Source organism: Hermetia illucens, chromosome 2 (genome assembly GCF_905115235.1).
Source record: "Hermetia illucens chromosome 2, iHerIll2.2.curated.20191125, whole genome shotgun sequence".
Taxonomy (NCBI): Eukaryota; Metazoa; Arthropoda; class Insecta; order Diptera; family Stratiomyidae; genus Hermetia; species Hermetia illucens.
In genome coordinates, this window is record NC_051850.1 from 128,233,128 (window position 1) to 128,364,136 (window position 131,009).

A 131,009-nucleotide genomic window follows, 5' to 3' on the forward strand; every position below is an offset into this window, starting at 1 on the left:
TCGTCATTTATATTGTTTCGTTTCTTCCTTCTGCAGATTTTGTCAGTTACATACCCTGATTACCTCACCCCTCCTGGGTTTTGGGTCAAATCAAAAGGATATCAAAAGAAAGTGACTTTTCTTTCCTTTTGATAACATTTTGACAATGAATTCGATGCGAATAATAAACCTGCAGCAGTTTAGATGTAAGAGGTGAGTTGCTGAGGGGAAGTCACGATATGAAGATATATATTTTGGTAATGCTTTGAAAGCAATTCAGATTCATCAGTGATTAAATTTTTGAAGTGCTGTTGAGTAATCGCATAATGCAAACTGTAAAACTATCGGTCGATTTCATTCTATGGAAAACAAGTTCTAAAATTTTCATTTTCCGTAAAAAATGGGATAGGATAAGGTAGGAGCCATATTTGCTCTTAATATTTAATAAAGGCATTTGTAGATTTGTTTCGGAGGCTGGAATGAACTTTTCGGCCGGAATTCTGATGAGTTTCTATGAGGACAACTGAATATATGCATTACTCCTATCCCACGAAAGGACAATCGAAAAAGATAACTTTTAAGGGTAATGTATTCATTTCGAGTGAGAAGGTAATTCTGACAATCAACATTTTGAGGACCTATTTTCTGGCAGCTTCAAAGGGCTGCATTAACATTAAAGATGATTAAAATTATTTGAAAAATAAACAAAAACATTTACTGGAATTATTTGTTTTTTAAAATTTCTAGGGGATATTGAACAACCTACATGCATACGTGTTTAATGAAAATAACCCGCATCTTGTTGGAAAAGTGCTCAAGGTACATTACTGTTTACTGATTCATTTATCGAAGAGAATCTCTGATACAAAGTAACAATTTTGTTCTATTGACTTATTGCATATTTTCGCGAATCGCACACGCATATGACATTTGAATTAACGCAAAATAGATCCCATAAGTCTTACATACGTCCAACTTGAGAGAGGTTGGCTCTTGTATAATCTGATTCTGATTTTTATAAAGGTCAGCATACAAAATGTAATTCTCAAACGAACCTTCCTTCAGTTCTTGGATTCCAAGATAGATGTTGTAATTACATTGTATGTATCTTTCTAGTCACTCTAATGACGACTCGTTACTTACAGATAAGATGAATCATTTGTTTGAACTTTCTTTTAGGCTTGAGGGAAATAACTTCGACATATTTGGATTCTAACGACCAGCGGACAAGTAGCTGAAATCTTAATCTTTTCAATTTTGAGCGCACGGTCAGCCTTACTCAAAAGGGAAAGTAGCAAAAAACGGTCTAGAAGCTAATTATAACGTCACATTATTATTTCGTTATTTAGTTTATCGGTTTAAAAGCACACAGCCAACAACGAGTCAATAATGCAAGTCACGTGGCAAGTGGTCATGACTTGAGTCACGTGGAATGAAGTGCGACTTTGCATTTCGCGCTAATGTGTAAAAGTATATGCTCCGCCAGTGAATATATTTAGCATCCTTGGAGTTGTGTCTAGTTGGCAGGAGTATAGATAGTCCTGATGGTCCCATTCAAACTGTCCCCTAAAATTTCCATGACAACTCTCGCTGGTATGATAACCGCCTCTCACATATCCTCCAATATGCTTCCAATCAGGAAAGGGCTAATTCCACACAGGACACACATCTTCGCATAACACGTGTTTTTACCTGAGTATCACATACAAAATCATATGTGCGGATACCTAGGTAAATCTCGAATTTCGTTATGGAGCTCACTTTGATTTTGAATCCATTATTCTTCACTGGTCAGGCTAATGTTTATGAAGTTCAAACCCCCCCCAAACTGCAAGGGGAACGTATCGGTCATGCTTAGAAGCTTCGAATGATATTATGCAGAAAAAAAGCACAACTGTCTGGCGAATGTGTGCACGTATACAGTTACAAGCTTGGAAATAAGCACAAACACACTTTTGTTGACGAGCCAAGCACGTGGCCTGAAAACGTGAGCCGACAACGTTTCATACACGAAAAGATGAAAACAAATACCGAATGGTGGTTGTTTGTAGGGTAGGTGATATGAAATCGGGAAAAACATTACAATAGTCCACGGATCGGAATACACTTTTGGATAAATGGTGAGCAGATATTTCAGCGAGAAATGGTTGGAGCACGTTCAGTTGCTTGTCGTCGAACTCAATTCGCAGCTTTTCCATCGAAGGATATATTTCTTTGGGAACTCATGAAAATGGAAACTCATATATATTTTATAGTAAGATAAGTTATTCTAAAGGATGTCATGGCGTAATATCAATTGCGATGTAGTGTTTAATTACAATTTGCAAATCAAATTAATTTTAGTTTTTAGCGCCCAACGTGGGGTGTAGTCTGAGACTAAATGAACAGCCCCGAGTTAACAGATCCCCCATTGCAGTATTTCGCGTTGAAATCGTTCGCTGAAATGAATCACTTCAGAATCCTTTGCGTAAAATCAGTTGGGTGTATTCTGAACAATTGTTGACATTTATTAATTTTTCTATTGCTGGTGAGTACCGAAGGGTGAGATTATGAACGAAGTCGTCTCCCAGCGTTGCAAAAACAACCGAAATTTACTTGTTGATAATCCCAAGTATTTTCCTCAAGGCTGACTGTAATAGGTGTTAGGATAGTACTATTTCCGTATACACGGGAAAATATCCGGCAATGACTCTTAATAGCTCACATCTCAGTGAATCGTTTGGGAATGGAAAAAGATTGAAATTTTATAATCAGTTTTACTGCAATATTGCACTGTTACATTGCAGATAATACTAGTTGACGCTTTTTGAAGTAAGCTCAGTTCTATTTGCTTAGCCTGTAGTTCACAAAACAATTTCGTGAAGCGAAACGTTGTAAGATACTTGTTACTTGTCATCGCAGTCACTTAGCGCTAAGAAATTTTTCAAAGAGAGAGATTGCTGGTTCGTGGTTTGACACGTGCTTGTACAAGTTGGCATTCGGATCAGAGTCATACCCTTATCCGCGTGACTTAGAAACTCTGCGCTTCGGCTATGTAAATCGTTTATAACTTGACTGTTCTTCTCCTATATGTATTAAACTCCTCCCTAAAGAAGGAGCTGTACAGTATGTTTCACTGAATTGATAGATTGGTGAGGGTACAGTCTTGGGAATTTAATATTATATATGGATTTCGTGTCGTTTGTTGTCAATACTTGTTTATTTTTTACGTATTCTTCGCTGTTTTAACATTGCACACAGTCTGTCTCTCCCGCGTCTACACAGGCAATATTAGTATGAATTGTCTGGGAGCTGATTAAACCGCAGTTGTAGATTCTATGTGATCCGGGCCAGTAGAACTTGAAGTTCCAGGCAATTGTGATTTTTCCATAGTGCGTGGTATGTCGAGTTGGACGCGCTTTATGACTTTTTGCGGAGCCTTTCAGGGATGTACGTTGAGTAATTTTTAAAAATATTTGAATCGTTGTTTAATGGAAGTGTAAAATATATAACGAAAGTGTTCCACATCGGAGTGTGAAATTTTCGAAAGTTATATAAGTGTGCTAACAGTTTTATTGAACTTTTAACTTTTGAGTGACGTTTTGTGGTTAACAGGAGTCAACAATTAAGAAGTGTTAGTATACTGTGATGTGTGATTTTGTGAGCAATCTCGTTGAGGGTTAAAAAATATTCTTCATTTTAATATTGTCAGATACGAATTATTTCTGGTACTTTTCCTGCATATTGTCAATAATATTCAATTGTTGATCTAGTCCTCCTTTCAGGACTTTGTGATCACATAAGTGGAGATTGGAAGGGATCATGTATGGTGTGATGTTTTGAAACATGCCGAAAGAGCGATGGTTTTATGATTTTCAGTATGAGATGCCTCATCGGTGGGGCACTTCCGAATCAGTCCTATTGCTACTATGCGAATCAGTTCTGTTATTTCCTGGAAATTTTCTTTAACTAAACCGGTGGCTTTTTAATATTATATTCTTTTGATTTTCCGCCAGTTTCCGTCAAAAGGAAGAACAGGATGTCAAATATATTAGATTTTATACATCGCTTCAGTTTCCCTCCATTTTCTTGGTTTCTACAATTTCGCCATTTTCTAAGCCAACTGGCGCGTTATTTTTTGGGAGACGGAAGTATTGTCGCTTCCTTCTAGCATCTGAGGGTTACATAAGAACCAAACTTTAATACATTTTGGGTATAGAACTGAACGTTCCCGCTGATTACTTGTAAGTTCTATTATCTGGACTTTGATCAATTTCGTGCCAATTCACTCAATCAAAACTGCTAGTATCAGTCGGAACGGGTTTGAAATGGCAATATGCAGTGTAGCTCTAAGCATGGTTAGCAACATTAGTCTGCTTTTCTCTTTTTGTTTGCTTCGTGTTTCTTGCTGTTTTTCCTTACACTCAGGCAATCGTGGGTCGATTCAAAGAAAGAAAAACTTTTTCCAATGAATAAAGACTGCAAATTGTAAGGAAAAATTAAAAGACCAAAAACAGTCTATCAAAAATTAAATATTGATCAATGAAAACTTCTCTTTATATAGACTATAACGTTTTGTGTAGAAAGAAATACTGTTATATTGTTACACCTATAACAGTTGAGTGCTAGTTTGACTTAAAAGATGTTCATAAAGCATCTAACAATTTTGGAAGGTCATAATCTACTTTGTGTAAAAATGCGGCAGTTATATGATAACAGTTAAGTGCATAAGTCCCTAATTTGAAAAAAAAAACTACAAAACTATTAATCTGCTGAAAATAAAAATAAAAATTAGTGAAATGGGTTCTGAGTCGATTGCACATAGTGGATACTTTCCAGATAGTGCAACTTCTGCACTAGGAAATTATTTTACGCAAATGTCAACCAACTCAACAAACAGTAACACATCGGCAAGTTCGCCAAATTCAAATAACTCTCCACCAAATCAATGGAGTGTGAGTGGTTCACAACAACAACAACAACAGCAGCAACAGCACCAATCGCACCAACCGCAACAAATCCATCACCAATTACAGCATCACCAACAGCATCATCCACTTCAGCAGCAGCGACAAACGACGTCAGCATCTTCGGCATCATCATCATCATCATCCTCAGTTTCATCAACACAACAGGATCTCTCGCCACAGAACCTTCAGTTAGCCGCGAATAATCATAACTTGCATTTGTTCAGTGTAAACTATCATCAACAAAGGACAAATCCGTGGAATATTCCAAATATGTCGGCTGCATATCAAAGAATTTACAGTGAAAATCATTATCCAAATTTCGCACATCATCATCATCACAACCATCACAATAGTCATGTAAGCAGTAGTAGTCAACCAATGAGTGTGAATGCTAACAATGAAAATAACGTTGGACACCAGCAACAACAAAACAGTCATCATAAGAGATGCGGCAATCATTCAGGTCTGTATTGAGCATCTAATTTTCTTTTATAACAAATATTCAAATAAAAATATTTTATTTTTATTGGCTCTAATTTAATTTTCATAAAAGTCCATTTTAAGAATCTCAAAAATTGTTTGCTTGTCTTTTGTCTGTTGTGCCCTGGCGATTGGGGGGAAGTGTTTTCTTAAAACCAAACACATTTCTCGGAATCAGAGCCGCATATATGAATCTCCTGATAATCCTCTTATGCTAAGTCGCCAATAAGTGAAGCTCTGATATCCTTGTTATCGGTTCTTACCTTTATGGAGTGTGGTTTCTATTTCGTTGATTTTTAATAACCTATTTTCAAGTTGTTACAATTTCGGCTAACAGTAGCTGGGACAAGCCCACCTAAGTAGGTAGGCAGCACACGATCTTTGGTGGTGTTGGAAGGTTGCAGCTTTTTGGGAGGAAAAACCGCCGAGCACTCCCACTGTGTAACAGACAGAGTCTGTGTAATATTCGCAGGACATCTAGGGAAGCCGTGAGGGATTTAGGTACAATACCAGTATGTGACAACATTGTGGAAACTACAATCACTCTCTCAAGATGCCAATTTTCGTTGATCTCTCGAGACAGTGGCTCATAGTTCATTTTCTTCTTCACGTATTTCCGCTCAATATTGCGATTATTGAGATAGCAACATCAACAAAACAAGCGAAGCATTCCTTTTTGTTAACTGGCATTAATCGGTAGAAACCGAGTTCCACAAAATAAGCAATGGTTGTTTGGCTCCAAGGAATATGTCCGGCACTACCACAAAAATCATCAATGCAAGCTTGTGCTAAATTTTACAAATACAACAGAACCCTTTTAATAATCAACAAAACCGGATCCTCTGAAACAAGACAAGCATCTTCCCAGAGTCCGATCAATCGGAGAAGGAATCCTGCAGGGATCTCCAATGTCAGAACTACTACATTCACCCTTGTAGCTGACATTGAAACTCTTTTAAGTCACAACGTAAACACTTCCCTAATGCCGGCAATGCTTGCCTATTAGACAGTACTCTGCAAACAAAACTAGTCATTGACAATGTATACGGAGCATTCAGAAAAACAACATAGTGACGTGGTTTTTGATATTGATAAGACAGTTGCAAAAGATAAGATATCTAGTTTTTTACAAATACCGATGTTTTGGGAACAACATATTTTCTTGATCCATGCTGAGCAGGCAGTAGTTGCGAAAATAGGTATCTTAATAGTAAAAGAAACAGCGTCACTCTTCTACTTTTCTAATTATCTTGATCGTTAGACATACCGGAATATTCATTTTGTATGGGGAACAACAAATACAATACTTGAGTATACACTTTAAGTCACCAAAGATATTAATTAACTGCGGTAAAACCCAAGCTGTCTTCATAATGCGTCATAACATGACAGACACTAACGAAATGTTTCTGCAAACACAAAATAGTGCAACAAATAAACTGTAAGGCAACAACTGAATACGAAGGCGGCACTAAAACAATTAATTTACTACTTTTCATATTTTTATCCAAGAAAATGAGCACTTAAAAATGATAATTAAAAGCGGCCGATAATCAAAATAGCAGACGGCTTGATATGCTAGACAGTGATTTGGGAACTTCTCAAGCTTACCGGGACCAATTTTACCACCCAGAGGAATGGCAAAATAGCTGGAGACTAGCCAACTCCTCTTGTTCCTTGAGTTGCAAAGCTAGCCAACCCGCAAATTGGTGGCTCCGAACTCCTTGAAATAAAGTTAGTAAGAGTATATTACTATCATATTCAGTAATTGGATGCAAACCCTCTTAATTCCATCATACAATCTTACTAACTTTGATGGAAATCACACTATGCCATACAAAGTTATAATAGGTCAAAGTCCTCGCTTCTCTGCAAATTCACTGCAATTCAGGACTTTTAATGTCAGTATCACGCAATATTGAATAGTCTGACATAATGGTATACGGTACGAACTAAATACAAATGGAACTCCATCCACTCAAATATTTTTATATAAGAAGTACACTAAATCTTTCTGAAGGATCCAGCTTCTGGTTTCCAAATAAAGTGAAAGAATTCGATGTATTCGGCCGAATATGTGTACACGAGTCAGCCTTTGGCACAAGTCGTCAGGATCGGCCTTTACTTTAAGGTAGCATCTCCCGCTCCGATATTGATGTCGCTTGAGTCATCATAACATAAATCAGGTAGATAAAGCTCCACTGATGCTCATTTGTAAACTCCTTTTGTTGTTTTTACATTCAGTATTCGTGTCTTCTTGAATTGTTGCGAAGTGTATGCTTGTTGCTCAACATCTTCCAGCTATGTAGTTGCCTCTAAATTCATTTTCGTTTGAAGCAATGCTGGTAATATTTGCTCCACCTGTTCCAAAGGTACGTTTCAGCACTGCAGAAGAAAATCAGGTGAATCACACATTCAAGAATTTCCGGTCAAAAAGGGGTTTGGTATCATCTGGGTGACAAGATACCTCAAAAAAGAAAGATTGTTTCAACCTCATCAAAAAGAGCCTCCGGATCATAGTGGAAATACTCACTAGCCACTGCAGGCTAAACTATCACTTGTGGAAGCTAGGCATATCTACGGACACTATCTGTAGATTCTGTGAGGAGAGTAGTGAAACCTCCACACATGTTCTCGGACAGTATCCAGCACTTGTAGAAAGGTAGATTCAGGCACCTGGGATTCTCCCCTCTTAATACCAGATGCCAGGTTGAGAACGATATACTATAGTTGAGCGGGATACTGTACCCAGTAAAGGGGCACAATAGTTCTTTTAGGATGCAGCACTATATTATTATTATTAATTCAAAAAATGGTCGAATGGTCAGCACGCAATTTGTACTATTGTCTGAGGAGGCCGCTTTGGAAATTCGTTTCCATGTTGGGCGCACTTTCAAAATCTCGTAACATTTTCGTATGTAGCTGGTTCAAAACTACATATTTGGAATCTAATATAACTATCCTTATCGAAACATATTTCCATAGCTGGTGTAGAGTCTTTTATGGCGGGCGTTCTTGTTTTATCTTGAGTTGTCTAAATTCCTTTATCCAAATAAACCGTGTTTTCATTTGTAATCGAACAATAGTCATAGAATTCGCCTTAAATCCAGATGGATCAAAAATGGATATTACTAGCATCAGTACGTCGCCTTTTGTAGGATAGTATCAAGTTTAGATGCTCCCTTGTCGAAGTTCACAATACTGTAGATGTGCTGTAGAACCGTTGGAATGTCTGAGAAATTCTGATGACGACGAGCACCATCTCCTTAGTCCAAACCCGCCGATTATTATTGCTTCGTATTGCCTTAGTTAAATCGGAATATTTGTTTTCAAATCGTTTTGCTAAAGAGCGGATATCGCACTAATTGAAAAGTACTAAGCACCAAACGTCAGAACTTTTCCAATCGTTGTCTCATCATCATACAAGTTGCCTATTCGTGTCTTCTTCGCCAATGCTTATTCAATGAAACATCTTTCTGACGTAGGCAAGACGATATCTTCTCCGTCATAAAAATGTCATTGACTCTGGCTCCTGAGATCTTTTCTCTATCCTCCTGTTCATGTTGAGTGCAGCCAAAGGGGTAAGTATTATAATCTACCGCCCTTTAAGGAATCGGGGTTGCCTTTTATCGAATATGCTTTCTGGAAGTAATCGTCCATGATCTTTTTGTAGTCTTTATGTCTTGGTTTTTTGAGCTTCCTCTTGAGACTCTGGCGACCGATTTACAACAACAAAGTAGTATTTTGGTCTTTCAAGTTAAGCTTGTTTCCCATTGTCCACTGCCTAGTTGGTGAGTTGCTCGCAGAATTATTTCGAACAATTTCTTGTCCTCTCGAGATCTTTTTAGTTTGAAGATATTCGATTATTTACTTCAGAAGGAGAATTGGCCACGTAATGTTATTATATCCTCCAGAGCCGATATTTTCAATGTACGGCCACTTCGATGTCTTTGGCCATGCTCTGCTTGGGCCGTTGCATTTTGCTAATTAAATGTTTTTGCACCTTTAGGACACCCACAACGTCTTTAGTTTGCATTAACATCGTTCCCAAGCGAGGTTAAAGACGAAAAATAAATAATTTGGCAAGTGCTGGTGACTCTTTTAACTTTTAACTTAATTTGGTAGTCAGCTCGAGGATATGTTGGAATGGGAACCTTTTGAAGATTATTTCGCGCCAATGATAAAAGACAATTTATGCAGATGTTGTTCTCACCACTATTTCGTGTATTTCCTTCTCATATATGAAAGAAAACAGAGGGTACGATTTTTACCAGTCGTATGCCTCTTGTGAAACTGAGTACAACATTTTGTGGAGAATGAAGTCATAATTATTAGCAACACTGGAAACTTTGGTGCGAATACTAATAAAATTCCTTATTTTTTCTGTGGCCCAAAGTTGTAGTTTACATGTAAATTAACTGCTCCTGAATCATTATAGACTGTTATATTATAACATAATTATAAAAGTTATATTATAACATAATATAACAGTCTATAATGCTTTAGGAGCAGTTAATTCACATGTAAATTATAACTTTGGCCCACAGGAAAAATAAGGAATTTTAGTAGTATTCGCACCAAAGTTTCCAGTGTTGCTAGCAATTATGACTTCATTCTCCACAAAATGTTGTACTCAATTTCACAAGAGGCATACGACTTCTTCGTTTCTTCGTTGATTATCCAAAATTCATTAGTGAAACATAGAGTCTGGAGCAGTCTGACACAGGAAAGTCTAATTGGGAATGTGTTTGTATTTGCTCTAATAGAGCAAAACAAACCTGCACCCAAAATTTATTAGAAAAAAGTCACAAAATCTTCTATACCTCAGCATCCTAGCTACTTATAGCCATAAATGGGAAGATGATTGGAAGTGAGTTTGCTCTTAATAAAGCGGTTGGTTGCAATTGTATTTTAAATCAATTACTATACAAAATTTTCAGAATTTATTTCACTGGATTTAGAGAAAATATCAATGTATTGTGTACACTACATTCAAAACTGTATAAATAAAGATTTAGACAGGCAGGTCAACCATAAAGTTCAAGCATCCATCTAACATATGATATGAATTGGGATTAGAACGAGGAATTGATTATCTTTACATACAGCGCCATATAGTCGCATGCTGCTTATGGATGCAAGTTGAAGAATTAGTAACTAATGTCAATATTTTTATCGAAATTGTTGTTAGGTTATGGTAGTATCTGTTTGAACCAAATAAATTCAGGCAATGGTGTTTGATATTTAGATCATTTCACTAATCATTCCACAATGTAGTCCATACATTCCCAAACAAACGCATATTTAGACATAAAAAGTAAATATTATTGAAAAATAATCAACTTTTAAATATTTTAAATGTAAGAATTCAATATGTTTCCGAAGAAATTTTACACGTGTTTAATTCAAAGAACTTGAACATTATTAAACATATTGCACATTTGTTCCGAGCAAGCTAAACATACCGATAAAATCACATTTGGCACATAGGTAAACAGTCCTGGCTCTTTTTGAGGGAAAAACAAGCATTTCTCTGGCATGTTTTCCCACTTTCACAAAGAACTCGTCAATACTGCGTGGTTTGGCTTTACAGTTATGAAATGAATTTTTGATTTCAGAAGTATAATACTTTTCTTTGGATTGAAATGATACTTCAACAATGAGACAACCGCATCATCAAAGAATATTAAATTGATACAAATAGCGAAGATATTCTCACAGTTCTATATTTCGCGTTTTCTGCACGAAGGCTTATTTTCATCCAAGAGCCAAACTCATTATTAACAGTAAAATATTTGTTGTAAAAATGAATATTGAACTCAATCCGTGTTTTTTAGAACAGCAGGAAATGCGGCAAAAGATGTTAAGGACGCTTCTCTTCCTGATTCGTAGTTCGAATTACTTTTGCTAAAAATTTGATGTTTAAATCATAATGTATTCAGTTTGGAAGTGAGCAATAAATGCATCAACTTTCTTTGGGAGATACTATATATGTATATCTACAGTCTGACCGACATCTTGTCAGTATAAATGAAGTGTAACAGGCGTCATAGTATTTTCCCCTCCTGGGGCGAACTTTGGATGCTTTCGAAATGTTGAATTTTTAGTGGATATTGTCAAATAACCCTTTAGATGATCATATAGATAGGGTATTAACCCCTCGATTGTTAATAAAACTTTGTCGCGTAAATATACATTCATCTCTATATTTCTGTCCCGCATAATGCAAAATCCTGGCAGAAAAACTCAGTGGACCAAGCTCCACGTCGGATGAGCAAATAAGGTTCTCGCTCCGAATATGGGAGCATATATTCGGAGCTGGAACCGGTCGGTGTAATATCCACTAATATTCCAAAACCTCTTCTTTTGTGCAAAAGTAAATTAGAAATGGTGGTACTGGTGCTTTGAAGATGTTTTTAAAAGTAGATGTTCACATGCGTGTCAAGTTAGTAGAAACCACTTCTGTAAGCTGCGAAATAATGGGATGTGTTTTGTTCAATTTCTAGCGTAAAAGTAGCTAAGAATTGAAAAAAAATAATGCATAATATATAATTATGATTCAATAAAATAATATAAAATTTTAAATAAGTCACCTTTTTGTTGAACATTTAGGACCATCCATTCTAAAACTGTTAAGCTATTGTTATAACAATATTGTTATATCATCGACAATGATAAATAGAATTACCATAAAATATAATTATTGTAGGTGCCTGAATCGGTCATTGGGCGTAATTTTTGTAATATCAGAGGGCATTTTGCAGGCTGTCCTACCGCCCTAGTAGCTATTTATTATTTTTTTTTCTTAATTAGTCCAGGAAAATTATATAGAAGTCGAAAATCAGAAGCTCGACGTTTCAATTATGAAACATTTTGTTGAATTTTTATGTAACAATATTTGAGTACAAAAAGGTTCCATTTATGCACTCGTAGTGTATATACTTGTATGATGAATATATTCGAATTCAATTCGATATGCTGGTGACATTTTATCTTGTAAGGAGTTGTCGTGAAAGAATTAACTTTTACTTACGACGTACTTTGTTAATAATAGTAGGACTTCCAGACAATTTTTCAGTATGATGTTTCATACTAGAACCTATATGCAGATCTAAGGTGAACTTAAGGAGGGCTTTTCAGTTGACTAGTTTCTGAGAATGGTTCCTTGAAATGACCGACCCCTTTCAGACAATCAGTGAACTGATTTTAATAAGGTTTTGTTATCAAGAAAACTTTAAAAATGGATAAAATGTCAAAAACTTTTCCATTATTTGTGAATTTACCCTGACTTCAATATTCCCATGAACCACTCATTTTTCCAGGGTAGTTTTTGGGCCATCAGTAAACACAGAGTTACTACGGAAAAATATGGCACCCACTTAATAAAAGTGAAAAATTGTGCAAATAGCTCATTTCCCTATATTTGCAGCAAATATTAGATTTGTGAAGGCAATTGCAATTTGACTGTAGTACGATGCAAGACGTTAAGCTGAACACGCTACCATTCTGAAGGCTAGGCTACTAAACTTCAGAATGACTTCAGAACCTTGTGAAGATAAGTTGTGAAAAAATATGTACCAATTACATACACAAATGTTATATTAGATTGTGTTACATTAAAAATTAATTGAAACTTCCAAATCAGATGAACTAGAAAAGTCACTGAAAGAAAAACTTGTCTTAACCTGATCAGCGAAGTTAAGCGTTATTGGGAGTATTTGCTGTGTAGTTGGGGAGCCAGATGCAAACATTTATTTTCAAAAATTTTAGTCTTCTATTTGAGTGTAAAACAATTACTTGAGAATTGATGAAGACGCAGAGATTAGTATAATAAAAAGAGTTAATGCTTTTTCACATGCATTTTTTTGAATCTAATTAGGCTATTATTGTTTGTTTACAAATGTAAATGGACTATCCTTGATAGAATATCCTCTCAAGCGGAGCTTGAAAAAACATACTCTACGTTTTAAAAATGTTTTTCTTAAAAAAAAAACGAATGTATTTTTCAATTTTTTTATGTAAGTCTAACATAAAATAACCGTTTTATTTGTTATATTTTCGTTAGTTGTTTTTCGTGGGGAAAAAAGAGGTGGAACTAATTTTCTCAGTTTGTCGATGATTAATCGGAAAAAATAGTATTCAAAATAATTTTCTTAATTCGTGGCTCATTTGCCCCGTTGTAGATGGTTAAAAGACAATTGTCTTAGAAGCCCTTATCGTTGAAGCTATGCAAAAATGCCCAGAAATCCGACATCCCATACATACCAAATAAAGGTGTTATTTTTTTTCCACCGAATATAGTCATGTGGATCATTTAATGAGAGGTATCGATTAGTACTTTTCGAAGCATACATTAGTTTTGACATTGGTTGCAAAGTGCGGGGGTTCGAAATGGATCAGATAATTCAAAGATCCGTTCTCAGAAACTACCCAATTCAACAATCTGAAAAAGATCATCCGTGCGCATGGTATTTAGGCCTCAAAATACTCCCTTTTATGACATCTGCGCAAATAAAGTTTTTCCTCAAGAAATTTATTTTAAACTTGACGAGAACAAATAAAATGAAACTGTTCACTTTACGACAAAAACTGAAAAAGCAGATATTATTCTTCGAGTCGTTTGGAAGGTACTGCGATGAGGTTAATCTGGTTTGGAATTCTGAGGCTGATTTTCATTATAAACTTGTATTGTTTAGAAGAGACTCTATCTTTCATATTAAACACTTTGTTGTTTAAAGCATTCGAAATCGTCTCGAGCTAAAATTCAATGCTTTTCCGATCGAATGAAAATTGTGCGAAGATTGAAGATGATTCAATTTCAATAGAAAGAACAAAAGATACATACATGTTAGTAGCGAAGTATATCAATCAAGGACACTCTTGTCACCTCACGTTAGAACACAATGCTATCGAATTTCTCTTTTTACGAAGTGTTCCGCATCTAGCAGCCAAACTTAAGTTTATATTATCTAATATTCTCTATTTCTCTGTAATTCCTGATTGCGAAATGAAATTAATCGCCTGCAATCATGACTAGCGTCTGCATTTATTAAAAATTCCCAAAAACACGAATCCTCTCTGCAGGAACCCTCAATCCGCCAAATTGATTGCAAAATATCTACCTCGGTTAACAAAGGTTAATGTACTTCAATTTTTGACTTGTCATTGTCCGGAAGTTAATGCAATTTTCACGTTGGAATTTTCATCGTTACACCCCACATTTTACATTTGCCAATGTAAAGCTGGGTTACTCGTCGCAGTATTATCATCTTAAAAGCGTAATTTTTACTCATGCATTGAGGAACATTAAATTTGTTACTATTAAAAATTTCATCTCAATTTTTGTTCCGCTTAGTTTGAATCGATTACTATTAGTAAATTTTTGTTGCCGGTGAAAGTTTTGGGTCGAACGAGGCTCTTGACTTTTGTATTTATGTTTTTCATTTTCCGTATTCTTTTTTTGGCTGCTTTTGATGAATTCAAATCGAAACAATTTACCGAAAAATGGAAAAAGTCTCAATCGATCTATGATCATTGGAAAACACTAGCTTGCATCCGTGATACATATGTACGTTATTTAGCTTTTTTTGGGTATTATATTGTTTGCTTTTAAATTGCTTATGTTTTTCCTCTCTTCACTTTTCATATTCAAATGGCTGCTAAAGTGAGAATGGGTGTTGAGTTGAAACTGAAGTAAAAGATTTAGAAAGCGAAAGTGTTTCTTGTATGTTATTTTTTCCGTTAAAATAATCGGTTCGAATAAAAGTTTCTGGGTTTCGAACGAAGATTTCAACGTTTACGCAATGCAATGCGCCCAAGTCTAGTGTTAGACAGAACAGTGGACTAAGGTACTTGAAGCAAGTAATTATTCCCAAGTTTAATTACAAAATAGAAGAAAACAATCTTGGGTTTTTACTTGGGGAAAATTGATGAATTTCTGTAGAGGTTTTTGGGACATTTTGCTTGGGATGGGCGTACCTTCGTCAGTATAAAACTGGTTAAGCTAGAAATATTTGTTCCGGGTTGAAACCGGTGAAAAATAAGCGTGGTAACAGTCTTATGGAATTAAGTGACGGTGCTTGAGTAGGTAGACTTTGAAGGGCGTAATCAATATTACGATATTAGTGAATTGTTTTGGACAGTCGACGGTCTCTTGCTTTGTCGAACTTGAGACAGTTTAATTCTTGAAAACAATTAGCTTAAAAAAGAGAAACTTGTGTATCTGTTGCAAAAGTTGCTGAACATTGACACGCTAATATGGAAATAATTACGTCGAAAAATATATATTTATTTACATTGAATTGATTATTAATATACATTTTCCTTTCCTCGTTTCGAAGTAACCTTTTGGGGACCGAAAACCAATCCTGTTGAACATGCAGCCCTTAATCAAACGACGTTGCTTTTATAACATTTAACCTGGTCTAGGTTTTTGCCGTCTAGTCACTCAGTATCTACTCAACCAAACCACTAGCAGTAAATCATTTTCCAATAAATTAACAATCCCAACATATATTTGATTTTTCCCTCGGGAAACTGTCCTAAATGTCCACAAAAAAACCTCATATGGCATATGGTTTTCCTTTATGATTTAAGAAAATGATATCATGCAATTCACTTGGGCAGTGAATAATGAGAAATAAAATTTTGCGGCTGCAGTAAATTAGAAATTCCCCCTGAGAGTTGTTCTGCTAATAGTAAAGAAACTAATATCAATTAGTGTACATCACTCACTTTAGAATATAATCTTTTGTCATGGTTTTCTCGTGTTTAGGCAAAGAAACGCCATGCTCACCATCAAATTAGAAAGTAAAATTAATTTCTATATAACGACATATCTACAGTGCTTGTGGCTAAATAAAGCCTACACGTTTCTGGCTGGAAAAGAACGGAAAAAACAGCCTCGACGAAAATGAATTACACTTTTATTTATTGAAATACATGTGTTCGGGCAGCTGACTACAATATCGTCTCTCAATCACAATCCTGAACACGTGACAACTGACTCACAGATTGAAATGCTGCGAAACTTCTAATGAAATAGAAGTATTAGATTGGGGATCAGATAGAGAAACAAGGGGAGTCGATTTTCAGTCTTAGTAGAATAATGGTAAAATTAGGAGTGAACAATTACTTACAGAAAAATTCTACAAAATTGACGGAATGTGTATATCACGTTACCCACAACTATACATTTTATCGGGCAGCAGATGCCCTGTGCTTTGCACGTTACCAATTTCATGTTATTTGAATGTTATGGAAATGAGTTAAATCAAGTGCAACTTTCATGGAAGGATATTGTAGAAGAAACATGCACTTTCATTCACGTGTTGCAAGTAATTCGAGATAATTTGCCACAGGTTTTAATTTTGAATTGTTTGTTTATTCGATTTTAAGTATGAGCAGTCGATACCATTTTGTTTTGCAGGAAATTGTAATGTGAGCAAATGTGTGGGAATTTCCTGAAATATAATCAAAGTTATGCTAAATGGAGGGGCTTCGTAGCTATTTTGGGAAGAGTAATTATGTTTTCATTGTTGTTGCTCATGACGTGGGGAAAGGGTATGTTTCCCCTTTACCCTTTTGTGTTGTATAGGGCATCCACACAGATTCTTTCTTATTTTTTTAATGATTTCGATTTGGAATGAGATCATACTTCACTATCATTATCGTCACACTTGATGGTATGCAAGTGAGACGCCTACATCAGAAGGACGGGCAACCACATCGAAAGGTTGACGCTCAACCAACTCAAACATCGCTCCGTCAAGAATGGGACAAACTATCTCACGTAACCAAGCTCCCGGGTTTCATACATAAATGGAACTAGCATCAAATTTAGTCAATTTTGAATGTCTAAAGTTGTTTTTTAATGCTGGGACATCTGTCAACAGAAAACTATCATAATACCAACAAGCCGGAACGCAAACATTTTTTTTAAATATCGAAAGATGTTCAGTTTTGTGTTAAATAAACGGCATTTGCGAGAAGCTCTGTTTTTCCCTTTTAACTTGAAAAGATGCAGCTGACGCATCTCGTTCGCTTGAGGAAGCATACGACGAACGAACACCGAAGACTACCTACGAAAAGATTTGTGGGCTAGCAACCTGCAAATTTCGAAACTTTATTGCCACTGAAACATAAACAACGCCTCGAATAGGGACTGACCTCACGGCAAAGACCTTTGGCTATCGAAAACGAACTTCGATTGGCTTCTGGAATGTGCACACGCTCGTCGATAACGGTGGCGAGGGTCCTCAGAATGCTCGTTTTCTCAAACTTGAATGGGAATTCCAACGAAGTAAGCTGGATATTCTCGGTCTACGAAAAGTAAGATGGTGGGACTCTGGAGGAGTTCTCCTCTTCCTCTTGCCAGAGAGAATTGGCTATTGCGTTGGTCAGGGAAGTGGGAGATGTCGCAGATCGCAATGATTTCAGGATTGTATACCGCATCACGCAAAAGCTTGTATGTGGTCGCAAATTTTTCGTTGGCTCCTAAAGCATACCAACGGTCGACTTTTCATCCACGACGATGAACAATTAAAGATGTGGAAAAAAAACACCTTACCAGTGTTTTTAATCGTGTGACATCCGACGAAGTTTTTTATTTGGCTGAAGATGCGGATAAGAATTGTTCTTCCAAGCAGAAGAGGAATCATTTCGGACATCAATGCACTCAAAGGGAGTAAAGCCGCTAGCTTGACGATCTCTCCATGGAGTTATATATCGCCGCACTCGCGACTACTGCAGATTTGCTGCTTCCACTCGTACAGATTATCCCAAAAAACCCGCGACTCGTTTTGAGTGTAATAATTGAAGGGGTAACTGCGTTCTCCCTGCCGTCACAAAGATAATATCTAAAATTATGGAACGCATTAAAAACCATCTCGAAAGCTTGATGGACGGAGAGCAGGATGACAACCCAGTGCTCTAACCACTGAGCTATCCGTACACATGACAGCGACATATGATAGCGTAAAATGTCACGTGCTGTACCGAGGTAAAATTTCGCAGGATTTTGAGAGTCTTGCGGGTTGCATCCTGTCACTGAAATGATTTTTTCTTGTTATCGGGGATGTTTTTCATATTGCCTTGTTCGGAGGACGTGGAGGAATTCAATGGACTATGACATCATTCGTCAAACATCTTGACTACGCTGATGATACCTGTTTGCTCTCTCACTGGGTCATGGACCTTGGCCAAATGGCTCTGGATTTGCAAAGAGAGCCAAACAGAGTTGGACTGAAGATAAGCACCAACAAAAACAAGGTCATTGCACTCTCTCTATCTACATTAATAGACAGAGCGTCAAGGGCGTCGATCAATTGAAGCTTGGTTTCTACCGCTACGCTTGCGCTGTCTTGTCTAATATCTGGAAATGCAGTTATCTTAACACCAAGATCAAGATGAGACTGGTCTGTGCTAGGGTTGTTTCTGTGTTGCTATATGGTTGTAACACACGGAAAGTGAACTTAACTTTCACCCTTGACTCATTTTGAAGAAGTGCGAAATTAGTTGGATGAATGGTTTCGGCTCAAAGCTGTGCCATTTTATATTTGCGTTGTTCATGTATTGCCAGAGAGATGACAAAAAGTTGTAGCTAGCGGGCCACAATATTTCGGACGAACAGTTTTTTGCATTTATTTTGAATTTTTTCATTTTCCATTGATCCAAAAACCAAATTATTTTGTAAAGTTGACAATCAGGGAAATTTTCTTAAGTTGGTTTTTTCTCTTTATGGCATATAATATTGACTGATTCCCCTGACGGTGTCAAGGTGGATCTTTCCACCCGATCGCGGAATTCATGTCCGGACCTTTACGGCTCTACGTGCACGGTCGAGGTGGAAGAAACCCTTTCACATTCCCGAGTCTGGCAAGCAAAGGTACGAGCGGGCGCACGTCGATGGAATACTTCAGTGGACCTTCAATATTTGTGGGCGTACCTGCACGTTCAATTTTGCCAAACTTTTTGGCTCTTGGTGTAGCTCTCCTTTATTGGCTACTCAGAATGGTATTTTCATTCAAGTCAGTGTAACCTAAGAAAATAACGCAGTATTTCTAAGACCTTCCCTTTTAAGGTCATGATATTTTTGAAAAACGACAATTTTTTCAGAGACAAAATGGATATATATAGCTACAAATTTTACGTGGATATAAAGTACATTTATCAGCACATTCAAAGATTGCTTAAACAAATAAAAGCTTGAAAAAAATTCTTTGATAAAATGCTTAATATGCGCAGCTTTTGTTTTTTTTGTAATTCTCTAGAAAAAAATTGTTATAATTGTTTTTAGGGTACTACAATCAATCGAAGAAAAAAGAAATTAAAAGCAGTAGCCATGTAATTGTCGGAAATCATAAATTTTCACCAGTTTTAAATAAAGCTATTAAAATAAAATGCTGCAAAAGTCATAACCTTAGGTAGGATTTTTATGGTTGAACACTTTGCCCACATATTTCCCGCGCGTGTATTCAGGATGATTTGATTTGAATATGGAAGCGTGATTCTGAACCGATCAAAGCAAAAACCAACTGGCTTAAATAATAATCGCCATTAGTGGGGACGGTGTGATGTCATTCTACGACAATCCTCGTGGAATGCAGCAAACTGTAGGTCACGCGCGTGTGCCCTGTGCAAATTTTTCCTGTAATTTTGATTTTCGTCACATCCCTGTTATTAAATATTTATAGTGAATATGAAATAAATGCGAAATAAAATGCAACGATGAATTGTAACCTTTCCTAACACTTCTTTGAACTTTAGATAGCATAAGGCATGGCTTATGAGCTCCTAATATACTTGGACTCACAATTACATGACACATGGAGACAGTGGCGACTTCTGAGTTTTTAAGTGGTTTTGCAAGTGGACTATCGTTTATTCTGCTCCTCTATATAATTCACACCGTTGTCCTATTTTATATAATTATATAAATGTGTGTTTTCCACCTATTACCATTTTTGGCCACGCTGTCAGAGCAGACACGAAACAGCGTCTGATGAGTTGCCTCTGCCCTGGACGAAACCGCTGGTCTTTCTTTTTGAATATTTGAGTGCTATGCCCCAAACGAGGGGTTCGTGGACCAAAAAACGTGAGAGTAAGCTGCTCTCCATTTGCTCCAGTGCAACATCTATTGTATCCTTCACATTCCAAACAAAAATGAATAAAGTGTTTGAAAGAATTTTAGTTTGAAATTCAATACGAAAGTGTTGCGTTTGGATGGTAAATTGAATTCTACTGTTGTGTATGTCGTTTTATTCAGCTTGTTTTTAATAATAATAATAATCGTTGGCGCAACAATCCATATTGGATCAGGGCCTTGAAGGGTGTTAGAGCACTTCATTCAAGACTGTAACGGTACACTACAGTGTAGGAGGAGACAATGTGGTCAGCATTGCGCTCGCCCGAGATTATTACCCTGATTTGACTCAGGTACTCATTCACAGCTGAGTCGACTGGTATTTGACGTCAAGTCACGATACAAATTCCACTGCCACCAGCGAGATTTGAACCGCGGCCTTCCGTATGACAACCCAGTGCTCTAACCACTGAGCTATTCGGACAGTGAAAAAAAAAACCAAAAAGAAAAGACTAATTTTTCCTGAAGTTCCGAATAATAATTTTTATTTCTCATATACCAATATTTCGAGGACCGTTTGTTCTTTTTTTCAGTGAGTTTGAGTAAATTGAAGCCAATGCTTTTTTCTTTATCTTAAGTGGAACTTTGATTGGACCCAAATTAGATGGAATAGAATATAATACAAGGTATATTTTTTTTTTCTTAGTTTCGAAAGCTGTACTTTTTGTCAAATTTTCATTATTTGGATTTACTCTATTTGCTTGAAAAATAATCGGTCGTCGCGTAGGTTATGTTCAACAAAATTTTACTGCGGTAGATTACATAAATCGATAATTTGAAATCTAGCATATTTATTGCTTTTGTTTCTATTTATCGACCTCTATTATAGTCAAATTATTATTTGAGTGACATATGTGCGTAATATTGTGGAATGGTGGGAACTGTGAACGCTCACGTATCCATACATAATTCTACATCGAATTTAAGGAGGCGTCCCCATACAAGCAAAAGGGGGTGTTCATTTTTTCTCATCAAATAGAGTCATATGGGGTATCAAATGAAAGATTAGTACTTTCCGAAGCCGGGCTTAGTTTCGACATTTATTGGAAAGGGGGAGTGCGGGAGGTCGAAAGTAATCATTCCTTTAAGAGATCCTTAGAAATTACCCAACTGACAAACTTGAAAAAAAAAATCATTATATGGTGCCTAGGCTCCGAAATGCGGAATTTGGTGGAAATCGTACTATTACTAACAAGGTTACAATAGGTCAAAGTTGTCGCTTCTTTGCAAATTCAAGATTGAATGTGGATATGTGGACAATTGCGCACTCAAATCCCTTTATAAAAGAAATACACAGAACCTTTTATATCGGCGGTTTCCCGTTTTGTTTCCCTCATGCGATCAAATATACTCCGAATACAATTTCTAATTATTGTTTTTAAATTAACGTCACTATAGCATATATCCTTAATGTTTTCTTTGAAATGAGTAGTGTTTCACCGCTTATAAACCTTAGATTTCAGAAAAGTCCAACCAAGTCCAACCAACAACCAGATAAAAAATCTGGAGAATTGCCGGATAAAGCCAGTAGATTCACAGTGAATTTAGATAATTCATACTAGTTATGGATATATGGCAAGGCGCGATATCCTGCACGAAAGCATATTCTGTACGCAGCAGCTGCAAATTCTTAATACATGATACAATGACCCTTTGAATAACGTTAATATACTGCCCAAATAGCATTGTGTATTCAATAAATTGTGTTGCATCAGGTCCTTCTTGAGGAATGCAGCTACAAATCATTACTGCTGGTAAATTTTTTTTACCGTACAGGCCTTAGACAAACGTTTTCCGTTGCAGTTTTTCGAGGACTCTGTCTGTTCTTTCAGCTTTATCACAAGCAATATCGAATTTCCTGTATATTTCGGACACTGATGATTTAGATATACCGACATTTAAGGTAATCGCTACACTACTGGACCTTCCCTCTTTCAAAAGAGACACAATTTCCATCTTCTGCTTCACCTTAAAATCTCCCTTTTTACTCGTTTCTTGTTGTTTGCCGTTAATAAAAAACTGAGGTGTATTTGGAAAGTAGAATGTTTTTATGTTTTTACTGACCTGTAATGTTGTTTTTACTGAGCTGTAATATTAAACACACTGAAAATCACACAAATAACTATTCTAAGCTCAACTTCCTAATTTTTCCGGGAAAAACCACAAAAAGCATAAGAATATTGAAAAATCGATCAGCTTAAAATATACCTTTCGACAGAATGAAGTGACTGGTAATTCTGTTTTAACGTTCTACTTTAGGTAGTGGAAAAACAAGTGAAGGTGACAACATATTTGGATTTTTCCTCATAATCAAAAATGCAGTAATATAGTAAATTTTTTGAAAAAAGTTTGGTATTTTTTCTTGAAAAAAAAAAAAATTGAATTTAATGGAGTGAGTAGAACGTTAATAGTGGAACCTCGATGTTTAATATGCATGATAAAAGCTTCGTAATATTGGCACTATGTGTCCGAATAGCTCAGTGGTTAGAGCACTGGGTTGTTATACGGAAGGCCGCAGTTCAAACCTCGCTGGCGGCAGTGGGATTTGTATCGTGACTTGACGTCGGATACCAGTCGACTTAGCTGTGAATGGAGCATTTGATTCTAATCAGGGTAATAATCTCGGGCGGGCGCAATGCTGACCACATTGCCTCCTACTGTACTGTAGTGTACCGTTACGGTCTTGAATGAAGTGCTCTAACACTCTAAGACCCGGATCCAAATTGGATTGTTGCACTAACGATTATTATTATTATTATTATAATATTGGCACTTCGTGAGTGCAGACAGAGTGCGAAGCAAACCGAAAAAACACCGTTGTCTGTGAACGATTAATTCATTTTTCGTATTGTCAAACATTACCTGAGGCTGAAGATGTAGCTAACCGACTGTGTGAGAGGCAACCATGCTCGGTATGTAAGCCCAAAGTTGCGTATGATATCCGTGAGCCCATTGTCGTAAATATGTCAAAATGTACTGTAAGTCGTATTTTATGCGAAAATTTGTAATAAATTTAAGGGATTATCGTAGATGCGTCGCTCATATATTAGAAGAAAGATTATAAATAACGACTAGAATGGTACAAAACCCTATGGTAATAATGCGAGTAATTCTTCGCTTATTGTTTATATTATCTTGTATATCATATTTATCCACAACTTTTATCTTTAAACGGGTTTTTCGCAAAACTAAATTTTACAAATTTCCTGCATTTCTAATTCAATAACACATTGTCGTAGTAGCTTCGATTTTTTCAGCGTATTTGGTATATATGTGTCCATACAATGGCCCTCTAGTTTTGTTACCGGATGAAAAGTGTTTTTTTTTTTGTTCTGCCAAAAACCAATTAATAAAATAAAATTAAATAAATAATTAAATTAAAATAATTTTTGAGCAAAATTAATTTCTTGAAACCGCCATTTTGTTAAATTTTATTTTTGTTTCTTTTTTTCACAATTAGCAAATTGTAGTTTAACGAAATTTTTGCTGGGTGTCGAATATTTTCTTTCCAAAATTTCACCATGTGTACATTATTTATCCAAATAAAAACAAATTCCAAATGCTACATTTTTTTGGGCAAACACACTTGTTGATCCCCTAAAGTGTAGATCAATTATTTGCAAGGGTATAAAAACATCAAAAAGGCAACGTTTTCTACTTTATATATTTAAATTTAAAATAATATGTATGCAAGATGACGAAATAATATGTAAACTCTTTCTGATTAATTTCAATCAATTTCTAAAGTTAGTTACCTGAAAATAAGTCGCTAATTGAAAATCGTTTAGATATTTACTTTTTTTTTAATTCATAATATTATTTCAGAAATTATATTAGCAATAAATTCAAAATATTTTTAGCAATGTCATGTTTTCTCAATACGAAATTAAAAATAACTAAGTCCGGTAAACTAATAGTTATTCCATGATCTAATGAGTTTATTATCAACAATATCTCAGATAAGACTTACATTCCACTCTTGATAGTAGTAATTATCAACTGCAGTTTTTTAATTATCCATAAATTACTTTGAAAAAATTATTGGCTCAAGTCAATAACATCTTATTTCGCTGTTATAAGCTATTTCTCTCTAAATCGCATATGACCACAATGAAGGGTATAAATCATAGAAGATATTTTCACGGTCCAAATAGGAAAATCCATCTTCTTCATTCCTCAATAACTGACGATGCCCCAAATTGAAATACGTTAGCCAAAAGAAATGTTGGTCTCAACTTCTGAAGTTGCCACACTTGGACATTTCACTTTTTCATACAAAATTAATAGATATTATCTGCCTTGGTTCATGCCAAAAAAACCATCGCACACTGTATCAGGTTCCGGAAATGAAAATGAAATCTTTTCTCGAGTCTCTGAAATGAAATTGAAAGTTTGCTCTATTAGAGCAAGTGTGAATTGATAAGGTATATTAAATAAACAAGGAAAATGTGTATTATATGCTAATGGTTATGGATTATTATGATATTCAGAAAATTTTATGAGTTTCGTGTGTGAGTAATAATAAATAACGAACATAATGTTCTGATTTTCATTCACTCAAGGGCCTAAAACGAAACCGAAATAGTATTTCTATACGGAATACAGCATCGTAGCTATGAATGAATACTGATCCTTAGCTTTCCTTCAAGGAATTTTCTTTCACTTGTATACTTTTTGTTTGAATTTGATTTGCATCCCGAATTTATTTGTGCCACATTTTTATTATACTTTCATACGCGGAATGACGAAAACTCACTTATATACTTAGATCTTCAGGTTCAGTTCTTTCCACAAAGTGAAAAAAAAGCCGACACACTTCATTTGCCGAAAAGAGAAAGTGGAGAAAAGATGCTCCAAATAGTTTCAGATTGAAAAAGGGAAGAGTTCTTTAGCAGTTGTCATCATCCATATAGGAAAAATTAGGTGATAATTGAATGGGAAATTGTATTTTATTATACTATATACCCGATAGGCAGACGCGAAGTAATATTTGCGATGTCTATATACATATGAATTTCTGCAACAAGCAGAAGCTTCGTATTAACGATTTTGAATTTTTTAAACCTGGCAATTCAATGCCATCGATACCTATATTATTACCAGGATTAGGGATGCTCAGTATATTAGGTGGAAGCATAGTCAAATAAATCGGCGTAAGCAGTAGAGTAAATCCAACACTTTTGAGAAACTACTTTTTATGTAGTCATTTGAAGTATTGCAGCACCATTGGTGCTCTAATTCTAGGAGCTCTAATTATCCATTTTCAAGTCGATAAAAGTAATCGAAAATATAAGCTACCGTTTGGCTATTGTATTCCACAATATCTTTTTGCATGCGTTTCATAGATATTTGATTTTTTCGATAACCAATTTTATGGTGTCTTTTTTACATATTTTCTATGGAATTTACATATATGTTGTAGAATAGAATGAAATAAAAGTGATAAAATGGGAAATACATGCCGTAAATCACGCTTCAAGCGCCGTCTATTTTCAGTTCCTCATTTACTCATTACCTACTTTCATGATGAAAGTGAAACATACAACAAGCGAAGTGTAAAGAATAAAGTAACCACCGTGATTGGAACAGACTTATCGTGGAAACTATAAGATTGCAAAAGACAGCACGAAAAGACGGAAATACATAAGACAAGACGACTGGATAGTAAAATGCTTTCGATTTCATTTCAGGTCTTCAGGTAACTCTAGATCATATAAAAAACAGACAGACCCACCGATTTTGTATATATGTATATAGATCCATATCTATCGCCTACCTACTACTTCTCTCTTCCATCTTTTCTCCAAGTGCCTATATACCAAGTGACTATGCGAATTTAGTGGTATGTAAAACCAACTTTACCGTCTTCTTGTATCACGCTGAAGAGATGGTAAAAGCATGGTTATAGCCGAAGACTTGGATCGTGATCGAGCTTGTTCAAGTGAAAGAAAAAGTGAAATGGTCGCAAGATGTAGGAAGAAGAAGCAATAATTCCACGGTCTCTTGTGCTTACCTGACGACTTGTACGAGTACACCAAATCTGAACGCTTCAAGATAGAGTAATGGGAAATGGTTAAAGTTGGAGCTGGTAACTGGGTTGGAAGTGAGCTTTCAAGACGAGGGGTCTATGAAAAAGAGGTGCGCGGAGGGAAGTTTTTAGGATCGACCGATTGTGTTGATTTGATCTAATCTTCTGATTCGAACCCTATTCATTAACATTTGGCTATGTTACTTTTTCCTTGAAATTTCTGAAAGTAATGAGAATCAGGCACAAAGTCTTAGATTTTCATCATCATATTGATTTTCTTAATAATGTCTCTGACGACATATTATGCAAATGATTCGAAAAAGAAGAAAGTTCCACTAATGAAACTAAATCACCTTCTTAACTATTTCGGAATACATATTTTATTTTGAATGATCAACACAACATTTTCTGAACTGTATATCATAGTACCAGTTACTACCGGGCTCTGCTTCACTAGATCCAATCGTATTGGGTTTCAAATAGGCTAAACTTCCGCATTTCAACCAGATTCAGTTTTGGAGTGCCTACTTTTCCAGCTTCCATATAACAGTTTAAATAAAGGGAATACCCAGACACACTCATACAGAAATTTGCAAACACAAATTATTCCTGCGATCTGTAAACCTTTTTACGTTCAAAAGAAAGTTGGTAAATAAGTTTTACACTTTAGCTCACCATTCGGACCTTTTATGAATCATTAAATGAGTCGAGAGTGTTACACATTCTTGATACGGAAATTTCCAACGAAGTCTGAAATTTAGACGTATCCATTTTTGTAAATGTAGCTAATGAGCAGGAAAGCATCAATATGAGCTTCAAGTGCATTAAATAATAGCTATTAATAAATTACTGTTAAGTTATATAAAAATTGGAATTTGGTAGAATAATATAAATCCCGTAAATGTTAAACAACCCTATCTGTGAACGGGGTGGATTGATGGGGAATGGGAGAGATCACCCACTTTTCTATCCCGATGAAAACTCGTGGCAGTGGCTCCTACGTAAAATTACGGCCCTTCAGAGTGGAGTTTTCCTCCCATCAGCATCGCAAAGTTTCAATTTTCCTATGCCATGAGAAGCCGAGGATGGGGGAGATTTGAAGAAGGAAGAGAAGATTCCCTCCTTTCTAATCGAGTGAAAGAATTACTGAAGTCACTCCCCTTAAAAAATCGCGGTACCTCTTAGTGGTGTTATGTTCATGTAATAATATCTAACTACGTTCTCGCAGAGGGAAAGTAGGATATGAAGGGAGATGCAGAGAGATATCACTCTCAAACGCCATTGAAAAACCGGGGAGGATTTTGGTATCATCGTAGTAAAATTTAAGTTGCCAATTCCACAAAAAACCCTTTTCTACCTCCACCAAAAACCCGTAGCCATCACTATTCTTTAAAAAGTTACGCGGGGACGAAAAGTTCCTATATTCGTATCATTATTAAACTTATTGGTAGACCAATCGTCATTGCGATGCGCAAGCGGAGTTACAGGGTGGGAGAGCTCCTTGGCCCTGCATTCCCTTCCCAAACGAACCGGAAAATACTGTATAATATTCTAACGATATCACTATATCACCCATTTCATGTGGGCTATTGATCATATTCGAACCCCTTATAATACCCATAAAAAGTAGCATCAAAGTATGTTTATCTAGAGCCAAGGGCTCTCTAAAGAAATAAATGCCAAAAGTCACTGTCTTGTCTCTACAAACTTAGAGTTTTCTACTTGACCACCAATTTAGAACAATGGTTGAGAGAGTAGAGCATTAACCTCTCACTCTCGTTGTCCTGTGCTCAAATCCCAGTCGTCATGAATGACTGTGTTCCCCATGTGGTCTGTCTCGCTACTGTCATGTTATCACTTGCAGAGCATTCAGTGTGGGGATAATGAAACTGAAGCATAGTCTCAATGAAAATGGAAGGAAAAAAAAATATAATCCGTGTCTCTGTCGCTTTAGACGAGGATGTTAATATGTTGAAGGAAATGAACAAATGGTGGGCATGCCACTCCCAGGCTTCCCACCAGTGGCTCTCGAATTACTGTGTCCCAGAGACTCTGCAGTGGGTGCTCTCCATGAGTGTTTCCTTTTTCCTCCGTACTGGTGCAAAAACCGCTTTATTAGTTGTTCGCGCAAGTGGTTGTATGAGTATTTTAAACCAAATTTCGGACTCAACAGGATTAAAATCTAGCAATCCCTGAGCATAGTTCACGACTGTTATTGTCATACTCGAACTTATTCCCGAGTTAGATTTTTCCGGCATCCTCGTTGCTACTACTTTCAGGCTTATCATGAATCCGGAAATTGTTATCATATCAAATGATGAAATGTATTTGGAATTCGTTCTTGTAGATCTTAAGGCACTGAAGGAGGAGAGGATGAAAGATTCTCGCAGGCGGAGACTTTCTATTTAGGACGGGGAAATATCAGATCAGAAGATGAAGCCAAAAATTAGGAAAGAACTGATAACCTTTTTGTAACAGAGCACCTTACATCTGGGACGTTGGATTCCTGTATTTCAGGACGAGATACAGGGATTTGCAGAATTTTCGAAATATGGGATACGTGGAAAAGACGGTAGCTTATCGTCACCCCTAGGTTCAGTGAAATGGGCGTATCATGGATTTGGTGGGAAAAGGCGGTCATATCGCCCCTTACTTTCAGCGTAATCCTCATATGGTCGCGAAAAACAATTGTTTCACACTTCTGAGATTAAGGGATTATTTCAGAAAAAACCTGAGATTTCCAGACTGCTGAAGGTGATACTGCGTTGGCTTTGAGATTCTTTGTTTTGGGACGAAGTTGATGGCCTTTAGAGTTTTTCATTAAAGGGATGCAGCATTTGTGAATTAATACATAAATGATCCATTTTTATGTATCTTCTTGTTAGGTTCTAACGGAGCTTATTTTATTATTTTGTCTTTGCTAAGCACCGATTACGTGCCTGGAGCATTTAAAAAGAAAACAACAAATATGTACCCTTTACATTACTTAAATTGTGAATAAAGGAAGTATTGTTACAAGTGTTAAGGCCATTATAATCCAGAAGACCTGGTTTACACTAAGCCTTTTGTTATTTTATTCCATTCTGATTATTAATTTAATCAAACTTACTAGTCAATGAATTTTAGAATAAAAATCAGGAAACATTCTGAAATTGTATCATTTTTCCGAATGAGGGATATATAACTGGAATTGTAATTCATGAATTAAGTGTTCAACCATAGACTATATATAGTTTTAGAAGAACTAAGCTTTGCTTTTAAAAGCCAATTCCTAGTTTGTAATTATTCAATGGCTACCGAACTTAGATATTTGATTTATGCATTTGATCCATCAGCATTTCCGATGCTGGGCGAAAAACCATTCCAACAGGTATCCATTTCGATCACTCTAAACTTTCTTTAACAATAATGTTGTCCATTAAAATCAATTTTTCATTATATGCATATGTTTGTTGCATAATGATTGAAATCCACTATTAAGTATTCTAATAATCATCATGACGAGTACGTCCGTTAACATTTCCAATGTCTGGTAATCTATAATGTAATTTTTTTCCATGAATCTACAACATTTACATAGTTTATGTTATGAAAGTGAGAAGAGATTTATTTGCGATTTATCATTTTATTCATTCACCGTTCAATTAAAACTGTTAAAGAAATTATTTGTTAAACATTTTCTATAATTTACTTTGGTTAATTCTTTGTTTTGTTTCTTTTTTATTTTCCAGGTAAGTCTTTAATTCGACAAAAACCTCAAAAGCAGACAAATTTGCAATCATTCACATGGGCTAAGTATATTACTTGGATATTTTTTTTAACGTATGGTTATAGATTAATATAAGATAGGTGGTGGAATTATTATTATTATATCTGTTACTTTTATTTTTGTTATTCCTTATATTTTTTTTTTATCATAGAAAATTATTCTTCAGTTTCATTAATCCACTGCTATATATTTGGAGTTCTCCGCGCCTTCCGTTTGCTTTTGCTGGTTGATTAAACCGGACCAAAACCTTTCCTTTTGCGAATAGATGGCGCGTGCCATAATAAACAGTTTGACTCGGTATGTCCGATTTGTAAGATGAAATACTTAATTTTTTTTACGTCGATTGGGAGTGTGACGGCGATTTTCTACTTCTCTCATGTAAGCTAGATTGTTATCTTCCTAGTTCTGTACATGAGGATCGACTAAAATTAGGGTGACTGAAAAGTTCAGATTGACAAGCTTCCCATAACCCTGAACTGAAATCTAGTTGTTAATCTCACATACTATATGAGGTGCACCCGAGCGTAGCATGTTAGACTTATTCCTCGCGACAGAAGGTTATTATTTTTAAACTGTCCTTCCGGAAAATTCCAGCATACACAATAGTGAAAAATGGTTGGTTATTTAAAACTGCTTAGTTAAATTCCTGGCAGGAAATTTGGTCTGGTATGTTCGACGAATTAAAGCTTTAGTGTCTATCTTGTTTAATATTTACAAGGGATTTGTCTAATTATAATACAAATTTATATTAATATTGAATACTACAAAATCGAAAATGAACCCAAAGTATGAAAAAAGCGAATGCTTATGCATTTGATACTTCATTAATGACATGGAATGCCTCACGCTTGAACTTCTCTTTATATAATTTCCAAAATTTCTTTGCACAGATTTTTACTCAAGAATTCTGTGCCTTTTTTCAATAAACACCAATGTCAAAACATCCGATTAAATTTTTAATAATTATTTTCTTTTATTATTTTTATTGATAAAATGTTGACATAATTGCTGAGCAACAAAATTAGTTTCTTAACCCATCCACAATGAGATTGATAATTTTTTGTGAAAATGTGAACCTTTTAAAATTATCTGTCATAACCATCTTAAATTTGAGAAAAAAATGACATTGATCAGCCAATAGAAATGAAATGAAAAACTTGGCTATGGAAGTAACCTAGGAAATCATAGCCACTTCGATTCAATCGTGCAAACTTTGCTATTGCCTGTTTGAAGTAATGGTATCAAATACTAACATAAACATAAAGCCTGTGTTTCTCAACTAAAGTATGAAATGCAGAAAAGTCTAGGACTTCGAAGTCCTATACTTTAAGATTACTATCATATAATAAGCTAATTTCAAATGCATGTTATGACAAGACTTTAATGGTTATTCATATTACAACAATAAGGTAAACAAGGGTTTTTTCCTCTGTATGAATATATAATAGATTGTGCACGTTGTGTAGATAATAATATATCAGGTTGATATATTAGAGATAATCTCCTTTTGGGGGGTGCCGTCCCTTGATACTCGAGTCTGCAAGGGACTCATCTCAAGTGGCTTTTGCCACGAAGTCTCACCGGAGGTCATCTGGTATTATGAGAACGGGATCGCCCCGGAGAATTCCTCTAAGATGTACTGGCCTGGTTATTCGCGGTCGGCCCCCTTGTGGGAGTTTCATGGTAGTTGTGGTTGTGCCCACAACGTAGAGCTGCGCTGTACAACTCAGGCGTCATACCCCTTAGTTAGGTAGGCCTCGCATCCACTGATACGAATTCTGAACTTGCACTCAGTAGAAACTAGTACTACTGCGCCAGTTACGGTGGGGCTCTGATTATGGTCTCTGAATCAATCAGTGCCCGAAGGACCGTGGGCTATTGGCTACATGGAAGGTACCCCCGATTCTGTAAGCACTGAGGAAGGAACTGGCTCCCGAAATATCGATGTATGCAATTAAATTTACTAGGGTTGTCCCTAATTAAAAAACAATCTGCTCTTTTTATTCGTATATACAGGACAACCTAAAAGTTCACACCGAATTTGAAGTTTAGTTTTTTTTTTCTATCTTCTGTACCACGATACGCAGACAAAAAAAATAAAACTAAGTTTTAAATAAAAAATTAACGCCGGTGAAACAATTTGCTCTTTTTATTTACAAACTCCATTTTTTTTTGTTGCTGTCGGATTCGTTCCCAAATAGGGGCAAACTCACCAGTCGCCGCCTCATCTTTGCCTTGCAGAGAAGCGTGACCGAAGGCGGTTAATGATTTTATTGGCACTGAGTATATTATTATATGTATATTGACCAAAAACTATCGATTTGCAGCTTTGATTGGTTTGAGCAACTACAGCAATAATTTTTATTTGGGAATAGTTGCGTTTTCTGAGGAGATTGCTTGCAGTAAATTTTAAGAAAATTGCTATGACTTCCCTCAGGATCTCAAATATTGAGCTACTGCAATGAGTAAAATCGAAAATACGAAGCACGATAGCATGCACCAAAGGACAGTGGAAGCAAAGACATCCATCAAGCCTGCGTTTTAGCAGGGGACGAGTCTCCTGAATTTAGATCCAGTTAGGACCCTGTTCTAATATTTTTGTATAATTTCGATTATCCCCATAAATGCCACTCTGAACATTCACCTAAAATGTTATCTAGAATAGTATTGTCAGATTTTGTAATGTATTATTGTAGTAGTTGTAGATTTTAGTTGTCGCACGACGTCCCGGCAATCTAACAGAGAGGGCTAAGTTCTCTGGTCCGGCCCACGAAGATCGTACGCGGTTTTTGGCCGCTAGTCCCTGTGTTGCTAGACTTTTTGTAGGCTAGATAACCCAAGTAGGGTCAATATATTTTGTGACGATACTTGCAAGCACAATTGTGTCGGAGTCTGCCCGAATAGGCCGGACACGGTTATAAGCTTAGCCACGGACACCGTTTTCAAATGTTTGTGGTTAGGTTATCTTGTCTATATTGCGTTGCTCGTGCATTACCCAGGTCTGAGAAGACGCCAAGTAAGAAGAACTTTAACGGTATTTAAGGCCAGTGGTCGGTATTTTTTCAAAATTTTTTAGGTTTGATTGTGTATTTAAAGCACGTGCTTATCAACGATATTTTTTACTGAGATTTCTTTAAACTGTTTGCTAAAACTATTGTAATACAAATATACTGAAATTTGAAATATATTGCTCTAACAAAAGAATCGGTAGTATATACACTGATGGCTGTGATGGGGTTATAGGGATTCCCTGTCTAAGTGCAGTGAGGAGTGCATCGCAATTTGAACTTATTGTTTGAGGGGCTTAATAATATGTTAATCCCCTCAAGAAGATTCATCAATAATACGTGAAGACAAAAATGACGTTCTTAACAGCTCATTTTCATTTTTTTCCGGTTCCCAGTAAGGAAGAAGTGATTTCCGCGTTATCCATTTTTGATTGATGATTATGTTGTTCTATAGGGAGAGTAAATCGTTTTGAGAGTTTTTGTAGGCTTTGCTTGATTCTGAGTTTTCGTTTTCAAAGGAAATGTTCAGTTACTGTTTTTTCACTTTTTTCAAGGTTTCAAAGTCTTATCAAAGTCGGTCGGACAGTCAGATGTCCGTCTACCTTTTTCACCAACACCAAAAACCACCTTATCCAAAACGACTACATGGTTAAATTTTTAGAGGAGGAGGACCCCAATACAAATACATTCCTTCCAAATATATCCCTGCGTTGAATCAAATAAAAAAATTCAATTACATATAACCTTTCCAAATAGAGCTTAAGTATGGCATCGGTAGCGAAATAAGGAAGGAAACGGTCAGCAAGTACAAACTTTACGGGAAACAGAACTCATTTTCCGAGATTACTGATTCCAAAAATATGAAAAAATCACCGCCATTAATTGTTAATTTCTACAGTTCCTACATTCTTTCCTTTGCTTCTCTTTCTTTTTAAGTTTTTGGGGGAAACTAACCCTTTTCAAAATCAGTTCATTATCTGTCTGTCACAGGTACTTTTTTCAAAAGCAGCTCCATTGTTTGCTATGAAATTTGGTAAAAGGATACGAAGTAAGCAGCAAGTAGTAAGAGAAAGGTCTCTCCTAGAAACTTGTAGCGGTTGTCCCCTCTTAAAAAGTTACGGTGGCCCAAAAAGGGGTTATTTTCGTATCCTTAATAGGCCTGTTGGTCATGCAATTATCGTCGCGGAACCCTTTCCCTTACTAATTGCACTTAAAATGGCGTTTTGTCCGGGTTATTTTTTAGTAACAGAGCCACAAAAAGAGAAGTCTAAAATGATCTTTATTACCGGTATATGTATTTTGAGGACCAGTTGTCCTCTTCCTCGGTGAGTTTTAGTCTTTTTCCCCTTTCCAATCCTCCCCATCCGTCCGCGGGTGAGGGGTGCTGTAAAATTGATTCACTAAATCTGAAGTGGCTCATTTATTTCCCCGATAAATTCATTTCGTTCTTATTTTCCAAATTTTAGTGCGAACTGCTACATCTAAATTCATTAGGCTTATTAAATTGGATTAATTACAGTCTTTTCCAATGATAGCATTATATATCCATACTACAAACAATGCCTCTTTCGAACTTTGAATTAGTAATGAAAATTGTGCCCTGAACTACTTATCAGTATGATTTTAGAATTGATTTGAATGGTAAATTAAGTGAATTCGATATTCTCAGCTCTCTGATATACTTTTACATACTTCATTGTTGATTTGGTTTTTGCTATGGAAACGCTAGGTATTTCTCCCTATAAAACTGCAACCCTTTGATAGTCATAGCAATATGAAAGTATCCCCGTTGGCAACACTTTTCTAACACTTATTAGAGGCGTTTCTCACACTGCTATAGCGTTTCCGTAAAGATATCTATTGTTTTTATCAACATCATCTCTTTCAGCTGGTTTGCTATGACAATTCGACCATATATAGATGCGAAAGCTCAGTATCAAGTGTATATACTGACCAATAATGACATATTAGTGAAAATATGCACAGCACATTATATGAGTACATCCTCGACTGGAGCTCTCAAGTGGCTACAATAGAATTAAGCTTCTCTATCGCTGTACTTAACTACTTTACGTATACATACGTATGAACAGTGCTAGGTACATGTGTTCCCACAATCTATGCAGCACTGTAAAAGCTTCTTGAAAACTCTGGCCCGTGCAACAACACTAAATAAATAACGCGAGGCTACATTGGCGAAAACCTCCCAACTCCCAGTTACCTAGAGAACGAAAGATAAAAGCTTAATACAATAGTCTGAGCATATGATAACATGATTGAATCGATGGATAGGGGAGGAAGGGGGCAAACTAATGGAAGTTAGCAATAATAAATGATGAGTTTGGCTTGAGGCTTTCAAAATGCGAATTTCTATCACGCGCTCCGCTGAATGCGAGAGAATCTTACCACCAAAAAAGCACAATACGGAATTTGCACATGTGAGCCCCGTATGCTAGCCTATCTCGTCTCGCGTTTTGATTACACTAAGTTTTGTATCTATTTACCGTGCGGATGGGCTCAAGTGAAATAGCTGAGCCCACACCTGGCCTACACTGGAACGACTCGGAACAGCTGAGATACATAGCCGAAAACACAACAGGTCGCTTTTGGCTTCCATGTATTGTTTATTGTAGTGGCATTAAGTTAACTAAACTAGCGTAGAAATTGTGAGTGGAGATGGTAGAATTGAAGCGGTGCAAAAAGAAGTCCGACAGCGGTTACTTGGACATGTAGATACTTTTTCGCGATACACGTAGCTTTGAGAGGTGGCTCTTAGGCCCCTTCCGTCTATAACTCGAGGCGATTGTAGAGAAGACGAAGAAGAAATTTTCTGATTCCACTTCACAACTAACAACAACTCTAACTCTTACTTCATTCGGGTTTCAGTTGTTTGGGTTATTGCATCGTTTTCAGTGACTTTGTCGCATTGCACTCTCGTATTATCGTGGTGATATTTGCATGCAGATCGTTCCGTCCGCACATATTGAGATAACAGCAAGGATTTCTGCCCCAAAGCCTTAGGGGACTATACTGCTTAAAGTAACCTTAACGATTTGACAATTACTTTTTGGGCGAACCTGAATCTTTAGGACTATCGGCCCTCCAGTTTCAAGTACTCCATGCCTGGATTTATTGGAGCTTGTTACAGAAAGATACTGCAACTTAACAAATTTATCTGATCGGTGTTCCTTAATCAAAAATTGGACTAGCTTTCCCGCCAATTTCTCGGAGGGATATTCGAGTTGTGTGCACTCTGATTCAGTGAAAGTGAAGGATTTGTGATAGCGTGGACTCGGGAGGTTACCACTTTTCGACACGACAAAAAAACTGAACATTTGACTCTAGTGATCATTAGTGGAGAAGCGTTTGAGAACCTGCTTATACTTTAGTGCGATTCCTTTGCTGTGTATCGCAGCAGAAGCAATAAATATTCTAATTCTCCGGCAAAAGCTTCTAACAGTTGGAATAGTCCACTACAGATAGACTTTGTGCTGGAATAACATATTAAGTTCGCGTATATAGTGAGTTCTGAGCTGGCTGTGTATCTGTTTCTGCTGCCTTGTCGTTCGGTTTCGTAGATGTCTTTTACTCTGTGAGTTTAGATTTTTTAACTTGCCGCTAAACTTAATAGCAACAGCAGCAACAATCTACGTACGAGTACATGTATATACGACACATTGTTGTATTTAATCGAAGTGATCATTTGAAACGCATGGGATAACACGTACAAGGTCAAACTTTTTTCAATTTTTTTTACTCTGGATATTTTACATATGTGTTACATATGAATGGTACTATTGCTGTATGTAATGATCGTGAAATACTAGAATTTTGTGATGAAGTGTATTTTAGCCGTTTCGAAGAATGAACTGAATTCGCGCAGATAATAGTAAATATATGGGAAAGATAAATCTCGAGTAGTGTATGATGTTATTATGTTTATTATCGAGTTGAATTGAGGTGGATGGTGTTTAATATCAGCTGATACATAGTACAATTAAATATTCTTGAACGGAGTGAACGCATTTGCAATGAACTTGTAGTAAAAGTGTTGTTGTTAGTGAGAGTAAACACTGAAGGTGATATTCATCTGGACAATAAGGGAAATCATTTTTGTGTATAGGAAGGTTTATTAATGAAATCCGCGTCAATGAGGATGGAATATCAGTTGCCACCACAACAGACTATATCAATTGGTCCACCAGCGCCAACCTCATCACCGCATCTTCAGATTCTACAGAATGTTCAGCAGCATCAGCAGCAGCAACTTCTGAATTCTATGCAACCACCTGCACCATTGCCACCTCTTAATACGTTACCTCTCCAAGTCGTCCACAACTTACCGCATTTAGTTACCAGTAATAATGGGGTTACCACTCAATCAATAAATTTAAGTAATAATGCAAACAATAACAGTAATAGCAGTAATAGCAATAATGGAAGCAATAATCCATCACAAGGACCGAACAGTCACCTAAATCAGAATTTACCACCGCCAAGTCAGATTTTACATCATTTACAGCATCATAATAATAACAACAATAACAATCACACCCCTAATCATAATACGAGTAATAATCAACAAAATGGTGGCAACGGTGGTAGCGCTAGTGATGAGAATGCGCGGTGGACACAGTTTCAAGTGCAGCAACTTTGGCGACATCATGCTTACTTAAATGGTATGGTTTTCGTTTTTTTCTTTTCGTTCTTGTTATTAATATCGTGAAAACACGGCTAACATATCCAAGTGTAATAGTATAATTTCCATATAGAGATAAGAAAATCAAAGTGAACACTGTCACTGCTTTATCGGTTTGAAGCAGTTATCATGAGGAAGTCCGCGCCGATTGAAGGCATGATATAAATGTTTTTGGGAGAGCGATTCCTTCATTGAGGCCACGCGGATGCTTTTTTTTAACAACAGGTTGCATCGACACTTTGTCGTCCCCCCTTCTATACTGCAATCGTAATTTGCAGTGCATTAGTACAACAGCACCTGATAAGGTGTTGCTAGACGAATCTGTCATGCATGTGAAATTGTTATACAATGTTTCAATCAGTTTGGAGTTCTCAGAAACTTTCCTAATATTATCACTGAGTAATTAATTGCAACAACGCTTGAAAATTTCTTTTTCAATTATTCAAATTACTTGAAGAAATTAATTGAAACTGAAATGAAGAATATTTAAAAAATATTTGAGTGAAATGCAAAAAAAGAACAATCTCCTTTATAGCGCAACTTATTTTGTGGAATTAGCTTAACTTAACAAGTTTGAACAGTACTGGGTTATTCAATCTTTAAAACTAGTTTTTGCTGAAACGAGGGATATTGGCAGATAATTGCATTTTCTCGTTTCACGCATCCATATCCATGCTTTCATCTTACATGATTAGTCTGTCCTGACGTTTAGTTTGAAGAATTGTTTTCGTTGTGTTAAGAGTGATGATTACTTTATTTGACTTCTTCAGGATATATTTTTTATTAATACAAAAGTCAAGTCCATTTATAATGTATGGTTTCTCCTCCAGTTTCCTTCTGATAACAACATTAATTTATGTTCCCAATATGCCAACTAAGACAAGATATGAGCATTAGCAATGGTTTCGATTTTAACTTTATCACCAAGTAGCAAGGTTGATTAGAAATTTTTGGAGCACTCTTATCGTTAACAGATAATTAGTAATCAGTCGCTATTATATGGTGTAAATTTCCGAAATTGCCTATAAGATTAAATTAACGTCGTTTTGGTACATTGAAATACTATAATCAGCTTTTGAAAAATTTACTTCACTTGTTTATATCTTCAGATTTTTTACAAATGTTTCTAGAATGGTTTTCTTTATGAAAAAGTCTAAAAATTGTGGCAAACTTTCCGAAATTTAACGAATTTAAGAATAATCTATTTTAATACAATAACCTGTTCTGAAACATATGTATACGAAAATCAGGTTTAGAACAGCATATATTATTTTGTTGAAAGAAATGTAAATTTATTTTACCACGAAAGCTAATTGAAGTTACATTCCATCCCCCAAAAATGATCAAATGACCAGATTTCTACATTTCTCAGTTATTTCAAGTTTATTTATATATCCATGAAGCTCTGCACTTTAATTCTTCCACTTCTAGAATATATTACGTTAATCAATTCAAGAATTCTTGATTTCACTCTTACGAGTGGTTTAATTGGAAAAGTACTTATGTAAATGAAGAACGGGGAAAATAAATTTCTCTAGAAGATACTCATATAGAAATATTATTGAATATTACTTGGACATTGTAGCTCACGTGAAATGGTATTGTTTACAATGTTTATTTTAATTAGAAATCTCGTTTGGACTCGGAGCACTTGCTGCCATCAAGGGCACATGGTAGTCAACGTGATTTTTAAATACATATCTTCAAGAAAATATTCACCGGAAACCTTTTTAACTGAAAGTAAACTGTATTGAATTGAATACTATGTAGACTGTTTGTACACATTAGTATTTATTTTATATTGATACAAAGAATTTTTGAAATGTTTGTAAAATTTGAAATTTCAATTGAATTGAAAATTGAAATAAGGGAGACGAAAAACTATCCAATATTCAGTGGAATCTTATTCTTTTATGTTTTTTTACAATTGAAAAGATTAAACACGTTTAACGATTAAACTGTTCAAAGAATTATCTTCTGCATTTTTATTTTTGTTTAGACCGATTTGAATTAATACCAATTGTGGGTTAGAGTGATCAGTTTCTTTGCTAAGTGGACTCAAATTGAAGTTTTCTGTTTAATATTCGAATAGAACGAGCACTTACTACCCGTATTCAAAATCTTTTTAAAAGCAGTTTCTGTAGAGTGCCAAAAGATAAATTCAATCGATACCCTTAACATTTAAAGTCAGCTATGCAGTTACCAGGTAACCTTGGTCTTAGGACTCAATCGCCAATTTGAGGATTTGAAAAAAAGGCTTGATTTCGCCATTTGTGCAGGAATACTTTATTCATTGATTACCTTAATAATTTTTGTGTACTTTAATTTGCTAATTTTCTGCAAATGATTTTGCCACTAAACGATTAAGATTAAGAAAAAAAGAGATAGTAAAGGTGTTATTAAAATGCTAATGAAAAGTAAAAGAAACTGGTGTGCTTATTTTTCGCATATTTTTGTTAACAAATGCATTCATATTAAAAAATTTCAGTCTAATAAAAGAAAAATTGAACATAAAAAATAAACTTTAATTAGAAAAAATTAAAAAGAATTGAATTCATGTTGAATATTTATTTAATGGAACGTAAAAATAATTAAAAAAATAACACAAAAGTAATTAGAAAAAAATTAAAACTAAAAAGAAAAAGATAATTCCAAAATTTAGTTGGAAAATAAAATTTAATGCACAATGATTACCAAAATACCCATTGCATATTATGCTTTCAGGCACTCTTTAAGTGATTGCATAAAATTGGCGCCTTAAACTACATGGAGTAGTTCTTTTTTCAATCCTTCCTACTCAATAGAAGATGCTTCATATTTATTCTAAAGAAACATGTAACCTCTATTTTAAAATAGAAGTAGAATATACAGTACTGAGTAACGTATTTAATTTAAGATTCATAATGAGAGCTCTCGAGGCTGAGAAATTTTGTAAGACAAAAGTTTATGGTACTTTAAATAAAAAACATCGGAATTAATTTTAAAAAATGGCGCCCAACATAGGGCACGCCCTAAAATGAACGAGGCTAAGACACGTGATTTTAGAGAGTATTGTGAGACCTACCTTCTTGAACTGACTAGCAAAATGATGAGCGAGCTTATATATGGCTTTTCTTGCATGGCATTTAAAATCATGTTTTTGTTTTTTGTTGTCTTTGGTCTAAATATATATCCGTTCATCGCATACAAGAAGTAATTATAGCTGCTGGGTTTGAACTGCTCACCGATCGCTACAGAAAAAAAAACAATCCCATATTTTCGCATTTGATTTTTTTCTCGGTCTAGGGGTTTTAAGCTGCTTGAAAAAAATCCTACTGGAAAAAGAGTTTTACCAATTTTCTATTTTAAAGAACAAAGAGTTTGAACAGCTTGAACAGATCCATTCTAAAAAAGTTATCAATTCCACTTGTCGGCACCCTTATTACAAATTTTTCAAACAAAGAGTTTTGAAAGAATCTGTTCTCTGCCATTTGACTATTTTGAAAGAAAACACCGCTTTATGTTGGGTATGCTAATCTTTCTGTAGCCATAGCTTGCGCTAAGGGCAGTATTCGGTTAGTAAGATTCAAATTGTCTGCATTCACTTGTCTCCAATATGAATTTTGGATGAATAGTTAGGCCAATTTTACCTTGTGAATTATCATCGGCGCGGATAATCTGGCATTCCATCGCTTGCTCGTATTTCGTCGAGGATGGGTACGGAATATATTCGCCTCTATAACCGTAAGGATAAGTTTATTGTCGGTTAACTGGCCAGTACGGAGAAGCAGAGAGGGGGCAGGGCAAACAGGATATATTCTAGCTTTAATTGACTTTAGGGGTAGCTATTTCTTGGTCAGATTTGGTAATTGATCTTCACCGCTGGCAACTTTTCCTAACCTGATTAGCTCCGGCTCAAAGAGTAGTCGATATTGGTATTTCCATGGTCCGATATATTTTGCTAGTGATTGGTCAAGTTCCGTTTTCGAATATTTTTACTGCATCATGAACGTTTGTGCTGGATCTTGTATTTTTCCCAGAACTGTCAGTTTCCTTGTTACACATTATCGTATATGGTAATATTGAAAACGATTTCCACAGCCTGATTGAAAGCGGAATGGGGAAAAGATAAGAGACGAACATTTTTGTTTAGGGATTCATGGCGGATCGGAACAATAGGGAAGAAATTTTCTCCCACTGTTTTGGTCCATGAACTCTCTAAGGCAGAGGCATCTAAACGTCACTTTATTCTGTCTTGAAATCAGCGTGACTGAAATTGTTACAAGGTGTTGTTTGCCCCCCTATATATTCAGAAACAGTATGAATTGCATATAGGACACGAATCGGATAATGAATTCAGGTCAACTCTAGAAAGGAGAGACTGTATGAACGTCCTGGCCTCTTCAAAGTAGTGAACTGAACCCATACCCATAGCTTAATCGACTGATTTTTGGTAGTGTTTCGTTCGTTAAACTTCCCTGGAATTACTACATAAAATTGACAAACTACCAAGTTTTGAAACCAAATGGGTGTGACCTACTTAATATGTTGAGTAAATAATACCTTTGATAGTCTTTCCATAAAATAGACATTTCCATTGGAGGTGATTTCGATATCAAATAAAATCCTTGATTAAGGAGTGGTTCAAAGCATCCCCCTGGCTGTTTTTTTTGTCGTTGCCTGGAATTTTTAATAGGATATAATGCAATGGAAATGGTCAATAACAGTTGAATATATACATATATATACTTCTTGCAATTGCATTAGAAGCCGCGTATATATTATGAATTAAAGACGAAATAGCAAAAATACTACTACTAAATTCTTTGAGTATTCGATGAGTTAAAATAATTTTATAAGAGCTTTCACAGTATATGGCACTTTTTATTAAAAGTGAAAGTTCCGGAAATTCTACAATATTTTACTTCGTCGATGATGTTGTGTGGGGTAGTATGTTTCGTTTGGGAAAGGCTTTAGAGTGGCTTAAATTTCCAAAAATTTTACTCCAAACAAAAGTAATGAGTTTATTCTCCCAAAATTGTCTCAATATAATATTAATACTCGTGCTATGACACCATCCCCTCAAACTCAACCTATTAACGAGCCTGTTGGAAAGATGTACTACATCATACATTTAAAAACATTGAAGATCGTAAACTTGTTAATACCGCAGTGTAACTATAAAAAAGCCACGTATCGCGCCAAAATCGTTACTGAAAAACTCTAAACAAAATACATACTTCATGTAGATAAAGAAAAACAGTAATATTCACTGTCTGGAAGCAATAAAAATCAATACACTATATATTTATTCTACGTTCTATCATAAAATCTATAATTTACTAGCAAATGCAAATACCGCAAATACTTAACCGCAACCGTTGCATACATCACATGGAATGGTTAAGTTCAAGGAAATAATTTTCCACGTAATTCAAACCGAACTGAGCACACGTACTTGCATTCAAGTCGACTGCGCAACAAGATTTCTGTGAGAGAAAAATATGCAAAAATTGAAATTACTCACTTAGTAAGTAATACGTCTTTATGTGCATGCCCCTTGATTTGCATAGAGGTGTGTTGGGATTTTGACGATATGTTTGTATGCGAAAGAAAATGTGAACTTCGGAAGGGAAGAAGAATGGAAAACCAATCGCGACAGTGAAATTCTTCACTTGAGGGAGGTTTATATTAAAAGAAATGTTAAATTTGATAATGAACATTTACTAAATGCGTAAAAACCAAATCAGATTTCAATACCAGATATTTGTCTCTTTTAATATGAAGCTGGAGTAACTTATTTCTTACAAACATTAAGATCCTTTTGATTTAAAAATACCTTAAATAGTCTACGAGTGACTACAATCCGGGCTCTATTCAATATATATCATGAAAGAAATATCTCAATTGCTCAGTTAATTTGTTACCCATCCATGACTAAAACATCTTTTTTAAGGTTTTGTGTAAACACAAAACCTTATTAAAATCGGTTTACCGTCTGTCTGTCTGTCTGTCTGTCTGTCTGTCCGTCTGTCTGTCTGTCTGTCTGTCTGTCTGTCTGTCTGTCTGTCTGTCCGTCACACGCATTTTTCTCGGAGACGGTTATAGCAATTGACACCAAATTTGGTAGAAAGGTGGGAACTGTGAACGCTCACGCATACAGTGAATTACATCCTTTTACGTTGAATTTAAGGGGGGGTCCCCATACATGCAAAAGGGGGGTGTAAATTTTTTTTGCATCAAATATACTCATGTGGGGTATCAAATTAAAGGTCTCAGTTAGTACTTTTCGAAGCCGGTCTTAGTTTTGACATTTGTTGGAAAGGTGGGGAGTGCGGGGGGTTGAAAGTGACCATTCTTTAAGGGGGCCATTCTCAGAAACTACCAAATCGAAAAATCTGAAAAAAATCAGGAGGCTGCCACTATATGGTGCCTGGGCTCCGAAATACCTTCCATACTGATATCTATACAAATAAAGTTAATAATAGTATATTACCATAATTTTTAGTAATTGGCTGCAAGGCCCCCCTTAAGTTCATTTTAGCACCATGAAATTTCGCAATAATATAGGGTATAACATAGAGCATGATCTCACCAAGTTTGGTCGAAATTGCACTATTACTAACAAAGTTATAATACGTCAAACTTGTCGCTTCCTTGCAAATTCAAGACAATGAATGTCAATATTATCCGAAAGTGGATATTCTCACATAATACATGTATACATGTATTTGCATTTATTACGTGCTACGTACTAAGAAATACACAAAACCTTTCGTACCTGAAGCGCCCAGCTTCCGGTTTCCCGACTTGTTCTATTCTGCGAATAACGCATATTGGCAATCAGTTGTTCTTCTATGCATGTACTTCTATGCTTAACTCGAAGAAGAACTAGTTCCCGAAATATGGTATTTGCGAAGAAATGAAATGTTAAATAAAATCGGAAACATCTTGAAAACTTCTCTAATCAATCTTGCTGTTAATATTGTTTGGAATATGAAATGAATGTTTGCACTTTTAATTTTTATGGAACTTGTCACGATTAGAGATTATAGAAGTGGACGTGCTGATTAGAATGCCCAGGTGTCTACAGTTGCTTTTGGTTGATCTGAACGGAAATTCCAGGCTACTTCGTTTGGCGTGCATCTGATTTAAGGTGCTACATAGTTACTAGAGGTTTATGCAGAAGTATGGTTGTAGGGATTGCTACAGGAATTGAGAATCAATTTTCCTTTTATTAATTTCATGCTTCTCACGTTCATTCTGGTGATACATCATATTTCCCAAAATAAGGTTTTGTGGATGAATGAAAAAAATTCTATTTACTTCTACCTTTTCAGTACAAATATATGTACATATCTGTTTAGATGTCTGCATGCCATCTCTCTATTTCACAATCGAACATTCTTCTTTCTTGCTATCATACGTCTATATTCCGGCAAAAACTGCATGCGCTTCATGTTCAAGCTTATGCGCCAAATGCGTCACGATGATATGCACATAAAATACCACATTATTATGTGATGCATGTTGCATTTATGAATGTGTATCGTCTTTTTGTCTGGATTGATTCCCATGTTAGAAAAAAGTATGCAAGCAGCAATGCTAGTCTTGTTTATTTTGCTTAGTTACGTAATCAAAAAATATGCACATGAAGAAGAAATGCGTTAGCGGGTAAAAGATCTGAATATCTACAGACAAGCTTACTTGCAATGTTGTCTCTGCCGATGGCATACGTTTAAAAGTCATTACACATACCGCATGCGTGTTTGCCTTCTTCGATTACAGTTAGTGCATATATAACGAGTTTTGCACTACCTGCTGAAGATTGTTGATTGTATACAAAGTATGTGTGTTATGACTTTCAGCGAAAGTGCACACGTTCGTGTTACAAAATTCAGTCAAAGCAATTTAGTTCACAAATCTAGTTTATGTTTGGATTTATTTGTCATTTGTTTACTATAATTATTAATCGGGAATGTCCTATACATACACATGCATTTTTTCAGTATGCAGTTAAGGTCTTAATAATTGGCCTTTACAAGGTCATCAGTGGACTGTTCTCTTGTTGTGAAATGGGCAAGCATGCGGATTACGGATCCGGATTTAAGTATTTTTCATTGATTGCGAAAAATTGGTGAAACTATACATTTCGTTGGGTTGGAAATTTATAAAAATTTGCATTTATTGCTTGCTTACTATACAAGCTAATAACAAAGAAAGAAATGGGGCGAATTTTATGTTCATGATTGTTATGTGTGAAGTGAATGCACTTTCAAACTTACCTATGAGGATGTAGAGATATACTAGTTCTAGTATCTTTTATGATTTATCATTAGCAATACTGTAAATACGACTCTTCAAATTTTTCGTTGCTTGAAGGAGGAAAATTACATTCAGATCTATCCGGAGAATAGTCAGCAAAAATTGTTCAATTTTTCTTATCCGTAGGAGAGGGAGCTTTCTTTTTTTCTTCCAATGATTAAGCAACTATTCAAACTAGCTAAGAACAAATATATTGAAACGTTTAGCAACCTTAAATACATGTGCTCCACCTATTTCACTACAAGAGGAAATTAAATCTAAGGAGTAATTATTAAACCAAATAACCAAGCAAACTGGAAAGCATACAGTCTAATTTCGCATGAAACAAGAGCCTATTGGGCACATATAAGACTCGATGCTTGCTCACGAAAAACTTGTCCGGAAAGTTACCTACACGATTTTTTCTCTACTCTCACCCTTCGATGCGATGTCTGAAGTATCTTTCTTGGTATGTTCTGCCACCATCTAGCTACACTTTAACTAGTAACTAGCTTGTTACTTACATTCAAAAACCACAAGGTCCGACACAAAAAAAGCATGGAGCAGAGAAAAAAAATTTGGCGTTCACTTTCGAATGGTTATAATTTTTAAGCAGCAACACAACAGACAGCCAAAAAAGTGAAAGTTTCTGACCAACCGACGAAAGTAAATCGGAAAGGCTTGAAATCGAGAGTCAGTTGAGTGTCAAATTGTGGTGGTAAATAAAATTTAAACCTCCGCATATCAACTTGACTAATACTATCACTAGTTGTTAATGTTATTACAAATAAAAAGAATTGTGATTTACATATAGTGTTGTTGCATTTGTTATTGATTGTTGGGAAATGTTGCAATGAAAATGCGTCTGAAAATGAAAATCAAGTGATAATGGATTCGTTTTTGCTTTGAATTTGATTTGATTAGACGTTAACCGTTATATCCCGTGTAAAAGCATTGCTTTTGTTTGGATTTTTGTAGGGAAATTCCATCTTAGGTTGCAATATCTTTATTCAAATAGATGATAACATTTCAAGGAATTTGTTTGAGGAGAAAGAAGGAAATCTGACTATTCGTAGAGCACTTTAAAATTTAATGAAATAGTTATGTTAAACTATAACTATATTTTCAATGATTTTAAAACTGGTAAAACAACTTCATCAGTAAAGCCAACTTCATCAACAAAACTGATATGCATCAAGAAATTGTAAAGAGAATGAGAATTCGATTTTACCTAATACTAGCACTAAGTGCCCAGCATTTGAACAATACACTAAGTGACCTGAATTTTCAATAAACTAAGTGACCTGAATTTTCTTGTAATTTTTTTTATCGCTTCCTTGTGCTGAAATTAATTTTGCCCAGCATTTTAAGAATTTCCAAAATCCGTCATTCACGAAGAGAGATGATCTTCTTCATTGCTACTGATCCATCACGATGAGGTCTCTCATAATCCAAGTTTATCTCAAATCATTATTAAACGGACGCTGCCGGAATGGGATCTTTCGCTCTCGCATTTTTCTATTATCGACTCAATAAGAGTAAAAGTTTTAATCGATCCAGTAGTGTAGTAGTGATGCGATTTTGTTTCATCCTCCATGTGAAAAATTGTAGATTGCGGTTGCCAATTTCAATCCATCAGAAATATTTGGTTGTTGATTTGTTGAGTCTGTCCCCTGCCTGTATTAAGCTTCCACAGCTGGAAAAAGGTGGTTTTGATTTTGTAAATATACCTGTATTTACACACAGCTTTTAACATTTAAAGCAGCTGAATTTCATGTTGCCCTAGACTGGCAGCTACTTTGGGGGTGTACTTCGGAAATATATGTGGGGAAGCTACAAGGCTTTAATGATTTGCATCTTCATAGTAGTGAAAAAATGAAGGTGCACTCTGAAAACACTTCGCTGGATTTATACATACATCAGTACAGCAATACGAACCCCAATTATTTCCTTTTTGGGTAATCTGGGCAGGCGGAGCAAAGCTCGGAGACGACACTCAGGGAATTACCCACATTTTAAACGCTGGCCTGTTTGTTTATTACTGGGTCAATGAGCACATACCCAACCACATGCCTTCTAGGACCGCCTCCTCGTTTTTTCCAGATACAGATGTAGGGAAGTAATCTTCATAATGTGCGAGGGTGTTAGCGAGCTGTAGAGCTACCTACGTTGAAAGAGGACTGACATTCTTTCGGGGTGGTATCCCGATTTACTGATGCCGAGCTAAATTTCGCCAAAAATATTGAATGAGAAAGCAATGAGGCGATGAACTAGTTTGTCAAGACAGGAACAGATACGCCGCTTTATAGACTAGAACCTTTCTGCGAAATTAGGAGAGGGTTCATGGCTATGAAAATCAAAGGATTGAAAAGAGACGATTGACGGAAATATACGGGGCGAATTTACCAGGAATGGAACAGTCCAGGGTGGTCTTGAATGATATGACCCAAAACGCCCACAAGATTGTTTTACCCTCACCAGAAGCAGGGTTAGGATCTCAGAGAGAATATTCACGAGTTACTGTAGGTTAAGTTGGGGATATCTGCGGACGCTGTCTGCAGTTTCTGTGTTGTGTGATGAAGCCTGCATTTATATTCTGGGATAATGCACCGCACCTGCGCAAGGTATGTTAATGCATCTACTTAATATTTAATATCCTAAAATTTCTGTCTGCTATAGTGGTGTGTGTAGTGGTTTGTTAACTCGGTTGAACAGGGAGATGATTTTGATATTTGTTGAAAGTTTGCTCCAATATTCACGGATAATGATCCTTTCATTTTTTATGAATTGTTTTACTCAAAGTACTTCTTGTTCACTGTCTGACCTTTTGGTAAAACAACGTTATGTACAACACTGGGGTAATCGATGAAAACCGTAAGCACCGCGCTTTTTCCGACTGAAAATTACATAGTTTCTCCGGTGTATTCTCATTAATACCTGAATCTGGATTACATGTACATGTCACGAATTGAATGAAAAACGAATCTTTATCTCAACAAATTTAATATAAACTCGTTGCCAATTTTTTTAAATTGTAACACGATATCGCTCTCGCATCTGTCGCGCTATGATGCTTAAATTTGTAAGCGAAATCAAAAAATTCCGGAATGAAGGTGCATTTTTAATAAGAAGCAACAGCCACAGAGGAGGTCCATCCCTCGATTCAAAGCTTCAATTTGTATGATGGAGGTAGTACGCCGTTTTGCCTTAATGACTTGGGCGAGATGCGTATCTGCGGTTCTGCGCATCTTAGTTTATAAGTATTGATAACGTGTGAGTGATAGTCTCGGGCTACGGTCCATCTAATATCTCGAATTGATTGTATGTAGTGTTTTTGATTGTAAAGTACAGATGTGGAGGGGGTTCAATAATGACGAACGTTGGGTCGAATTCTGCCATGCGCAAAATTTAATATAACATCGTTGTTTCAAATTCAATTCCGTTTTTGAAATTGGAATTGAGAGATTCCTCTTTCACTTGAGTTCCAAACACGGAACATTTATTTTCGCATATGTCAACATTTCAGGATCGTCAGTCTTCCTTCGTCACTGAAGAAGTGAGCATATTGGTGTCCAAATAGCGGTACATGCGAATATAAATACATCGTGATTGCTTCTCAACTAAAAAAGCAATCTTTTAGGCTCAAAACATATAAAGATAAAAAGAAGCTAAAAATAATGAATTGTAAAAAATTGCAAAACACAGAAGTAGATAGGCGTACCCAACAATGCGACACTTTTACAACTGTTGAGCAATGAGACTGATATTTGGAGAGAATATTAGTAACCGATTTGGCAACCTAATTGAAATCGATTCAGTGACATCCACCATTCCATCACCTTAGTCAATGCAATGCCGCCGATATAATGGAGGTTTCAAGTCATTTGTTTTCGTTGTGCTTGCCTACAGTGACGTTAGATCGGCTTATCTGAGTTGCCAGTCAAAATCGTCATTTTGAGATATTGTTGCTTCGTTGAAACCAGTGATTTTCGCGAGTGCTTGCCACCTCCATGGTCTTGAATGCGGCTCGATGGTCATTTCCGTGTAAACACCGCACGACACTGTTACCTTTTGGTACAAAAAGGCCAGGCGTAATAATTTTTCGCCAAAGGTGACCTTCGTTTTCAAGCAGTGCATTAACACTTCCAAAGCGGTATGGTGTTAGTCGATCGGACAGTTGTTAAAAGTATAGGGCTGCCCGTTGCTTCTACTTCAAATGGCCAACACTTCATTCAAAATTATGATAGCTACAATACGAACATCAGTAGAATATATAATAGCAATATAACGGATTGTCGAGTGGCTGGACCTTATTTTTGTTTGAGGTACACCTGATGTAGTCTAACGTGATGAACAATCCTATGAGGGCTAAAAGGCTACTTTTCGTCCTCTAGCTGACAGTATCACTCGACCTCTTGTTGAAGTAACTTCTAATGAATATTCAAGATGACTGGTCGTGGAAAAGGTGGCAAAAGATCAGGAAAAGGGAGGTGCAAAACGGTTAGTCATGCTTGGCTTTACTGGAATTTGAACAAAGGCTTGATCCTGAGCAAAAACCAATTATCACTTCCACCTTCGAATTTAGAACGGGCAATAAATGCCCAAACTTCTTTTACCCGGTCGGTAAAAATGGCGCTAATTATTTAACAACAACGATTTTAGTATTTTAACTATAACCATATAGTTGTCTAATATTTATGAAACTACAATATGAACATTAAGAAAAATTACACTTTATAAGCCAAAGATCAAAGCAATACCTAAGAGTACTTCAAATTGAAGTGAGAAATTCATCGATCCCCATTTAATGCCTCCAACTTCAATGAGTTATTAGAAACAAAATACGTACATAATGAGTTGCTATCTAAGTCGTTATATTACCTTTGTTGGGTCTAAAAGTTGTAAACATTAATAATTTAGATTAGATTGATTAGTTTGAAATTTTTTTGGTAACATCTAGAAGTGGCTTGACGGCTGTTATTAAGTCTTTGAGGGTTTAAGTAAATCCATTGGCAATGGTAAGTTGTTTTATGCCTTCCTGACGTTGAAACGGTATCCCTTTCACTTTTTCATATTTTGTCCTTGAAAATGGATTTTCATTACCATTCGGGAAACTTGCTGGCAAAATTAAGAGAACTACTACAGCCGACAAGCCTTGGGTCGGGTAGGGAGTATATTTGAATATTATTGATTTCATTACACTCAGCCAATGTTTAAAAACATATATCTAGGAATAGAATTTTCCATAGGAGAAATATATTAATGAAAAGGAAGCAGAAAATTCAACTTTGTTCTCCATATTTAGTTGCTGTGGAAGCTTATTCGGAGCATCCGGCGTCAAATTTTCAATACACAGACTTTAATGTATTATGATATCGTGACATTAGATACAGAACAGAAGTAGTAATAGTAGTAGGCGGGCAATATTGAATCTACATGATTTTTTCCTGCCTAATTTTGCTTCATGTATCGATCCCTTAAAAATCATGCTGCATTTTGAGATTCACCTAGAATCATCAAATGGTAGTTGATTAGCTATTTACTATATAAATATGACTTTTTTATGTACTTAGATTCGATTTGAAGTACATAAGAGCTTTCTGACTTCAAAGAGAATACAACGAGTTAAACAGATTGATATGAAAATCGTAGGTACATGCAAGTCACGAATCGCTTGGGGTATTTTTTTTTAAATATTAGCAAAATCTCATCTATAAATAGAATTCATTCCAAATTTGAACTCATAACAGTTTAAACAAACTCAGGTGGTTACAGTTTGCTGGTAATATAAGAATCCACTCAGAAAAATATTAAACTTTGGTGATTTTTTTCCCCAAAATTTTTCCTTTGGCATAGCGTACTAAAAAATTTACTTTTTCCAACACAATAGTAGATTCCGTTCTAACTATAACTTATTCTCAGCTTTACATCACTACTACACGCTGATTACTACATTTTCCAAAATCATGAGTCAAAATTGTTGTATAATTTGTAATAAATTCTATAGATTATTGAACATTTTATTACATTGCTCTATTGTGGAGTCATACGTTATAAATTTTTCTTTATATGTATTAGTATATTTGTAGTAGTTAACGCAGATAAAATTAAACTTGCGGAAAGATTGTATTTCTAATAGTCGCGTTTTGTTTTTCATGTTCTATGAAATAAAAATTTGAAACATTGTTGTGGCAGGTTAAGTATTTGCCAATAAATAAATATGGTATAGTGATGTAAGGCTTTAACTTATATTTATATAATGACAACTTAACAACCATATAGAAAGAGGAGGGGAGAATTATTGCGCAGGTAACGAGTTTTGAAAAATTTATAACGTAAACTATTTTGTATTGTGGTAGGTCTGTTTGCATGTCATGTAAATGTCTGTTTTGTAGTCTGGAAAGTTGATTAGGGGCTCTGTTAATAGAATTTTCTGGGTTTCATAGAATGGGATATGAAAATAAATATTGTCATGGCGATAGGAATATTTGCCCAGCGTTGATTAAATGCTTAAATCCAAAAGACCATACCACTTCTAGGTGTACAGAATATTTTATTATTACAGAAGCCTGTCTATTACGAAACCAATTAAAATTAGCTAAAGTTTTTATTTTTTAATTATGTATTTTGTAAAGTACTCGTACCCTTTCATTTATTTTCAAACTTATAAAACTTGCAAGAGAACATTAGCTGCACTATTTGCTATTTGGTAGCAATCACTTTATTCGGCAAAAATTTGCAAGCGAATATACAGTTTATATGATACAATACTGTTTTGAATTTAGTTTGACTTTTGATATGATTACAATTTTGAAAGTATGAAATTTATTATAATTAATTAATAAATGTACACTCAATGATGATAGTTCCTCTTATCGAAATGAAAATATTTTCTGATGGTGTATGGTTCATATAGATAAGATATATTCCATCCAATTCGTTGTCGCGCTATGAGTTCGTTGCGATCATTTCTATACATATCCCGACGCGCAGAAACTTCTAGATATGCACTTGAAGCGAATGTTAAAATATTTTTGCTAGAATGAAACATTGTATCTAACCACTTCTAATGCATAGTGCAATATTAAGTTTTGTTTCGAAACTAAAAATATGAAATATTATCCAGTTTTGTAGAATACGAAAACCATATAACAAATTATTCGTACTATTGAGTGTACCCATAAACTGTAGAAGTAATGACATTTTATGAGTTAGAGCTACAATGTATGGGGTGTTTATTTAAATGAGTGTTATATTAAAATTGAAATGGCAATTTTACTGAGGCAGCTGAAACTATATCTTCAAAACTAATAAAAACATCTAATCACTATCGCCGGGCTTAACAGCTTCTTTCAGGGGATTTCCTAATCATAGGAAAAACAAATGTATTTTGCAAGTCATAATATTATTTCGCTTTGAAGGGAAAATCGATTATTTAGATGGAAGTGGGGTGTCCCTTCAGAATCATAGTTGTGACTTTGTATGAACAAAAAACTTCTATTCGATTAGTCAAAAGCGTATTCCCTGTGCCTGTCGGAATATAAATAGCGAATGATTAGATCTGTTTAAGACAGAAATTTAACAATACCTCCAAGTTTTCGGCGTTTGCTAAATAGGCCCTAATTATAAGCTTCGATTGAAAGCTAAAGATTGGCTCGTAGAATATGAATATTTCTTCATCTAGCGAGGCTCCAATCATGGAAAGGGCTTTACTTACGTCTATGATGTCATATGTAGGAGTATCTAAATAATGTGTGCTCATTTAGTATTTTGTTAACTATATTTTTTTGCTCCACTCAAAATTTCATACATTCAAACATAAAAAATTATAAGCCCAATCACATTTGAAATTCAACTTTATCTCCAGAGGGGCAAATAGATAGGCTAATAAAATATATATTAATGTTTGATGAGAGGAGTGAATCTAGTTTTATTCTATGATAGTACCACATATGATATACGAAAAGCCGGTTACTGGAAACCGGTTAGAACTCAGCTGACAGAAGAACATGAATGTAACATACGTGTATGGTCTATTCTATCTTCTTCACCATCTCTTATTTGCCACGGCACATATCGATAAGTGAATAACTACCAGAAAAAACTCTTCTGACAATTTCTGGTTGTACTCGCTTTTACAAGATTAAAAATCTGTGCTATTGTATTTTATAAATGATTTTACATGCAAATAATAATCTTTTTTGTTTGAACTTCATTGTAGAGTGTAGATATGTTAGTTGCTGAATTGCAGAAAATGTATCTATATATATATATTGTGACATTATGCAACAGGATGTGATATTTTATGGCTATATGAAAAATATCTAATGTTCCCGGAGTTCAGTATACATATGTATATTCAGATTCAACCTTTTCAAATATGGAAATATTTTACGAAGATTTCTGGATTATTCGGTTTTTTCGTTTCCTTTCTTCTGATTTCGGGATTTAATGAGATTGATAAAAAAATCCGCGCACAGTACACAAATTACAATTTCAGTTAACATTCTAACTAAACGAACAAGGAACACCAAAACGTGTTAAGAACGAGGAGAAGTGGAAATTTATAACAAAAATTCCAAATTTATTTTGGTTTCTATAAAAAAATGGTTCTGGAGCATAGGTTTAGTTCTAAGTAACAAATATATTTACTTCATGAAAGAGAAATATAACGCCAATTTCGAGGGCTCTAATATGTTTTTATCCGAACGCCAGTCGTATCCTTTCCCACAAAGGGTGTGCGGGAATTCATCGGATATTTTAGCAGTGAAATTCAATTGCTGTGCTTCAAAACTACGTCGCCACAGAAAACACTCAAAGTAAAAATTATAATAATAATAGTTGAAAATAAAGATAATTGTAATAATTCCCTCTTCTTCTCAAAACTAAAAAACTATCAATTCGTTCCTTTTTAGTTGATTCATTCGTTGTTTTGTAATTAAATATTAATGTTTTAAAGAGAAACAGTTCTGATTCTCTCCTCAACAGCTCGACCTTTATTCACTAAGAAATAGAGTGAAGCGTTGCAGATTTAATTGGTGTACTCTTAATAGATTCTGATCAAAGTTGCCATTTTATTGAACAATCAATTTCATTTTCTCCTCGTTAAGACCATTAAAGTGGGAATTATGTTGTTGCTTTATAGTACTTTACGAAACCTTCATGACTCTCTTTTAAAAAACTTTCCATTCGCAGCTCTTTATCTAATCTTTAATAAAAGGGAACCTGCAATGCTAAATATGCGATTCAGAAAACTGACGCCTCAGTCATTTGTGGGGTGTTTGCCTTGTAAAAATAATAATAATATCGTTGGCGCGTTCTTCTACTTTTGCGTTCATACCGTTAAATTTTTTGTTGTGATATTGGCAAATTATAGCATTTTTATGCCCATACTGGTGGACGTGTGGATGGGCATGTTTAAAGATCCTTGATTTTCGTAAATGAATTTTGAGGTGAGGATGCATTAATGACCCAACCAACTTTCCTGAAATGGATAGCGAAGAGTCGGACAAGCGCGTGTCGGCAGGTGGGTACCGTAACTGCCAATAAAATTGGATGATAACATTTTTGTTCGCCTTTTTCAAAGAACCATAATATATCCTAGTATTTGAAAAAACGTATTAGTTGGCTGCCGATTTCATTCATCAGACGTTCCCCCAACTCTGCCCTGTGGATCAAAGTGACTGAAAGCGGCTACCGATGTTATTGGCTTCGTACTTATCAATTCACATGGCATCGGTACGAATTATATTGATTGAAAACTATTACATTTTGACCATTGGGAATATTTGGTCGTTTTTGGTTTGAATTATTTGACTTTTTTCTTTTTTCTTATTATTTGCAAATCGCAGGATGCATTTGTTAGGATCGACAGAAATCCGATTAAGTTTTGAATTGCCTTTATAGAGATTGTTAATAACTGTCCGTATTAGAGAGAAACGTGTCCAGATGGCTCAAGTAGTTAGAGCGCTGGGCTGTCGTAGCGAAAGGTCGCTGTTCAAATCTCACTGACGACAGAGGAATTTGCATCGTGACTTAACGTCGGATACCAGTCGACTCAGCTGAGAATGATCATCTGAATCAAATCAGGGTAATTATCTCGGACAAGCGCAATGCTGACCACATTGCCTCCTACAGTGTACTGTAGTGTACCGTTACGGTCTTGAAGTGCTTTAACACACTTCAAGGCCCTGATCCAACATGGATTGTTGCGCCAACGATTCTACTGACAATATGAACTGTTGAATTCATCGAGGATATGTGCCCAATGTTTATGACATTCGTATTTTAGACTTTCCATGCATAACATATTTTATATTTTTTATTATCCTTGCAAGGCTGGTGGTTCCTGCTGGAGAAAGAATTAAAAAAAAAAATAAACGTAGTTAATTGGAAGGGAGAGACCATATCGAGATTTCAATACGAAATTATAGACGATTTCAAAGAAGGCACATTTTTCGATTTTTGCAGTTGTTCGGAGAATATACCACTGCAGGTGCGACTGCATCCGTTAAATTTGAAAATTTTAACCTACCTTCTCTGTGGATCTACCTTTATATATTACTCAGAATTCCTAGAATCATCAGAATGGACATGCTTGAAAATTTCTAGTGTTTACTGTGCTGACTTTCATTTTCAGTTAGCTCAAAGTTTCGAGGAGATTTGACTCGTGTTAATTCCCGTATAAAATGGCACAGCTTTTTTTTCAGAATATGATAAATATTTTTTTGTTCTTGGAATTTATTATCTTAGTTTTGCATTTTTAGCCAAGACTTTTTTTGTCAAAGCATCAGGAGGGTGTTAGTTACAATTTTAATGAGACTTCCAAAATTTACAGTTCAAGTTATAATTATAGGTTAGAGGGAAATTTCTAGAAAGAGGAGTAGTTAAAGTTTAGTTAATATATTGCTTTAAGTATTCGAAAAATAAAACAATCTTTCAACGTCTATGGGTTTCTTACAGAGCAGTTCGTCAAGATTTTCTTCGAGGATGTGGTACTAGGAGATAGTGTAGCATAATGTTCTTTTTATCTTTTTATTTTTCTTTTTGATTTGAGCTGTATAGAAATTTCGTTTTCTAGTAACACTCATCACTACCTATTACGGAATTGTTGTCATATTTATTAATATGCATATAGCTCTCTATTGCTAAGATTATCAAATAACCCCGAGAAGTTTAATAGTAAACAGAATTTTATCAACTACCATACCAAGTGCAGAAAGTAAAAGAAAAATTGAGGTTTCTAATGTCAATCTGTCACTTTTCCTTGACAAATTTATAAAATTTATAAAAATTCTCACGATGCCATATCGTGTTTCGTTCTCCTACGTTTTGCTTTTGTCGATACCAACACCAAACCGGCTACATCAGCTTTCAATTCCTAATCCGTAACATAATCCATCCATAGTATATCTAAAATCTTTCCGCTACATTATGATAGGCCTAACCCGTACCAAGCGAATCAAAATCAGATGAATGAAAATGAAATTAAATATATCATCTGAGATTCAAGTCAAGCCACAAAGCGGAAGATGCCAGCACATTAAAAAAGCAAGCGACTTACTATTTACCTGACGAATGTTATATTCTTCTCCTGTCTACAAATACACGTAGCGAATCGACGTAAAATTATAAAATGTATATAATGTTTGAGGCAATTATGCACGGTCATCTTGGATCCAACTAAGTCAGTATGCTAAGCTCGGTATAGTCTACATAAGTCTACGCACAAAGCTAACTACAAGACTACCGCAAGGCGTCATTAAGTGTGGTTGATTCCTACGGATCCACCACTGTGCTGAAGCGAAATTTTTAATGATTTTATCATTTCACATGATTCTGTACGCATGCACATATACTTCTTCTACCTATATATTTGGCTACGCATATATAACTTGATATATATTCAAAAAATAACCACTACAAACTTCATAAATGTTATGTGATCGAGTGATCGTATGGAGAAAGTTTTCAAAAAAGCTCTTCCTCTACCACTAACACTAGCAGATACTAGATTGCCAGCCGGTGGTGCTAGGCAAGTCCGATAGATACAAGACAATAAAAAAAGATGCCTTCTTAAAACATTCACAAGCTAGTACACACCTTTTTCGGAGACTGGTTTTGCTATGCGCCAGTAGCATACATTTGCCTAGAGAGTAAGGTGACTTAGCATTTGCAAAATAAAAAATAATCAATTTTGATCCCATTGTGCGTATTTAGGAATATAAGTATGTTGCTGGGTATTTGGGGTTGAATCTTTAATCAGCAAATCAGCTGGAGTTCTAATCAGTTCCCACCAGTTTCTTATCTGAAACATGTCTGACCTAGACATTGTAGTTGGCACTGAGATAAGATTTTTTTGATAAAAAATGTCGAATACTCACCGAGCAGAGATTCCGAAAAATTAGTACGGTATACCCTTAAGATACCTTAACAAGCTGGAGGTTGAAAAGTTCGGCGTCACGGCTTGAGGCGGCTCAGGTATAAATGTTGCTAGTATGAGAAAAGGCAGAAAAGAGAATAATAAATAAAATAGTCAAATACTATTTCAGAAGAATACGCGGAAAAGAAAATTTTATGGCTACGTTTTTCTTTTGCTTCGCCTTTCTTATTGGCATTACAATTTATCTCAAATGAATTGTTTGGAAAGAAGGAAAAGAGTTAAGCGCCTAAGAAGTCTGTAAGCTGTCTGCAAGAAAGTGAATCTTTTATTTTTTTACGAAACTTTCAGCTTCGTTGCAGATACCGCTAGTAGAGTCATGAGGTTTTTATGTGTTTTTTTGGAGTCTTTGTATGCTAATTAGAGAAGAATTCTTGATTTTATGGACTATACATGGTTGCGGATCTTCAATGGAGATTGTCTGTTAGTTAAAATGAAATCTGTAGATGAACCAGGAAGTAGAAAATGTACAGATAGCATTACTGAAAATCATATTTAACAACAATTGATGAATTTGTAAAGTGAAAGATAGAAAATGCAATTGAATGCAAATTTGTATGGTTGCTAATCTTGTCAAAATTTTTATTAACATTATCAAGTTCGTTGCATTATCTTTGGAAAGTGAATTGCGCTTTTTATTTCAATTTTATCACTGGTTGGCTTCTTTTAAATTCTTCTTTTAATCGTAGTATTATCGAAGTCAGCTCGTTGCTGTGTGCGCGCGAATTGTGAACTAATAATTTTCAGTTGATATTGCACTGATTTTGTTCATCGCTACAATGAATCTTTTCTTGGAATATCACGTGGCTAGCAAAGTGCCTAGTAAAATTCCCCAAATTTATTACAATCAAGTTTATCTGTGCGAGTGTGATGCTTGAGCCTCAACTTCCTATCTATCTACTTTCACATGGATTATAGGACATTCACGTGCTTTTAACTTTGAAATGCTAATTACTAAAAACGCATGATTTACGCTAAATATTCACATCCAGGGTCCAGAGAAAGCCAAAAGTACTTCGTCTCTACTTCTTACATTGTATTCTTAAAGTCTAGGACGGTAATGCGAAAATTGATACCTTCTTTTCTTAAAAGCTTTCAGTTCCAACTACTTTCTAGTTATTTGTTCACTGAAGCAATCATGACACACGCATGTCACATATATTTTTCTTTCTCAGTTAACTTAATTCTTGTTTCCAAATTTAACAGGAATTAGTATAATTATCTTCCTAAAAGAGCGTGTGAAACAATGTCAGTAACAATGAAGCAGTCATTAGATTTGCCTGTTTCGCACAACAATACACGCCACCATGAAAGCAAATACACCTCTATTCCAAACTTCATCAAATTCCAGCGTTAACAATAAACCCGAAATTAAGTTTCAGAGAAAGTGGTAAGCATTCAACAAAGCAGATATAGATATTTTTTGGGAGGTTTCTACCTCTTCTTTCTTCCATGCGTCTCTTTCACTTGAGCAATTTTTCGTCGGGCCATCGTCTTACATCATGCTTTAAGTAGTTTTGATTTTCACTTTCTTTTGAAATTATCTTGCAAAAATTTTTTGGAGATTTTTACTTTCATTTTAAAATGAGCTTGAGCGTAGCGTGTGGTGTGAGGAAGCGTAACGCATTAAGATGATGATCATCTTTTTGATGTGAACATGAAATCTGCGGTATAAGCAAAATATGTAATTTTTTCCGTGGTGGATAAAAGTACATTCACATATTTGATACATGTGTGTGGCGGTGAAGATTTCATTGAAATATTCTGATGAAAATAGCAACTTTGGTTACGGTAGCCAAGGGTACCCCCAGTGTGATTTCATTTCACTCTCATCAATATAAGTATGAAGCTTTGGGGAAACGGGATTAGTTCCCTCCATCCTCTTGTTCCAGTTCATGGCGAAACGGAAGTAATGAAACTTGATTTATTTGCGTTCGATATTTATTCGATAATTGAATTGCGAATACTAGGCAAATATTTATTATAAACCATAGGAATTCACTCCTGGTTTTCATTTTTATTATTCTGAGCAAAGAGTTTTTCAATTCCCACAGGCGAAGAGGGATTGCGGTTAATTAAGAAATTGGAGAATTGTATGATTCCAGATACTATCTGCTACTAATTTATATGCGCGGTGAGGCCAGTTCGGATTTCAGTTTATGGAGTCGTTCTTGAAATCAATCAAACTGGTGAAGGAACTCACTGAGCATCCTACAGACTGCACAACTTGATAGCCCATTTTTCGTCTCCCAAACCCCAAAACAATCTTATCTGCATAGAGTAATTGTACGAACTGCGTATATAAATAGTAAGTTAATAGTATTGGAATTTGCGTCAAGCTTTTATTTGCCATCTCATCCATGAGTCTATTAATTTCTCTCACTAAGATTTGATCCTACCAATATGTTAGTTCTTTTCTACATAAATGCAGCATTTCTTTCGATTTTAAACTACACCATGATCTTAGTAGTTTGAATCCTACTCAGTTTCTCCAGATACATTGTTCATGTGTTGTCCTATAATTTGTGCAGCGTGACAATTATATATTAACCAAGAAGCTTAGGAATAATCCGCAAGGAGAGGGGGATGACGGAGTATGCAGGAAAAGAAGGGAAAGATCCTTCCTTTCTAATTCGAATGAAAAATTGTGGAGGCCACCCCTCTTAAAAAGTTTTGGCGCCCCACTCTGGTATTATAACTTTTTAAAGTTAAAATTCATCATCATGATATAAAAAAATCCACTTTGGGGTGTCATAACAGAAACAAGTTACTCCTCAACTCAATCACCAGAATCCACAAGAATTATGGATGAACAATCTCGGAACATTTGAAATTTGAAAGAGGAAGAGCCAGTCATCTAATGTCAAAAAATTAATAAGGCACCGGACATAGATACCATTCCCACATATCTTCATTGGTCCACGGACCATAAGAGCTATTCATAATTTAGTTTTCTTCAACTGAGACCAAGAACAGATTCTGCAAGAATGGTCAAAAATTGTGCTATGCGCCCACAAAACGGGTGACAAGTTGAGTGAGAAGTCTTCTCAGAATGTCAATCTCTCCCATAACAACGCGAGTCAGAATTAATAATAGACTGACAAATGCGTTTGAGACAAACGTTGGGTTAAAGTTAAGATAGGCTGGCACCATTGGTTTTCAGTCTGACACTGGAACACGTTACAGGAAAGCTGCCTGTGAACACAGAGGGCATACGACTCTATAAGTCCTGTCAAATTGTTACGTTTACAGACGCTTCAAAGATCTAGTCAGCAAAGGAGATCTTTATAATTCTCGGCACAAAACAGCAAATGAAATTGGTCTACGAATTAACGAGAACAAAAATGAAACTATTATCAGACCAAATAAAACGAATGACGATGACAATTTGCAAAATGTAGATAACTTTATGTACTTAGTTGTACCTCTGACGAAGCTTCGGAAGCTGCAATGGGCTGGCCACATTTAACGTATGAACGATACTAGGATATCTAAAAGGGTATTCGAAGCGAGAACAGAATGACGAATAACGGTGGGAAAACGTTGAAATCGCTGCGTAGGTTCTGTTGACGAAGTCAGCACATCACTGCTCGGATTTCGAAATTGGAGTATGCTATCGATGGATCGAAATGGTTGGAGAAAGGACATCCTGATGTCCAAGGTCCAAAGTGAAATGTAAAACCTCGACAACGGCGATGATAGTATTTTAAAGTAGGTCGATCACCACGAGTTTTCATCGGTGTGGTAAAGGGAAGATCAGGTCATTTCCCTTTCACAACCATTCAAATTTAACCTTTACGGAATGCTTAAGGAAGTCAACGAGGTCCCGAAATTGTGACAGAAATATCACAACACCACAAGCTGTTGAATGTGTTCCAAAACAAGCATGCATTTTCCGCTTTTTAGCGTCTTTTACCACGCTATCATGGCAAGAAATCCAACTTTTTTCGAAAATAATTACTTTTGATGAAATCCAGGTGGAATGGTGTGCGCTTGAAACGAAACTGCATTCTATTGCTGGCTACACTCAAATTCATCCCTTGCGACAAAATCATTAAAAGACAGCTGCTTTCTAAGACTATAAATGTATGATTTTAATTTATTGCTTGGAAAAAGAAAAAAAACACCAATGCAAGTCGGCGATTGAGATATCGGAGAGGTTATAAGCTAAAATTAAATGATAAGCCGCGGAACCTTTTCGCACGACAATCAGATACATCTTCATAACAAAAAGGAGACAGTGGAGAGAGTTTGAAACAATTTAGGTAGGAAGTACTGGACGTCCTTGCACTCCAGATCAGCTACACTCAGCCTTTCACTTCGAAAGGAGTCTCATAAAAATTGGATTTAATATATAGTAAAAAGCTACTGGCGTCCCTACGCGTAATTTGGTCATTGCGTTAGTTTCGAAAAGATAAAAAAATGGAAATCCACTCGGTTTTACACCTGTTCAAAATAATATAATTTTCCAGTCGTAACAACAGTCTTCCGATAGATTCCAATATTTCTTTCGTTTCGCAGACTATAGTTGTGTTGAAAATCCACAATTGAGAAGGTAAACTTATATAAAGAGCGGAAGAACACACCGCAGGTGGGACCGTAAACCGTCATTTCATGGAAGGGACCTTCAACCAAATCCTGCTTTTGAAAAATAACGTTGTCAAAAAATAGGCGAAGTCTAGTTTATTCTGCTAATAAACTTCACAAAACATGCATATTTTCGTATTTCATCACAGTCAAAATAGATTTCGTTGACCTATTTTTTAAATTTGGTTGTTCATAAAAGAATACCTTTTCTATTATGTCTAATATTTTTTTGTTTCGCAAACAAATTTCAGGCACTAATTGCTAGGTTTTTCAGTGTGAGTTCTAACAAGGGAACAATTGGTTCCTGAAAAACGTCAATAGCGACAATAGAAGTTTTTAGCTAAGCCACCAAAGTCTTCTTTTATCTATATTTAAACTCACATTTCAGCACAGCTTTTCCTACTCTCTCAATTGTGTTCTTGAGTGAAAAATTTTAAAGGCCCGTTTCTTACAATCAAAATTAAGGATATAACATTTTTAGATTTGTTGCTTGAGTGTGTTGAAAGATTGCTATCACCAAAAACAAAATAAATCTACTATTCAATGTGACAATTAAAATCTGTTTCTTTTTGTAAATGCCTGATTTTTTCTTATTTCACTCAGAGCGAAACTATAATTCGGGTAAATATTGAAGTTTGTTCTTTGTTATCTAGGAGAACGACAGAATGAGTCTTGGTATTTTTCAGAAAGTGGCACGTATTTTTTGTTCCTCAATTAAAGTGGGAAACTGGTCTACAAAAATTTGTATCGATAAGAATATTTTGCGATTGAAAATACAATGACCAGGGTGGTTAAGTATTAACATTTTTATTTGCAACCGATTCTAACCTTGGTAACTGTGCTTGTTTAGAGGCTACAATCTAATCACTAGTAAGTTATTGGTTTGAAAAAAATATTTTCAAGCTCTGGACTTCAAATCATATTTTTCCAATAAAATTTGAGTAAAACTTGAGTTCAATAATATCCCTAATATCTAGGATCTATATCACTAAAATTAATTCTAATATTTGTTAGGAAAATATGAATGGATGTTTCCGGCTTTGATTTGTTCATTGAAAACCATTAAATGAATTCTGTCAAAAGAAAGGCCAAAATAATTTTCTAGAACTTTTAAGCAAAATATTTTTGAATGTTACCAATATTGCTTTTAAATTAACTTTCTCTATTCAGAACCCAAATTTATAGTTTTGTTAGTAGTTCATAATTGCCATGAAAAGGGGATGAATGATCTATTCCGGTTTTTCAAACAAATCATGAGAAATGAGTCTGAACATATCTTTTGTTCTTTGTATTTATATTATATATAATATACATATTATTTGCTACTTTTAATATTTTAGTTTGCGGAAAGAGCTCAATATAAATATAAATAATATGGATATATCTAAATAGTTAATGCACAGTATGAAACAAGAAGCGCTAAATTTTATATGTGCAATTGAAGGAAGTACTAGAAGTATGAAACTTTTCGGATTTAAATTTTCTGAGATTTTACGATGTTTCTCCATACGCATTCGTAAACAATCAACTTCAAGTAAACTAGATACATACGTCGTCTATTGAGCCTATTATACATGCAAATATTGTTTGTACTCTTTCTTGATGGCTCACATTTATAGTTGTCTGCTGGAGTCTGAAATGTAAAAAAAAACACTTTCGCTTGCCGGCATAGCGAAAAAAATTATGCAATTTTCCATTCGAACCAACGACGTGTTACTCTACTAGTTCATCGAATTGCATTTTTCCGTGTTTTGCTTTTCTCGTGCTTCACATACCTTTTGCTTCCTGTTGTGCGCCATGCACCTAATTAATCTGATTCTCATTTGGATATCCAGATTATGCAACAAGGAAATGGACATAAAAAATTATTATACATGTTTACCACTCATAACCTAGTGAACGAATATTTAATTCCTGTCGGGGTGACGAGGTACTGTTATTACCATTTTTGCAGTGACACTTACAATCCATACGCATTGTACATGTATTACCCATTTGGGATAGCATTTTTTGAAAATAATGATCATTATAAAAAGAAGCAGAAATATAAATATAAACTATTTACTTATCAACTTTTGGAAAGCAGACAATGATTAAAATAATAAGTCTAAATTCTTTTTGGGGAAATACGGGTAAAAGAAGGGGTTAGTCATATCTTCCTCTCAAAAAAAATCATGGTTAAAAATGTCGGGTTCTAATTATTTAATTAGCATATCTCTGTCTATATTCATATTTCATTGGACCTGACAATTCCAAATATACACTATTCTATTTTGAGTAACATTGTATGTATACCATTGGTTCCAGTAAAAATTGCAAATATCTATTTTTTTTACATTTTTGCTTTGAATGCGATGATGAAGTTATGGATACCCTACTAATCCGCAACTTTACGCTGAATGCACCACTGCATGTGAACCTTCAACCATGACCATACTCATCAATTCTGCGAATCTAGAATACCCAAACGATTTTTGGCTCTATATAATTTGAAGCCAAATGTAGCCAATAATCTAGAAAATATAATCTATGTCATTGCCCTTTATGATGCATGCATTGTGAGTTATTGCCAACATTGGCTTGAAATCGCGAGTCAACTGCTACACTTTCTTCTGAATTTATCAGGTTTAAACCTTTTGCAAAGGTCATTAAATGTGAATAGGTATGGTCTTGTGGTATGCATTCAGATTTTATATTTTTAGCAATAAGACTGCTGCTTAGAATTGCAATTGATTAATTAATTTCTGATTAACTCCTTGAAAGAAATTTAGAGGACAAAAATAGATCCACATTAAAATTTCGGGGCGATTATCGCCGACAACACCATATCAACCAGTTGAAATCTGTGACTGAATCCTAGTTTGTTATTTTAACATCATTCATCTCAGGAGTTACTCCTATCCTGGATAAAGTCTTTGAATTTTGAGTTCTAGATGTCGTGCTTTGGGTTTAGGTGCCGGTTGAATGTTTGTGATTTTCTTAACATCATTCTCAGTTTTTCATTTTGGAGCTTGCTTCTACATATCTATTTATTATTGTGGAAGTAAAGAGTTGTATATTCTCCATGGGATGTCTTACCAAGCGTACATACGCACATTCAAATTCCCGACTGATTATTATTTGCACTATGGTTATATTTATGTATAATACGATTGCCTTTGCATAAAATTATTCTGTGAAACTTGTTTGATATGAAATGCTACTGATAGAATTATAATAAGAGAAATGGTTATCCCAAAAGACCTCATCTGCTTGATGTAAATTTTCTCATCTCCAACCCTCTAGCAATATTAAATCTAACAGATATTTAAAATGATTTAATGCTTATTATTCAGTGACTCTCTCAATCTAAGCTTTGTTGTCATAATTTTTACGTCAGCCATTTATAACCGTGCATATAATCATATAATTTACATTTGATCTGTTATTGCGGTTTATAGTTTAAAATTTGAAGGCATCTAAAAAAGTTCAGCATTTTGAGTTCCGTATATTTGCATTGCATTATATAGCCGGAAGGCAACACAATGCTATTCACATGATTTATACTTTTTTGACAATTTTCCAATTTATTATTTCAGTTCGTTAAATTTGAAAGGGAAAGTTTTAAAACGAATATTTAATTTAAGCTAACGAACTTTTTCATTTTTATTTAAATAAATCAAATGCTGGTTATATTGGGATTAGTTAGGGACAAAAAAATCAATTTTGCTACAATGCAAAACTTGGAACTTTCATCAAATTTGAAGCATATTTGTGATGGAAATGTGGAAAATGACAATGTATTATGCATTTGAAATTTGCATACTTTTTATCTATCCAAATTGTATCTATTATATGTGGTTGCCAATGAACCCTACGCATATCTTGCATTATCAGTACATTAACCCAACGCAAAGCTTTTTTCGCATACTTGAAAATATTGTTTTCAAAGAAGCAGGTATACTTTATACTAACTACATAGATGTTTAGATAAGACTAATCAGGATTCACTACAATGAATCTACCAAAAAAACCCAATTCTAACTGTAAAAATTAGGAAAATAACCGCCAAATCAATTTATGTTTTGATTTGTGTGTCTTTATTGTTTCAAATAAACATATTTTGTAGCGTTTGGCTTGGCTATCCTACAGGAGGAAAAGTAAGTTTTCAGATCGTACATGTCCAGGTGAAATTGTTCCAGCTAAACATTGCTATGTTTGATGCCGCTCTTTTCATCCTTTCCTGTCAGGTCTTTGATGAGTTTTATAATAAAATTAGGACAGATAATTTTGTGTTGACGGTCAGATCTGTACGATTTTTGCAGTCGTTGTAATATACGTGGTCATTCAAATCAAGTAAATGGAAATTTTGGTATGAAATCTAACAGATGACTCGAAGGGTTCGTCTGCCTTTTCATAATTTTCGTTTGGGTATATTTAGTCTACTAAACAGTTATGGACTATGTCACTCAGGCAATATTAGAGCAATGAGTTATCAAACTCAACTTCAAAGACTTTGTTTCACTTATGAACCTAATTCGGGACGGACACTATGTCTCAAACTGTCGTTTTTGAATGACACGAACATTTTTCTGAAGGGCTTGGACTGGTGGAAAATCAGGCTAACTACTGTTATCCACGGACACCCATCACAGAGAGAAATAATGTTTCTATAAGTGACTTTCATATTGGAGGCATTCAAGCTCCAGCAAAGGTTTTGTGTATTGCTTATATAAACATATTTGAATGGTCACAGATCCCCCCTTTCTACCAAATTTTGTACCAATAAGGATAACCGTTTCTGAGATAATAGGTGTGACAGACAGACAGACAGACAAGGTGTGATGAACTCCATGATCGCAGCAATCCAGGATAAATTATAAAAAGCAGAAGAAGCGAGGAAGGCGCGGTTACGAACTTCGTGGGTAAACAGAAGGAACCTAGCTAAAGTAAGCTAATTCCGTCCCGTGATGTAATACCTAACGGTGGTTCCACAGGGTACGGAGGAGTCGGGGATGGTTATAGTTGGTAACAATCCCGCACTCTGTCTTGCCCAGGCCGGAGTCTGTTGAATATTGTCAGCTCCTTAAGAAAAGACAGACAGACACCAAGTAAACCAATTTTAATGAGGTTTTGTATTACACAACACCTGAAAAAGCAATTTACTCTATCAAAAATTTTGATTGCTTTTAACAGACTGACATGTATGTCACTGTTTTCGCGTGGTGTGGTCGAGAAGACTATACATAGGAGATGGCCAGCCTTGAATTTTTCCAGGACAAAAATTATAGCATCCGGTGGGTGGAGCTTTTCAGTCAAGATCGCAGTTGCGTTTTGCGCATGTTCATTGTTATTGGGTCTTATTTGTATAATGGTGTTTGTGCACGTGGCCGCGTTTGATATAGAAATTTTTTAGCTTGGTTTCAAAATTAATCGCAGCCGGCGATGATCCCAAAAATATCGCAATGTCACTTCATCAATTTCCTATTGTATTTATGTATGCATTGGTTGTTCATAGCAGGTTGCCTAGTTACATGGGATCGTACGTATAGAAGTGCTATAGAAACACGACACCCAATACATCCACAGATGCGCGGAGTACACAGCGTTCTTGATCTCAAATCGGATAATTCACTTTTTGTCGTGTTGTTTTTTTTTTTTGATTAGTTTCACCTCCTGTGTATAACCTTCTTGGGCGTGGTGTTGTATAATAAAATGGTATCAGAAATTAGTCTCAACATTATTCGCACCCATATTGTGGGTATGTAAGGAAGCGAATAACAGCCAGAAATCAATTTGGTCACGTTGCTCTCAGGGCGTAGCGTTTGACGAGTGACCTCTTCCTTGTCCGAAACCTCATGTCGTTTGTTTTTAAAAATTGGGGCCAAGAAAAAAAATCCCTGGAGTGTGGGAGAAAGTTTCTCCACAAAACAAAAATTATTTAGACACGATTTGCTCGTCTACATTTCTTCTTTTCTTTTCTTTTGCTACATGATTCTACGGCGGTCCATTAGCTGGTCATCCTGGACCAAAGGAATTATTGCCTTTTAATCTGTCACCTATCTACTATCTTTTCAATTTTCTAATCAACACATCCACGTGTATCTGTGTATCTGCTTCAAATATTTTTTTCATTTCGTTCCTTTCGCACACTAGGATATCTCGAACATACGTTGCAGGGAAATGTTGAGGGAAGTTTTTGTAAGCCTAAGCCAGCCACAGACGCTTCGGCAGGCCTGTTAGTGACTATTTAAGGCTCGTCTGATGACCGTTGATCTACCGTCTCATTCCATGTACATACCGGTTTGCCTAAGCTTCCATTCGTTTTTTAATCAATCCTCTGTCGTCTGTACAGGCGGAACTCATCTCACCCACAATCCGGCTATTGGTTATATGTGTACTATTCAGACCTTTTCGCATATATAGCAGAACAGAGAGAACAGTAATGGGGAACAATTTCAACTTGATAATTGTGTTGCAGTAACAACATTTCTAGATTTTAAAACAAGATAGCCAAGGTGGATTTAACATTATTAATGAGTCGAGTGACATTGAGTTTGTTGTCACTATAGAAAGGAACAACACTTGCCCATCTCAATGTTCTGCTGATTGATGCAGATAGGAACAATACGATGATCCCTTAAACAGAGAGTCTTGATATTGTTCGTATCTGTTTTCAATAACATCTCCTTGCTTTTTCCGTCAAATCCATTATGTCAACTACATGAACCAATATCTAGGAAGATAACAGCCAGATGATAATGTACAAAAATTGTTCTGCAAGCTCTAAAAATCACCGGCCACAGTTTTGGTTTCGATTGTTCAAGACCGGGAATGGGTCTATTGATAATGAACAAGAACTAGGTTGACTTGCAGCATGCTTAAGTGACGACGAAATTAAAAAGAGAAATTAGAATTCCTCGTTCAGATATCGAGAAGACTCCCAACTGTGAGTAGTCAATTGTGAGAAAGAAGCTCTAGCTGGTCTTTGGTTGCAAATGGGGAGTCTTTTTAACAATCTTCGACAAGGAACAGCTCGTTAGCAGTTTATGGATACTCTGCAATCTTCAACAAATTTCATTCCTCCCGAAGCAGCTTTATACAGGACCCCCATCAACAGCGCTCACAACCTGCACCACTCGTTTTAACTAACAATTAAACATTTCCAAGGATCAAAAAGCGGAGCAATTGTTCATGAAAGCTCAATAATCAGCTTCCGGCAGTTTCGTGTTACTGGGTATGATTTCTGCATTTTCGCAGTCGAGTTAGCCACCATATGGTTTGTAATTGTAACATCCAGGACCGAAAAGGGGGGCAAAATTGTGATTATCACTGACTCCTTACACGCTTGCAATGTTCTTTTGGGCCCATAATCCAACTGACTATATGAGTGGATACATTACAGCCTAATCAAATCCAAAAAAACTAATTACTATATGGATATGGATATGAAGGAGTCCTGACCAAACCAATTGAAAAGAAACTTTCTTTCTCGCCTTGTGGTCCACGCACCCCTCTGTCCTGAGGTAGAACTCAAATTTAAAAAAGTAGACGACTTGCGGTTTCTTCTCCCTCAAAGAATGCTGTTATCGACTTATCCCACTTTGCAGCCAAACCTGCCTTATGTTTGAGTACATCTAGGAAAATAAACTACTAACGTCGGATTTATGTGAAGAGTGCGGATACGGGAAACTAATGATCACATTATATTTAAATGTAGGATTTTTTCCAATTATAAGGTTAATGTTAAACGGTCCACGGAGTTCAATTTATTGATCGATCTCTTCAAAACTTTTGCCACTGAGCACATTTGTACAATTTCACAGAAATCGCAAAAATCCAAATTTAATTTTGAAATTTATTTTTGTAGTTTTCGGGTTTTAAATTTAAATTTTTTTCCGCTTACACATTTCATGTATGTTACTTCTAATTTACCAAATTCTGGATTGGAAATGGAAAACTGTGAATTTGAAATGAGAAATTTTCAAATCGATTTGGAAAAATGTGGAATTACTTTGGAAAATTCTGAAATTAGTTTAGGAAATTCAGAATTGGTTTGCAAAATTGTGAATTCTTGACTTGCAAGGCCTATATAAATTTGGTTTGGGGAAATAATTTTCACCCCTAGCTTCCTTTTCGTCTCTACGACCCTGAGCTCACTAGATCAATTACGTGGTCAACGTATCTTCACATAAGAATTTATATTTCACAAAAAACTGTGACTAAATATTACTGCGAAATCTGTCTTGTCAAGATGCATTGTCGCATTACGATGAATATAAATGAGAAACTACTTTTATATCTAATAAATCTACTTGCAATATTTTAAAATCATTCCATTCCCATTGAAAAATCCCCTATTTTCGAATATCTAATGAAACATTCAAAGTAGATAGTTTTGCTTCCCCGTGGCGTTTGACGTTATTCAGAAACAAAAATAGGACTCTTTTTGTATTTATAATTATGGAATAATTTTTAGTCTGGAGAGCATCTAGGATTTGAAATGATAGTAATTTTAAGGCCTTTAGAAGGGGTCACGATGCCGGCTCACGTCTCACCTTACGCTAAACCATGTTAAACTTCATAGCAATGTAGGAAGGAGTAAATGAAACTTTCATATATTATGCCTTTGTATTATAAATTAAGTAAATCCTATTCCACTTCCCGTTTATTTCTCAAGCGACCGCTCTAACCTGATTAAATTCATCATTACCGTCATCATTGCAATGCTTTCATGTTGGCTTTTCGCGAATGTATGCACTCGCTCTTATTTGCAACAGCAAAGGCTCAATGTAAACAAAAAGGTATCTGTGAAATAAATTCGTGGCGACCAGATGTACCTTAACTGCATTATTTCGTACATTTTTGTCGTTGAAACTTTCCATTTTATGGTGACTTTTCCTGAACGACCTTTGCGCTAAAAGCAGTCTCACTTATCGGTGTTTTTATGCATATCAGGAACTGTAGCGCATGCAGACAGCGCTATACGAGTATCTCCTCTAGTAATTTGTATGCAATTGTAAAGGTAGTTTTGTTATAGGTCACTGGATGAAATACGAATAAAAGGAAAACACGTTGATATGATGGAAAGTGGCGTTCTCATCTGAATTCGGCGGCTTAGCTACCGGCCATTCAATGTAAATTAATGGGTCCAAAATGAGATTTGAATGAGCATTGAAGATATGTCCCAGAAATGCGTATCATATTCCATTTTCGTGATGACTTTTTTCCAGATGCTTTTTTATCAACTATTTACGTTCAGAGAAAACTGATTGAAGTAATGATTTTCGAGGGGACAATGTTATTTCATGATAAGTGCATGTGTCCAGATTTTTTTTCTTTTGGCTTTTAATTTGGTTATTTCTCAGAAGAACAGGTTACAGCTACTTACACTTCATTTCATAGCTCATGATTTGGTCTGTCGCTTGTAGTTAGTCTACAAGTCAAAACTTTATACTAGCGACCACAATGTTATAGTTGAGTGTGGAATAGACTACAGATAAGATAATTTAGTATGAATTATTAAGTTTTGATGTTCCGACACTGCCGTAATAAAGTGCGCTTTGAGTAGCTATTTGTTTGAAAGTCTAAATATTTGCTCATACTTGAATATGAAACATCAAAGTTATGTGTAATAAATTAAAACGTCTCAAAGAAGCTGAAAATATTGCACACTTAACATATTTCGAGGGTGATTTGATCTTATATGTATGTTCGGTGAGCATGGCGCTATAAATTAGTTTTAAATGAAAGGAATACTCTTATTGAAGTCTATGTGTGGCCGAAGCTAGCAGCTAAATAACTGATGTATTGTGTGGAATGGAATTCTATAACATGATCCGGATTAATATTACTATTATTTAATGATAAGACCAAATACATGGCCAGTATTCGTCAAAATTCCAGGATTCTTTGCAAGACATTTCATCGCCCATCTAAATCATTTGCAGTTTCACATTCTTGAAATGAAATGCATACAAATAAACAACCATTAATATTTTGTGAAAAGTACTCTTTTATAACTACTAAAAATTGCACTAATTTATTTTCTTTGGCACATCGAATGCTTCCCAGTCCGCATGCATGCTCATAGACCAGTGCCAAAAATTTTACTTGAAAATCATATTATATACTCTTGTGTACAATATTATTATCTTTAGTGAGAATTTCACTTTAGAATACGTGAAATGACTTGTGAGTCGTCCATCAGTTTATTTTAATTCTTAAGTTCAAGATAATTTTCGAGTTTTTCATGAAAATGCAACAGTTCAAGAGATGCATCGTGGCGTCATTTCAACAAGTTTAATTACGTATACGAACATATGTTGAATTTTATTTCTTTTTTCGTGCATACAGTTGCCAATCAAAGAACTATCTAATTATGCTTAATTCTAAAACATTCAATGCCAATGTGTGTCAATTAAAATCAAATACATTTTGTTTTCCTGTTCCAATTTCATTAGTGAGAAATCGAGCATTGTAAACGTTTCAATTGACAAGAGACATGAGAATGTATTCAAAATAACTAGTAGGGTTTTATCGGGAACCATAATACTTTTTGGCAGATGTGGCTGCAGATAGTGCGGTGCCAAAAAGTAAATAATTAGAATTTCACCAAGGTTATGCGTGCTATTTTTTTACAGCTGAAAATCCATTATGTGAGTATGTGTCTTATGGGTGTTTTTTTGAATTAGGGAATAAGAATATGTTTTCTATGATGCTAGTTTTTGTGTTGTTGTTGACTTCTGAATTGAAACAAAAAAAGCATTTTAAGTTCAATTTACAAAGTTTACAAGACAAAATACATATTTTGGCTATAACTAAAATAAATATGAATCTTACGATCTGAAAGTAGTAAATATGCATCTGAATATTCTCCACGTGGGTGTCTCGGACTATTTGTAGAAATATTATAGACTGATGATAGACGACTAATTAGATGAGCAATTATTTGACTCAATTTAGAATTGATTCTAAATTCCTTGGATTGAACATATATTTTTATTTTTAAATTTGTCGATTTTCAAGAGCAAAAATTTAAAATTTGTCGAATTTTAAACAATGTTAAGTAGTGATAAGACGTTGACGTTCTAGGTTTCATATTCATATTCGTTTAAAAAAAAATTCGGGAATTTGTAGTTATAAACGTTTTTCTCAACTCTTTGAACGGTTATTTTGAGCACCCACGAAAAATTCTCTACTTCTGCATGGCCGATAGCAATATTCTTTAAAAAAAATTTATAGGCCAATGCATCCATTAGATAGTCATCTGAATTTGTTTATTTTACGAAATTTAAGAAAAAAAAAACTGGGAAAAAATTTTCCCAATTTTTCCTTTCTAACATTTTCTCTCAAGTCACAAATTCACACGAACAATTTCTTTTTTTACAAAATACACAAATTCAAACCAGGTAAATCATTCTCTAAATATTTAATTATTATTTTTTATGATTGCAATTTATTTGGATGAAAATATTCAACGACCTATAAAAATATTCGCTTGAATTACTGTCAAACGAGATGGCTTTGTTAAATTGTTGAATGAAATTCACGATATGCTTAATGTTTCATTAATAAAAGTTGCTGCGTACTATTCAATATATAGACGCGAAAAGGTGAAATTGTTTGGGTGATATTTTATATTTCACACACTGCACTAAATGCTTCGTTAAGTTTAATTAAGTTTCATTCTACGGATCGTGATTAGAATAGGAGGAAAATGTCGTTTTCTGTTCTACTTACTTCGAAATATTTGAAATTATCTTGACAATTTTCAAAAAGTTATTTATAAAATTATAATATTTGTAGACTCTTTTAAGTGGACTGATTGGTAATTTTGTTCTTTGAGCTGTTCGTTTTATCATTGAAACAATGTGTGTAACGTCAAGTGTGCCTGAATATATAGCCCTCTGTTTTCCTCACCAATTACCACCACCAACTATGCATTTCGATGAGGGAAGAATATTATAGATGGAATACATATAATCACCACCATGTTGCTCATATTTGTAGAAATTCGCAGCAGAAGTTAGTCTCCGATACTAATTGTTTGAATTAACTTGTTATGTGAGTGGGCTAATTGCAAAGTAATATTAACGTTATTCCTATTAACAAATAATACGAATTAATCATTGCTAGGGAGGGTAAATCTGTCAAATTTCCTAATGTTAAGATAAAAATGGGATCGATCAATATTCTAAGGTAATTATTGCTGACGGTATGATAATATATTACCACAATTTAGAAATCAATTACAAATTGGTCCTTTCAATGTTGAAAAATTTGCTGTAAATCTTATCATTACTAACAAATGAGACCGGTTTTTCATGTGAATTTATTACTCTCTAAAATATCATGTAATGTCAGTATCATGTTGAAGTGAATATATTGATACTCTATAAATTCTGTTTTCTTCGCCTGAATCATACTTTTTCAATTAGTTTTGAAGTTTTTCGAACCAAGTTTGTGCTCTTCCCAACCAAATTGGTGCTTTCCCTGGAAAATGTCATTTGTTTAAGGTGCACTTGCTAGTATAAAAAAATAAAAAATAGAAAAAGTAAATAATAGCAAACACGACGAGTTAAAACAGCGTTTCTTCATCAAAGTGACCACTATTCGTTTTGATCACAGTCCGGGAAATCTTTGGCTTTTTTGACTAATTTTTAAACTTTCTGATAGCACCCCAAACAGGTTTCAATTTAGCCAAACATCAATTTTTCACTGGTTAAACACACCTTTCCTTTTTTAGCTCTTCCCATAGCAGCATTATATTGAGATCAGTCAATTGGTCTCTTCATCACTTTCAGTCCACAATTCCTGTATTCCGATTGCAAATATTTTGTCCAAAGCTTCGAGTTGCACTTGGAATCGTCTTGTTGAAGTGTGAATTCTATGCAATTAAATCCCTAATGGGGTGGCGCTTCGTTAAAGATTGCAATGGTATTGTTCTCTGCGCATGCTATCTATTTTGACCAGTTCTCTGACAACAGCGGGTTCAAATCTGTCTCATACCAACTATCTGCAATGTTTGATAGGCGCTATGACGCTTGACTGACATATTGACACCGTTTTTTTTTTAAATAACTCGTACTTCGGTCCTTCTAGCCTTTTTCCAGCCAGTTTCTATGATTTTTCTTCCAATCCAATTGTTTTCGACGATATTCAAGTGAAGTGGTTTCTTTGATAGCAATAAGTAACCCTTGATTCTCAATTGTTTGTTAACCGTAGTTTATGAAATTTGTTTGGTCAAAGTGTTGGTCACCTCTGTTCAAACTTTCATCGCGGTTTCCACGAAATTTTGGTTAGAAAGCAACAAAATACATATTATCTGCTTTCAGATTGTGATGTCTTTTCTAGTATCTAGCTCATCTTCTTTCATGATGTGACTTTGTGTCAACGACCCGCTTCAATGTTGTATGAGAGCCCTTTTTTAAATTTCTATTTGGGCACGTTTTGCCTGCGACATTTCTTTTTTCTGCCATTTTTTGGCGATTATAAAGTCGATTTTAGTGAGAAAATATTGACTAAAAATGAATAAGGAAATTTTATCAGGACTTCTTCTTTTGTATCATAATACAACATCCATCTATCAGTAATTGTGAGCACGTGGAAAATTATCACTTATCGTAGCTTAAATTGATTATATTTATAAGAGATTGCTTATTGTTCAGAGAAATTCAAAGAAAATATTTACTACTTACATATATGCTGGGGGCTTTTCGCCTTCTACTGGACTTCTCATACATTTCCCTTAGCTAAATATTTGTTAAAAACTTCACTATTACTGTATGAAATTAGGTTAAAATCATCACAGAAGGCATTGTCTGAAACGCCACAAGATAATTGACACCGTCAAGTCATAATAATTCAGACTTTCTAAATTTTTAGTGTACATACATACATTGGACCTTTTTCAAAATTTGAATACGGTTGCCAAAAGCGTTGCGCGTAACTATGGGACGTTTCTCGAGGTCAGGACTGTCATTATTGCACATTATAAACCCCTTACCAAAAATATTTTTCCAGAAACGTGAAATCAATTTCTCAACATTAACTAATACCTCCCGTTTCAAAAATGTTGATTTTAAAAATTCCATCATCAAAAGCAGAAAAGACGAGGATTCCTGTATCTTATAAAAACTACAACAATACTCCGGTTTTCCATGTAAACGGTTACTTAGGATGCAGTTTAAATCTCTGTTCTATATAATTGCAATAATGTATGTTATGTTGACGAAAAGCTTCAATTTGAAAGTTTGCGCCAAAACAGCACAAAATGTGAGTAATGATGAGAAGATTGTGTCCCCTCAAAAAGAAGTTTGTCAAGGCTTTCGATAAAAAGCAAGGATAAAACACCACATTTCTTATTCAGGTCATTTACTTTGTTCTTTATCTTTGTAGCAACGTCACCACACTGCCGCATACGATCAAGTTGCAGCCAAAATTTGTTATATCAAGATAACAAAAGATTGGTGAAATGTTGAAATTCGTGAAAGAATGAGATAAGCCTCAAAGTCACAGATTCTGGTTAATGCAATAAAACTGGTTCATCATTAGAAAATATCGAATAATTTGAATAAACATTTTTGAAGATTAGGTGACGGCCGTATAAAATATCAACAGAATTTGGCTTAGTTAACATAGGTTTTGCATAAAAATAGAATTTTATTTGAGAAATAAATGGTGAATAGGCATTTAATCAGGATAACTTGCCTGTTTAGTTAGGGATCAACTTGAATATTCAAAGCACATTCTTCAGTGCTGCCTTTTTTCTTTTATAAAATATCTTTTGTTCGAAATTTTCCTTCGGACCGAGAGTACACAATTTAATTAATATGCCGTTTGTGCGAATTTTTATTGATTCTAGAAGCGGCTCATTCATTGGTATATTCTAATTTCTTCACTAGGTCAACCAGTTTCAAAATAATGATATTCAGATGATCACTTTCGAATCCTCCAAATAAAAATTTACAAATTTTCTCAATCAAAAGTTCACTATTCCATACTTAATACAGCTGTTCAATGTGGACTGTGCTAACGAGACATTTTTGATTTTTCGAATCTCCTGTTTAACAAATTTTGGAAATGAAAGATTGATTTTAATTAAGTCTTTTTTCCACAATTTCTTGAAAAAAAAATTTGTCAGTTAAGAAATCGGTATTTCGAAATAGTTTCATCACTCATTTAATTAATAATTGTGTTTAATTTTCTCTGAAAGTGCATCTAGTGCATTTTTGATTGATTATGGATTTACTTAATATTTAATACTTAATTAAACTACGAAAAGCCCTTAAAATCTGCAGTTTGTCTGTAACCAGTTTGCGAGAAAAGTGATATTGCAAAATAACATCACAACTGTACATGAGGTGTTACATTACTAACATCACATATTGCACTCAAAACCCGATTATTATTTACCACTGAGAGTGATATTCACCCTGGTTTTACTAAGTCCGTTGTTTAATATGCATGAATGAAGAATGATGCTTTCATGCTTGAGAAGGAAAAAAGCAAAAGATTCCCATATACTGTAAAAAGGTATCTCCACATACAAAGAACAGGGAATCATGATTCTTGCGATCGAGCATTACTTACTGCCTAGAAGTATGTATATGTATGCTATTTACGTTGCTTTGCTGTATTTTAAGTAATCCCCATAACTAAAAGCAATAACAGGCAAATCCCCAAATCATTTTTCCAGACTAAGACCAGAACAGAGAAACATAATATTAACAGATTCGCCAGAGATAGTCGGGATGAGGAAGAACGGTGTGATGTATCGAACAATACATTACAATATTAATCGATGATGTTTGGTGATGTCGGGTGTCACATTGGTACGGGCATTACAGAACATTATTACAATAGGAATATCATCGCCACTTCTCTGCTGGGTGGTGATATTGCTGTAATGTTAAGTGATATTGTAATGACTGGTGATTGGATTGGGCTCGGCGATAGTAACGCGATATTACAATTTAAGGTGATTTCAATTTTGTAATAAAACGCATCATCTATCAACGCTACCTTGGGGTTTAGTCTGCCAGGAATTATGAGTATCAGTCCTTTCCTAGTATAGATAAAACTAATAAATAAAATCCAATTAAGCACTTGCATATTTGACGCGTTTGGGAACAGGAAACTTCACCAAATTAATTGGGACAAAAGTTACCAGGACTTTTTTCATTCAATTTTTCAAGCTATAATTTGCAGATATTTCTTTTAGTATTTATGTAGGATTATTTTGTCAGCAGATCCGAAGATGCGAATGGTTTTAAGCCATCGTTTAGAGTATTAGTAACGTGAAGGATTTCATCTATTATGTCATTTAGTCGAAATGATTTCCTAACACTATTTATGAACATTACCTCCTGCACTAAACCACCTTATGTCCCGGCTTTTCGTTAATTCGAGCTAAACGCTTTACTAAAATTACTAACAATTATTAGCAATCTGTCTTCCGCTTTACAATTGCTCTACTAATACGACCAAATTCATTTATGGCAAGTAAGAATCGGGTTTATTTGTGTGAGGAAGATGATCCGCCTTTTGCATCTTTTTCTGAAAAAGATAGGGAAGCTAGCATAACGGTTCCATTTACGTCTTGCTACGCATGAACATTCTATTTTTATGAAGCTTAATATGATCTGTTTTTTTTCAAATTGCCAAAATTTGCGAACCCCAAATGATTTAAAAAAAAAATCTTTGCAATAACGTAAATCGAATTTTTCAAGAGAGCGATTTTTCTATTGTAGCTGGAGGAAACAAGTTTCCCGCTCTTCGAAATAATTGATTCCTTTCCACCTAAGACGTATTGAAAAGTGAAGTGCATTTTCTGTTGTGTGAGCTAAAAGAACGATTCTTCGAGTCTGATTTTTGAAAGAGAAGCCAATGGAAGAACAAGATCGTCGTTTGATAGTTAGTGTTTGAAGTGCAAGACGGGTTGGTTTAAATAGCAATAAATGGAAATGGAAAATTGCGTTACAATTTGAATAAATTTATTAGACGGTACTTTTCTAGGATAGTGCGAAGATGTCTACATAACAGAAAATCATTTCATTCTATTTCGAGATCTGAGAGAGAGAAATGATTTCTATGGGACTATTTTCACTCATAAAACCAATTTAATCTTAAGAGTTATTAGTCTCAGAATATGGCGGTTTCTGTCTTCCTAATTCCAGTATGGTGGCATAAGTCCCTTTTCATTTTATTGCTAATAATATATATACATACTTATATGATCAATTCTTGCCAGATATGCGCATTGAAGGGGTTCAAACGGTTAAAACTGAACTTGTAATTTTGTTGTGCTGAAAATGGTCATGGTACCCTTAAGCCATATTATTGTTCGCAATGCTTATTTTATCTGTAATCAATAAAACTGTTTAAGAAGGATACATGAAATCAACTTTATTTGTCCCGGTTTAGAGGAGAAAATACATTCTACACTCATTTTTAATTCATTTCTCGCTGCTTACTTGTACTGATGTACATAGTTATGAGAATAGAATTTCCCATTTTAAAGGGAAATACTGACTCATTTCTAAGCACTTTCACAAATTAACAAATTCAAACAAAAGTCGCAAACCGTCCGTCATTATGGCTCCTAGTCATCCCTTTAAACCAACTGAAAACATTGTCACTGTCACTTATGTCCATAACTCGCTCGCCAGGGATTTTCTATAAATAAAATCTACAATAAACACTCAGACCAGACTAGTTTTCAATATTGTTTGCCAAAATCAAGCATCATATGAATAACGGCATCTTCCCACGCGATTGAGCACTATTTTGAATGAGATGCAACGAACTGGCTAAACATTGTATTATAAATTGGCATTACTATTTGAATACATACTAAAATGAGGTGAAGTAATGGTTCCATCGACCGATAAATACAATGAAAGCACATTCATAGACGCAATGGACGGATGTGCTTTAAATTTGGCACTGATTTAAGTCATGTGGTCATTATAAAAACTGAAATTGCATTGCAATTAAATTTGCACCCACATTTCCATAAAATTGTTTTTAGCATCAATCGTGCATTTACAGATCATTAAAGATAATTAGAAAAACATTTCGCCTTGTTTTATGTTATTGTCTTTGGTGCATTCCTGAGTGAAGGAATTTAAGTTAGATTACATCCTTCCGTTTTCCAATTATCATTCTTTTTTCATCATTGATGAAAGGATGCTTCCATTCCTACATCTCAGTTTTGTGGTTCATTTGATTCAGAAAAGTATTTCTAAAATCGTGACTTAATTCCCAAAATACTTTGTCGGAAAAATGAATAAAAGCGGATTTAAGTTGATTTGCTTTTTAATATCCTTATATTTAATATCCTCAACAATGTTGGTTTTGTATTATCTTTAAAATAAAATGAAAGCGAAAATTGCAAGAATAATGGGTTGTTTGATATTCGAGCAGAAACAGAAGCATAGAATAATCTTTGAGTGAAGTATGGTCAGTAAATTTCAGGCTAACACTGCCGAAATATCTTTCAGCGAGAATGTCAAGAAATGAAATGAAACGAAAAATGTTCTAGAGAAAAACATTGATCTTGTTAAGACTCTATCAAAACTTGACGTGACAATGAAAACGTACAAGGCTAAAAATTATTATTTCTTCCCGAAGGACAGCATAAAGTGTCTGATAAATTTCAGCAAAAAAACAAATAAATAAAACATATATTCAAAAATTTAAAAATTTAATTTTTTAGCTTGAATGGTGAACATAATTTTCTTAATTTCACATATCTTGATATTTTTAAGGCCTAGTGTCTCCATTGGTATTCCTTACACTCTTTGGGCAACGAAATATTAACATGTACAAGATGAAAAATTTGTATTATTATTTCATTTACAAAAACCAAACACCATCGAAATCACAATACACATACCCAAAAGTAGCACTTATTTAATGGATTAATTTAGACACTAATTTTAGTTCAAATTAAACATCATCAATCAAAATAAAAACCATTGCAAGCTTACTAATTGCGATAACAGAAAAATGTCAACTATTGGATTTAAAGTATGAAAAGAATTGCCGTAACAATTGAAACCGACTTGAGTACTTAACACAATGATGAGTATTTTATTTACTTAATTTTGCCTGATCAGAATAGCTTAAGGAATGTTATTGGAGCATTTTTTGCCAAAAATGATATTTTAGTATCATTGTTCCTACAAGGAATTGAAGCTTAATTAAATGGTTCGGGTTTTGATAATGAAGCAAAAGCCACATTTTTAACATAAAATAAAATAAAAATGAAATTTTGCAAACCACGAAATTATCTCACTAACCTAAAATTTATATATTTTGAAATTTTACCTAAAGAATTTCGCTGAATTTTGGGACCATTTATTAAGTTTGATGATCTGAACACTTTTTCCGGTCCAAAGAGCCCAACAACTTATTTAAATTATTTATTTCCACTAAAAACTGTAACCGCGATATGGGCAAAATAATAGCATACCGCGCAAAATTAAAAAACAGATTAGAGGTATTTTTGATTTGAATTAATGTTCTTTCGGCTTCACGCTATTACCCGTTACGGCTGAAATTCCCATGAAGGAAATTTTTACGAAAATATTTGGAGATGGGATGATTTTTCCCTGCAGTTAACATTTTTTTTTTCTTAGGCGAATAATAATTAAGAATAATTATCAGAGCATTTTGCCCCATTGGTAAATTAATATCAGAAAGTTAAAACAAATCAATTGGAATCTATGTGTATTATTGATATATTTTTTAAATATGGATAGTTTGTAATTTAAGTTGTAAATTCCTATACTTAAGTCAAACATTTATCGCAAAGTTTAAAGGGTGGGTGGATCAATACGCTGCCGAGTTATGTATGATAGAAAGCTCACCGCAAAGTCCCAAGAAAACTGGGATCTAAGAGAAGGAAGACTTCAACAAACGTTTTGAAGAAAAGAAAATTCTGCTGTTGAAGACTTAAAGATATGTATAGGTTGTAGCTCGTATAACTGGTGGGAAATTTAGTAATATGGATGGGGTATGTTTCCAGGTGACAGAAGCGAAGTAACTATATCTGGATGGTATTTTCCTGATAACAACTTAAGGGGGTTATAGGCTTTCTATACCCAAAAAACTGCCCTATTTTTGGAAAATTATTACAGAATCCCTGAAGTAGATATTGATTACTTTATTTTTTCTGGCTTAAATCCGTGCGTGTGGAGCCAACTAAAAAAATAGGCAAACATTACATTTAAGCTCTAATCATTTGAACAGAGGACAAGTTGGTCCGCTTTTCTCTGAATTTATTTTCGGTTACATCTGGATAACTAACAATTTCATTGAACTTGTTATTAAATAACTTTCTTTTGTGATTGAACGATGAGATATATGCACAAGAAAGATGGGTGGAACTTAAGGGGGTCTCCATATATGCAAAAGGGGGGTGCACATTTTTTTTGCTTCTGGGCAAATCAAAGACTTTGAATGTTAGTATCACGCGAAATTGGATAATCTCACATAATGTACACATATATTTCGTGCTATAGGTTCTAATGGGATAAATGCCCACTCAAATATTTTGATATAAAAAATACACAAAACTTTTCACAGCTGAAGCATCCAGCTTCCGGTTTCCCGAATTGTTTAAGGGCAAATTTAGTTGGTAACTTACAACCAAAAATTTCATGTTTGTAGAATGGGAATAACAGCAAGGTCTGCTTTAAGGGATAATTGATTTCAATAAATGCAAATTTGGAAAGGTTTGGTTAAGATCATAATTGCAAACTTTATTTATGTAGGACTCTTTTGGATTAGAGATTTGATTTGATTTGAAGGATTTGTCAAAGTAGTTAAAGAATTGGAACAGACACAGCTTATGTCATATATGTATAATATAAATCAATCAAAATGCTTTGGAACAAACAGTTGGCATGTGGACGATTTCCGATAACGGGATTTATCTATTACTATTATTATATTAATAGTTTTCTAATGGTATATTTTAAACAGGAGTTTGGAGTCTTCTGTTATTTTTATTATATTGCCAACAGAGAATTTGAAAAAAAGGGTTAAGTCTGAATGTTAAGCCCTACGTATACTGCCTACCCTAAACACATAGTCCAGGTAACATTTGATTTGTATATATAAGAATTTACAGATCTTTTTTTTTAAATTTGAAACATTTACTGCAATATTAAGAGCAGATCTCCAGATTTTTCCAAATGACAAATTTACTAAAAGCATTTTTTTATTGTTATAAACTCACAGAAGATATTCCAAAGATACTATTTTTTGGTAACTCCATAAGACCTTGAGAAGTTAATCAAAAAAAGGAAAAAAAAAGAATTTTAGCGTTATCCATAGAACTCACATCATATGCCCGTAATTAATTGAAACTTTGTTTCCTTCAAAAATTCAATGTGATTTGTCGTGAATGAACTATCAGTACATGAAAATGTATACATTCTTATGATCACTCACGTTTTTCGCACAATTTATACAATTAGATTCTGTGAGCTAATCATTACCAGCTGCCAGTAAAATTCTACTCAGATAAATACTACGAACGAACACACATGTTCTTAAAATTTAATGTTTAGTGAAATGAGCTGAATGCAATTCAATTTCCACTTTTACTGTTTTTTATTTGCTTACTTAGAAGACGCGTAATATATTTTTGAATGGCAGACATCAATAATTGAAGACGATTCTGTGATGGTTGTGTGGCTTTTATTTACAACCCTTGGCGCAATATGTGGTAGTTTAGAAGTTTGTCTGCCTTTTCAGTTTACATTCAATACATAAGAATGCAAAACGGATATTAATATATATTTTGAAATCTTAGAATTTTCAATCAACTTTAGCTCTTGCATTCGAAAATTAGATTTGACTTATATTGATATTAATTTTATTCGTAAAATTCGAAAAAGATTAAAAAATATTTCCTGACATAAATACCGCAGAATTTTAAAAATTGGAATGCATTTTTGATAGATTGAGGGTTTGGTTCGACGTCAAGATAAGGGGCAGATAGGAAGCATTTATTTTTCTCGCAGAGGAGGGGCATATATTAAGATTTTTACTAACAGTTCGAGAGCCACTTGCTGGTTTGGGCAAAATGGCCAAATTATTGAAATAAAATTTTAATCAGAGAAGATCCCTTCTACAATTTATCTGAACGAGCTTCATTTTGAAAAATAGACTTGATACCATAAGTAAATTACGGATGTTTGTCATGGGTGATTGGGTTCGATTTTGTGTTTGCCCTGCTGCAGGGGAGTTGTTCATTAATTAAGACAATTGGGGCTATCTGTGCATAATTTGATAGCCCGCATGACTATGTGCGAGAAAAGAAGTATATTCACTTTCTCATGTATGGACGTGTCACCATATTTCATTCATAACGTGCTTATCATTTCGCAGTTTCCAATTAATCGCGGCAATGATTTGAGAGATTGCGTGTGACACAGTCAAATAGATAACCAAACAGTTAGGAGGCAAATTAATTTTGATTAGATTTATTTCCAACTCAAAACAACTGAAAAGTCTCACGCTTCACATTAGGTTTGACAGGAGACACTACTCCTTCATTTCAATCCCATTCAATCCTCTCATATGCCGTGAACTTATTGGCTTAGAAAGCACAAACGACAGCTAAAATCAATCACCTTGACCTTGCATTGGCCTTCAATTAAGTTTACATTTTTCCGTTCTATACAAGTTTATATGATTATCGCCTCTAATACTTAACTCATCATATGATTGTGCATATAGAACCCACGCGATGTAATGCAAGACGACATGTGATTGTCTGCAACCGTATCTACGTACACGTCTATTTACATACCTACGTAAAAGCGTATGCAAGTGGAAAAGTTGCATAGAATGAAGTAAAATGAAGTCATTTCCTATGCACATCCACTGTATCTATTTGCATTATTCTAACGCTGAAATGCTAAATAATTTTGTGATTTGGTATGCGGGTTTGTTGGTAGTTGCTGCAGAGTCAATTGATTGTTAGCTTTTTGCATCTGAGCGGGCAATTGGACAGTGTGAGAATGGATGCTTCCATTCATAGCTAAGCTTATAAGATACAAATAAATTTATCACTCCAGGTTTAATACAATTAATACATAGAATAATGGGAGGATGTATTTTTTGAAACGTTAAAACAAGTCAATTATAGCGATTCACTTGAGGTTTGGTTAGATAAAACCATCTATGTAGATGATTAGATTCCAATTCGAATCATTGAAATAAATAAAATTGGTTTGCCCCATCGACAGTCACTCTGAATTTAAATAGATTTTATTTATATACTGTCTGGTAACGGGGAAGCCCAATCTTCAGTAATAAGACAATTCTAACCGGTCTGAAAACGTGACCAATCGCTCTAAAATTAAGCTGCAAAACGTTTGTTATTCACTTAAATATACTTGTAAACGTAAATATATATATGCACATAATCACTTTGTTTCAATAAAAACTATGGTTAGAATCTTCTTGAAGCGTAATAGACTCCAACAATCTTAGTATATATTTTTTTGGTTTTTTTAAGCGATGAAAGTATTCGTAATTAAATTCATAAGACTAAAGATTCTCAATTATTTTCATAAACCCAATGTCATTGCCTAGGATCTAAAGATTAGTATTGATGTTTTTATATAAGAATATTTTTGAAAATATTTGATTTTATTTTTTCTATTTATATTTTATCTTTGCATTATTAATGCTCCGAACTTCAAACTTTCGACTTATCTTTGCTTCCGTTTGACGCAGACTTCCTGTAGTTAATACAAATGGATTATTGACCAAATGAGTGAGCATTGTACTTAACTGGTTACGGCAAAATCTAATGTTACAAATTTTCAATAAGACTTTCAGCCATCACCATCATCGCCCACACATCCAACACACTCTCTCTTACATGCGATGCCTTTTCGTTAACGCCTCAATGTACCTAAACACAAAAAGTCAATTTTATCTTGAAACGGGAAACGAAAGTGAAATTTCACATTCTCCGAAAACATAGTATCGTTTTCAGTTTGATTTATATCCATAAAGTGAACAGACATTACCAAGAAAATGGCAACTAGGTTAACCGTAGTGTGAGTGGAGTTAAAGAGGTTTGGAAAGGAAGCAAGGTACATTGTTACCAAATCGAATATGTGTAGAGCTGGACGAAAAGCCTTATGATATTATCTATCGCCGTAGCTAAGCTCACGAGAATTGCTTGCTACTTCCTATGAACGTGATTAGTCTTCCTGTTTGACTTATTTGCCAAGTCATTTCACTCCTCGTAGGCATCGGATCAAGACTCGTTCGTTTTGCTAAACTATAACAGGTTCCATTTTATCACATTGCCATGCATATCTGGAGAGATCTTATATTAATAGATTTGATACAAAACTACTGTGATTGTAAATATGAAACTTATCTTCACAGATATGTTCCACTGAATAATCGGTGTGAGGACTTTGTTCAATATCGTATAATCAATTTATCATTTCCCATTTGCTGTGGAGGAGGGACGTTTCGTTACATTATGGTTTAATGGGAATTTCTGATATTGGTATTTATGCACGAAAGTAATAAATGGATCTTTGATTTTCCTTTGGAAAGAAGCTGTCATGAGGACTGCAGACATTGGGCAGAAGGTTTTTAGCTCTATCGGGAATATGTTGTGCCTTAGAAGATCAGAAATGCTTTTAGTCTGAACTTTCATTGAAGTTCGTTTGGTTAATCCCGTTAAATTCTTCAAGTAAGCTGCAACAGTATCAACAATGATTCAAAAATTGGCCTTAAAGTCGAAAGCATAGCAATATCAAACCAGCCAAAGAAATGCTATTATTAAGTTCTCAAATACCAATAAAAACGTTTTAATAGCATAAGTAATTATTTGGTCACTATCTTACGGGATGTAATTGCAAAACTCACAGGAAATCAGGTGTTGTCGGCACTGGGTTCAAAAATGGTTACCATACTCAATAGAATTCTGGCACAACTTAGGGTGATTCAATCTAAATCATCATAGAGAACGCAGTGAAGATTGTAATCAAGTAGGAAAAGTACACCACCTCCCTTGTAAAGATATAATTTTCACAGTTGTTTTACGGTTTCATTGGAGTACCGGTACATTAAAATAAGAATTTGTACATAGGATTTAATAGATGAGAAAAATTACTAATTTAAAAATAGGTACGTATATTTGTATCTCGGTGTGGAAAGCTTTTTGGTTCCTTTTGCGAAATACCATATGAGAAGTGTCTCATAGCAGCCAAATTATACATTAGACGGTTACCTAATCCCCCATTTCCTAAAAAAATCCAGTTTGACATGATTGGTGATATCAACATTGGACAAAGAACGGCAACCTAGAATAGTGATTCCTGTTCACTCCTTAGTGGAGTATAGGACATCCACACGGTCAGACTGTGCTTCCGTTTCACTATCATTATACTTAACGCTGTGCAAGTGATAAGCTCATAGCAGCGAACCAAACACAAGACGAACAGAGGCCCCTATGACGACCAGGAATGGTCCATAGATTTTTTTAGTAAAACATATTTGAATTTTTTTTCCTTTTCAAAGAGAAGTAAACTCCAAAGGAGGCCAGAACCAAAAAACCTACCTATTGTCTATCTTTTTTAGAAATTTTGTAAATGACCAAAAGCGGTGTTTTTTTTAGAAGTCGATGTGACTGTAACTGACAGATATTTACATCGTGGAATGAACAATGCGGAGGGTAAATTTTGAGTCAGAATGACGAGTATCGCTAAGGCGCGAAAAAGCAACCAATAATTTTAAAGATTAGGAAACGTATTATTTCCAATTGCAATAGAAAAACTTGACATGTATATTTTGGCTTTTATATACCCTTTTCTCAGAAGAACTATTCGGATCTATTCGTCATTTAACATTATTTACTGCACATTGAAGGTATTATTATTGTGTGACGCTTATTTCCACGCCATATTATTATTATTATTTTTTTTTTGACAACGATAGCACGCGATCGTTTTAAAATTTTAATAAAAACTTAACGGTATCTTTTTTTCCTTAATTTTACATTAATTTATTTATCCTTTCTATGGCCAATGGAGACTCATCGAGAACCCGGGGATGCACACATCTGCGTTAGTCTAAATTAAAAAATAACCAAAAATCAAGATATAAATTGGGAATTTCTCTTTATCCTAAATAGTAAAAAAAATCACTATAACAAAACTATTTATTTTCTACACTTCCGTATGGGTGTGTAGAATAACGGATTCAAATTTCATCAAAATCGGTCGAATAATTTTCTATGAGTCCAGAAACTTTGAGAATCTGATTTCTGGTAAAACATGTTTAAAGTTTCAACAATCTTTTATGACACAAGTCTCCAGGCAGTTGATCACATCAAAGAAGAATAAATTTGACAAAGTGATTAGTAAAAGGGTAACGTGATGATCAGAAGAAGCCAATTCTGCAAATATACAGTATTTAGACATCTCGAAGAAGCATTTTACACTGGTCATTATCATACATTAGATTAGATTGACAGTTTCTAAGCACAGTTAGCTAGCAGTTATATATTTATGTAAGAGTATATTTATGTTTCATTCTTATTTTCAATTAAGTTTTTCAAAATGTTGAAAAGAGGATATTAGGATCGACATACCAGTCTTCAATACAATTCAATCTTTCTTGTTTAAGCGGGATGAGTCCAACTGAAAAAATACTGCTCTGAGTAGAAAATCACTTTCAGAAAGAAAATATAAAAAGCACAATTGTTTTTTGATCACATTTGCAAATTTCATAAGAAAAATTTAATTGACTTGAAGTGATCCTAATTTTTAAAAATTGGCCGTCAAGAAACTTTTCCACTTTGAAAAAAATATATAAAAAATTATATTTGGCCTAGAATATGTGCTGACTCTCTTAAGGTGGTGCGAAATATATCCAGGAAAACAGCCATTACAAAGAGGTGATTGCACATTTTCTCCTGACCGCTATTTTTAGAATAAGTTCTTCTAATTCATATAAAGCGTATCAGTTTGCCCATTCAAATTATTCATGATCAAATCGTATTATTTTAGATGCTTGCCATTTATCTTGCAGGTTTTATGTTATTATATTTGATTATTTTCTCCTATTTTCATTTTTTAAATATAGTTGAATAGATACGTCAACCACAAATAATATGTGTTTGGACGGGTTTCTACTCAGCTCTCCGAAATTTCAATAGAAGCAGACAGACAATAATAATAGTCCAAAGTTTTGAAGTGAGGTAAATAGCCTTCCGTCCTCGCCAATTCAGATTTATCTATAGGTGATCCGTTCCTTGTGAAGGAAAAATAGATTTTCAATAAAAAAAAAACTAAAAATGAAACGAAAGTCAAATTTTAAGAAAAGGGCGAGGTATCACCCTAGCATAATATCCACATTGAAAAATTGTGAAATTTGTCATTTCGACATGTGCATCATACCTTCTTCCAATTTAAAGAGACTCAATTTCTGAAAACAGTAACTTAAAAAACATAGAATCCAGACCAGTACCAAAATAAATGTCGAATTTATGAAATTAGGGATTTTTTATTATTTATCTGTGGCTTGATAATTCGATATCTTTATGGAGTTGAAACTTTGGAAGTACCGTAGAAATTTTCAAATTAAACATCCCTGCTGCTGTGCTCTACTTTGGGGTCTGACTTATGATATAGCGGTTGTTTCTTCAGAATGTTGACTACTCGTTTTGAATTTTACTCTACGAACTTATATTTCTCTTATTTTATATCAGTTTAGTGCTTCAATAACTTGGCAATTACTAACTTTCAAAGAATGTGTCCAATCTAAACTTGTGCGACTATCGACTTCTGCTTTGATTTTTTGGTAGACCCATTATTGTTATGTTATAGTTACTCTTTGAGCAGTTGCAGCTGAATGCACATGCGTATATATCGCAAGCTTATTGTTTCACTTTAAGTAAAATATAACGAATTTACTCAGGGGTTTATTGGTATTTAGGCACTAAAAATAAATAAAATAAAAATAAATTAATTATTCAATTCGAACTTGTCGATGAAAACAACTTCAAACTGGATGTTGTTATTTATTGACCTAGAAGCAAGTCATGAAGTGATATGAAAAGGATGACTTCTAGAAGTTGTAATTAGTGCACAACCGTTTTAATAAAGATTTCACTACATACTAAAGTCTACAACAAATTATTCACTGGACCTGATTATGAATTCACAATTTAATGATAAAACAACTAACATGTAACTTTGGGTAATATACTGAAGCCTATGTTCACAATTACATCCAAAACTATACTATCTTCAAATTACTATAAATAATTGCAATATGATAATATCCACCAAGTGACATATGTCTATAATTAAAAATAGTTTTTCTCTATTCAGGTAAATCAGGCAACAGCAAAGACATCTGCGGAGATGATAAATTCAAAGAAGATGGTGATCCGTGGAATGTTGAAGCACAAGCTGCCTTCCTTGGACCAAATCTATGGGATAAGACTTTGCCGTATGATGCTGATCTTAAGGTAACCCAAGTTAGTAATCTTCCAATTTTTTTGTAGTCCTATTGGATATTAACAAATTAAAAATGTGCTTTTCTTGCAATTTTCAATTTTATGTCTATATGTGCCTTGTTTTTTGGTTTAATCTTTTGTGCTGTTAGGTTATTAAAACATATACATGCATACATTGTTGTTGCCATCATGATACAAGTTATATTTTTTCAGGAAATTTATAGAAAGTGTAGAATGTAGGGAATTTGAACGAGATTAACTAAAGCATTGTAAGTATACTATATGCAAATCATATTAGCTCGTAGTCTAATATGATTGTCTAGAAACTCTTATATTGGATTGAGAGGGCGTTTCAGCTTATACTTTGATTTACAGAATGTACATAATTTATGTATGTGTTCAAGAGCTAAGCCTTAAAGCCTTAAAATTAGATTATTTATCCTCAGGCGGTGAAGATATGAAAGTTTGATGAAATTTAGATTATTATACCACAAAATAATTTATAATTTGAATTACAATAAAAAGTCCACATCTGGATTGTGAACATTTTGACCATAACTAATTATTCCGATGAATTTCATCATGCTAATTTTCTAAATTATTAGTTGATTGATTATCCGCCATTTACAATTTTGTTGTAAATGGAAGATGTATGAAAAAATGGTCAAAAATCAGATATTCTTTCTGAATAACCACAATCCTGATTCTTCAGTCATACCGATTCACCTCCATAGCTTACTTCGGAAGGCACTACTGTAATAACATTTTTAGCTTATGTGATAATTATGTGGAATACGTGCATTAAATTATAAGTTGCCGGCGTATTTTGAGGATAATACATAGAATATGTTAAACTATAAAAAGGTCTTTTATATGATTAATTCACTTGAGCATGAAAATCTCAAAATTACAAATTAGCGACAAAATTTGGAGGCTCTATTTTTTCTTTTTTATTAATTTTGAATATAAATTATGTATATATTGCAAAAAAAATAATACTCCTTTTTCGGCCGAATCGAGGGGCGAGTACCTAAGGATGGGCTGAATGAAACATCCAAAGGCCCGTATTACAACGATGATGCACAAAATGTGTGCAACCACGCAAAAATGGATTGTTCTGGCAAAAATTTCATGCAGTAATGCGGTTTTGGTTCTAAACTGCAGAGACAGACAGGTAGAAACCTCTTGATGATAAAAACTGAAAGCAAAGCGCATTAAGCCAAATTATTTCCGGACAAATTTCTTCAGACTATATATCAAGTTGCAGGAATGACAACTTGGTACATATCCCTGTTAGATCCTCTTCTCCCTTGGATCTTCTATAGTCCCCGTCGCCAGGGAGTCGTAGGTCCCATTTTTCCCTGTTACTTTTCAAAAGTGTTCCAGTCCAACGGTATGGTTACATCGATTATAAAGCACCCCCGTTCTTCCTTGAGAAATAAAATTTAATCGGTCCTGTTGTGGCAAAAAATGTGGTCTGTGGCGATGATGTAGCCCCCAAGTAGTTACACCCGATTATCCCTCAACATTTTCTACGGAGTATTATAATACGGATGGTAGTTTGTCATTTAGTTAACGCAGAGTTCGATGGAGAATTTTGCAGACGGGGTATAACAACAGGTGCACACGGTATTGCCCAACACCTTGCACGCAGGAATTATGTACTGGATGGTCTTCCGTTCAGAGTTGCATAATTTGAAACTGAAATTGGTAATTGAAGAGTCCTGAAGGTTATACCATGATAGCTTTTTGTTGGGAGCAAAACATACTGAATTGAAATAAGAAATGTTTATATTTCTTAATATAGTACACCATTAGCCAACTGTGCTGTTAATGCCTGGCAACAATAACATTTTTGATATGTCCTCCGTGATAGGGTCTTTTCTCCACATGTTGACCTTCTGTTGGACTGAAGTTATGTTACATTCTACTTGGAATACCATTCTCAGCTCCTCTGGCTCAAAGGAGACAATTTAATTGGCTAGAGAAGTGTATCTAAAAAGAAATCACGATAACAGTGTACTTGATTATAGCGATAACGTGGGCAAGTGATCTTCATTTTTTCGGCAGCTCTATGGTGTATGTTGCGATTTGCAAGAACTACCTTTCGTATCGCAGCGAACGTGTATGGAAGGCTCTGTTTTCAAGACAAGATCCAGACGCCGTTCAAATTTCCTGGGTAACTTTGATTTACTAATTTCTAAAGTAGGTACTGGTGCTTGCAATATGCAAAGTTATTTATGTACGTTGTCCGAATTTAGTTAGGATGTCATTTTGGCTATGTCCTTGATTGTCGGTGTGTTTTCCTCGAATGATTCTTTTCGTGAAAAATTTTTTCAAACCGAACTGCATGCGGATATTACTATGAAGTGATTGTGATGTCCAACAGTGAGCGAAGTTGATTTTCGTCTTTGGCATGCAATCTAATGTCGTCAATGCAGATTAATTGGTTTAATCTACATTTCCATAGCTTTGTGTTTCAATCCAGTTTTTACATGAACTTATAAGGTGTAGAAACTGCCTTTGAATTGCAACGGCTGGGTTTGTTCCAACCACTTCTCCGCATTTTTTTTGCCTTCTCCATATCTGGATTGCTTATGGGCTAGAATTGGTAATGCTTTTCTAAAATCGTCTTTGGTTTCAGAAAGAGGAGGTAGCGCCTGTCCTTGGCTGAAAGTTGCTATTGGAGCATATTACAAGCTTCTGCTTCAACACTTTAAAGATTTCGGTGATTGGCATATCGTTGGAAAAATAGTAATTTCTAAAGATATCAACAACACATCAATGGACTCTTTCCAAGATGAGTATTGGTGACGAGGCCACGCTCGTTTCTCCACTTTTTGACCCTTTTGTAGAGTCAAAAGGTAAAGTTCTTCTGCATAGAACTCTGTTATTTGCATCAAAATATTGGTTGTAGAAACAAATGATCGCGTTAATTGCGGTTGAGAATACGGTCAAAGCCTCACTGTGGATTAGCATTTTTTTCAAAGAAATTTACTCCCAGTCTACATTCCGACCAATGTTTTTAAATCCAGAGTTAGCATCAATTTACGTTACCTTTCCATAAATACATCACTTCTACAATTTTGAAATTAATCACGGGGGGTGTATCTTGGAAAAGTGGTAGTTCCTTGGTTAATTTTGTGTTTGTTTAAAAGACGTCTCTCAAGCCTTGAACAACGACTAGACTCTTCTTGGAATCACTCCCTGCCCATGTGCGACTGACAAATGGATTAATGACTCGCGCAGTATTGGCCTAACATATTTAGGTTCTTCATTGGCCTTCAATAGAATAATTTTTGTTTGGAAAGAGCGTTAGATTTTTAAGAAAACGGGTTTGGTGATCTAAGTGATTATAAGGTCGTCGATTCTTTTTGAATAGTTTGCAGAGTCTGAGATTGGATATCAGGAAATTGGCCTGGCATCTAGTTTAAGCTTAAACTCAACACAAGTGTATAGTCCCCATATTTAGTCACTCAGTCTGCTGTGTCGCCAGCTTGATAGATTTGTAGGGGTTGGTTGGAGATCTGAGAATGTTACGTGTACTGCGGAATGATCGGAACTTAAACCAAAACAGAGTTGGATAGATTTCTTTTCATCTTCTTCATGATTTTGGCCCGTAGGTCGGGTAATCGCTCGATAACACGTAACAATCACAGTTTGTCATTATGACAGTCCGAAAGGTTGAGCCCGTATGCCATATTAGCCATGAGCTCCAGTACGTGTGTTCGGTATAGAAAAAAGTGAAGAAAGTCCAGTTGTAATAATTTTTTTACCAACAATATTGAAAAAGTTTACACACTGCAAAGACGGTACAATTTGGAAACAAGTATGCCGCAGAAATGGTGATAGGATCTACCAATTGCAGATACGGCTTGCATATAATCCACTCAGCGATTCGGACACAAACTATGTTAGCCGGTGATTTATTGCTAATTTATGAATAAATTCATGTGTATCATTTATATATATGTATATTATATACTTATAAAATTATGAGAATTTGAATCTGTGGTATGCGTGCCTACATATATTTCATTTAAACTGATATAGGTATGGGTTAATTGTGCAATGTTGCTATTTTGAATCTTCTCGGATGATAAAATTAGTAAATCCTAATTATTTATTATTCTTTGGTTCTCTGAAATATCAGAAGCAATTATTTGAACCATAATACCAACTATGAGTGTCTTTACAGTTTGAATTTTCACCTTTTTCTCCTGTTACCGATTGCTCAATGTTTAGAGGTGACACTTTTTTGGATTTTCTTCATAATTTAATACATTTCCGGATTATTTGCACAATTATTATGGCGGTGCTTCCTACGCGCAATTTACACCTGAAATCACAAGGGGTTAAACCCATTGTAATTACAAAAACCTTCATAAAGAAATATCTAATTTTGCTGAAATTCCTATATAACCAGTTTCTACTAATTTTTGTATGGAAACATTTACTGTTTGCTCCTCAAGTACTTTATCAAATTTCTTCCGAAACTAGGAAAACACTTAACTGTAGACTCACCTTTCCTCGGTTGTTCTCTAAAATTTATCAGTTGGCCAGCAGAAACATTCTGATTCTATCTACTTGTATGTAGATAAATGAGCAAACAGTGTAGAACAGCGTTTCGAACAAAATTGAATTAACAATCATTTTTCATATCTTATTAGATGGTAAGTTATTGTTTGATTGCCGGCGCGCCTATCGCGGAACAAGATTGATGTTTTGATATCGATAATTCCAATTCGTGGCTTGCATATACATATAATAGCACGTAATCACGTCATGGGAAATTTTTATATCTTTTCTAGGATTCAGGTGACATGAAATAAATTTTAATAAAAACGCTAATTTGAAGTTATTTCCAAATATTCTTTATTACAAAATATGCTTTTATAATTTTGAAAATAAAATTTAACCTGCAAATAGTCAATATTTTAGAAATGGTTAAACATTGTATCGTGAATGCATTTCCTGGATAGCCGAACAATTTTCGGGACACAATTAATTCTGGATTTAAAAAAAAATTGACACCTTCGAAGTAATTATAATATTGAAACAGGCAATCTTGACATCATTATTTGTAGTTTCACAGCATGTGGCTAGCATTAGCTTTCATGATAAACCCTTGATAATCCCCACAATAGATTACAAATTCAATGATGTTCGTCCTCAAATTTTTCCCCATTCTACTCATTCTCAATTGGACTCTGCAATCTCAAAATACACTAACAATTTTCGGTTGCTACTACTTCAAGTCTATTATGACAGCGATCTACGTAAGCATCAGATACGAAATGATCTTTTATTTCTGTATGCAATAAAAATAAATTCTTGTAGTGCGTCATCTCACGTGCCTTCACATTCTTCGGAAAGAAAGATTCCCGGATATTTCCATTCGAATGGAGCAAAAAAGACCTATTTAGTCGTCTCAAAATATTCAGAAAGTAGTTGGACCTACTCGTCGAATTTGGACTGAGTCGATCCGTGGGAGTGGGCCATGTATCTAAAACTTCTCAAAAAAATGTAACTTATCACGACTCATTTCGACTGAAACTGCATGCAATCGCTTTTGGGAGATACTTTCACTTTTATTTTTAGTCGGATTTAAGTCCACATCCACGAGGAAATATAGCTTGGAAGTAAAAAGAGAAATTATTGTTATTTGTGTATCCAAAAATATAGACAATCTGTGACGGAAGAATGAGGTGCCTAGCAGTTTCAATCACTTCAGAGACTACTGTAGTCGTGCATTTTATTTACTGAATGGAGATCCTTCAAGATTGACGTCTATGTATTATAAATGAAATTTTAATTGATTTTATTTTCATAAAATGTTAAAAACTACCAGCAACCAGTTCTAATTGTTTTTTCTTTTTTCTACATTTTTCTGATACATAATAATTATGCAAAATGATCAAAAATTAAACCATGGTTCTATCCATTTCCATACAGAAATATTGTTCAGTTTTCTCCAGTAATAAAATCTCAATTACTGCCTAAATTCAACAATTTTCGTTCCGCTACATACTGTACATGTATAAGTATATACATACCTAAATTTGAAAACTGGATTTTTAATTGTTTTGTATACTTTTTATGACGTCGAGTATGTCTGCATGAATTGTATGAAAGCTACGTCAGAGGAGAAAAGAAACTATTTAGTGATTTAAATTTGGTGGTTTTTGTTAGTAGCACTCGTGAGGTTTTTTTTTGCATTTAGCGGTAGTATTTCTCAACATCTCTCACTTAACATGTCTTTGGTATTGGGGAAAAAATATATACACGGATACAGATGTATCGAAAATAATCTGAACGATGAAAAGTAAATAATATATGCAAGTATCTTATATATGCAAGATTTGTTAGTTGGAGTTAACCGAAATTTTATGCTTATTGAGCTTGAAAGGGAAATTTCTTAAAAAAACTGTTTTTTCAAATGATAATCAGGTGTAGCTATTTTGGAGTTGTTTTGAAAGTGAAATTTTTACATTCATCAAAAAATTAACGTTTGTTGGAGTTTCTTTGTTTGACTAGGAGTCAACGAACTCTACATTTTTGTTTTCAGTTTTCATGATTACATAATGCTCAATTTCCCATAAAATTATAGTTTATGAATAGCATTAAATTATGCTTGCAAAATTTCAAAAACTTTCTTCTATGAAAGATATTAATACTTGTGAACATAATTGTAATTATTTAAAATTATAATTTTTATTCATGGACATCTTGTCTTTAAGAGTTTCATTCTCTTCAAAACTCAATTGAAATCTTGTGTTTTTTGATGAAATAATCTATATTCTCGATGCTTATCCTATTTCACAAAAACATAAAATAAAAGGATTAAATTCACTGTGGAAACTCGATTTTCCCCGGGTCTATTCAAGGCGAGGATTGCGTGAAATTTAGTTTTGCTCGAAATGAAGTCAGTTTAGATGCTTATATGAAGTGCGGGCACTGAGTTTGCAAAAAATCTGCCCTTGAATGTTTTGATGACGTGTTTTAAGTAATAATGGTTTATCAATGTGCCTAGTTTTGTTTTTTTATACTTGGCTGTCCTTAAGGTACTGTTAAAAATTTGTGATTTCCGTATATTGAAATCTAGTTTACAAAAAAAAGAAAAAAATTCAGGTAGATTGCCTTTTTGGCCGCTTCTGGCTGAATATTCTACTCGTTTTACCTATGCAATGCGACAGTCGGTACAGTCTTATGCTCATATTTCTGTTGTCCCAACAGGAATACAGAGTATCTCGAGCTATTTTCAGCGACAGCACCATCAATCTAGAGATTCAGTTTATGTAGACATGCTGGCTTTCAACTAATTGTTTTTGGTCCTTAATCATGTTGGATGTTCGACCAAAACTAAGCTAAACTTTCGTGCTTTCTTAATTTTTCGTCCTTTTGTGAGGCAGATACCTTTGGACATCTGAGTGCCGAATTTTCTTTATTCTTCATAGTCACTGGCTTCTTGTTGTCGTAATCATCAGCGTGACTTTGGAAACACTGGCAATAAATTATTATTTCTATTTCTGATTAAATTTATAATTTTTTTTTCCTTCCTTCTCCATCCAAATACGAATACTTTTAATATCTCGAACTTCTTTTCTAAAGAAATGTCACCTCATTACAAGCTAACATAGTTTCCCTTGCAGGAGTTCATGAGTTAATTACGAAAATATTTAGGGTAGTTTTTTTTCCGCTTACAGTTATTGGTGGTTACTACTGCTAGCTACATTTCCAATCCTTTGCTAGTATCTTAAATGAAAGTGCTGACGCCCTACTTGTCCTGATATACCATATACTCAAAGTTTACCCACAGTTAGGGTTTGACTCAAGAACTTTTCAGATTCTTGAGTTCTTGCGAACTTATAATTGTAAAGTTTAACCTGATCAGCTTTTGTCCGGGTCAGTAATGGGGTCGGCTGGTTTAGATCAAATTCGCCGTTGTGCTTGATCATTGGCTTGGTCATGGTTGACACGAGAGGTTCTTAAATCTAGCGTATCAAGTCATGGTTGCCTCCGTCGAAGTTTCGGATCATAATCGATTTCGATATTCAAGATAATCCCAGCTAGTCATGATCGTTCCAACGAAGGTTCCTCCGTGCGGTTGCCCTCTGAGTGCTCCCGTTTGTTTCGGAGGTTTGCTGGTGGCTGTTTCCCTTCCACCTCGCCATGAAACTCAAGTAGACGCCTGCCTGGCAATTCTTTTGTCGCTCATACTGTCCTACATGGTTTGCTTAGTTGTTGTCCTCTTCTGGAGTTGCGCATAAGTACATAAAACTGTCGCCTTGTTCTAAGTTATAATCATTATTGTCGCTTTTTGTCTGACTGGTGGCTTTTTCCTGGTTTGTGTTATGACTTAACTCTTTTTTCCGTATCGCCGGAACTTCAAATTCAGCCAATATTTCGTACATATATGTGTCATATGCTTGTTTGGTATTTGTGAACTCATGAAGTTTCCTCGTCATTCGCACACTTCTTATCTGTAGTATCTCCAAAGCTTTTCAATTCAGATTCGGTGCTTTGCTGTTTGTCAGGGTTCTTAGTGCGTTCTTGAGGCTTTCGAGTCTGGGTAGTGTGACAGGTACCTACTGTTTCTATTTCTTCGATATATGAGGACTGGGTTGTGGCATTGAATAGCTTTACGAAATATTGGGTCCATAGATTTTTTAACAGCTCCATGTTTCCAATAAGATTCCTACCAAATATGGTTTTGGGCTCAACCCTGCTATCATTATTTTCACTAATTTGTAAATTGTCCCTATTAAATTTATCATCTAATCTGCAAATTTCGTCATTTACATGTTTTCGTTTCTTTTTTGTCATCAGTATATATTAATTCTACGTATTTGCCTAGTTTGGTTCTTATGGAATTTTATCGTTTGTTTTGCTCATCTATTATGCTCTTTGTCAAACTTTTGATTCTTAATTGCGTCTTTTAGTTGACTCCACTTCACATCAACGTTACTGGCTTCATAGTGTTGGTTGAGCATGCACAAGAGTTGTCCTTCTAACGTTTTGACATATTTCTGTGCCAGTTTCTTCCTTCTGGAGTTTTACAATATCGAATCTGATAACTGGGGTGAGCCTTCTACTTCCAATATTTCCTCTCCGGCATTAATACTTGCTCTGAGGGGATAGTGGTCGCTATTGCAATTGGTCTCGCAGTATGAGCGTACGTCAAGGCTGCTAGATGTAACTCGTTTTTAATGAAGACGTAGTTCAATGTCGCCTGATGATGCCCATCCTTTCGTGGATACTACAGTGAGAGAAATAAGTTGTTGACTAATAATTTTATTTCATGAACATCTTGTATTTTTCGACCCGTTCAATTAGTACTCTAAAGCGTCAATTTTGCATAGGGAGCACACGTTTCAGTTGTTATTGTATTTCCGATCCGAGCTAAGGTACAATTTCGGGTTCCATGGCAATAGTATACTGTGAATTGATTGTCAGCTTGTTGCGTAGCCAACAACCAGGAGTGTCAATCTCATCTCTGTTTTATGGCGCCGCTCCCCTCTCTCGTCAACTGCTTTACATTGCCCGGAGGTTACAATCATGAAGCCGAGATTAGGATTCGATAGTCGAGCATTTGAATTGACGATTTTTGAAACGAATTTACACACGTACTATCCTTCATATATGCTACAGTAAATTAAAAAATAGTACATTGCCATACTATGTCTTATAAATCTACTGTAAGCTGCCCTTGATATTATAGTAAAACTATAAAATATAGTATTGACCATAACATGGAACACCGTACTGGAAAGTTTGATGGAAATTCGACTATTATTAACAAAGCTATAATTGGTCAAAATTGCCTTTTTCGTATGGAATCTCTGCACCCTAAAAAAGGAATAATCTCACACACATATTTAATGCACATACACTAGGAACGATGTACAAACGGAACTATTGTGCACCCAAATATTTTTTCATAAAAAATCCATAAAACTGTTCACAGCTGAAGTGCCAAGCTTTTCCAACTTGTACTTGTTTGTCAACTCCATTTTATTTCAAGTATTGTAGTCACGTTTCAGTGGGAAGCTGGTTGATGCGAATGCCTACCGGGATAACTTCTACGTTATGGAGGAACTTATTATATATTTTATACACTTTTATGGCATAAAACCGCAGTAGCGCACTGACATGGACAAGAAGTTTTCAGGCTTTTCTAGAGTTTCTCCTATTTTGAACTTGGATCTCTGTCACTGTTTTCAAATCTCCTTCAAATGTGTGTGGATTGATCACGAGAGTAGTTAGTGATTTGCCAAAGAAATATAGAATTTTCTCTGCTAGAGAAATAAACGTCTAAAATCTTCTACATTCATATTTTATATCAACTTTATTGGATGCGATACATCTACGAAAATCTAAGCAACTTATTCTTATACTTAATAAAAGCAAGGGCAATGACGATTGATATTTATGTTTTGCAAAGTATGTAGATAAAATAATAATATGTAAGCTGGTAGCGACGTACTCGTCGTAAATGAATAATGAAAAGCCATATTTTGGCTTTTACTCTATTTTTCCGATCCCTCAGCATTCGACCAAATAATGATTCACCTAACATAACGCAAAATTATATTTGCGAAAAAAATAACAAACAATGAACTTGTTCTTCTGATTCATAGAAAAATTATTTTATATTGTCTACGTATTGGTCATTACTGAAACAAAGTCTAAGATTCGGAAATACTTCTTTGATAAATGAGATATTATAGAGTAAAATTAATTTTAACAAAAACATTTTATAAGATAGAATTTTTCAGAATTGAATGAATTATCTGAAATCAGTTTTTCAGAAAATAAATTGCTTTTTTATATTCAACTGAAAGGTCAACTTTATTTTTAAAGAAGAGTGAATGGGGCTTGCTTTCCTCCCTACTTATGAAATAGACAATCAGTATTGATTTACTACATTTTGCTTTGATTTATAACTAAAATTTTACAAAGATGAAAACATTTTCCTGGATTTTTTAAATTATTTAAAATTATAATAAAATATAATAATCTCGCTCCCAAATCGATATTAGATTTTCGTCTCTCCTTAGCTTTTTCTTGATTTTTTCAAAAAATTATTTATTAAACTGGGAAAGCTTCTTTGTTAGAAATTGAAAAGTGGTTTCCTTTGTTCGCACAAGAATGTTATTAGGAATTATTTATCTGATAATCATTTACCTAAAACGAAAATAAATCTGCCGAGCATTACGTTTTTTTTTTCGTAGGTAATATTGGAGCGGGTTGTTTTTGTAAATAAATGCATTGTATTGTCTCAAAATTATCAACTTACTCTTTTTCGGATTGAAATAAAGTAGAAAGAAAAGCTTTTCGATATAATTTCCTTGAAAAATATAACCAATATCATTATTTTTCTGTTAAACATTTTCATACTAGTGCTTTTATACGCTTTTGCATTTTATCTAAAATATAGATTACCAATATTAATATCTGCCTATTTTTTTACCATTTAGTATGCCGACTTGGACGAGTTCCTATCAGAAAACAATATCCCTGATGGATTGCCGGGAACCCACCTAGGACATTCAGCAGGTTTGGGCCACCGTTCTGATTCCTTGGGGCACTCAGCTGGTTTGTCCTTGAGTCTTGGACATGTTACCACCAAACGTGAACGATCTCCATCACCGTCGGACTGCGTGAGTCCCGATACGATCAACCCACCATCACCTGCGGAGTCAAGTGAGTATGAGTACTAAAAGAAAAAAGTATCGAGAAATATGTTATTTTTTTCTACTTTCAATTTGATGGTGGTGTACAATGCAAATTTGATCATATTTCACTTATTTTCAAACAATGCTCTTGTAAAAAATGGGGTGCAAGGAATCAAATTAAAGATTTTTAGAATGTTTGCTATAATTGGCAGAATTATTATGTTTATGTTTTTAGAAAATAAATACAAATATCAGATTGGAAATGATAGCGCTGAAATCGCGATTTTTTTGTGAAATACAATAGACACGAGATCATTTTCAAAATTCCGTGTAGTCAAGATATATAAAAGCGTTAACGAATGGTTTAAAATTATGCCTACTCTGCCTCTATCGGCAATGAATTTAGCTGCACAACTGTGTGGACCCCATGAAAATTTCAAATTTTATCATTTAATCACTTACTTTATTACCAATTTTCCTTTTGATTATTTTCCTTATACTTCCTGTTGCTAACCTTTCATACATTTGGCATAACCTTAGCTTCTTCACTAATCAACTCTCAATTGGAAGCTCCTTTTGATTTTTAATTTTTACTTTTTTTATTGTTCTTTCTCGTTCTTTCTTTAAATTCTTTGGACAGTCCTCGAAACATCGTTAACGTTTAGTGTTTGATATTTCAGCGTTTTCATTTGCTTCTTCTGGACGTGATTTTGATCCACGCACGCGGGCATTTTCTGATGAAGAGCTGAAACCCCAACCGATGATTAAAAAGTCTAGAAAACAATTCGTTCCAGATGAACTAAAAGACGATAAATATTGGGCAAGACGACGAAAGAATAACATTGCTGCTAAACGGTCACGAGATGCACGCCGACAGAAAGAAAATCAAATTGCAATGCGTGCAAGATATTTAGAGAAGGAGGTAAGTTAAGATAAAATTATGTAATGGAATGACAAGATAATTCTCTCCTGCCGCCAAGTTCAAATAAATGAAGAAGCAACTAAGGGGTTGAAAAACAGCGCTCCAATTCGCTTTAATTCGTCAATTTTATTAGATCATATTGGGATTTCATTTCATAGCTGCTGTCTCTAATTTTGACAAGCCTGATTCTGATTTTACTTTCTCTTGACTCAATCTGGACAAACAATCCAGAAATTTTCGTGGAAAATCGGTTGGAGTTGGTTCTCACTTTCGTTGAGTTGTCCTTTTGCCCAGTTTTGCGTCAAATGAAACCTTAGTAAACTGGCTTTCTATCTGCCTGGTTGTCTTTCTGTCTGTTTGAAACATTCACTTTAAAGGAAAATGGATGTTATCACGAAATAAGATGGAAGTATGTAGTCTAGGAGACCCCATAGTATAGTGTGGTAGGATTTTGCATTGACAAAAATGGGGGCTTCCTATGCGGAAGGGGTTTGGTATTAAACAAAGAGTGTCAGGTGTTATGTTTTGAAGCTAACTTCACTTTATGATTGAAATATATGGAGGTGAGGGCTCAACTGTGATATGTGCCCCTTAAGTTGGTTTTTAATATGTAACGCTTTCAACCTTTTTTAAGAAATTTTTTGGACCCAAAATAAAAATAATTTTTTCAGTCTTTTTACATGTTATTATAAGGGCTTTGGGTTATAATAATCATTTTTTAGTATTTATTATTCACGAATTCTATAATCGTTTGTATTTGTTTGTTTTTTTTTTGCGGTCAAAGAGGGTTCGACCGAATCAGAAATATAACTTTACCTTGGGTTCTACAAAAATCGCATCAATTTTTCATTGAAAATCCAGAATAAAAATATCAAATTGTTAACCGAAATAAATATATTCCGAATAACTTTTGAGAATTTTCTTCAAAAATTTAAGTGAAAAATGAAGTTATATGAGATTAATACGCTGAAGGTCGTAACTAGAGCTGGACGTGTAGCTTTTTACCTGCAACTAAAAAGGTTTTAATTTTACATCACTAACTTATTTTCTAAGAAAATGAACCTGAATGCGGTTAAAATAGAAATATTTAAATTTTCATGATTCTTTTCACTAATTATACAAAAAAGGCACCCTTAAAAATATAATATCATCCCAAGTGTAGGTTTATATTCTGGTTAATTTTATTAAGAGTCATACCTATAAATTTCATAATGATCAGTTTATTGCTTTTTGAGTTTGAATTCCCGCATATGTGGAAAACGTCAATTTGAGAAAAATGTTCAAAAAAGATTGTTTGATAAGTCACCATTCGGATAAGAAGTTATTTATCACTCTTAATTACGAACAAAATGGAGTTAGAATAAATACAAATGCACTCATTCAAGTGACTGATGCCAAGTATTTATAAATACGTTATTTACAGAGATTTCGTAAGGACATAAAGCAGACACCTTTTGGTCGCTTGACCCTGAGCTTGAATCTATGCCTGTAAAAGCTAAAGGACGGGAATTTTCCTTTGAAATTTCTGCAGTGTATTCTGAGATTGCTAAGTTAACGATCTATGCAATAAATAAGAATCAATTCTAAAAACCTCTGAACATATTTTCCCTCCTTAAGGTTATCCTAGAAATATGCAGTTTCATAATTATACTCGTAATATAGGTCCCGATATAACAAAAATTTTCATTTTCTATTGATTTATTGCAATTTACCGCAATGTCCTGCTTTGACATAAAAAATAGACTTCCGAATTGCATTCCTCTTGCGTTCGTATCACGAATCCACGTGGAAGCCATCATCTTTAAAATTTCAGCAATATTCTTTTTATATATATTGTTGTTTGATTCAACTTTATTTTGCCTGTGACGTTTTAGCTCAGTCTTTATAAAAAAAAATCTGATTGTATTCGGCGAAGTGTGGTATCCAAAAATATAAAGCAGAGAGCAATGCGTTCCACTAATAGTTCTTTCAAAACATATTGTATTCTTGATCATATACATAGCTCCCGCTTATATTGCTGTGTCTAATAGACTGAAATAGCAAAAAGATGTTGTCCACGTTTTGAAACAATGTCAATATTGCATTTGACAGCCCAGATATACATGTTGGTGCAGCTAGTTTATGGAATACAAAATTATATGATCACATAGTCCGTTTGAGATATCTATAATTTTTGATATTTTTCCATTTTGAATTTCTATAATTAACGCAATTTCTGCAATTAACAAAAATTACCGCTCTAGAAAAAGCTTATTTTTGTTATTGAATAAATTCATGAATTAACGTAATATTGTTATCATTAAAATAAAATATTCCTGACATGAACAGTAGTAAACACAACAAATATGTGTCGTGGGGATGAATTTATGAAATTTTTGAAACCGCAAACAATTCTTCTGGACGTATTATATTCAGGTCAATCTACTTCAACTTCGCTTCGTTTTTATTCCAGATGCCAAAGAATTTGGGCAGGGTATCTCTGTTATTCTTGGATTTGACATTGTTTGACCATTGAAATTTCAATTTGATGAAATTTCAGATTCATATGCCGTATGTTTTATGAATAGGAAAAATCAGATGTTCCGGATTTATTCGAGATACAGTTATTGTCAAAAGTAGAAATATAAACAGATAAACAGCTTGGATTTGACTATAATGAGATACATATTTGAATTTTATATACAATAAATATTTTCTTTTTTAAAATTAAAACGGACACTACTTCTGACATATGGGAAAATTGAAAGCCAGTAACATAAAAGAGACATTAGGGACAATTTATTTGAATATTTGTTGATTAAATTGAGTAAATGGTCCAAGGAGGCCCAAATTTTACTAAAATAAAGAATTTCAACAAAAATTTCCCTATCAAAATGCCTTAATTTCGAAGCAAATCAGTACCCGCTTAGAGATGGGTTATGGATATGAAGAATTTTTGCAATGTGAGTTCCAAAAATTGCAATCTTATTAAGCCAATGGCGCTTTCAGTTAATAGGGTTATGGAAATTAAATATAAATATTATTATTTTCGTATCTTTTCTTTAAAAACGGAAGCCGTCTTGTTTACATCAGGAAATAATACTGAATTATCTTTATACGACGCATGATTACACCTAGGTTACAACAACAACCATTACTCGTGAATATATTTATTCGAATAAACCCTTTGGAGGATAAATCAAAATTCAGAAAAAAATTATTGGTAGAAGGAGTCAATTTTAATAAAGAATTACCGCCTGGAGACTGGTTCTCATTATCGATTCCTCGTCTTTTTACGTTCTCTAAAATATCTTCATCCGTAAGGTTTCCATTGATATCTACGTTATTATCAACGTACACGATGTCCGCATGAGCTAGATCTCTCTTATCTTCAACAGAATTATGCACTAGTTGTGAAATTTAAAGTTTGAAGGATTATTTTCCTTGTCCATATAAGCGCCGGTGAGAATGTGCCCAACTAACAAACATCGATGATAGGGCTTAAATTTTTCAATAATTTCTTCATTCATTCTCGACGGGCCTCATGATCTTTCCTGTCCTTACCGACATTATAAATAATAATAAATAATAATAAATGCTAAAACCACATACAAAATATCTCTGGGATTTATATACTATATCACTTCCGACAATTCCGTTTTATATATATATATTTGTCTATTTCTTGGTAGTCAACGTTGCCACTTTCTCAAGAAACATGTTTAAATATAACGTTTTCTCCGCTCTTAAAACCTTCAAATCAACCCGTTGCATTTGCAGAAGCGACTTCCCTGCTTATGCTCACACCAAGGGAGATTTTTGCGACTATTCAAACCATTTTAACATCAACATTACGGTTTTTGGGTTCTCTAACTCTTCTTTTATCGTTTCCTTCACTATTCACTCTACGCAAAGTGGAATCTTTATTTTTAAAAAACTTCGATAATGTCTAAGGAACCCCTAAGTCTTTAGCTGCCTCAGACTTCTCTTTTCCCGTTCCTATTGCGTGAATCGTGTCCGGATGGCTCAGTGGTTAAAGCGCCAGACTGTCGTTGCGGAAGGTCGCGGTTTAAATCCCACTGGTGGGATTTGTATCGTGACTGGATGTCGGGTACCAGTCGACTCAGCTCTGGATGAACCCGTGCCAAACTAGGGTAATAGTCACAGGCGAGAGCAATGCTGACCACATTGCCTCGTACATTATATAGTAGTCCTGTAATGTTCAGGTCTCAAAATACTCTGCATGTCGACTATCCTTTTGGGGAAACTGACTAGGAGCCTCCCTTAAGTTTATCGTAGAGCTGTAAAAGTGTACAGTTATATAGACTATAGTATGAAGCATGATATCCCCCAAGTATGATCACAATCGTACTATTACTAACAAAGTTACAGTAGCTAAAATTTGTCTTTTCCGTGTAAATTTACTGCAACCTAAAATACTAGGTATCGAGATCACATTAAAGTGCGTAGTTTGTCATGCTAAAAATACACATATATTACTGACTACGTACAAATGGGCTAGTTCTACCTTCAAATATACTTACATGAGAAACAAACAAAACCGTTCATACCTGAAGCGTCTAGCTTTCGGTTTCCCGATTTGTTTTTATTTATTTACTAGTTTTTCGTTGCTTTTCTGATTTCTACTTTCTTTTGGTGATAATTTTGAAACCTAATTATTGACTCAAGTATACGTATCAACTTATTGGCAAACGATTACATTCCCGTGTTTAGTATTTTTAAAGGCCCGATGTTAAAAGAAATGCTATCAAATTAACTCATATGTTTAACAACAACCGATAAATTAGCTATGGTTGATCACCAAGCTGGTAATAATTAATTGGCGAATGTTTGGCCCTTCTTAAACTCAGAATACGAAAGTAGCTACATCTATAACACAGATGAATCAGCCCTATCCTATAAAGCACCTACTCGAGGAATACTAGCATATTGAAACGCCAGAGATGAGTCTGATAATCATATTTTTATAATCAAAAGTGCCAAACAATCTCACTCCTTTATAGGTAGGATTCTCAGTACCATATTATAATTCAAAGACAGGTTGGAGGAATCGCGCTATTTAGAATCAGATTTTATTTTTCCGAAATGAAGTTTTTAAATAAAAAAATAAAATGGCTTTGTTTGTAGTAAACAATGTAAACCGCCAAAAGATAAATAGAGCGTTTAGAAATCTTGGAATAGTTTCTTGCCTCCAAATACAACCAACTTGATTTAACTGCTGGATATTAACGTATATATCTTCTACAAAAACAGTTTTTAGTATTAGAAAATGGAATTTCCCGCCAAGATTTTGCAAAATCAATTTTTGTCCTAAGAGCTGAACAACTTATTGAAAGATGTTGGTGGTTAGTTGCTCTCACCACAATATAAAACTATATCAAAAAGTCAGGGTTCATCAATCTGATTAATGAAAGCCTTCCAGAACTTGAATGAAGATGAATTTAGAGGATACCTTCTGTGTGATAAACATATTGAGTGCTGTGGATAGATTATACATGAACAATTTTAGCAGAAGTGATCGAATGCAATACTGAAATAACTGAAGACGAAAAACAAAGACGAAAAATCTCCAAAAATTGGAAGTATAAAGCTAATTCTGTCATATGGTGGGGCATTCCCGGCACTTTCTATACTCCAGAAGTATTTTCAAAATAAAAAAGATCTTTATCTTCGATTGATTTGAGGAAGCCATTTTAAAGAAATCAATTGAACTACATTTTACACAAATAAAAGCAAAGAGCATTCTAAAAAGGAATGTTTTCTACATGACAATTTATAACCTTTTGTAAAAATCAATGAAATGTAAAAAAATGGCAAATGCCTGAAAAAAGTGCGAAAAATCATCGTTTTTTTTATATTCTGGTTAATTGTCATGTCGGTGAAAAAATGTGAATTTAAGAAAAACCCATTTAAAGTTATTTACTATTTATTTAGATAATATTTCAAGTCTTAACAATTAGAATTGTTCAATCTACTGTCTGTGGATCACACGAAAGTACTTCTGAGTCGACACACACCTGGTCTTCTTCTTTTTATGGTACTTTTTTTGGACAAACGGTATTCCTGCGACGTAGCCGTCGTTGTCCTTTCAGCTATTGCAATTCTCTTTTTATATTTTTGAACTGCGTATTCGTCCCATTATGTCTAGAATTTTAACGGAATTTTTTGTCCTTCATCTTGAAAGTGGAATATGCATCCCATTTTGACGACTTCTTCACTTGTAAACGTTTATTTGGGAATGATCACCCAAAGCGTTTTATGATAACACTCATTATCCTTTGAGTAAACCGTCCTCGATCAATTTTTTAAAAAACAAGTTTTAAATAATTATGTTCCTCTAGAGTGAGAGTTGGTTTGTGTATCTGCTGCTTATTATTTTTCTTTGCCTAAATGTATTTATACCACTTTAGGTTCAGCTATCCGTGGCTGCTTGCACCTGTACAAAGCCGAAAATAGGCGCGCACTAAAACTTCTATAACTCGACTTCTTTTTCTTTTTGGTAGTTAATACCATACTTAAAGCTGAGGAAAGCAGTGCATAAAATCTTTTTTTTTTACTATGTTTGTCAATATTTTGAGAAGTCTCCTCTTGTCAGGAAGGTTCTTTTAGAATTGGGATGAAACTTCGGAAGATACCGAAAAGTCAGATTTTTCAATAACTTCAGTGTGTTCTCTAATCGCATGATTTGGAAACTTAGTTCCGGATCCTTTCGTCCTAAGAAGAAAAGTATTATATTTAGCGCGTTTTCATTAAAAAGGAACGACAATAGGAAGACAAAAGAAGTCATTAAGATCATCTAAACAGAGAGCACAATTCTTCTAACGCATCAAGAGAACGACGCTTTATTCATATTGGCGCTTTGCTGGTAATACTAAAGAATACTGGGAAAGTATGCAGGACAAATGAAAGGCGTTTTAATTTGAGTAAAATAGATCACATATTCCATTATATAGAATCGATTGTAGAGTCATCACTGTAGATTTTAGTCATACAGACCTTTCTTTTTTAAGCCTCCTCGCCTGACGCTATCTCTCTCATAGGCGTTATTGGTTGCGGAGCCACAAGCAAGTTATGATAATTTCATCCAAAATTGAACTTATTGGCTTGTCCTTTCTCCTGTATTCGGCTTAGTGTATTGTCAAATATGCAGATTCAAATAGGTACCATGCAACTAATAGGAAGGAATCGATGCACCTCGTCATATCAACTTAGAAAAATACTTTAACCATCCTTTACTTACATATGCAGCAAATTAAATTGCTGCCAGTTGACATTTGGAACCAAAAAATAGTTCATTATTACTTTTAGAAGAACTTCACCTCCTTTACCATATTTAGCGGACCGAAAAATGAAGTCGGCAGGTGAAACCTTGATTAAATTATTCTGGCAAGAAATACGAAGTTTAATACATGATGGAGGATGAGCGACACCCTGATGGCGATTCGCTCCTTTGCAGGATTTCCATTCCAAAAAAACAACACAAATCGACTCTCTGAAATCTTAAAACAAAAATGGAATGTGAATCGAGGAAATAACCTGGAAATTTTGAAACTATGCAGTGAAAAACAGAAATTTCCATCCAATTTTACCTAACGTGTTATCATTAGTGGTTAATCCATGGAACTGTTCGGATTGAATAGTTTAATCAGTTTAATAATATTATCACAAAAGTAAACTTTAATTGTGGTAATAGAGAGTATCAGAACAAAAATTATATATTTTACAGGAGCGGTCGTAGAAAATAATTCTGAAAAGCCATTGTCTCCATTCTCCTTCATTTTCTCAGCAAAAGTCCAGAATCCATTTTTGTTGAATGAATAATTGAAATGAAAACCAAGCCAATTCGAGCGATTTGTGGAAGCATATGGGTTGAAGCATAGAGAAACAAAAATCTGGTTTTAAAAATAAGCTATAAATTAGACAGTAGACTGCCGTAATCATAAATACATATAATAATATGCTTGAAGCAGGAATCTCGATAAGATGAGAATATGTGTTCATCTTTTGGCGCTTTCGATTGTTTGCAGGTGGGAACGAGCAGTCAAGTATATTTTCAATCAGATTCTATCTAGTACCATATTCATCTAAATGTCGTTGTTGTAAAGCGTTAATAATCTCCAGCAAATTGTCTTTCTGGTCTAATGCTTCATGGAATAATTTTCCCATTCCCGGTGAAAATTTTAGGATCTTCAAATAGGGGTTCCCTGTTAACTTTGGTCATCTAAATGATTTACAATCATTATTTGCTCAAACATAATGACTTTACCATACAATTGTGGTGAGCAGTTCATGTGTATGTATTTATAGCGATTTACTGGCTGTTGATGCCCTGATGCTTCCTTTAATAATAAACCTGAACTCATCTATAATTGATTTTGTTTCTGATGCGGTTTTAAATGTGGCCTCTACTTTCCTATTATGCCTAATCAATCATTTTTAGTATTTCAAATGGACCCACTTGAAAAATAATTGCATGATCTTTGAGGAAATGGTTGATGGTCCCCGTAGTGTCCAAGCAGGTGTAGTGTAAAAGCAAAACTAGCAGTTATTTTAATTAACGTGAGGTGTCTCTTGCCTTTTCCAAAAATCGATGCTATTGATTGATCTAGTTCAAAGTATTCAGGTTGGTTTAGTTTTCATCTTGGTGTTATGTAGAGTAGTCGAAACAGATCGCGGCATGCTCAACTGAAGTTTGAAACACTTTTCTCTTGGCGGATTTATCGGAATCTGACCTTATATATTAAGTAGGTTCTGAAAGAGTTCTCAACGGTGATTTTTTACTGGCTACTGAGTGATTGCTGAGTGGCAACTTGATTATCCAGCAATTCAGTTCTCCATTACAAATTAGTAGGGAAATTTTCATATTATCAATAAACCAGGATTAGGAGACCTCGAATATATTCCGCTTTCCCTTTAATTGGTCACCAGCAACAAAAAGCATTTCTATCAATCATTTTACATTAAATTCACCCATTTCTTTTTACCATTTCAGAATTCAACATTACACCAAGAAGTCGAAAATTTAAAACAAGAAAATATGGAGTTGCGGGCACGCTTATCAAAATACCAAGAAGTGTAATGCTGGCTGTTACTGTTATTATTTAAATAAAGTTAAAATCAACGAAATTTACTTGCATAGTAATATTAAAAATATAATAAGGAGGCAAAAAAAAATACATAATCGAGAATAATGAGAAGTGAAAAACCAGGCAACTTATTATGAATGATTGAAGCAGAAAAATTGAAACAAACTCTATATAATAAATAATATTGTTATATTTATAATTTAAAATAAAAAAAAAAGTGAATAAAAAAACTACGTTTCAAAATTAGTTATAATGCAGAATAAACTAAAATGATGAAATTGAAGTAAAATCGTTAAATTATATACAGAAAATAAAGCAAAATTAAAACGAATAAAATAAAAATAATTTATGTAAATATAGTAAAAATGGCAGGATAAGAGCAAATATTTTCGTACGTTAAGTTTTAAATAGAAAACAAAAAAGGCAAAATCTACAAAAATAAGCAGATTGTTATTTGAATGAAAAATCATTAAAAAAAAGAGAAAATGCTTCTAAATCGGTACTTTATACAACACATTATAAACGCATTGTCAAACTGAAAAGCATATATAAATATGAAAAATACAATTTTATAGGTTCCCGCTAATGTAAAAATGTTTCTCGCTTTACGTATAAAAACCTAAGAATTGATATCTATATTTGATTATTTTTGTCTGAAATTGGATCAAATTAAATCTAAAACGTATCTGTTAAAAAATTAACACACTGCCAATGTATATATCATCTCACATTTTATCATTTGCTGATGTATATGCATATTGCATATATAATTTTAAAATATTTTCAAAATAATTTAATTGATTACTGTTCTAATCAAATTACCCCTTTAGGCATGCTTATAAATAGGTTTTTATGCGTAGTGTGAGTATCGCTCTGATGAAGTACTATTGGGTGTGGGAGCAGTTTTAAACTAGGCGATAAGAAATGATTGCAGCTTGCGCTTGTAGACTAGAGCAATAAAAATTACCTTGCCGATTTTATTAAATTGAAGTAGAGATATTTTTTTAATGGTCGGAATTTTTGTAAGAATTCAACTTTGATCAAATTGAGGCGGAGCAGGAATTTTTAATATATTTGAGAATTAAAAATCGATTTCTTCTTCCTTGAAAATATTTGATTGCAATATTGAATTCAAAATTACTTCGAAGTTTATTTTAGTTTTTGCGAATAGGGACAGTAGTTGCAATAATTTTTACGACAATAGGCGATCTGAGTATAAACTCGGGTATGGGATTTTTATTGAATTCACACTTTTGTCATCGGCTCGAATTTTATTTTCAATCTATCCTAAATGCTTAGCTACATGTTTCGATCTTATACTATAAAGCCTGGAATTGGCATCTATTTGTGAATGCAAAAAGCCAACCATTTTATCCATATGTGTAGACATTTTTTTTATAAGTCGTAGATTTCTCCACCTTGTTATTAGTTTTTTCGTTGTTTTTGTTATTAATTTTGTTATAAGCTGAAAAGATCTTAAATTTGATTGACTCCGTAGAAGCTAAAAGGCATTAATGTTTTGATATTTATGAATGTGTTTTACTTGCAAGTTATCTTTTAAAATAAATATTTAGTAGAAAATTAGACTTATAATCCAGTTTACTGTTATACTATACTTACATTTATTGGTTACAATAAACTTTTTATTTATTATAATTTTATTTTTGTAGAGTTTATTTTTTACTTCGGTTGGTGGACTTTAAGTTATTCTTTAAATATCCTTTCAAAATGGCATGCAACCTATTTTAATTTGTTGTTTCGTTTTCCTTTGATTTAATATCTTGTAGTCACGATATGTTACATTTGTTGGTAGTTCCTTGTATTCCTATCCCCGTTTTTGTAATGTTGTGACAGGAAAAGGTCAAACCTATCACGCTAACTCTATATTGGTTGGTCAGTCAACTTTTAGAACACGTAAATAAGTATAAGGTTTCTTTTACTAATCAGTTCCTCATAGCGTTGCCAAAGTGATTATTATTCAAAACTATAGTACCAAATTAAAGATCGATTCCTAAATTTCAATACCTGAGCAAATTTTCGTTTTAACCAGAAAATTATTAACTAAGAAGACATCAAATCACTGACCTCCTGTATTATTTAACCTATTTTTATCCATTTTCTACACACACATAATTTTTTAGTTGGTAAACCATGTAAATGGCACGAATTTTTAATTTTTTTTGTTTTTGTAAACATAGTACTTAGAAATCGAACGGATCCTGAATTAGTTTCAATTGATTTTGCACTGTAACTATCTTCAAATCAAACTTACATTCCTTATCATTTCCAGTTTCTGGTTTCTGGTCTTTGACAGGGGGCAAGGGAAGGGGAGGATATAATACAAAGGCTTTCAACTTATAAGCACTACTCTATCTAATCAGCTATGTGAACTGCTGAATTCGCGCCCCCCCCCCTATTTTTCCCCCAATATTCATATCTGTTACCCCAAGATTTATCTACTTATGAACATAACAAGAGTGTTATGCTGACAGCATGATGCTCTTATAAAGCTTCTACTGTGTAATTTTGTTTTACATTGAATGTTTCCTATAATTTCATTTCTACATTTTATATCCAAATCAGCGTTATGGAAACTGAAGTACAACGTTTTTCGGGTTGTCAACGTCTAACTTGGAAAATTTATTGTATTACAAGGGAGTAGCTAAAAAAGATAAAATCAGTTCACTATAAAATTTGTCTCTCGGCTATAATACAAACTTCTTGAGAAACCCCGTTTAGAATTAAATTGTATTGTGCAAGTTACATTAACATTATTGCAATATGTTCAATGATGTCTACGATATTTTAATACGGATATACATATATATCACTTACTAGAGCAATAATTACTGTCGGCAATATATTTTTAGGTGAAGATTAACCGTATCAATTAGTAAAAGCAATCCCTGAATCCCTGATGTTTCTTTGAGAAAGGGAAAGCTTCATTAAAAATGGTAAAATGCAGCATCCAGTTTAACTATAAGAACTTTACATTAGCCAGACGTATAAAATTGTATTGAATATAAAACTTGTAAAATACATTAGCGCATAATTATTAAAGAAAAACTAACTGTTACATATTGTAGCGAATGTAGCTTAAATTTTGATGTCTTTTTTTTATTTGACTCTTTTTCACACAACGCGCGAAGTTATTATTTGGAAATATAAATATTCATAATCATGTTTATAACAAAATAAATAAATGCGTTTGTATACATACACTATTATACTAATATATGCATGAATGCATAAATCTTAAGAGGCATATGCGAGTTATAATAAGATAAACATACCAACTTACATAAAAAGATAATTATTTTAACAAATACATAAAAACTAACGAAAGAAATTTGGAGATAATATCTCAGCAGAACAAAAATACAAATTGTTGTTATCAAGTAACGAATATGATATTTACATGAAAACAAAATTCCCGTCCTTGATTAGAATTAAAATAATCAAAAAGAAGAGCAACATAAAACAACGTTGATATCGTTTAAATTATATCTAAAGTAATAACGAACAAAAGGAATAAAATTAAAAATATTCAATGTTTAAAGAGTAATAATAAAATAGAGATTAATCTCTGGAACTAAATAAAAATATTCAATAGAATACTGTTGTTATAAATTTCGCACATATTGTGGCAGCTAAACGGTTTTTCATTTCACCATTTCGATACACTGTAAACTACTTGCTAATGCTAAAAACACTATACGGAATTAATTTGTTTAGTATATATTTTTCTCAAGTAGTTTTACTGACATGCAGCTAATTGTTTTCCTAATACAGTTTTTCCCCTTTCTCTCTTTTTTAAGACCCAAACAAATCCGATAAATGAAGATTTTTTTATGAAATCTATTTTAATCATGAGTTTGAATTATTCAAAATTGACTTTTTATAATGCGGTGCATACAGTAGGTATCGACCTAAGCATGGAAAATATGTAATGTTAAATTTTAGTGACATTGTGACACGTGGGAATTATATAGAAAAAGTGTTGTTAATTTGATATTTTGTAGTAACGTCTTGTATGATTATGTAATTCTTCCAAATTCAAACTTTTTTCCGGTGGGTATTGCGCAAAAAATTGACTCAAAGTTTCTTTTTCAACAATAGGAAATTAATACAATCCATTATATAGCTTTGAATATTTTTCGATGTAATATACCGTTGTTTTCATTAAATTAAAACGAACCTAATTTTATTTCGGAACCCAGGAGTTTTCATGTGCTAAAACTTCAAATTATAAATTTCGCTTTAATTTAAGAGCGACCTAGGATGTAGCATTTATTATATTGATTTACACGGGAAGCATGAATAGTAGGAAATAAATTTCATTTCGCTAATTCGATAGTATTAAACTCATGATAATTGGAACCGTAAATATTCCTTCAATGGAATTCTATATTAAAACCGCCCCACAGAAAGTCTTGAAGCTTTATCAAAATTTCATTAGGTCAAAATGATGCAAGTTTATATAAAAGCGACTGGAAGTTTTTAGTTTAGAATACAGCCAAAAGATGAATACGAAACTTCTAGAATAAATAGTTAATATACAGCATTGCCGAAGTGAAGGAGAAAGCCCAGAAAACTGAATAAATAGAATGTTAGTTGACTAGTTTTAGTGGCTGCAATAGTCTGTAGAATGAGTTTCAAATTTCAAATATTGTTTAAAAAACTGTTTCAATCTACAAACTGAGAAACAATTAGAATTTCAAAACAAAAGATCTTTCAATGAAAATATTAAACAAATATTAATTGTTACTAATAGAAAACTGTAGATATTACTTTAGTGATAGACTGTAAAAAAAGTTACCGCTGCGCTTTAAGTATTCGTTTTCCCAAAAGTCGAATGTGTTAAACAATTTTTTTTCAATGGCATTGGGAAAATGTTTAAAAATGTAATTGGAACTACAGACTTTTATCGACCGACTTTTATGCAAATGAAATAAATATTGTTAGTTTACAAACAATTAATAGAGCGCCGTAGTTTATATACTTATATGACAATGCGAGCACATGTTATCAGAAAATACTTTAATTGGTTTTGAATTGTTTTTTTTTTCTCCTCAACAACTTGATTAAATTAAAATGAGCTAATTAGAAAATACACCGATTTATCATTATTGATTGCTTGGAACAATGATAGTTTTCTTCTGTTATTTACAATGAGAAGGTTCACTGATTTTGTTATTTTTATGTCCTTTTAAAAAATCGTGTATTTTATTTGTTTAACATTGATTTCATGTCTGTTGTATGTTTAGTGATTAATGTTATGAGTAGTTACCCATCTTCTTATGTATTTTATTTACATGAGAACATTGATTTGTTATATCTGAAAATAATTTTTATTTAAGTTACTAGTAGTTTTAAATTAGATAACTCGTAGAGAACAGTTTTTATTTCGTATTTTATGTGTAATAAAAAGGGAAGATAATTTCATTTTTAAAAATAAATTTGAAAAAATGGAAAATTTATGTTGTTTAACATGTAACTATCAGCTCTGATGTTAATAATATTGGCGTCAATTTTTCATAGCCCACTATTCGCCTTTTCTAATTATCCATATAACCAAAATGTGGGAGGCTGATATGTAACATAATTTGGAAAGGTCGAAGGTATCAGATTTATAAGAAAATATCTGAAATGTATCTGAAACCTACTGTTTCGAAAAATTCGAGAAAAAAAGGGTGAATATTTTTTTGACCTTGGTCGACAGAGCGTTGGAATATATTTTTCTACTTTTATGGTGTTCACTTCCTCCAGTTAAAAGTAATTTTCTGTTTTATCTGACTTGATCAAAATATGTATATAATTGAAGTTTTACCCCAAAAAAGAATTGAAATTCATTCTGTTTATTCTGGGGGTAAAATCATACTGCAAAAAAACGCGTATTTGATCTTTGTCTCGGCAGGATGAGCATCGAGATGTATAAGGCTTCATTCTGCTGACTTGTTGGTAAAATTTCCCCACCTGCGGTTGCTTGCTGTACTTTTCGAGTTCAAAGACTTGTTGATTCTCTCAGGCTTCCTTTTTTTCTATGAGAAACTTCTCCGCTCCACGAAGTTCGTGATAGGTTTCTGTGTGTGCCCACGTTCCTTGAGAGTACAGCTTTGCAGCATTCTATCCGACTTTTTTTGCGACTGAGGTTAAGTAACTGTGGCGGTACCAATTGTAACATTTGTCAGGTGGTTGTGAAGATCATTTGTGGATGCTTCATCACCAGGACCTCTGTTAGCTGCGGTTATTGCAGCATCCATTTATGTTTTTGTTATGGAAGGTTTCCGCGTTCATTCTCTCCTGACTGTTCTTTCGAAGTATTGATAGCGAAAATTCGAAATTTTTTTATTTTAGTACTATTTTTGAACCCCGTCCCTGAAAATTCTACAGTTTTCCTTGGATTTATGGGAAAAAGGCTTTCGGTCAGTAGTTTTCCGTGAGATCTTGCTCTCCCCACGTCGAATTGTTAAATTTATTGCATTTACAGAATTTGGGCTGGCTCCCCTTTCGAGCGAAATACGTCATGTAAGAGTGTGAGCGTTTTTGTCCTTTTATACCAATACAATGGCGATTGATAGTTAGTACTCGTTAGAATACCGACCAGTCCATTGGTGCCCGGACTTCTAGGCAGCCTCTAACAGCCGAAAGTAACATATTAAAGGTGGAGGTATATTGTCAATGTCTTCTGTATGAACATGAATTGTAACTATTAAACTAATACATCAACTATAGAATTTCAAGGGGAGACACCTTGATACCTTGAAATTTTCATGCTGCGATGGCGTTGCATTCTATATTGAGGTTTAACTGTCTGGATACATCCCCTTCAGTTATTTTGGCGTAGATACCACGTTCGTCAATTCTAAAGCCCTAGAGGTGACCTTCTTTCTGTGTCGATAGCATTTTTTCACTTTTTCTGTGACTTTTAATATTGTTGGTTTCCTTGAGCTCTGTCTTCAAAAACTCGTTTCTAGAATCGATCTCTGTGCGTGTGCTTTACATGCTCGGCAAAGCAGTTTACGGATCTTAATTACGGCGGATGTTAGTGGATCGCAAAAAAAATGATATAATTTATTGTTGTATCGGGAACACTATATCTCTTGATCCTTGTTTGCCCCTTTTCCACTCACCCACCTGCCTTCTCTTCACTCCTTTTAACGTCCACGTTTCGCATTCATACAGTAACAAACGACGTATTAGTATTTTTCAGTGTGTCTGTCTTATTTTCGTAATAGAAAAAAGCGATACGTCGTTGAATTCTATGACTTTCATTGCCATTTTTCATGTCTAGGGCTCCAAGATATGCCAATTGACTTATTTTGTTAAGGGAAAGTCGCACCGCGTCCTTGAAGAACTATTGTGCCCCTGCCAATTGACTTACTCGATCGAAAGTGTGGTGTGCTGTCGTTTCGTGTTTGGGTGGGTGCATTCAATTTTCACTCGTTGATATTGAGTAAAACTTTATCTGTTGCTGACAATAAATCTTTGAATAAGACTTTTTGGGGAGAGGGTACCAGGTAGATGAGGTTCTTTCAATATGCCGGATTCCGCCTTTTTCAAAGAGACTATCGGCAAAACACCCTTTATTTTGTCTAGGATATACTTGGAACTGTTTCTTACATTATCGTAGGCAAGCCCATTCAGAGTATGAGCAGAGACCACGTGGTTCAAGAAGCCTCAGCTACCCTACCGTCTTTACTATCCATCTGCTTCTTTTTTTGCCTTAAGACTATGTTAAGCATGCGGCTTTCCTCCACATGTCCTCGTTCTCCAGCATAACCTCAATTATGGTACCAAAAGACACTTGCCACCCTTCCGCTAACAGGCGATAGCGATGCACTGCCGTCTTCTGCAGAAGAAAAATGTATGAAAGCCATAATCGGTCGGGCTACCGTGATTTCCCGATTGTGAGCAAGTAAGGCTGAAAGTACCCATATCCTCTGATCAGTTGAGTTAGGTAGTAGTCAATCTCACCGTGTTTCCGATTAAACCACGGCCGCATGTTTTTGAGCTTTGATGGGCTATCTACTTCTCGATTCTATTTCCCAAGATTGCTGGCATGCGCTGAGAGTGCGGGCGCTCTTTTCATAGCGGTTTCTTTATTTGCCACTCCCCTTTTGAGTTAAATTGACCTTCATGTATAGCATGCGAAAGAACTCATGTTATCACCATTAGTACTGGCTTTAATACGGATACACTCATCGGCATAAGACGGCTACTGAGTAAGGGCCACCGACATGAGTCAGCAGCCGGCAAATCGTAAACATTCTAACTGCACCCCTATCTGCCAGAAGAAATTCATCTTCGATTCTATCTTGATGCAGAAGTCTTTCACGGGTTGCTTTGACAACATCACTTACCTGAATAGGGACGATTGCGGGAACCCTCTCCTTGTTCAGGAGGACCAGTTGGATTTTCTCTAGAGCTAGGGAGAATGTTTGCCTAGTTGTCCATTTTCTGAGTCGCTGCCTTACCATTCCCAGAGTACCCAAAGTTTATTCGATCGTATTGCAGTGAACTGTGCCATAATATCATCAGCGATCAGATGCGATTCACCAGGCATCTCAAATCGTAGCAGACTATCTTGTAAAATCTTCCAAGGATCCGAGCTAAGGATAGATAAATAGTTTCCTAACCATGAAGTGGTCTTTTAAATAGTCCCTCAATATCCACGCCTGGATTATGGAAACAAGTTTTTACCAATTTAAACATCTGGCACAACTTCGCAGATTTGAATAAAAACAGGGTTTCGGATTGTCGCCGTGCTACTGATATTTAGGAATAATAAGTCTCGCTCTATGCTATGTGCAGCGAAAATCTTCGAAAGTTCTGGTGCTAAAATATCGTCCAACTATAACTCTCCCTTCTTTGTTTCGAACTTGTTCTCAAAGGGGTCGAGCCCCTAAAAAACAAGTCGGAAAACCAGATGCTGGAAGCTTCACGTATGAAAGGTTTTGTGTATTTCTTTTATAAAATCATTTAAGTGTACATTTGTGCCATTAACACCTAGCACATGATGTATATGCATATTTTGTGTCAGAGTGCCCCCCATTTCTTCCTCAACTTTATTTGAACAGATATCGGTATGAGGGGTATTTCGGAGTCTAGGCACCATGTAATTGTAGTTTCCTGATTTTTTTGCAGATTTTCGAGTTGAGTGGGTTTCGAGAATGAATCCGTAAAAGAAATTACCAGTTTGCAGCTCCCATCCTTGTTCGCTTGTGAATTATGAAATTGGGAAAAGTCAAAACTGAGATCAGTTTTGAAAAATACTAATCATTTCGTTTGATATCCCACATGGCTATATTTGGTTAAAAAAAATTACGCCCCCCATTTGCATATACGGGGAGCCTCCTTAAATTCGAAGTTAAACGATATAAACTCACTGTAAGTGTGTACGTTCACATTTTCCATGTTCCCGCAAAATTTGGTGGCAATCCGTATAAGCGTTTCCGAGAAAAATGCATGTGACAGACAAATAGACAGACAGACAAATAAACAGAAAGTAAACCGATTTTAATAAGGATTTGTTTTACACAAAATCTTAAAAAGGACATAGATTCATTCGGTGCCTTTGCGCGGAGTATTAATCGGCTCACTATATCCGCGTCTTCTGCGCACTCTGCCAACTGTGAAGACTTCGGAATGAAGGCATCTTGCAAGATACCGGTAAAGATGAACGAAACCTAGTCGGAGTTTTCTCACCCAAAGTCTAATCAACGTACAATAACGGAAAGATTTCACCAATTTTCTGTAAGTGAAATATGAAAAATTCTTTTTTGCGCTCTGTTTTGTAAAGAAACCTGCATTCTTTGCGGATGGGATCGAACCATTTTATTTTGTGTCAAAAACTGATGCAAATTCAAACTGGTGATTTTTCATATATGTAGGGTTTGGATCCAGATTTGCACAAATTGGATTTGTTTAGGAAAGCATTGAATTTTTTTAATTTATTACCGTAAAATTGAAGCTGCAAATGTACTTATTTCATTTAATTTATTTATTTTCTGTCTACATTATATATAAAGCTGAAAACCTACATATAAAGTTAACACAGATACTTTTTCCCGCCGTTTATTTTCCAAAAATGTATTATATTTCCAGTTGACGGTGGTGAATTTGTTGAGTAAATACAAGTAAAATTGCCTATGAAAGCGGTTTACTTTTTTTTTACAAGCGAATCCTGCGTAGTTTTTCGGAAGAGGGAGGGCAAATCAACTTGCTGGCGATAGAACCCTTTTGTAATCATTTTTTTAAATCCTTGATTGGGTGGTAATGGATGGATGGAATTATTATTATTGAATTTTATCATTTAGTTTACAATTATTTCCCACTTTGATTTATTTTGGACTGTACTCTGTTTGGTTTTTGTTATGTGTAAGCAAAAGTGCCTAATCTCGTGCTGTTCAAGCCATTCATTGTCATGTGTTATTGCTGTTATTAATTTATTGGAAGACTAACAAGTTCAAAATATAAGTAAATATATTCATAATATAAGACTATTAGTATTAACCCAAAAATTTGCAATGAGATATTATTTTGTTGATTTTGATGAAACGAATCGAGTGTGTATATTCTCGGTAGGGATGAGCGAATTTCCCACGGAACGATTTGAGTGTTGAATGGAGTGATGTATTGGAGTAGTGGTTTTATCAGTTCCTCCGCAGAAAGTAACGATTTTGTAGATAGATCAAATGTGATACCTACTAATTTATTTTCAGAAAGTTTTGTTGTTCCTAATACGTTTTAAATACACAAGAAAAGTTCCCTTAATTTAAATAAAATATGCTGGAGTAATTCATTCATGGTTCGTAATGTCTATTTTTCGATTGTGTTATTTTATCTATCTGTATCTTCTCTTTTTTACTGAGAAAGCATCCATCGAAGATAATGTTGAAATGAAACGAGAATTTTTCAATTTGATGAAGCAGTTTTGTACGATGTAATTTGTTTTCTTTTATATAAAATGTCAAATAACTTTAAAAAAATGCACTCAATTAAAAAAACACGGAACAGTGAATTTCATTGTGTCCACCAATAAATTTTAATAGTTGTTGCGTAAAAAATATATATTCAGTTGGAAAGGATTTGTAGAATACACTTTTAGATGGTAGACTAAAATTCATTAGCTCAATAGTCAGGAGTAGCCTGAGCTGTCTTACACACGAGCAGTAAAACTACGTAGAAGTACTAAAATTAAGTTCATGCTGAGAGAAACATTAAGAGCCTAAAAAGATAATAAATTCACATAAAAATACAAATTAGTAACTGGAAAGAACATAGACAAAAAACAGTTAATAACATTATCGAGATCATACTAGTGACTAGCGATACGAAATGAGAACTACCGTAAGAACATAAATTTAGGGGCATGTGTACAATATTATGTTATACATAAATAATGTGAAAGCAATGTTATTATTATGTAACATTTTGCGGTTTTACTTGTTTTTACGATTTAACCTTGTTTTACAGAGCATGATGAAATACACGTTCATATTAATACATTGTTGCCTTTGTAATTAGCGGAGGATTTGAATAGTAACAGTGTAAACTGAAGACCGGACGCATTTAGTTTGACGAAGGAAAGGTTCCTGTAATTTCCACGAAAATATTAAAAATCATAATTGAATTTCCCATTCTTTTCTATATATTATATAAACACAAACAAAACATTTTAAATATTATTTACTTAAATTAGTGCTGAATTGAATTGATCCGTTACTTTGAAGTGAAAATACTTAGAATAGATACTTTACCATGGCAGACTTTAAGATGGCAGGACGTAGAGGTACCTACATACAGTCAACCAATTGAAAATTTTGACAGCTTCCTCAATACACTTTGAAGTCGAATTTCTGGAAAACCAGTTGATATTTTTAAATGAGTTATGAAAGAGAAAACAATAATATTTTATGTGTGTTTTCTACATGATTGCGTTTCAAAAAGAGAACCGTCATGTTTCGTATTGTGTCTAGCTTCTTGCAAGTATAGCGCGGTAAAAGCCCGAAAATGGGCAATAAGCAGTTGTCTCGTGACTTCAAAGAGCTTACCATCAAATATTTCAATAATAATAAAAGTGTGTGGGAAACAGCTGAAATAAGCTCACTGTGTATTATGTCTGAAAAAAAATTTAAAGAAAGTGGATCCGTTTATCACAAAACAGTTAGTGGCCGACCTGCGAAAATCCAGTCGGAACAAGCAAAAAGATAAATTTTGTGAGACACAAAGAACAGTTCGAAGATAGCTGCAGTATCTACTGTACAGAGTTTGGAAAACAAAGGTATAGTGACAGTTCATCCTTAAATCGCCCGACATTTTCTGCATAAGGACGCATGGAGCCTATATCCCGAAGAAGAAGCTACTCCTTTCCCAAACGAGTTAAATCGGGAAACCGGAAATTGGACGTTTCAGGTTTTGTGTATTTCTTTTATAATATATTCATATAATATGAAACGAACGATGAAACGACTTTGACCTATTATAACTTTGGTAGTAATAGTCCGATTTTCACCAAACTTGATAGGATCATGTTCTATATTATACCCTACATTTGTCCTACTAGAATGAACTTAAGGGTGGTTTAGGCAACACATAGTGGCGATTTTTTTTCAGATTTTTCGGTTGGGTTGTTTCTGAGAATGAGTCCGTTAAAGAAATTATCAATTTCGACCCCCTGCACTCCCCGCCTTTCCAACAAATATCAAAACTAACACAGGCTTCGGAAAGTACTAATCGAGACCTTTCATTCGATACCCCACATGACTATATTTGATGAGCGTTCACAGTTCCCACGTTTCCACCAAATTTGGTGTGAATCGCTATAATCGTTTCCGAGAAAAATGCGTATGACAGGCAGACAGAGAGACAGACAGACACTCAACCAATTTTATAAGGTTTCGTTTTAAACCAAACCTTAAAAAGGGCTGAGAAGGAGTAAATTCTCCATGAATTGAATTTTAATATTTCACTCGAATGTCAATTATTCTTGTTAATTATGACGTCGGCATTTTATTTGTGTGGCTTAGGATGCGGTAAATTCGCACAAAATTGATAAGTTTGAACTGTTTTCGGATGTATAACTTAATTCCTGCTGTTTTTTTTTTTCAAAATTTGAGCGTTTATTGAGGAAAGATATGTACAATAGACTTTTTCCCATCTTCCCGGCAGTTTGTGGATTCCATACCAAAAGAACTGCACCGGCTTGTCGGTCAGGAATGAATCAAGCCAATTTTTGTTTTTCTGATTTGAATCGTATTCTAGTAAGGGCGTTCTGCATCGGCCCGAATAAATGAAGTCGGACGAGGCAAGGCTTGGGCTATAAGGCGGGTGAGCCAAAACTTCTCAGCCGCTGTTTTCCAAATAGTGTTTGACCGGTGTTGCCACATGAGGCGGAGTATTGTCATGATGGAAAATTATGGACTCATGTCTGTTCGTACATTTCGGGCGTTTTTCGGCTATTGCTCTATTCAAACGGATTAAATGTGTTCTGTAGTGTTCTCCCTTGACGGTTTCACCCGGTCTTAGCAGCTCATAATATAGCACACCCTTCACCCCCATCGCGCCGGCTGATTTTTGCCGCCTGAGATTGTTATAATGAATCCATTTTTCATCACAAGCAACAATCCGATGCAAAAATGAATTCCTTTGTTAGCGTTCCAGCAGCATTCTTGACAGGCAAAATCGCCTTTCAAGGTCTCTTGGCTTCATTTCAAGTGGCACCCAATTTCCTTGCTTTTGAATGTATCCGGCTGCTTTTAAACGTTTTGAAATGGCTGCTTGAGTGACTCCCAAAGATCCTGGGACCTCTTCTTGTGTTTGGAAACAATATTCAACGCTTTCAATTCTTCATCTTCACACTTTTTTGGCTGCCAGGACGATCTCCGTCTTCCAAGCCAAAATCACCACTTTCAAATAGTGCAAACCACTTTCGGTACGTTCGTCCAGCTAGAGCATGCTCACAATAAACTTCCACCAAAATACGATGACTTTCAGCAGCAGTTTTCCTAATATTAAAGTAATGAAAAAGAATTCCCTGCAAAAACACTCTTCCAGGCACAAATTTCGACATATTTGATTGAAAAAATTATGGTTGTTTACACTTCAAATGAATGACATATACTGAAAAAGACGCACAATTAAAGTAGCTTTCCCACGGAATATTGGACCGATGGAATAATAATCAAATACGCCATCTTTTAGCAAACGGCACAAATTAAGTTAAAGAACCAATATAACTGACACTAATGACCGGATTTTTATGAAATTAAGCACGCGTATGCACGATACCGTCTTCTATGCCGGTGCGAAATTAAGTACTCCTAGGATGAACTTAAGGGGGATTCTCAGTTTATTTCTAAAAGTTGATAATGTACTATTAGTAAGTTTATATGGGCAGATATCGAAATGGCACATATTTTAAGGCTTAGATTTCATCTAAGGGCACCACCCTGATTTTGCTTTAGATTTTTGGGCTGGATAGCTTCCGAAAATGAGTGCTGTCTCACTTTAAGTGTGTACATTTTGACTCTTTACTCACGCACTTTACGATTCACGTCAAAACTAATATCAGTTTCGGAAAGTACTAAGCGCGACCTTTCATTTGATACCCCGCTCGACTATATCCAGTGAAAAAAATGTTTAACCATAATAAAACGACCTTTCCTCATCCACTTCAGAGCCCGGATTTAAATCTAATAGAGCATTTGTGGGCACACATCGAAGCTACAAAAAAGGGAGATGAGGGTCCGGATAGCTGAGTGGTTAGAGCACGGAAGGTCGCGGTTCAAATTTCCCTGGGGGCAGTAGGATTTGTATCATGATTTGTCGTCGGGTACCAGTCGACTCAGGTTTGAATGAGTACCTGAGTCAAATCAGGGTAATAATTTCGAGCGCAATGCTGACCACATTGTCTCCTACAGGGTACTGTTACCGTGTAGTGTACCGTTACAGTTTTGACTGAAGTGCTTTAACACACTTCAAGGCTCTAATCCAATATGGATTGTTGCGCCAACGATTATTATTACTAAGGGGAAAGAAGATTTAAGATAATCACATAAAGGATGTTTGGAGTTCTATTCCTGCGGAAGTGACGGAAAAACTTGTAGGGTCAACGAAAGAAGACGGGTCAGATATTAAACTCACAGTTTAATCTTGTAAAGAAATAGACGCTGACAAAAGCAACGCTTTCATTTGTGTTGCCTTTTTCCGTGCACATTCTTGCTTTTTGGTGGAGTAAAATTGCCTAAAAAAATGTAGTCCGGGTTGGCGGTCTAACAGATAAATTACAATGGCGTTATTGGCATTTTAACGGGTCTCTTCCAAATACCTTCACTACCTTTGAAGATAACTACAGGGCACTGTAGCATTGGACGCTGTTGCAGGGTGGACTACTTCCGTATTACTCGTGGGTAGAAGTTGGGAGCACTAATTTAAATGAATGAGACTCCAGAGACCCGAAGATACTACCCAACATAGCTGAGTGTCGCTCAACAATATCAGAACAGCTCTTCAAGCTTGGATGTCTTGGCGGTTATGCCGTCACCCACCAGGTACGGAAGGGCTACGCGGCACGTATGGTTGGGTGAACCAACTCAACCAATTTATCATCGGCGCTCTATTATTGTGTCAAGGATTTGGAACAGAATCCAGCAGGGTACAAACATCGACCCCATGATCAATTTATAATCCGTTTCTCCGAACTATGTCACGTTTCAGAAGAGAACGTTGTCAATTAATACCAGATGATAGTGAATAACATTCTAGCTAGGTAACAGATTTTCAAAGAAGTGTTATCTGAGCTCGTTGTGGAGTCATCAATGGACCAACTCAAATACCCACCTGTAAGCCACTCCATGAATTCAATAGCGGGGAAGAAAATAGTATCTGGGAATGTCAGCCTTCCTCGTTACATAAACAGAATATGCCGAGATTATCCTAGACACTAGGCCAACTTACATCAATTATAAATCAACCTTTGACTCCATATCACATTTGTGGCTATTACAAGTGCTAGGCTTGTTCAAAATCAACCTACATGTCATAATGAAGAATTAGAGCAAGAAGCTATCGGTATCCTCATAAACGTCAGAAGAGATACCAAGCAGGTGTGTAATTTTTCTGTTTGCCTTGAATCCGTTGTCATGCATCAAAGCAAACGTGGGTTTCAAGTCAATCATGGCATATTATCGACATATACATTAATCGTTTAATGTATATTGACGACATCAAATTGTATGCCGAAGAAGCGAAAAGTCAACTTCGCTCCTCCCTGGACATCACCATCCAAAAGCGGATCATTAAAAAACTAAACCAGAAACTTATTTTTTACCTCAGAGAAGATAACGGTAACAAACCGGTAATACTAGACCGAACGACCTACGAAGACCTGGCACTCCGAAAACTAAATAATGGCAACTTCTTCAAACTAAGAACAAATCCTCTACCATAGTCGATCAAAACACTGGAGAAAACACTAAGGGAATGTGTTGACCTTGTCAAGAACATAGTCTCATTACGCATGCCTAATCCCTCTTTGAATAGGTTGAGAATACAACTCGAAGTACATAAACATTATAATGCAACACGGGAAATTATCGCGAACACAAATTCCCTCACCTACAATATTGCGAAATGGTTACTACAAGAAGTCAACGCTACCGGAGAGTATCGTAGCAAATATGTTGTAAAAAACAGCTTCCAGCTGGTCGAGAAGCTAAAGGATGCTAAAGTTAGGCAATATGAAATCCTAGTGTCTTTTGATGTCAAAGCACGTTTTCCGAGTGTTCTATTTGACGGGGGCCACAAACATCGCTCAAAAAACACCGCACCTCAACCAATGAAAAGAGGGAGAATCGCCAATATACAAAGCTTGCGTCAATATGTATGAGTGAAAACTATTTCACCTTTCAGAATGAATACTACAAAACCACCGCAGGCCAGCAATGGAAAACCCACTTTCCCTCTCTACTAAGCGGCAGGTCTAGAGGAAATAATAGAACAGCGTGGGAAAATGCCCACTTTTTAGGTTAGATATGTTGATAATGTACTACCCATCGTGGACAAATCGCTGTTGAATGGATTGCTAGAAAAAAATTCAGCTCCATAAAAATATTATATTCACCATGGATACTGAAGAAATGGGAGAAATACCATTCCTGGACATTAAAATAATTAGCAACTGGGAGGACTTCGAGTTCGAAATATTCAGGAAGCCCACAACCAGCCAACGAGTCATTTCCAGCAGCTCTTTCCATTCGCACCAGCAAAAATTCGCAGTCTTCTACAGCATGGTATATAAAATGCTAAACAACCCCCTAATCAGATCGAGATATATCAAAGAACTGACTTATATAAAAGACACCGCGAAAAAACACGCGTACAGCAACGACATTATAGCCGCTATAATAAGGAAGAAACAGGCTGTCAATAACAGGAAACAACATTGACATTGTTGCTAG

At 34.7% G+C, this 131,009-nt stretch overlaps 1 protein-coding gene and 1 long non-coding RNA gene across 15 annotated transcripts; both read left to right on the forward strand.

Annotated features, from left to right (window-relative positions):
• Nucleotides 1–2,904: 2,904 nt before the first annotated feature.
• LOC119647524 (hepatic leukemia factor) lies at nucleotides 2,905–114,066 on the forward strand. Of its 14 annotated transcripts, none has more exons than XM_038048495.1 (6): nucleotides 2,908–3,686; nucleotides 3,744–5,391; nucleotides 91,719–91,882; nucleotides 103,342–103,567; nucleotides 104,205–104,461; nucleotides 113,454–114,066. In XM_038048495.1, exons 2-6 carry the CDS (start codon nucleotides 4,758–4,760, stop codon nucleotides 113,538–113,540), a joined length of 1,368 nt encoding a protein of 455 aa, XP_037904423.1. In that variant the 5' UTR covers nucleotides 2,908–3,686; nucleotides 3,744–4,757; the 3' UTR covers nucleotides 113,541–114,066. The 14 variants fall into 14 exon arrangements, with proteins under 14 accessions (XP_037904429.1, XP_037904435.1, XP_037904423.1 ...); XM_038048496.1 differs by having other exon boundaries at nucleotides 2,908–3,592; nucleotides 4,387–5,391; XM_038048497.1 differs by having other exon boundaries at nucleotides 2,908–3,592; nucleotides 4,523–5,391.
• On the forward strand, nucleotides 77,162–77,937 carry LOC119647525. The gene is made up of 3 exons (XR_005248893.1): nucleotides 77,162–77,312; nucleotides 77,368–77,619; nucleotides 77,743–77,937. It is a non-coding gene; the product is annotated as an uncharacterized LOC119647525 (long non-coding RNA).
• Nucleotides 114,067–131,009: the final 16,943 nt, after the last annotated feature.

Bases quoted from the DNA above. Each gene is read 5' to 3' on its own strand.
- LOC119647524 (XM_038048494.1), top strand. From the start codon at position 4,758: ATGGGTTCTGAGTCGATTGCACATAGTGGATACTTTCCAGATAGTGCA. The intron at 103,568-104,204 runs GTGAGTATGAGT...GTTAACGTTTAG, and splicing joins ACCATCACCTGCGGAGTCAA to TGTTTGATATTTCAGCGTTT. The intron at 104,462-113,453 runs GTAAGTTAAGAT...TTACCATTTCAG, and splicing joins CAAGATATTTAGAGAAGGAG to AATTCAACATTACACCAAGA.